The 119330-nt window shown below is 30.8% G+C and overlaps 12 protein-coding genes, 1 long non-coding RNA gene, 1 other non-coding gene and 2 pseudogenes across 16 annotated transcripts; 9 read left to right on the forward strand and 7 right to left on the reverse strand.

Moving 5' to 3' along the window:
• Positions 1 to 2036: 2036 nt before the first annotated feature.
• On the forward strand, positions 2037 to 2441 carry LOC107930556 (zinc finger protein 5). Its single transcript, XM_016862223.1, has one exon. It carries the CDS (start codon positions 2037 to 2039, stop codon positions 2439 to 2441), a length of 405 nt encoding a protein of 134 aa, XP_016717712.1.
• A 513-nt stretch (positions 2442 to 2954) lies between these two features.
• Positions 2955 to 5367, reverse strand: LOC107930544 (putative cyclin-A3-1). The gene is made up of 7 exons (XM_016862211.2): positions 4699 to 5367; positions 4378 to 4610; positions 4217 to 4292; positions 4013 to 4123; positions 3769 to 3918; positions 3549 to 3683; positions 2955 to 3459 (listed from the first exon to the last, which is right to left on the reverse strand). The coding sequence occupies exons 1-7, from the start codon at positions 5053 to 5055 to the stop codon at positions 3346 to 3348; spliced, it is 1176 nt and encodes a 391-aa protein (XP_016717700.1). The 5' UTR covers positions 5056 to 5367; the 3' UTR covers positions 2955 to 3345.
• Positions 5368 to 8269: 2902 nt separating this feature from the next.
• LOC121230293 (peamaclein) lies at positions 8270 to 9204 on the reverse strand. Its single transcript, XM_041114840.1, has 2 exons — positions 8828 to 9204; positions 8270 to 8607 (listed from the first exon to the last, which is right to left on the reverse strand). The coding sequence occupies exons 1-2, from the start codon at positions 8907 to 8909 to the stop codon at positions 8423 to 8425; spliced, it is 267 nt and encodes an 88-aa protein (XP_040970774.1). The 5' UTR covers positions 8910 to 9204; the 3' UTR covers positions 8270 to 8422.
• Positions 9205 to 24276: 15072 nt separating this feature from the next.
• On the forward strand, positions 24277 to 26352 carry LOC107930610 (uncharacterized). The gene is made up of 3 exons (XM_016862284.2): positions 24277 to 24912; positions 25169 to 25516; positions 25599 to 26352. The coding sequence occupies exons 1-3, from the start codon at positions 24481 to 24483 to the stop codon at positions 26130 to 26132; spliced, it is 1314 nt and encodes a 437-aa protein (XP_016717773.1). The 5' UTR covers positions 24277 to 24480; the 3' UTR covers positions 26133 to 26352.
• A 62-nt stretch (positions 26353 to 26414) lies between these two features.
• LOC107930609 (cytochrome P450 81Q32) lies at positions 26415 to 28115 on the reverse strand. The gene is made up of 2 exons (XM_041114841.1): positions 27200 to 28115; positions 26415 to 27119 (listed from the first exon to the last, which is right to left on the reverse strand). The coding sequence occupies exons 1-2, from the start codon at positions 28079 to 28081 to the stop codon at positions 26697 to 26699; spliced, it is 1305 nt and encodes a 434-aa protein (XP_040970775.1). The 5' UTR covers positions 28082 to 28115; the 3' UTR covers positions 26415 to 26696.
• Positions 28116 to 35824: 7709 nt separating this feature from the next.
• On the forward strand, positions 35825 to 40015 carry LOC107930613 (uncharacterized). 2 transcript variants are annotated; one of them, XR_001693041.2, is made up of 5 exons: positions 35825 to 36115; positions 36191 to 36290; positions 37817 to 38029; positions 39202 to 39295; positions 39825 to 40015. It is a non-coding gene; the product is annotated as an uncharacterized lncRNA (long non-coding RNA). The 2 variants fall into 2 exon arrangements; XR_005928246.1 differs by having other exon boundaries at positions 35827 to 36290.
• A 3072-nt stretch (positions 40016 to 43087) lies between these two features.
• LOC107930547 (uncharacterized) lies at positions 43088 to 45315 on the reverse strand (annotated as a pseudogene).
• Positions 45316 to 50849: 5534 nt separating this feature from the next.
• Positions 50850 to 52566, forward strand: LOC107930540 (protein TRIGALACTOSYLDIACYLGLYCEROL 5, chloroplastic). The gene is made up of 4 exons (XM_016862207.2): positions 50850 to 51163; positions 51267 to 51311; positions 52155 to 52187; positions 52269 to 52566. Exons 1-4 carry the CDS (start codon positions 51127 to 51129, stop codon positions 52445 to 52447), a joined length of 294 nt encoding a protein of 97 aa, XP_016717696.1. The 5' UTR covers positions 50850 to 51126; the 3' UTR covers positions 52448 to 52566.
• Positions 52567 to 54064: 1498 nt separating this feature from the next.
• Positions 54065 to 56805, reverse strand: LOC107930601 (acyl-CoA-binding domain-containing protein 3). The gene is made up of 5 exons (XM_041114842.1): positions 55830 to 56805; positions 55147 to 55252; positions 54962 to 55062; positions 54802 to 54868; positions 54065 to 54393 (listed from the first exon to the last, which is right to left on the reverse strand). The coding sequence occupies exons 1-5, from the start codon at positions 56576 to 56578 to the stop codon at positions 54382 to 54384; spliced, it is 1035 nt and encodes a 344-aa protein (XP_040970776.1). The 5' UTR covers positions 56579 to 56805; the 3' UTR covers positions 54065 to 54381.
• A 5808-nt stretch (positions 56806 to 62613) lies between these two features.
• On the forward strand, positions 62614 to 63568 carry LOC107930554 (uncharacterized protein At2g23090). The gene is made up of 3 exons (XM_016862221.2): positions 62614 to 62740; positions 62840 to 62880; positions 63324 to 63568. Exons 1-3 carry the CDS (start codon positions 62668 to 62670, stop codon positions 63441 to 63443), a joined length of 234 nt encoding a protein of 77 aa, XP_016717710.2. The 5' UTR covers positions 62614 to 62667; the 3' UTR covers positions 63444 to 63568.
• A 3937-nt stretch (positions 63569 to 67505) lies between these two features.
• Positions 67506 to 69461, forward strand: LOC107930538 (uncharacterized). The gene is made up of 3 exons (XM_016862206.2): positions 67506 to 68091; positions 69044 to 69105; positions 69188 to 69461. The coding sequence occupies exons 1-3, from the start codon at positions 68004 to 68006 to the stop codon at positions 69368 to 69370; spliced, it is 333 nt and encodes a 110-aa protein (XP_016717695.2). The 5' UTR covers positions 67506 to 68003; the 3' UTR covers positions 69371 to 69461.
• Positions 69462 to 80674: 11213 nt separating this feature from the next.
• LOC107930599 (QWRF motif-containing protein 2) lies at positions 80675 to 86455 on the forward strand. The gene is made up of 6 exons (XM_016862268.2): positions 80675 to 82395; positions 83820 to 83939; positions 84192 to 84308; positions 84435 to 84524; positions 85737 to 85844; positions 85925 to 86455. The coding sequence occupies exons 1-6, from the start codon at positions 81037 to 81039 to the stop codon at positions 85988 to 85990; spliced, it is 1860 nt and encodes a 619-aa protein (XP_016717757.2). The 5' UTR covers positions 80675 to 81036; the 3' UTR covers positions 85991 to 86455.
• A 4882-nt stretch (positions 86456 to 91337) lies between these two features.
• On the reverse strand, positions 91338 to 92907 carry LOC107930581 (LOB domain-containing protein 39). 2 transcript variants are annotated; one of them, XM_041114843.1, is made up of 2 exons: positions 92428 to 92907; positions 91338 to 91890 (listed from the first exon to the last, which is right to left on the reverse strand). In XM_041114843.1, exons 1-2 carry the CDS (start codon positions 92599 to 92601, stop codon positions 91471 to 91473), a joined length of 594 nt encoding a protein of 197 aa, XP_040970777.1. In that variant the 5' UTR covers positions 92602 to 92907; the 3' UTR covers positions 91338 to 91470. The 2 variants fall into 2 exon arrangements, with proteins under 2 accessions (XP_040970777.1, XP_016717736.1); XM_016862247.2 differs by having other exon boundaries at positions 91346 to 91901; positions 92428 to 92834.
• Positions 92908 to 100423: 7516 nt separating this feature from the next.
• LOC107902552 (transmembrane protein 87A-like) lies at positions 100424 to 107025 on the forward strand (annotated as a pseudogene).
• On the forward strand, positions 101787 to 101859 carry TRNAK-CUU (transfer RNA lysine (anticodon CUU)). The gene has a single exon. It is a non-coding gene; the product is annotated as a tRNA-Lys (tRNA).
• A 5925-nt stretch (positions 107026 to 112950) lies between the features above and the next one.
• On the reverse strand, positions 112951 to 113990 carry LOC107930582 (zinc finger protein ZAT10). The gene has a single exon (XM_016862248.2). The coding sequence runs from the start codon at positions 113819 to 113821 to the stop codon at positions 113084 to 113086; it is 738 nt and encodes a 245-aa protein (XP_016717737.1). The 5' UTR covers positions 113822 to 113990; the 3' UTR covers positions 112951 to 113083.
• Positions 113991 to 119330: the final 5340 nt, after the last annotated feature.

Consider the following 119330-nt stretch of genomic DNA (forward strand, 5'->3'; position numbering starts at 1 on the left):
ATTAAATTACTATAGAAGGAATATTCTGACTAAGGAAAGACTTGGTATTTAAGAGATACATGTGATCCACCTCTCTTCCGTGGGAATTGAACTTTGTGTGATTTTTTAGTACAATAATTTACACGCTTCCGACCCTATTGGAACTACAATTCTATCTTACTAATCACCACCTTTAGTTGCATTCTTTTGCTTTTTTGTATAATATCCGCTTTACGGCTCATGAAAATTAATTCTTTCAAGGTTTTTGGTTGCTTCTCTTAATAATGTCGTCTCGAAGGTTCGAGCTAAGTTTTCTCACTAGGACTGCAAATGTGTTTTACTACAACAACCAATACTTATTGGTATCTGTCGTTGCATTCACTGTTATAAAGTTTTCTCTAGTCTTCTTTTCTATTATTTTTCAGTATATTCCGTCTCATTTGTTTGCAACGCTTATTCTCTCTATGAAAAACTTTAAACTAATGACAAAACTAATGGGACAGGTAATGACCTAGACTCTCTTAAATGAAAAAATTACTTTTAAATCTTTTTGAAAATGATATAAATTAATATAATAATTCAATTTAAACTCCTAGAACTTTTTTCTTCCTTTTTCCTATCTACAAATAAAGAAAATCTACTTTATTACAGTATTAACAAGACACATCATTGTTATATAAAATAAAAAAAATAGTGAAGGATTTATAAATAAATAATAATTAATTACAAATAAATGTTAAAATATTAAAACTTAAACTCAAGACTTTAAACCCTAAATCAAATGCCCTAAACCCTTAAATCCAATATCATAAATTCAAAAGTTATTAATTAATTAATTAATTATAATAATTATAATTAATGTTTAATTATATTTAAATAAAAATATTAATAATTACTGATAAGTTCTCTATATTTTTTATTTAATTTAATAATAATGTCATATTATTATTCACTAATAAAATATAAAACTTATGCCTTCACTGTGCATATTTTTTTATTTTTTAAAAAGAAAACATGATTGAACATTATTGTTACAGTTAAAGGCAACTTTAAACCTGAAAAATCGTTGCAATGATGATAAAGACAACCTTAGCCATGCTTTAGGTAAACTTTTGAGAATATTAAAATTAGGAACTAAATTAATGATACATTGTTTACAATAAAATACACTAAAAATAAATATAATATAATAATGTTGTAAATATAAATATTTATTAATGTTGAAAATATATATATAATAATATTTTTTTAATGTGGAATGATACTAGGAGTGGAAATAACAATCAAAGCTGCTAACCCAAAGGGCACAATCATGCAGCCCAAGAAGCCAATCCCCATCAACTTAATCCAATTGCTAGAAAGGAAGTGCAGTAACCACATGGAAAACAACTACATAGGAATGACCGAACTGCTGTTTCTTTATGGAAAGACAAAGAACATGGAAACATATGATAAAAAAGAAAAAAATAACCCAGCTTAGTGTTACAACTATCAATCACAATCAACCCAAAACAAAGCCACATGATTGAGACCAAAGAATATTGAATTATTTCATTAATATGTTTATAATGTCATGATTTTACACCAATTATACATGTGTTGTCATAAGTAGGAAACAATGGTGAATATAACTAAACCTTGCATTTGAACAAACCGTACAATGCTTGCATTGATATCGATCTGGACTATGCAGTATGGCTCCCAATCAACCAAAATGATGTGTTGAAAGTTATGGACTGATGTGGATGGATAAGTGTAGTGTGAACTGCAGACAGCTTGAAAGACGAACAATCTCTATAATGGCAGGCAATTCGTACAAGTTTTAAGATTGTGATACCATTGTATTGTAATTGTTATCGTGACACATCGATCATTGAGTTGCTAGGAATCTAAATGTTTATAAGACATAAGCAGTGTCCCAAGCAAGCAATACCGGTAAGTAATAAATGGATCCATTCTCTCATCTATTGCTGCACTAGTTAGTTGTTTCTAGTTGATCCTATAGTTCATCTAATTCTTACTAGGTTTTCATTTTTCGGTATCAAAAAGTAGTAGAAATGTCAGTTAATTACCTGATTAACGAAGGGCACGATGATGGATGCTATGAAGGCAACTCAATGGAGTGGCCGGACTTGAGTCTTGGCAAGCACGGGGATATTGCTGCGTCGAAAAGTGGATTACGATCAAATTATGCCTCTAACAAGATCTTCTCGTGCAACTTCTGCAGACGAAAGTTCTATAGTTCGCAAGCACTTGGTGGCCACCAGAATGCACACAAAAGGGAGAGGGGTCGATGCCAGTCAGAAAGGATGATGCCAATGGTTGGTTTGCCAATGACACGATCACTTGGTCTTCAGCCCCCATTCACTAGTGTGTCAACTGAACAAAAAACAGAGACATTCAGTTGCACGATTCAACAATTCAAACAAAGAGATTATGAAGGCATGGATAGGATCAATTGACGGCAAAACAACATCAAAGTGGATAGAAAGTTATCATGTGGATTTCCAACCATATAAACCACCACCAGAGTCGCTAAAAGTTGACTTGGAACTTCGACTTTAATCTCTCTATTCCTATATAGGATCAAATTAAAAGCACTTCTAATGTACTAATCTGCTTATAATGATTGGCAAATTGGCAGAATCATTTCATACTTAGCACAGCACAGGCCAACTGATTCTCAACCAGAAATCACTACCTGAAAAAGAAAATTCAGCAGTTAATGGAACACGCGCACGAAGAAGCATAATTCAGGTCACAGATCTTTCTACAACAGTTTCATTCCAGCCACATCGCATTGCAGATTACCATGTAGCAAAAACAAGATAGCCTCTTTGTTCTTTGTACAAATGAAGAGTTGATATTACAGTATAAATATCCATGAAAAATCAGAGAGCTTGAACACCATGAACACATGTTGCATCTAGGTTAAGTCCTGATATAATTTATCAACTAAATTGAAAGGCAAAAACTTCTACAAATAGGTATGAGCTTTGATTATTTAATGCTACAAAGTAGTGAAATCAACTTGTCAACAATATTTTACATCATTCAACCGTAATGCTTGAAAAATCAATTGTAATCAATCAATATTTTACATCATTCAACAATATTGACATAGCAAAAAGAACCACTTGTAATCAATCAGTCATAGTTAAATATGGTTGTTCCGAAAATCACTAATACACTGAAGTTCTATCCATGTTAGTTGGTAGCACACTACCACCAGCAATGACATATACATCTTCAAGCAACCACGTGCATCATAGGTGCTGCATCAGCAAGAGTCCCATCTTGTTCTCATATACATTTCACCCACGTTCAAGCCTTGAATTACAAAAATCACAGACCATAAATCATGTGTCAAACTTCCACCACTTGAACATCTTCAACATCAATAATCTCAACTTCTTGAACATCTTTGAAATAAGAAGCTGGAATCTCCAGTGAAGCTGGAATTGTTGCCACATATTTGAACTGTTTCAAGAGAAATCAACATTATTTAAATACAACAAGACTATATAAATTATAACCACATCAATGGCTAGTGTTACATGAACACGCACCTTATGTTGGTTGTATTTTTCTCTAACTGCATGAAGTGAATCTCCTCTTCTACTCAAATACAATTCATGTAAGATAAGGACACACTCTTTTAGATCAGATGCTTTGTAACCCAAGTTTCGTTGCAAGGCAGAGCTCTATAGAACACAAATGACAAGTTAATATTTGCTAACCATAAACAAAAATCAAAGACAAAAAATTGTGATGAGGACAAAACCATACCCAAGGATGACACTTCGGTTTAATTATAAACATTGTAAGAAAGATAACAGAAGCAGCAACCATGGAAGGTAAAAATTTTACACATCCATAATCCAACAAACTCAACTCTGCAAGATAACACCCAAGGAACTCTAGCTGCAAGCTTGAAGCCTATAAAGGATCAAAAGAAACCATACATTCAATAACACATAAAAAATAATAGAATTTTAGAATCAATGCAAAAATGTATAGGCACTTTTCTTACTTTGTAATCTTCTTGTGCAACTCTAGTGAATCTCCTCAAAAATGTTTTAACTGTAGGATTGCCCAATTCAAACTTCAAGGACTTAAGTATATTTGCTTCCATTTTGACCACCTTCATGTATACCCAAAACAATGTTTAATGAAATGAAGCAAAGTCATACACAAATGAAAGGAGATAAACAAGTGGAATGAAGGTAAGGGTTACCTCATCTTTAGTATATGTATTATCAGTTATATAGCAAAAATCTTCTACATTTGGAGGAGTGATTTCCTCATACTTTCTGCTTAAAAAGGACAAAATGTAAGTACAAACAGATTTACAATGATTTCAAACAAAACAACCCATCAAAGAAATTAGAATCTTACGAGGCAATAAGCATTGAAGATACACCCAATAATTGAAGCCTTTGTCTATTGAGAGGATTTAAAGATAAGAATCTATCAATGTATGAAACAGTCATATATAAAGTATCTGAAACAAGCTTGTATTCCTCTGCAACTTCAACTAACCAATCCACTAAAACACCCCTCATACTCATACTAACATCCTTTTGCACCTTCTCGATATAATCAGGTAAAGGTCTTCTCTTTGGATCAACCTAATGTCAATCACGTAATAAAAAAATTAACCCTTTAGTCATTTCAGCAGATTAAATAGATATAATAAGTGAGAAACAGGGGAAATACCTCCATTTGATGAAGATATCCATAAATATCAGACGCATAATACCCACACATTTGTGGGTCACTAGACATAGCATCAAAATCCTCCTTTTTTTCATCTCCACCTTCCAAAAGAACCCGTCTTACCACTTTAGACTTTGCTTTCACCTTCCCTTTACATTGCAATTTCTGGGTTGTTGTTGTTGTTGGTTTCTTCCCTTGAACCTTACTCACCGACCCAGCAACGTTATTAGAAAGCTCACCTAAAACAACCCTTTTCTTATTGTTCACATTCTCATCTGTTATCCCAGCCAATTCAGCTGTTCTCTTCTTAGCAACAGTAGACCTTGTTAGTCTCACACAATTCTCCTGACCCGCCATTGCTTCTTTGCTTCAGGTTTTACCCTTTTGGGTGCAAAGAGAGAAAGGGGTTGGAGAGAAGAGAAGAGAAGAGAGAGATGGAGTGAAAGGAAAGGGGAGAGAAGGGGGTGAATAAAAGGGGGGTGAAATAAAAAGCGCCATTTTGGGCTTTTGTTTTCAAAACAGGGGGGATTGGCGGTATACTTGGGAGGTAACTCTCTGCTCATATTTTGGGTTCTTTTAGTGTACTTTTTTCAAGTTTTTGGGAGGGTTTTTGCGGCCTCCATAAATTTCAATCCTCCTTTTTGCGGTTTCAAATTTTGAAAACCAGAGATAAAAATTATATTTTTTTGGTGGATTGGGGGGGATTTTGGGAATAGGGAGCGCGGGTTGGCTCCTTCACTCTCTCTTTTCTATTTCTATTGGTTAAAATCTGCCATAGGTCCCTTTACTTTTTACAATTTTAGAATTTAGTCTTTCTACTTTTCAATTTTCAAAATTTAAGTCCAATTATTAATGCTGTTAAAATTATCTTGTTAAAATCATATTTATTACAAATATCTTTTTTTTTAGTTTTATTGCTACCAAGTGAATATCTTTCTTTTACTTTTAGAATGTTATACCAACAAATTTAAAAAACAAAAATTAACATCGTTAACAATCAAATTTGAAAGTTGAAATCTGAAAACTAGAGAAATTATGATTATATCATAATCTAATTATAAAATTATTTTTAGTGGTAATCATCTATCATGATAGATGAAAATTTTTAGTGAGTAATTCTTAACTATGTCATTCAATTAATTAATGGTCTCGAGACTTTTATAACATTAATGAATCACATACTTAGATTCTTCTTAAAAAAATTTGTTATTACCTATTTCGATGGTAATTTGGCAAATAAGAGTTCGCGTATAATGATCATGAAGATAATTTTTTGTAATGCCCATATTCTTGTTTTAACAAATTCTGATAAGATTTTTAAAGTTGAGTGTGATACTTTTAGTGTAGATATCAGTACAATCCTCATATACAATAATAAATCAATAGCCTACTTCAATAAAAATTTTAATGTAATGCATTTGAACTACTTGACCTGTGATAAAGAATTGTATGCCTTTAAGGGCATTGGAAGCTTGGCAACATTGCCTATTGTCAATGGAAATTGTGCTTCACATTGACTATTAATCCTTTCCTTATGTGATAAGGTATAGTGGTTGACATGTTATCAGCGAGGTATACATTGCATGTTAAACTTTTTAAGATTTGAGTATATCAAGGATTTTGCATGCTATTGATTCCCATTTTTCAAATATTTTTTAAGCATGTGAACATGGTGCATTTGATAAGTTTTATAAGCACAAAAGATATATATATATATATAATATTGAAACAATAAACTTTTGTGAATTGTTAGTTTAATAGGCTTGTAGTTGTGGGTTTATGAGTCATGTTGGTGCCACAAAGACTTATGACATCTTACATTAGCATTATGTGCAAACTTGTTGAGAAATATCGCTCTAATTGCATATCCTATAGGATTTTTTATGCAGCTCGATTTTTCTCTGTCTAATGAGCCTAGTTCAGTGAGAAATACTCACTATCTTCAATACTTACAACAAGTGATTCTAATCTATTACACACCCATGACAATTTCCTCACCTTTGCACTTTGAAGAATGATACTCTCACCACTAAATTCACCACACGACACCAAATGTTTTACTAACAATATGTACTTATACAATAAGGTTCCTCACTTAGAACATGTTTAAAATCTCAATTCTCTCCATACATGAACCTATACAATAAATTGTATACATTATAATAATAGAGAATGAAACAAAGGTGGACTCCTGACAACTAATCTCATAGAGTTTCAATCTAATCTAACTTCCTTGATTTAAGGGATTACATAAGGGTAATCTGATTCAATCTAATCTCTAAATATGTTCCCCAAATGATATGATACTTATTAATAGATTAGATATCATCCTCAGCATAGTCCATTTACATGGTTATCAAGGTTTTGATATCTCTTTTTCAAGCCATAATGGGCAAAGAAATTAAATCGTGGGAAAATTGGTTTATATTTGTTGAATTCACTTATAAATGTTATGTTCATTATTCCACTGGTATTGGTCATTTAAAGTTCCTTGTGGTTTTATTTCACTTACTCCTTTAGATTTTTTTTTTTTACCTTTGAATGAGATTGTTCATCTAGATAGTGAAAGAAAGTTATTTTGGGGAAGGAAATTCATAAGAAATTTTGAATTTATTTTTTTTAAATGAATGAATTCATTGAACACATTGTAAATAAAGGGCGAAGAAAATCTTGTTCGAGCTTAAAGATTGGGTATGGGTACAAATAAGAAAAAAAAGTTTTCATCCAAAAGAAAATTGATGCGAAAGGTAAATGAGTGTTCGAAATATTTAAGAAAATTAAGGATAGTGTTTATCGTATTATTCCACCTATTGGAATATGTCAAAAACCAATCATAAGATAATTATAATACATACTTTTATCTTATTTTATTAATAAAGACATTTTTATTATTATGTTCAATCTATATTTTTATATATTAAATAAATTAAATAATAACAACATCCTAAAATAATGTGACTATTCTTAAATTCTCCTTAATCAAATATTATTATGGATTAGGACAACAATAGTACATTGATATGCCGAGTCAAACGCATAAAGAAATTACATATTTATTTTACTTTAAAATAATAAAAAATAAATTATTATTTAAATTAAGATAATTTTAACATGTTTTAGTAATCAATATAATTGTATCTTTAATTATTTTTTAATACAAATATAATGCTAATAAATTATCATTATTATTTATCATAAATGTTACTTTTTATTTATAATATTTTATTTTGGTATAATATTAATTTTACTAAAATTTAATTTTTACTATAATTATGCACATATTTTATTTTAATCTTCTTGATGATCAATTTTTGAGTCACAAACATATATTTTTAAAATAAGTGGCGGAATATTTTAAAATTTTGAACTAACAAAAATTTTAACTTATTTAAAAATAATATGATGATTACATTCTAATTTTTTTTTTACTTTTTAAATTATTTTACGATAATTATTATAATTAAAAAATATAATATTTTAAAAATTAATTAAATATTAAATATGTAAAATCATGCGTAATACATATCACATTATAAACTAATATATATAAATAACCAACAACAACAGCATATTCATAAATCACATATCTAAGGACCCAATTTATTCATTTAGTATATTTTACATAGTTAAGATTAAGGGTCCTCCCACAACATCATTTGTTAAATCTTTATAAGGGTATAAAGGCAAAATAAATACATACAAGTAATTATGGGGAAAAAAACATCTAAGGGCACTTGGATTTGCCCTTAGAGTTCTTCATGTCCCTATAACAAGGGCATTCATCTTTATGCCCAAATGTCCCAGATGGAACACAATGACATTTCTCACAACAAATCCCACAATATTTCAAACACCTGTCTTGAACCCCTGCCTTTGAGCACCTCACCGCACACTTTGAGTCACAAAAATCTGCAATACCATATAGTCCATGAACCAACAAAGCTACACATATATAATTCAACACGAATCCCAATATTTGGTTTACTGACCATGGGTGTTCACTGTTCACCCTATAGCTCAAGTTGCAGGTTTGAGTCGTGGTGCGTATGTGACGGTGATGGTATGTGAATTATACTAATATATATATATATATAAATCAACCTAAAGTTTAACTTTGTTTTTCACTTACCCGAACCGGCAATCGACACCTCGAAGAAACAAGAGCTGAGAGCAAGAGAAACAAGCAAGAAAAGCACCAATACCATCTTCATTTTTCTTGATCTTTGTTTATAAATAAGCACAAAGAGATACAAAGAAAAAATGGTAATATATATTGGCAATGGAAAAGAGCTTGGGGGAGGAGCTTGCTTATATAGCCATGGTGGAGAGGTAGTGGTAGGTAAAAAAAGAGAGTAATGGAAATCGTTTATGAAAAGTACTTAGTAACAACAAGAAATTAGTGAATTACAGACTGTTTCGTAGGTTTTTTGGTTTGGTGGGGTTGCTTTATGGCTTTAGCTACATTACCTCTTCGGTTACATGACTATAATGTTCAAAGGAACATCATGTACCAAGTTTATTGCATGTATTAATGGCTTTTAAGTTATTGCCAACTCAATTTGTCTCATGAATTTTGCATTCATTCTTTTTAAATGTGAGTTTAAAAAAAAAACTAAAATATGAGAAGAGTGGATTTGATTGGTTTATAAATATATATAATTATAGATTTTGATTATATATGCTCATTTTGACTCAATCTTTAGAATTACTCATAACCTCCCTCCAACTCATAAATAAGAGAATAATGTGCTTTAATTAGCACACTCAAACTCACGTCCTCATACATTGGCAACAATGGCCATACTAATTCTGCTAAGATTCAATCGGCCGAGTGGTATATTTTTCTTATATTACTAAAATATCTTTTTATATACAACATAGGCTATATTATTATAAGAATATTTTTATTTTTTCATAATTTTATATAAAATCAATTACGAAGAGATTTGAACCTTTGAGACAATAAATTTTAAATATTTAACTAATGCATCATTTAATTTTTATATTAATTTTTAATAAATATATTTATTACACAAAATTTTCCCTCAATATACCATTATTTAGTATACTTATATATTTTAAAATTAATATATTAAGAAACTATATATACCAACCCATTAAGATTTGTTGGTACTTATTTCGATTTGGTGACATTCATTTATAATTGGCCATTTACGTGACACGAGTAAAAGAGCTTTCTAGGTTGATTATATTAAAGCGATTACGTGAAGCTTAAATTTGCCTTCAGATCAGCATTTTTTACTTGAAGCTTCATGTTCTTTCCTCTCCTTATATTTCCCAAAAAATAAACAAACTTTCCTTTAAATTTAATAAAATTAAAACTTGCCATAGGGAAAATCGGTGAAAAAAGAATAAATCTTTGTGACTAGTTAAAGTAATAATACATATAGATATGGGCAATTAAGCTAGCAACTTGGTTGTTGTTACTCATTTATGTTCATTCATTTTTCTCTTTTCTTTTAGATCAGTGATTAATTTTTTGTGTTCTATCGGTTCATTAAGTAGGTAATGTATCATAAGTTTTAAAGCAACTTCATACCTAAGATGAAGATCGAACTTTCAACCACATATTAGGATAAAAAATAATTTTGCTATTTGAAATATTATAGAAAGAAAAAAAGGAAATAAAATTAAAAGAAAAGTTACCTGTACTATTTATAGGGTATATATAATATTGGCTATTCATGAATGCTGCGATGGCATGGAAGGGAAATGGTTGGACGAGACATGTGCTCTCTTGGGATTCATTAGGAAATGTTGGGACCAGTTTCTTTAATTATAAGACTTTTTACATTTTGTGCAAAATTCCAAAACAATTAATTTATTAGGTAAATTTAATGTGGTTAAGCTTTAGTATACGTATGTATTAACATATACGTAGACGATATGTTGTTTGTTGGGAGCAATAATTACATGATTTAGTCTACAAAGAACTTACTAATTAAAAGCTATCACATGAAATTTTTGGGTGCTGTAAATGTTATACCAAGAAATATTCTACGTTTGAATTTTATTATGCTGAGAAAATATAGGATAAATTTTCTGAAAGTGACAATAGTATTTTTAAAATACGATGAACTTAAAAATAAAAGGATAAAGAAAGAAATACATCATTAGAGTGAGCGTCTGTTTTTATGGTTGGTGGAGTAATAACTAAACGTGTATAACAAGATCCACAATGGAATTCGAGTTTGATGTTCTTAATAAAACTATAAAAGAAATTTTCAAATTTTTATTTAATAGGAACATCTCATGATGATATCTATTACAATAAAACATATTAATCTTAGTACTTGTGTACAATTCTCGAGTTTAGAGATTACATTCAAGTGTTTTGTATTTTCACTTTTGTATGATTTATCTTTCACCTTTAGTAAAATGAGTGAGGAGATTATATATTAAATATATTTGGGTGAGGTTATCTCGCAGACGTAAATTAAAGTTGAATTGTATTAGCATTTTTTGTGTAATGTTCTCTTGTTTTATCTTTGTGTGTCAAACTGTGTGATAAAATATGTGTCCACTTATCATACCTTATTACCAGACTATTAATTCCAGTTACATAGCTATAAGCTGGGGGAATTTCAAGGTGCAGGCAGGAGCCTTGGTCCCCAAAAATAGAAAATTTGCTATGTAGGCTCGTTAAGAAATGTTTAAATTATAAATTAGTGTATGGTCAAATTGCATTTTGATATCCTAAAATGAAAAAAAAATCTACTAAATCCCTTCATAAAATAATAAAATCATAATACATGATAAAATTATATTTTAATTTCTCAAAAATTTATAATTCAACTCTATCCTTAAAAAGAATTTTGGATTCCCCCAGCCATTAAGCCATAGCTATAGACCATGCATGGTTGCAACCAAAGAAAGGAAATAAATGACTTTTTTATGTACAATTCGGCTAGGGAAAATTAATTATGCTATTGTAATTTCTATTTTTTTTTGATAAATTATAATAATAGGGTAAAGTTTGAATAACAAATATGATTAATGTAACTTAAGTTCAGGTTATATCTAAAACGATAAACATCCTTAACCATCAAGCTATCATATGAAATTCTGTGATTTCCACATTTAATGTGTAAAATGATAAAAGATGAACATATCAAGCATAAATGTATATCTAATTATTATTAGCTTGAATCTTGGAATAGTTATAACAGGTAGAAGGGAAGCATACCTAAATAAAGGCTCCAACAAAGGAATTGATAGCGTGTAAAGCTAAACAAGAGTTCCCTTTTGTGCTTGATCATGTTAAATCGATGATTCATATCACCTCATGCGCATGGAATTGGAAATTGAATTATTGAAAATTGAAACTAATCCTTTAATTGAGTTGAGTGTAACTCTTATTACAATAAGATTTAGATTAGAAATTTATTATTTAAAATTTAGTTTAAGTTGAAATATTAAATTTTGTCATAAGAGTATAAGTTGGATTCAATTATTTACATAGTTTACATATCCAACTCGAGTATAAGCTCGTTTCAGATGTAATTTTTTTTATATAACAAAATTTAAGAGTTAAGGTTTTAAGTGTATAGTTATTAAAGATATAATAATGATATGATATATTATTGTTATACTATACATTGATGATAGCAGTGGTAATGATCGTAAAGAAATAAAAAGGAAAAATAAAAGCACACAGATTTTACATGTAAAACCCTTATCGGAAAAAATTACGGGTAGAGAAAGAGAAATTCACTGATGTTGAAAAACGAAAATACAAGAGGTCTTCGGCTACACTCTTTTAAGGATTAAACAATTCTGTTATAATAATGTCTAATAGAAGAAGTATAATCATATACGGATTCAACTTGTATTGCATGGTTCGTGGATAGGGATCTATAGCAAGCTAGGGTCTCAATCCTTTGCCCCCGCAAATCCCTTATTTTGCCTATCTATTTTATTTCTTTAACAAGTAAGTTGCACCTCAAACTTCTTAAGTCAGATCAAACGGGATTCGAGTCACACAACTCTAACAATTATAAAAAAAAAAGAGAATATTATTAGTTACTCAAATTTTAAGAACTTGCAAGTACAAATTGAGAACTATTTACCTAGGACACCAAACCAACACAACCACCTTAACTCCAGGAGAAGACTCATCCACACAGGAAACCATCATATATCTCAAGAATCTTTTGGATCTTGTGGCCCATAATAGGTTTGGGTAAGATATACAATTTGGGCTCACAACTTAAAGTTTGGTTTTATGGGCTCTAAAATATAACCCATTTAACTCAATCAAATCCAACTCCTAAATACTAGTATTTATGTGACTTGGACTCCCGTTTGAGTTGTAGCTAAATATTAAATATTAAAATAATACAAAAATAGGTTTGAATATTAATATTAATTATTATAATTTAAATAATTCTATTATATATATTATTAATTTATTTTATCTTTTATGTTAAAATTTATTAATATTCAATTTTTTATAATATTATAATGATTTGTACTCTACTTTAAATAACGAAGGTAAGTTAATTGCAGAATAAAATCGTAACTTGCATGAAAATTTGTGTAATTTTTGATTACCTTTAATTAATTTAAGCTTAATCTTCCTATTTTTTTCTTTTATTTTAATAAAAATATTTTATTTGTAGAATCATAAACAAAGCTTTCAAAAAATTAACTCAGTTAACTGTAATTATCATTTTTAAATAGTAATTCTATTTTATTACTTTTAATAATATAAGAAATAATTCAATTCAATTCAATTATTATGTATACAAATATATTACTATTATAATTGGTTATTACCACCAACATCTACCTAACTAAATAGTCCTCTTTTTGTCAGCAATAATATTATTGACCATGTCAAATATTCTGTTTGTATTTTAATTAGCTCTCACTAGACTAGTAGGTCACCAACCATGTTTGAACTATATCAAACCAGCTAGAATATATTAAACAGGTTAGATTAAGAATTAATACGAGTTGATTGAGTAATTTAAAAAATCAATTAAATCAAAAATTAAATTAGATTTTTTTTTATTTTTATAATTTTAATTATTTTTTAATCAAATTGATTGGACTAATGAATCAATGGCTTGATTCAACGACTTATTTGATTCTAAAAATACTATTTATAACTTTTTTTTAGTTTAAACTATTTTTTCTTTTTTCAATTAAACTTTTATACTTTTAAGAAATCGTATATTGTCTAAAGATAACTAAAAATTGAAATCAAAATGTTTCAAAATAATAAGATAAAATAGATGAAGAATGTTGTAAGATATAAGCTATTTTTGGCACTTGATTATAAGATAAGTTTAAATTAAGTTTCATCCTCTAACTTTACAAGTAATGTCAATATAAAAATATACAAAACATTAACCTTCATTGCCAATCATAGTCTCAATATGAAGTTAGAGATATGAACATGATTGCAATTAGATCCTTCATTCTAAAAAATTTAAAAAAAAGGTTATGTATTAGTTAAATAGTTGGGATATTTAAGGGTCAGGTTATTGATTTAAGTCTAAGGTTTATATGATATTTAAGAAAGTTTTGATAAAAAAATTGCTTGAAATATGAGATTAAAGAAATTTTTTTTGGATTTGTTTAAAATATGACTCATTTTCTAATCTTATAATATTTTTTTTTATTATATATTTTGTAATACTGTTAAGAGTTGTGTGACCCGAATCCTGTTTAATCCGGTCTGAAAAGTTTGAAGTGCAACTTAATTGTTAAATAAATAAAATAGAGAGGCAAAATTGAGGATCTGTGGGGGCAAAGTTTGAGGCACGAACTTTGTTGCACAAGTTGAATCCATATAATGTACTATACTTCTTTTATTAGACATTAATTAAAAAAAATTGTTTAACCTTTAAAAATTGTGCATAGTTACAAACCTGTTATATTATTGTTTTTCAACATTAGTAAATCTCTTTTCTTCTACCCGTGGTTTTTCCTGATAAGGATTTTTCATATAAAATCTAAGTATTCTTATTTTTCTTTCTTATTACTTTTCTATCATTCCTATTATCATTATTGACGTATATTATAACAAATACGTAATCCTATAATATAAATACTAAAAAATATATTAAGTCATTTATGTTTTAAAATAATAAAAAATATTAAAGTACTAAATATTAAATCAAATTTAACATATATATATTTTTAAATAACGTAGATCGTTCTAAATAAGTTTTAATTAATTATTTACAAATAAAGAAAATTTAAAGTAATATTTCAAGCTAAACTAAAACAAATATGTATGGTATTTTTAGTATAATTAAAATATCTTATTTTATAGTTTACGAAAATTAATATTTTCGGGATTAATAATTATCCCTTATATTTAAAAATTCTTCCTTTTGAATGAAATTCATTGCATTTAATATTTATTGGTAATATAAATGGTGTTGACACCATATCATTAACTCCTATAGTAAATCATAATGCCTGCTTATTCTTTTTCTTGAAAAAAAATGATGGCATTTGATGGCTGAAATTATTTTCTATTATCCAACTTGATAATAAAAGATAGAGATTGGGAAATATATAAGAAGAAAATTAGAAAAGAATATATTGAAAAAACAAAATTTTGGATAGCAAGTAGGGTAAAGCCAAGGGGGCATAGTTTTTAAGAAGAGTCCATGAACCCACCAATGATAAACTAAAGGGCTAAACAAAGGTCCCACACCCCAATGACAATGGTGGCTGCTGCCCCAAAGCATTGTTTGTCTTGAAGGGTTGTTGTCGTTGCCTTGTTTCAGACCTGAGATAAAATGATGACCCTAAAAACCAATCTCTATGATTGGTAAACTGAGATTTTATTTATTCAGAATATCAAAACAAAGAATCCCACTTTATTGGTAGAGAATAAGGGAACTGAGAGGATTTTGTTTCAAGTTTTAAGATATATATATACACTGAGATTCTCGAGATGTTTTCTTATGAATTGGAACATTTTGCAGTTAGCTGATGCCAAACATACCATCTTTAAACTTACAATTGTTGTTTTGTTTGGTATCTGAAATTCACTAAGTGTCACGATTAAAAATTTCAGAGTAAAACCGGATTAGAATAAATTATTACTTTATTTATATGATTCGAACTTAAAACTTTATTTAGAAAATAATAAATTTCTTGTTATTTGACCCCAACAGGAGGTTTTAGAGCTTGTAACGTCTTATCTTTTGATTTAGGGTTGTTTTGATTTTGTTTGGCATTTGTAAATTATAAGGGTCATGATTTAATTTAGAGTCAAATCGGGTCAAATTCCATTTTAAGAAATAAGTTGGTCTAGCCTTATTTTTTTTTTATTCATAAGATCAAACTCGAAACTTTGTTTAAAGAATATTAAATTTCTTGCTATTTGACTCAACATGGGTTTTGATTTTTTTTTATATTTGAAGGTCATAAAGGTCACAATTAAATCCAGAGTGAAGTAGGGTCAAACTCAATTTTAAGGAGCAATTCTTCGTTTATAAAACTCAAACTCAATACATTCCTCGAAGAACATTAAGTTTCTTGTTAAAGGACTCAACATGGATTTAAAACCAATTATGTCTTGACTTTTAACTTAGGGTTGTTTTGCTTTTCTGGTGTAAGTCACAATAGTCACAATTAAATCTAAAGTCAAGTTGAGTCAAACTCCATTTTAAGGAGCAATTCTTCATTTATAATATTCAAACTCGAGACTTTCCTTAAAAAATATCAAATTTCTTGCTATTCAACCCAACAAAGTTTTCAAACCTGATTATGTCTCGTCTTTTAACTTAAGTTTGTTTTAATATTTTCTTTTATCAGAAAGTTCCAAGGATCACAATTAAATCCAGAATCAAGTCATATCAAACTCAATTTTAAGAAACAATTCTTCGTTCATAATACACAAAATCGAAATCTTCTTTAAAGAATATCGAATTTCTTGTTAGGAGCAAAGTTTTAGACTTGACTTTTGACTTAGGATTGTTTTGAATTTTTGGTTCCTATTGAAACCCAATTCCATCCTAGTTTAAGGTGGTTGGATATAGCACTCAACTAACCCAAGCGAAACTCACGCTTTGATTAAATCATTCTAAGCAAACAAATAGAATAAAGAGAGAGAAAGTGGGGAAAAGAAAAGAAAAAATGGAAAATTGAGAAAAGCAAAAGATAGAGTTGTCTTGTTTGATTCATATTGTCTTTTTCTTTTGCCCAAAAGATCTTTGTCTAGGGTTCGTTTTTCTAGTTTATCAACCAAATCAAAGATTACTTGTTGCATATGCAACATAGATTTGTAGTTGAAACTCCATTTTTTAACCTGTTTCTTTATTTGTTTAGTGTAATTAATTATTTTTTAATCTATATTCTAACACAAATTCTTTTAGAGAAAATTACATTCTAAGTCCACTCCAACATGTAACTTTTATAAATTTACAATTTCATCGATATTAATTGAATTACTTAATTTGTCATGTAATTATTATTAATTAATACAATTTCATCGATACTATTGAAGCTCAACATATTTTTCCATATTTAAAATGAGCCTACTTTATTTCGACTAAGTTTTTATGACTTTTTTTTTTTAAATCTTTCCAAATATTTGATGGGACTTCAAGTTTGGATAAATAATTTGACCATTGGTCAAATTTAATCTTTATAATATATTGTACAGGCCCATTTTGACCTAACCCATTTTAGCCCAATCTACCCAAATTTACCTATTACAACAAACCTAGAACCCAACAGACCCATTTCAGCCCAATCTACCCAAATTTACCCATTACAACAAACCTAAAACCCAACAGACCCAACACCCAAATAACCTAACAACCCTAGCCCAACAAAATCAGAAAAATGAACAGCAAAAACAAACCCTAGGTGCGCCGCACCTAGGGTCTTCTGACTTCGGCCGCCGTCAGCGCAAATGGCGCACCTGCCACCGTCCCTTCCATGCCTCCATCACGTCTCTACCCACCTGCTTCACCTGCAAATAATAAAGAGAACAACAGCAACAAGCAAAGGGGGGGTATTATTTTGGTTCAAAAAACTGATTCAGAAACCATTTGTAAAAGGGGCGGTTTTCCCTTCTTCAAAAGACACTTTCAGAAAGAAAAAAAAACTATTGAGGAATATACAAAAAAATCTCAAAAATTAAGAAAAGTTGTTCTTCTTTTCTTTTCTTCTTGTTTCCTGGTTCGTCTCTTTTTTTCTTTCTTTCGTTTTTTCAATCATATATATATAAGAGCATATACAAAAACAAAAAGAAAAAGACAAGGAGAATCCTTACCTGCGCCGCGCCGGAGGAGAAGCCGAAAGGTTTCCCTCCGATTCTGGGGCTCGCAACCACCTTTCACGAGGTTCAGCCTTGAATCTGTGTTCTAGAGGCTACTGGCTTCAAAAAGGGACTGGAAAGGCTTGATTTTGTACCTCCGGCCGCCGCTCGCGGTGGCCATACGACGGAGGTGCGTCGGAGCCGAGGCCGGACTGAGGAGAGGGGTTGAGAGAGAATGAAGGGTTTTTTTGGAAAAAAAGGGGAAATGAAAACTTTTTCTGAAAATTTTAGTTTTTATACGGTTTCAAAACGGCGCCGGTTTCCCCTTCTAACCCGCGCGTCGACCCGACCCGCAACCCAGGGTCCGCGTGTTTTTGTGTGAGTGGGCTATTTGCGCTGCGGATCCTTACGCATTTCGCCCATTTTGTGATTTAGTCCTTTTTTAGCAAATTTCTCCTATTTCTAATTTCGCCCTGAAGTTTTGTTCCGATTGCATCGGAGTCCCTCGAAGTGCAGCGTTTTGTGGATCGGGATATTTCCCGCTTTGATCCCCATGTTATTCTCGCGCTCCTCTTTTAGTCCTAATTCTGTTTTATTTTCATGCTTTTAATTAAATACGATTTAATCCATGCCTATTTAATTTAGTGCACTTGATTTTTTTATTTATTCTCTTTAAAATTCATTTTCTGTTGTTTTTAGATATATATATATTTTAATCTAACTTTTAATATATTTTTAGTTTGTTATTAATACTATTCTAATATTATAATATATTATTATTTTAAATCTATCATTAATATTGTATAAATTTACCATGTATTATTATTATTCAAAATTTATTATGGGTCATCCTTTAAATTTGTCACTTTTTCATAATATACATACGCACATGTATTTTATACTTTATAATAATCTTAAAATATGTATATGTACATAAGATTTTTTCATATTTCATAATTTTATACATATACACATATATTTTTTTATTCATATCTATGTATATATACATACTTACATATTTTTCACATATTTTACACATATACATATATATATCTTTTACCTTTTTAAACCTTGTTCATTTCTTTATTTATTTCTTTATTTACATTTTCATCAACATTTTATTTTTATGGGATGTTTTAATTTTATATGCGTTGTTATTTTGTATGCTATTAATTTACCCCTTTATTTGTCTTATTTTCGTTATTATCGCCCATATTATTACACCATTGTATTTATTATTATTTTGTTATGCGTATCCAATATAATTTATTTTCGCATTTTTCGCAATATCATATTTTACTTTATTCAATATATCAAAACTCATTTTCTTTTTCTCGTATTTCAATATTTGAAAAATCATACCTTAACTTACGGGATTTTGATATTCTCGACAAATTTAAATATGCGAATCACTTCAAACGAAAGTTTTAAACGATCTCGGCAATTAAGAAAAGATCGTGCCCTAACTTACTGGGCCTGATTTATTTCTAAAACCAAGATAATAAAATATCTTTTAAATAAGCATTTTTCATCCGCGTATCGGGAATTTGAGACATTGTGTCCTAACTTACTGGATATGATTCTCTTTCTCGAATAACGTGAAATATCCCCTTTTTCCTGAAAATTTTCAACGTTTTAATACAAGGATCGTATTTTTAAAATTCTTCAAGGTTCTCAATTTTTGACATTAAGACATTAAGTAATCAACTAGGTACCAATTTTGGGCGTATCGAGGGTGCTAATCCTTCCTCGTGCGTAACCGACTCCCGAACCCGTTTTTCTGAATTTCGTGGACCAAACTTGTTGTTTTAATAAAATCAAACCGTTTATTAAAAACAACCCCTCTTCGAGGTGATCCAATCGCACCTCATAAAAAAAAAGGAGGATTAGTGGCGACTCCCGTTTCTTTTTTCAAAACCCAAGTCAACCCCGTTTTTCATCCAAAAAATGGTGTCAACATATATTAAAAAAATAAAAACTAACAAAAAAAAGAGATAATAAACTTTTAAACTAAACTGTAAAGTTTCCGTATATATTAATTAACTACTTTAAATGCACTATTAAAAAAAAAACCTACTTAGGAGGATACTAATAACAATACCATATGTGCTCTTAGTAATATGTTTGGGAATGCTTTAGTTGGTGGTTTAATCAGTGACCAACATGATAATTGGATTGCTGCTTTTTCTAAAAATATTGGCCATTTTTCTGTACTCAATGTCGAGCTTTGGGCTGCTCTTGAGGGACTACAAGTAGCTTGGAATCTAGAGATAAAAAAGGTGGTGCTTGAGATGGATAGTATTGCAGCTATCCATTAATTTGGTTCAAGCAATTTCAGTAGACCAGCATCACTCAGTTGTGTTATGAGCTATTAAAGGTCTATTCCAACTATCTTTGCTGGTTCGAGTTACATATGTATTTAGAGAGGGTAACCGAGTAACCAATGGTTTGACATCAATAGCGTCCTCAAGGCCTCTAAATAGATATATCTACATGTAACTACCGGATGAAGTTCTTCAATTGTTATACAATGATTGCTCTGGAATAGCTTGACCTCGCTAGCCTAGTTATGGTTTTTATAATTCTTCTTGTAAAAAAAAAAAAAACCACCACCCCTCTATTCCTCTTGCAGAATAGTCCCTCGACTCAATTAATTTTCATTTCCCTATTCTATCTCCCCCCAACTCAATTAATTTTCATTTCCCTATTCTATCTCCCCCCAACTCCTAAAGGCTAAAACTCGTTTCTTCATTAAATTAGATTCTCAGGATCTTTGAAGGTATGATTATTGGTAAAGTTTGATTTTAGGGTGTGATAGTGTTAAGAATATTGTCATTGAGAATTTAACTTTAAACATGATTGCATTTGGCTTTTCTCTATCAAGAATGTTAACTAAGTGCTACTTCAGCTAGTCATAACCAACAATTTAATGGGAGTTATTGCATATGAATTTTCATCTTAAAGAAATTGCATAATTTGTTAAATACAAAAGAGCAACTTAAATATGAGTAAGGCAAGCGTTTATATATATAGATGTAGCAGGATTTGATTGGAAAGTAACAAGCTTATTTGACATTGGATTTCAAATTAATTCGTTTACTAGTATGAGTAAATCATTAGTAATTATTTTGGTATGGATCATTTATGTTAAATACTAATAGGCTCGTTTTAAATATGAAAAATTTGATAAACTGAAATGAACTCAACTTTAAATACGAGAATAATTGCTAGTGATTTACTCGAATTAGTCAAATTTTAATATTTGAATGTTATTTGAATTATTGATTAAGCTTAATCTTATAAGTTATAAATTAAAAAAAATGTTGCAAGGTTAATTTTAATCTATTAAAACGAAAACCAATCAAAAATTGATTAATTTGTCTATACAACTTTTAATTTGATTCAATTAAGAAAAAATCAATTCAATTATTAATCGAAAATCATTCGATTGAATACCTTAAACCTGTAAAATGTGTGTTTTTGTCATTACATCAAATCACAATAGTTGCATCTTTAAAATGTTTCTTTTGTTTTGTACTTTATTGATGAGAAAAAAAATAATATGTAATAAAATATTTATTTAAATTGTCATGTATTCATGAACATAAACTTGAAATCCAGATAATATTCTGATTGTCTATCTGCGAATCAGTTGAGCGCAACCAATTGGGTGTATGTAGGTTTTATAGTGGGGGTCCATCAAGAGAGCTCGCAAGGAAAGTTTGCATACACTAAGGAGTTCGCATGTGGGGCTATGAAATTTAGTAGAGAGACCAGAGTAGTACATAGGTCCAGCATATGTATAAATATTCGATTGTTCTCTTTAATAAAATACGACAGAAAAATACTCAACATAAATAATATTTTATTAAATTTCATCCCCATTTTCGGTTTTAGAATATATATGGCAAATTGGATATTTTTCAAATATGTTGTGTGGTGTGTATGTATATATTTGCCCAGTTGTGTGGTATATTTGAAATAGTAAATAAATGTGAAAGAGAAATGCAATGAATTTATATATCAATCAAAATCTATAGAGGCAGAGGACAGGTCCCCCACTATCCAAATACCTACAACAAATTTGATGTACCACATTCTTTATTCAAATGTTCATTTATTACAGTCAAAAACACATTTTTTTTAATAAAAGTGATAAATAAAATTTAAATATTTAAGTGAAAAAAGGTGTTAAAATTTTAAAATCAAAATATTGTTTACCTATGTTTGTAAAAAACTTTATTATTAATAAATTTAAAATTTAAATAATTTTTATTGTTTAAATAAAACTTGAAATTGATGATACAAATGTTTAATAAGTAGATAAGCAAGAGGAAAATGTGGTGGTAGTAAAGAGGCTGGGTAGTTGGATTATGTCTCTCTTTTTATTTAGGTGAACTAATTTTTTTATAACTACTATATCCTCCTCTTACTTTTTTTTTGTTGACTACTTATATAAAAAAAATCAATTCGATTTAAATTAAGAAGATCATATTTTAAAATGACTCTGACTTCGATGTAACAAATAATTCAACTCATAAACAAGTAAAACCTTAGCATCGACCCATTGGTCAAAGAGTGAACATTCACCCATCCCTAAAATGCGAGATCAATATGTAGACTCAGCCTGTTTGTAATAGTGTAATGTGTTTGTGTGTGAATGTGTGAGTTATACGAATACAAAAACTCATAAATAAGTATGATATCAGTTTTTCTAGGTTGAAAACGAAAACATTTAAATTAATAAAAAGATTAAGAAATAATTCTATACAAAAGGTTTTCGTAGACAACGACCATAAAAAAAAGGTAATACAACAGCACGAGTCACATCACAAAAATATAAAAATCATGCTAAAAAATTCAAATTTCGAGTAAGTTGGAGATTGAAAATTACTCCCTATCCGAGCAAAGATGGCCCTTTTAAAAGATATGCTTTATCATATATTAAAATTAAATTGATCATATTCAAAAAGCTCCAACCTTAAGCTCAAATGACTCAAGCTTAAAAGAACAAAAACTTACATTAACCCGAACATAAAATTAATCCAAACTTAAAATAATCGAATTCCAAAATTAATCTTAAATTTTTTTTAAAACCAATAATAATTTAGATCCATCTACTTATAAGCCATTGCAAGGTGATTAACATTATTAATCCCACTAACCCTTTTTTATTTTAATAATTGTTTGACTATAGTTGACCGTTACTAAACACCGGCACTATTCCCCACGCAATTTTTTCCTTCACACATCAACAGATTCTCTCCGTTTCATTTTCCGTCACGAGATTAACCTTTATTATTTATTTATTTATTTTGTTAGTCCCCAAAACAAAAAAACGACAAAAATAAATAAAATATAAAATCTGTAAATTTTTAAAAAAAATTTTAAAAAAGAGACACCACGAAACCTATATGTAAACCCTAAACACACCTAACTGTGATCCTGTTTTGCTTGTCTCGCGGGAATAACCTGCGAATTCAGTTAATCACTTATTTAATTAATTATTGGTCAAATTCTGATTTAGTCCCTATATTATGGTCAAATTTTAGGTTTTATCTTTTATATTTTAATTTAACATAATTTAATCAACTATTTTTATAATGCCCGTCCAAATAAATAATTCTTTTTTTATTACTATTTTGTAATATGATGTGGATTTTTTAAAAGCCTTACTTTAAAAATTTACGTCTATATTTTAATGATCAATACCGGCAAGCTTAAACTCGATTAAATATTTATTTTTAAATTCGAACTCGGCTCAAGATATAATCAAGTTATTTGAGCTCCAACTTCATTAAAGTTGTTTATAAATTTTTATATTCAAGTCCAAACACGAGTTCGATTAAGCTTGTAGGTATTCAAGCTCAAGCTCAGCTTGATAATTAAGTTTAGAATTAATAATACATGTTAAGGGCAATGATATAATTAAATAATATAAAATTATTTAGAATATACATTAAAAATAAAAAAATCTCAATAAGGCTCGTCAGCCGTTTGAGCCTAATATTAAGTTCAAATTCGACTTAATTGACAGCTTGAGTTGCTCGAACTCAAATTCGACTTGATAATTATACAATCGAGTTCAAATTTTTTGAGTCAAACTCGAGTAGCTTACTAACACTAATATCTTATTTACATCCCAAAGGCGAAGTAATGACATTACAAAAGCAAAGAATCCAATTACATCGAATTAAAATAAAAGGACTACATATTAATTTAATTATAACGGAGGGATTAAAATAATAATTTAACCTAATTAATTAATTAATTAATTTCCCCATTTTAGTACGTTTCCTTCTTATTAACGCCATTCTCTCTTTTCCTTTTTTATATATATTTTTCTTCTTCAGTGTCTTAAGCTGCTTTTGTTCTCACAGTGAAAGACCATTGTTTGTTTCTTCTTTTTTACTCTTTTAAGAGCGTTTAATTTCGCGCTATTAAGGTCTCAAAGAAGAGGGAAAGCTTAACGATAAGCTCTGTCATCTTTTTTTGGAGCTGTTTCAGTGGCGAAATCGTAAAAAAAAATGGAGAGAAAACAGGGTTTTTTTTCAGTAGTAAGAGGATTATCTCCGAGCCGTTCCCGGTCCAAAAGTCCGGCGAGAAGTGCTTCACCAATGTCAGGTTTACTAAGACGTCGGAGGAACAACGTTAGTCACCACGTTTCACAGCCGGACCCTTTGATTTTCAGGTCTGGAAGCTTAAGACCAGCTGAAGCTTTGTCTCCGCTGAAAGAAGGTCCCGATCCCGATGGAACTGACGCCGGAGAATCAAGGATGGAAGGTAGATGGGCTCAATGGATGAAGGGTCAACTAGCACGCGCTCCTTCCGTTTCAACTTCGACGTGCAAACGGTCCGATCTGAGATTGTTGCTTGGTGTCTTGGGTGCGCCGTTGGCACCGGTGCACGTTAGCGCTTTAGACCCTTTTCCTCTACTCAGTATTAAAGATACCCCAATTGTTAGTCACCCCTTTTCTTCTCTCTCTTTCTTTTTTTTGTTCCTTAATGCATTTCATTGATTGGTTTAAAAAAACTTTAATTTTTAGTATCAACAAGTTCATGATTTTAGTGAAAAGTATAAGCTTTGCATGTTCATAGTTACAGGTTAAATTTTGATTGGATTTAATCTATGTTTGATGTTGGTTTTTTTATTATGTTTTGGGATTTGTTTAGTACTTATTGAGATTGTGTGTAACATGTTCAAAAAAATTGCAGGAAACTTCATCAGCTCAATACATATTACAGCAATATACAGCTGCATCAGGTGGACAAAAGCTTCAAAATTCGATTCACAATGCTTATGCTATGGGAAGGGTGAGAATGATAGCTTCCGAGTTCGAGACGGCTAACAAGGTTACGAAGAATCGGAATTCTTCCAAGGCAGCCGAGTCCGGTGGGTTTGTGTTATGGCAAATGAATCCAGATATGTGGTATGTTGAGCTTGCACTTGGTGGTAGTAAGGTCCATGCAGGTTGTAATGGGAAGCTTGTGTGGAGGCACACTCCTTGGCTCGGTGCACATGCAGCTAAAGGACCGGTTAGACCCCTTCGTCGTGCACTACAGGTAAAGTAGTCTCGGCCCTCGCCCCATGTTGTGAAATTGTTTAGCTTGGAATCTGAAAATCTGTTCTTGTTGGCTGTTGCAGGGGCTTGATCCGAGAACAACAGCAAGCATGTTTACTAATGCGAGATGCATTGGGGAAAAGAAGATAAACGGGGAGGATTGCTTTATCCTCAAGCTTTGTGCTGATCCAGCAACATTGAAGGCCAGGAGTGAAGGACCTGCCGAGATTATAAGACATGTTTTATTCGGTTACTTTAGCCAGAAGACAGGGCTTCTAGTGCATATGGAAGATTCACATTTGACTAGAATTCAGAACAATGGTGGTGATGCTGTGTACTGGGAAACAACAATCAATTCGTTCCTCGAGGATTATAGACCTGTTGAGGGAATAATGATCGCACACTCAGGTCGTTCTGTGGTGACCCTTTTTCGGTTTGGAGATACTGCAATGAGTCACACTAGAACCAGGATGGAAGAAGCATGGGCAATCGAAGAAGTGGCGTTCAACGTTCCAGGTCTGTCAATGGTTTGTTTCATACCCCCAGCTGAAATCCGATTGGCTTCAATCAGTGAAGCCTGTGAATTCTCTCAAGGTCCAAGGGTGAAAACTATGTAAGCTAACAATCGAGGCAGTAATGTCTCCGGAATATAAAGTAATTACAGCAACTGAACTAGATGTAATAGTTTTTTTTTACTTGACTAACTAAATTAGAAGGTAAAATCAGAATTGTAGTTTGTCTGAGAATTTTGTATTTGCATCAATGTCTCTTGAATTTGTAAATACAGAACAATGTAGCCCTTTTTGTTGTCTTCCAATGGCATAAAATTGTCTCTTATCTTTTGAATGTCTTGTTCTATGCCACACATAAATAGACAACAAAAAATGTTGCAAGTTGTCTTAAAAGTGAAACTTCTTATGCTTGTTTTTATTAGTTTTGAATTATCCAATTCCATCAATTTGGAATCTTTATTGCCAATAAGGTTAAATTTGAGAAAGAAGTTCAAGCATGGCTGGCCTTGGCTTGCATTTTGCTTCTAATGGTTGAGCTTTGGGCATGGTAACCCCTGTTCCAGCCCTCATATCGACCATGTCGTCCCCAATCCTTGACAATTCAAAGCATTGAATCAATGATCCTAATGTCAACCCAACTATTCTCAGTCCCAAGCCTTCTCCGGGACATCATCTTCTTCCGGCCCCGAACGGCAACGATTTGAACCCGTTTCTTGCACCTTCTAGCCCATCAAACCTCTCTGGTTCGAATCTTGTAGGGTCTTCCCAAACTTTGGGGTCATTCTGTATAGCCCATATATTGACCAATAACATTGTGCCACTTGGAATTCGGAAACCCTCCACCATGCATTCCTCTGATGATTCATGAGGTACTAGCATTGGAACCGGTGGGTACATTCTCAAAGTCTCGTAGATGATGCTACGGAGGTAAGGAAGTCGAACCAGGTCAGATTCCTCGATTAACCGCTCATCTCCCACCGTGTTCAAGATTTCGTCTCGAGCCTTTGTAAGCACTTCAGGGTGGTTAAGCAAAAGGGAAAGTCCCCATTCCATAGAACTAATAGAAGTTTCAGTCCCTGCCATCAATAGAATCTATCACAAAAAAACATTAGACCAATTTCATCAGTGTATTAACAATGAATTCAAACAAGAACATAACATAAAAATCTTACAATCATCAAGCCTTTAATGATCTCATCAGTGTAATAATCAGATTCAGATTCTTGTAATGACAACAAAATCTCAATCATGGTCTTCTTGTTCCTCTCACCATTAGGATCACTCTTCATTTTTCTCCTATATTGCTCTATGAGATCTTGCATAAACTTATCCCTCTTTGCACCACACTCCATTAACCTCTTTTCCAATTTCTTGGACTTAAGCCATGGTATAAAGTCACCGAAATTCGTTATCGAACTCAACTCGAGTGCCTCAATTTGTATCTCTCGAAACCGTTCAGCTTCCTCCATGTTTTCGACATCTTCACAACCATAGTACCTTTTCCCTGCAATCAACCCCATCATCACATTGTATGTTAACTCAAAAAACGCTCTTTTGAACTCAACCGGTTCATCTTGACGACATAACAACTTCCTCATCAACGATTTCACCTCATCCATCCGTATGCACGACAACAACTGCAGACGGCTCGATGACAAAAGCTCGATCGAGGCAATCCGTCTAAGGTTTCGCCAAAGATCACCATAAGGTGCCCAAGAGAGTCCAGTGTAGTTGTAAGCCAAGTGTTTCGCAATGAGCAAGCGAGGCCGGTTGGCGAAAATGACATCGTTCTTAGTGAAACATTCTTCCGCAGCAGACGGGGATGACACAACAAGGACCCTACGTGACCCGAACTCGAAAAAGAGTACAGGACCATACCGGTTCGCGATGTCGAATAGAGTTCTGTGGAGAGGTTTCTTAAGGAGGTGAAGGTGTCCAATGATGGGAAGACATGGAAATGGAGTTGGAGGAAGGTTATGGATTTTGTTATGGAAATGCTTAGTGAAAATATAAAGGATTAGGAATATTGGTAGGTAAAGATACAAGGCAGCCATTGATGTTCATCTCAAAGCTTCAAAAGTGTTATATGCTCTACTTTTAACGAGGCAAGGTTTTTTTTTATTATATAAAATTGAATAAAATAAATGAGCATAAATGCAATAAATTGGTATAGTGACTTTTTAGCCAATTTTACGGTATAATAACAATTTTGGTAAAATAGTTTCTGCAGTCCCTTTCAATATCAAAATTGAGTAAATTAGTCCCTCTCAAAAAAATTAGAGCAATTTAATCCTTGTCAATTTCTAAAGTGGGCAACTAAGGACAATTAATCACGACATTAATGGTTTCCATCAATTGTACATTATTTTGATTGGTATAATAACAAATTTAGTCCTCAAATATACACATTCTACCAATTTGGTCCTAATTTAACAAATTTATCCTGCAATATTTGTGTAAATGTTGAGGTGGAATTTGCTGCATTTCTTATAATTGAGGCCAAAATTACAAAATATAAAAACATTGAAAACTAAATTTGCTATTATACCAATCAAAATTATGTACAATTGATGGAAGACATCCACACCGTAATTAAAGGCCTTAGTTGCTCACTTTCGAAATTGACAGGGATTAAATCGCCCTAATTTTTTTGAGAGAGATTAATTTTCTCAATTTCGAAATTGAAAGGGATTGGAGAGGTCTTTTTACCAACAAGCTTAGCTATCAAAATTTACACATTTTGTCAATTTGATCTTGATTTAACAAATTTAGCAATCACCATTTACACAAAATACATAAACATTATAGACTAAATTTAAATCAAAATTATGTACAATTAATATAAAATATTAACACTATAATTAATTGTCCTTAGCTCAGTTTCAAAATTGATATATAGGTATTCAAGTGCTTCAATTTTTTAAGAGAAACTAATTTGCTCAATATTGAAATTAAGAGGAATTTACCCAATAAATCATGGTTTTAACTTTTAAAAAAGATTATTATAATATTAAAAAGATAATGCATAGTAGCATAAATGATGTTCATGTCACATGGATAAAGGTTGGAACTTGTAAAAATTTTAACTTTTACAAGTTGTAGGCTTTAGCTTTTCAATTGTTTGTGGAATTCCACCATCATTACCTGACCCACCAAAAAAAAAAAGAAGCTAAATTGGGCAGGCAAGTGGCTAGTCTTAATAGTATGGTGTTTATAATTATCAGATTTTTTGTCAGATATATTGTTTTGAAATGGGTATCTTTGATTTTTTTTAATAATAATAATTTAGTTTAATTACATGATGCTTTTTGGATGCTGCCAAATCAATCATATGTGCTATGAAAATTAAATGTAAGCAAGTTAACAAAAGGCCTTGGCATGGCAAAGGTTGAGCCTTTGGGCATACATCACTTTATTTCATGACCCAAAAGGTATTAATTTGAACACAAACATTGGGTGAGTCCAAACCTTCAAATATCTTGTGCTTATAATTAGTGGGTTCCTCCCTATTGTTAGAATCATTAGGTTATGTATGGCATGGTTCCTCGCGGTATATTGTGTGAAATTAGGGATGACATTAGAGCGAGATAAAAAATAATTTTATCAATCCGTCATAATTTGATAGTTTGTTTTGTTTATCTCACCATCTGTTTCGTTCTAGCATAAATGTGTAAATTTGAAAAATGTTGAATGTATCTATTTTTACTTTATCTTGTTTTATCTTAATTTGAATTTGACGACTTTTTAACAAAATTCTCAAGTGAAAATCAAATAAAGAAAAATTGGAGTCTAATTTTAAGAACTTATTTTTAATTTATATAAATAAAGGTAAAATGGTGTTTTTATATATCATCACGGCGGAACAGAAAAAAATATCCATTCTACATTATTCGTATCCACTCTTTTAAAGAGAAATCTTTTTTATTTGGAGCAGATCAATTCAAAATCTATTGAGTGGTTTATACGAATGTAGGCTTTCCAATCTTTATTACTAACTTTTAGAATGTGGTTCTCCAAACTTTATATCAAGTTATCAATTTGTATTAAAAACGATCTGTAACACCCCCTACCCGTGTTCCGAGCCTAGAATAGGGTACGAGGCATTACCGAACTTAATATGATTAATCATGTAAAAATCAGCCATAAAATTCTTCTAAATTAAAAACTTTCATACATATGTTTAACGTCCCTTATATGAGCCTACGGGGCCCAAAACATACATTCAGGGTGGTTCGGGACCAAACCGTAAATATATGAAACTTTTGCAATACTTAGAAAATTTTCACAGAAAATTTTCACACTTTGAAGAGTCACACGCCCGTGTTTTCAACCCGTGTAACTCTTTGTTTATAACTTCATCACCCTTGTCAGTCGTACACTTCATATAATTAACAAGAAACATGTATGAGCTCAATTCTCATTAAACTTCTCATATATATACATAATTTTACGTTATGTAATCATACAACATATATCAGCCATATCTCTATAATCTAAATATATTTTCATAACAACTTATCTTGATTTCATACTATTTCATATTTAAGCTTAAATAACCAAAGTATTTGAAATATCATCTTTATGCAAATAGTACACATGAGGTATATAATTCCATAATTATGAATGAAGACATTTATCAAACATTTTCCTTATTCATATATCAATGTCTCATGTCTCCATATATCAATAACCGTCATTTTCATGAATTTCGAGTTCAATTTCATAATTATTTGTCTCGTGTTCAATTTATTCCATGTCGGAACTTTATTCATTAAAACATTTGAATTATCAATACATATGTGCAGTACATTCAAGATGAACAATTATATAATCACAAATGAATTCATTTATCAACCAAGTTCTATACTCATATATTATCAACTCGTACTTCTTTGTATCACATAATTCCATGTAGCACTTACCAAACTTTGTCAAATTAGTGAACGTCTTATGGAATTGAGTGCTTCGTTTTCTCGATGCCATAGTTCAACTATGGTCTTACACATCTTCACATAATGATGTCATAGCCCAACTATGGTCTTACACATATTCATATATCGATGCCATAGCCCAACTATAGTCTTACACGTAATCACATATCACATATCGATGCCATATCCCAGATATGGTCTTATACAGTAACATATATCACAGCAATGCCATATCCCAGATATGGTCTTATACAGTAGCATATATCACAGCGATGCCATATCCCAAATATGGTCTTATACGGAAATCACTTGTCACTTGTAGCCGAAGTTACCACTATTCACTGATCAGGTAGTCGGAGCTACCATTTTTCATTGATCAGGTAGCCGGAGCTACCACTTTTCACTGATCAGGTAGCCGGAGCTACCACTTTTCACTGGTCAAGTAACCGAAGCTAACACTTTTCACTGATCAGGTAGCCGAAGCTACCACTTTTCACTTGTCATTTGTCCTTGATCAGATAAGTGTAACCGAAGCTATCACTTATCACTTTCACTTGTCCTTGATCAGATAAATGTAGTTGAAGCTATCACTTATCACTTTCACTTGTCCTTGATCAGATAAATGTAGTCGAAGCTATCACTTATCACTTGTTGCCATGGTCCAACCATGGTCTTTTACCGTCAATTCATCTTGTCACTGAACTAAAGTACTCAATTTGATCATTTATTCAATTTTTATACTTTTACATTATTCACAATTTTATCATCAATACATTTGAAATAACACATCATGAAATTCATAAAATTAACAAATAATCACTAAAATTTAGCCATATAAACTCACAAGTTCAATTTTTGTATTATAACGATAATCACAATTTCATAATAAATATTCCAAATAAAATATTATATCATTTCTAATTCAATACTTATCGATTATAATCGGGCATGTGATCAATTTATACATGAGTCATTCATATATTTTTCCTCCTCCTCTCCATCCACATCCTTGGTATAAATAACACACTTATAAATAACCTTATCCATAATTTTCACTAATTACTTATGTGAATATTCAAGCTATCCACCCATGTCATAGTCGCTAAATTATTTATATCTGGAGCTACGGAGCTCTAAATTAAGATCTGCTAATTTTCCCTGAAACTAGACTCACATATCTTCTTATCATAAAATTTTCAGAATTTTTGGCTTAACAAATAAATACAGTTTATTCTTTAAATTCACCCCTATTCTGCTGTCTGACAGTTCTGACCCTTTTTCACTAAAAATTAATTATCTCTTCATACAAGATTTGAATGATGTTCCCGTTTGTTTCTTTTGAAAATAAACTCATTAAGGATTCTAGACATATAAATTTAAGCCCCTAATTATTTTTATTCAATTTTTTATTATTTTTCAAATTCAGAACAGGGAAACCCAAATTCATTCTGACCTTGTCTCACAAAATTCATTATATCTCTTGATTTAAAAATCTATTGCTTACATTGTTTATTCTATGAGAAACTAGACTCAATAAGTTTTAATTTCATATTTGTTCATCTTCTAATTTGATTTATACAATTTATGGTGATTTTCAAAATTAGTCTACTGCTACTGTCCAAACTTGTTTTAGTGCAAGCTGTTTATTACCATTTTTTTCCTAAGCTTTTAATAATTAACAATTTCATCCCTACTCAATTAGCCTATCAATTGAGCTGATTTTTCTCAATTAAGACTTTATTCTATCATTTTAAAGTACTTTACAACCCTTGAAAATCATAATTTCAGCACAAGACTTTAATTCCAAACATTTTTACAATTAGGTCCTCAAATCAATTTCCATCAATTTTACTTGATAAAATTATCATATATCAAAACTAAAGCTTCAATTCTATGTTTATTAATCATGTGCTTCCAGCACTCATCCATAAAAAAATTTAAAAATTAGCCATGAAATCAAAAAATAATGAAATAGTAAGTTGGACCCAACTGTAATAGTTCAAAAACATAGAAATTTCAAGGAGAAAGCAATAATTAAACTTACATGAAGCTAGAGTATGAAAACTAGCTTGAACCCTCTTCCATGGCTATTTTTCAGCTGCTGAAAAAGAAGATAATTGAAGAGAAATCTAGATATTCCAATTTAGTCCCATTTTTATTTAGCTAATTTTGGCAATTTTCCAATTTTGCCCTTACTTCACCTATTTCCTGATTTTTCTCAGCTATTGCCGCCCAAAATATCTCCTGTGGGCTTATTTTCACTTTCGGTCCTTCCTCATTTTACAATTGAGCTATTTAATCATTTTAGCAACTTTTACACATTTTCCAATTTAGTCCTTTTTATTTAATTAACCTTCCAAACGTCAAAATTTTCTAACGAAATTTTAATACTACCTTATTGACACTCCGTAAATATTCATAAAAATATTTATGACTCGGTTTATAACTTGATACCTCTTTTTCTCAATTTCTTGATCAAATAAATCTTTATAAAACACAATTTACTATTTCAAAATATTTTAAAAACTATATTTGGCTTGTAAATATTAAATAATATAATATACGAGTTCATTTGTCAAATTTGATGGTCTTGAACCACTATTTTCGACATTGCTGAAATTCGGGCTATTACACGACCATCATGTTTGTCAACCACTTGGATTTTCTAATAGTGATTGAGTAGGGTCTTTAGATGATATTAAGAGTTCCTTTGAGTATTGCTTCATTATTGGCTCAAGGATTTTCTCTTGGTGTGTTAAAAAAATAGAAGATCATGGCATAATCGAATATAGAAGATGAATTAATAGTTGCAATAGCAGCTATTAATGCAAGCCTTATGATTGAGAAAAAATGTGCTTGATTTGCATATAAAGCATGTTAGAAGCATTGAAGTGTTTGTGGACAATGAAGCAATATATATCAGACATTTCAGTTTTTCACGGAAAGCCCAACCATTTCAACATTAAACTATTTTTCTTAAGGGAGGTGTGAAAAATTGGTGATGTTATTCTGTCAAATTGCTAACATTTTCATCAAGTCACTTCTTGTTAATTAATAGGTTTAAGTTTTTGAAAAGGTGGCACTACTGCAAAACAGGTTTTTAGCGGCGGTTTTAGCGGCGTTTGAATAGAAAACGCCACTAAAAATCGAATAGATTGAGTATTAGCGGTATTTTTAAGACAGCGCCACTAAAGATCGAGTATTAGCGGCGTTTTTAATAAAACGCCACTAAAGATCGAGCATTAGCGGCATTTTTAATAAAGCGCCGCTAAAGATCGAGCATTAGCGGCGTTTTTAAGAAAGGGCCGCTAAAGATCTGAGCATTAGCGGCGTTTTTAAGAAAGTGCCACTAAAGATCGAGCATTAACGGCGTTTTTAAGAAAGCGCCGCTAAAGATCTGAGCATTATCGGCATTTTTAAGAAAGCGCCGCTAAAGATCTATCATTAGCGGCGCTTTCTTAAAAACGCCACAAAAAGATTAAGCAGAACTATGCCGTTTTACTTCGGTGGCGTTAGCGGCGCTTTGTGGAAAACGCCGCAATAGCTTGAGTTTTAACGGCGCTTTTTTAAAAACGCCACTATAGATCTAAACTATTTTAAGGTTTATGGATTATGGGTTTAAGTGTTGGGATTTAAGGTTGATGGTCTATGTTTTATGATTTAGGGGGTTGGAGACTATAGTTAATGGGTTTAGGTTTAAATTAATTAGTGTTTTTTAATTTATATATTAAATAATTTCTTATATAATTATAAAAGAGATAATATTAATATTAATATTTTAAATTTATAACAAATTATTTATTGAAAAAAATAAAAAATAAAAGTAACAGATTGATATGGATAGGTAATTATCTATTTTGGATAAGGCCAAATTAGAACAAATTAAATAAGGTCTTATTTTTATTTTGAATTCGATTTTTTTTGATCATATCTAAAACCGACTTTACAAACAATATAAATTAACTACACTATTCACTTAGCCATGAGAAAGTTAATTTCATTTTAGTTACTTAATCATGAAAAGTTACACTTTGATAACTAAACTATTTAATTAGAAGTTTTCATTTAATTAAGTTACGAAGCTGTTAAAATCAATGTTATGGCTTTCTTAAACACTAACCCTTAACCTCTTAAATCAATAACCCTTTAACCCCAGACCCTAAATCTCTAATCATAAACCCTTAAAACTATAAACACTAATTAATTACTCTTTAAACACCAGACCCTAAACCTCAAATCATAAACCCTTCAGACTAAAAACGATAAACCTTAATCCCAACACCATAAACCCTAAATCTCAAATCATAAACCCTTAAAACTCTAACCCGTAAACCCCAACACCCAAACCCCAATCATTAAACCCCAAGCCCTAAAACTAACTTTTAAACCCATAAAATGTAGATAATAAATCCCAAACCCTAAATTATAACCCATAAATCATAAACCCTAAAATCTAAAAATAAATTTCATATGGATATTAAGTATATATATAATGATTTAATGTAAGAACAAAAAACAAAACACACAAAAAAAAAAGAAATCTTTAAGTGAAATGGAAAAATTATTGCAAAATGTTGCTGTTTTCAAGCATTCTTTTATATGTTAATTTAAAATTTATAAAAATCTTTAAAAAAAATTAAAAAATTAAAAAATTAAAAATTAAAAATTTAATATTTAATATTTTAGTTCATATTTCAGTTAAAAAGTTCAATATTTAAAATTTAAAAAAAAATTCTAAAAAATAATAAACTCAGCACAAAAATTTTAAAAGAAAAAATAAAAAAAATGTTAAAAATGAAAAAAAAAATCAAAATTAAACAATAGTGGAAAAAATTTAGATATAGTGGCGTTTTTGATGAAAACGCCGTAAAAAGAACAATAATTTTTGGTTACCCGCTCATTACTCCCTCTACTTCTCATCTTTGTCGCGCCCTAAATCCCCAAATAAAAGTTTATACTTATTCCTTTTTCCCTTTTACTCTGAAAATTTGCCCCCAAATTCGCCCCTCTTCTCTCCCTCGTCTCTGTAAATCAGTTTTTTTCTTCTCATCTCAGTTCTCGCCCACCGCCGTCTCCACTGATTTTTTTCCGGATCTGACCTGTATTCCGTGTCAGATCGTGTTGACACAGGTACTGCACCTCAATTGCCGAGTCAAGGTAACGAAGCTTACCATCCCCTCTTCTCTCTCTCGTATTTACAAATCAGGTTTCTTCATTCTCTTCTTATCTCAGTTCTCGCCCACCGCCTCCGCTGATTTTTGCCGGATCTGACCCGTATACCGTGTCGGATCGTGTCGACACGAGTACTCATCCCAAATTGCTCTGAGCCCGGGTAACGAAGCCTATACTTAGGCCTATAATTATGTTTCTCATAGTGTTGTCTTGATTCATTGGCTTTCTTACTTTGTTTGCTTTTTGATATTGGGGATGGTTTCTTCATTCCAATGCATGTCAGAGATCTAGAATTTTGGATTTTGAAAGAGAAGTTTGTTTATAGTAATAATATTATACGTTTGTTGAATTAAGTATTACGGTATTTCTCAGTGTGCTTTGTTGGTAAGCACACCACAGTCAAGTATTTACTGTCACCAGCTTTATACTCCGTTTCTGCCTTTTATTCCTGGATATCCTGCTGAGGAGTTAAGATTTATTGCCAAAAATTAGTTCATTCATGACATTTCAAATAAGATTCTAAAATGATGCTTGCTACCTGCTAATGTAATATGGATGGATGTCAAAGATCAGCTTGATCCATAAGCTTGATTTTGTTCCAGTGGTTTAGTGGAGCGAATTTGCAAATCTTGGACATAAGCATTGAAACGAGTAGTTGATTTAAGGAAAGGTTCTTTTGGGTGAAGACTAGTGATTGAAACAGAGATTTATGTCAATAATGGATGGTTAAACCAATGTTTTTTTCTTGTCTTTGTCATGAAGGCTTTTGGTTAAGTCTTTTTCTAGTTCTCTTGTTTTCAAGTGAGTTAGACGTGTTACTTCAGTTTTCTAATATTCTTAACACTGTACGATTGCTTTTCTGGTTCCCTTTAGGCTTGTGTACATCTTAATTTGCTTTTCAAGCGATACATGTTGCAATATTCTTCCTTGATTTTATTGCTGTGATTCCATTACCACAGGTCTTAATAGTTGTTTCCTTCAGTATTCAATAGCAGAATACTGCATATTATCATTTGTTCTAATGCATCTAGCTCTCTGTTTCTTGCATTATATCTTTCTTTATTGATTTTTTTTTCCTTCTCATGTATCCATGTTTGGTGAGCCATAATTTTATTTGTATTCCATCTGATGTTGTAGTGTTGTTCATTCTTACTTCTTGTTTTGCTTCATTATTGTCTGCTTTATGTGTATTAACTTTCTTTGTATACATGCTTCTTTTTTCTTTCACATTGACACACTCTTTACTGCATGTATTCTGTTATTTAAAGTGTGAAACACGGGAGCAACTGATGGTTTGTGTTGCATATATGGACTATGTTAAAGTAATTTTTTCATTGCATTTTTGTCTATCATCCTTGGCTACTGTTAATTCATATAGGTAATGCTTTGAACGCATGTAGGGCAAGGCCAATATAAATATTCTCAATTCCTAATACAGAATGAATATAACATCCATAGGATTTTTTAAGTGAAAATCTGGTTGAATATTGTTTTCCTTCAAGTGCTTACTATGCTGATTATGGATGTCCAAGTTAAGATTATATGTGCATTGTCATATTAGGGAGTAGTAGTTAACTTTACCTGGGAATAATGTTGATGAGCTATCATTGCTGCATGACATCCTAGTTGCAACGTGGCTGATCAAAAGCACCTGCCGTTTTCTCATTATTTTGTTCATAAATGCAGATTGTTGTTTGGCAATTTCTTCATGGTTCAAATGGTTCAGATGTGCTAGCAACAAAATAGGCCTTGTTTTTCATCGTCTTGTTTCAGTATATCCCTCGATTTCTTAGAGTTATACACTTAACATCAGAAATGAAAAGGACAACAGATGTCTTTGCTGAAACTGCTTGGGCTGGAGCTGCATATTATTTGGTATTATATATGCTTTGTAGTCATGTAAGTCCCTATCAATATGCATCTTTATTGCACTAATAAAACCTGTTGTTATTTGTTCTCCATTTCTTTGATTTAGGCCATCTTTTGATCTCTAGGACACAATTTTCACTCTAATCTGTTCTTTAACAAATATGATTACTTGTGTAATTATATTTTGATCTGTGTTTTTTTTTTTGGATGAATGATTCAAATAGGTACCTTTTTGTTGCTATTGTAGGCTTACTGAGTTCACACTAGGCTGAAGAGATTTCATTGATTATAGTGGAAAAGTACTTCAGCTCACTTCCCGGGCTCATAATTAAACCTGAATCTTTTGTTATTACTTGAATAACATACTTGAGTTTAACTACTACATTTTTTAATTGCCTTGTTTTTTTATTTGTTATTACTTGAATAACATACTTGAGTTTAACTAATACAATGTTTATGTTAAGATTAAGTTGGTAAAAGACCTATTAAACTTGTGGTTGGGAAGATAAAAGAAGAGTAGATATGATGCACCTAAGCCATAAACCCTATACCTTGTATACTCTCAAACAGAATTTGAAAAAGAAATAGGAAACATTGCTTTTGCCCCGTCATCGTTCACTTGCCAAGTGTGATATTTAACAGTACTGCTTATTATAATCTCAAACATGCATGTTTGAGCAACATTGCAATATTGATGACCTTGAATACCAAATACTACTTTTGATGATGAACCAGCTCTACAACTTACCTAAATAAATTCATCTATGGTCCATCAATTCACTATTAAAATATTTGGGACCTAATACCATTAGCACATTCATGCAACTTTCTTGAGATAAGAAAACTTGTCTTCTATGATGATTGCCAAGAGTGCTTTTTCCATAATCTATAGCATGAAACTGTTTTGATGATGCACTTAATTCAAAAATTGAAGTTTTGGGCATGATTGGAGTTATTAGATGATTACTTTAAGAGAGCTTTCCCGTTTTACTAGCATTACTTAATTAGAATCTATTTCGACTTCATAGTTTATGGAGTCTTTAGCCATAGCAAACTTAGATTAGAGAATTAAATCTTAGCTACTTTTAAGGTTCTAAGACAAACGTTTCACTAAAAATTGAAGACATCCAGCTAACTACACTTGCTACATATATGAACTAGTATAGTAAAAAGCTGCAGTGATAGTGTGGGAATATTTGCAGGTGAGAAGCTGCCCATTGTGATATTGAGAGCTGAGCTTGACCATTTGGCTTCCCTAGCAGTTTTAAAACAGTTAAATGACATCTTAAGTGCAAGGTAAGAAACCCCTATGCCTTGTATCATACTGTCTGCTTGTTATCTAGAATAAATTAGATTTCTTTGATTTGTATTGTTAATATAGATATTACCTCATTGTTATTTTTTGGTCCAGTCATGTGGAAGTTTTTTAATGTTATTTGTTCATTCAAGTTTCTCAAAATATTTGGTGTGGTTTTTCTCATTCTGTATTGGTCCTTCTATAGTCCTTTTTAGTTGGTTTAGAAATATATTTGGTTTGATTACAGATTTAAAGCTTTATCACTCTTATCAATCACTTACCAACTCCTTGATCACCATGTTTGCCAAAGGTAAAGTCATTGATTATATACATAAATTCTGATTACATGATTAATTACATGATCAATGACTTTTGTCGAAACAAATTCTGATTCTTGCTTTATGGTGGCATTATTAAAAATTTATCTTTCCATATCATAATTCAAAGAGATCAGATAATGTGCCTTGACATATGTGGCTTTGAGGGTCGTATAAGTGATTTCCTTACTGGCCTAACTTTGGCTTACAGGTGCATATTTGGCTTTCTATTCTAGTGTTTTGGATTCTCTGGCGGTTGAATTGAAAGCATCAAAGGACTACTCTAAGTTATATGCAGGCATTGCAATACTTATGTATTAAATTACATATTGAATCAATGTTTATGTATTAAATTTAAATTCATTAATTTTTATATTTTGATAATGAATTTTAATTTTTTTATATTTTTCATGACCTTTATAATATTTTATTTTATTTTTAAATTTTATAACCTTTAGCGGCATTTGTGGGAAGCCTTTAGCGGCGTTTTTTAAAATAAATGCTGCAAACTTTTGTGGCACCGTCTATAGAGGCATTTTTTGTGGTGCTTGTAAAAGCGCCGCAAAGAGTTTTAGCGGCGCGTAAAAGTGCCGCTAAAGGCCTAAAAAAACGCCGCTAAAAGTCAGTTTTGCTGTAGTGTGGTGATGCATCACTTTCTATTTTCAATTTAATTTAATATCTTTCTTGCTTCAATTTTTTTTTACCTTTTTTTTACTTAATTTTTACCTTAGTTATCATATTGATCTTGTTCATAAACAACCCTATTAAACAATAACAATATGCTACTTGGTGTTAGAATTGTGTGATCTAAATTTCGTATGGTATGAAAAGTTCGAGGTGCAACTCACTTATTAAATAAATAAAATACAGAGACAAAATTGGAGATTTGTGAGACTAAAGGACTGAGGGTCGCACAAGTTGAATCCGTATAGGGCTATACTTTTTCTATTAAACGTTGATTATAAAATGGATGTTTAATTCTTAAAACGTGTGTAGAAAAAAACCTTTTATATTTGTTGTTTTTCTCTTTCTCTGCCTGTGGTTTTTCTCAATAAAGATTTTTCACCTAAAATCTGTATATTCTTATTTTTTCTTTTTATTGCTTTGTGATCATTCCAACTGTTAGACATATAGTATAACACTTGCTAGTTTTTATAGTGAAAGAGTTTTATTAGCTGATGGCGATAATTTTGGTGAGAAATTAATGGGTTTATAGTGAGAAAATTGCCCAGTAGAAGTTAACCAAATGGTAGTACTTTTATTAAAAGCAATTCAAATTCTTAGAAATTAATGGGTTGGGTTTATAGTCAGAAAATTGCCCAGTAGAAGTTTACCAAATGGTAGTACTTTTATTGAAAGTAATTTAAATTCTGATTGATAAGCATTGCTATTGTTGGATTGTAATTTAAACATTTTTAGAATTTTTAATAAATTGTTTATACTTTTTAAAATTTAACCCAAAAATTTATTTCATACTTATCATGCTGCCATATCAGGAAAATGGTTGAATTTAACTTGACTAATGTCAGCTTTATTGTCCATATCGGGCCTATTTGACAAAAATAAAACTCTTAACATTGAGATTGATTATGAAAAGAAAAATTAAAAGCAACATTGTAAAAACATGCAACCATTAAAAGGTAAAATTTATCTTTATACGTAGTGAGAGGGTTTTAGAAGAAGTGTTGTAAATAAGTGGAGGAGAAGAATCAAGAGAAGGTGGAGAAAAAAATTAGAGTAGACCCTGTAACATTGAGCATAGCAGTAGATGGTAGTTTGTAAGGTGGAGGAAGGTTGTATGTGGTTGATGAAAAGGCTAGATAAGGATATAAGTTGAGCTTAGAGAGAATTTTGAGAATCCAAATGTCAAGAGTATCAAAAGACATTTCTCCAATTATAAAAGACTCATATTTAGTATCTTGTTATACCCCTACATGGGTTGGACACATGACACTTCCAGAGGACACTAGGTGGATGCGTTACCTATCTCTCTTACTCTAGGTTGTTCTTAGTTGTCTCCCTATCTAGTCACCCGTCGTGAGACCACCTGCTAATACTAGAGTCGTCCCCTTATATAAGGGTACTAGCTATTATAGTTAAGCCACTCGCGTTTCTGTTGGTGTGTGGGGATAAAAATAAATTTATGAGAAATTAACAATACATCAAAGCCACTTGATTTAAGGTAGGTACTATTTGCCAACACTTATATTTTGGTGTACAAAAGAGTTATTAGCAAATGAACTTCGAGAATATAATGAAGTCTAATTATTGTCTATGTTTTGCATTAGCGAAAACAATCCATTTAGCATTTTACAGAGTATAACAAGAATAATTTTTATAAAGAATTTCTATAGTAATTATTTATTAAACAATCTAAGAATAATAGAGATAAACAAGAATCAAAAGAAACAAAATTTTTTAAATTTTGTTGTGCCAAGCAAATGAAATTTGACTCTTATTTATAAGGGTTCTCATATCTCTTCATAAATATATAACTATTCACATAGATAGTCACATTTTTTAGTAATAAACACAATTATTTAATAGATATTTACTTGAATAATTATGATTTTTTGTTAATAATTAGGTTACATAACTTTTACTAACAAGAGATATAACTTATCATTATGAATAGTGATAATTTTTAGTTAATAACAAAGTGATATAACTTTAGACTACTTATATCTTTTCATTTGTAACTATTAAAATACTATATATATATTGAAAATGTTCTAACATTTTCAATATGAACACTCACTTTAGGGACCACTAGGATTCATCTAAGCATAACAATCTTACGCTCTCTCAAAGAAATAATAGAATGAGTCTCATCACATACGAGTCCCTGAACTATTTGGTAACCACTTATCACATCACCACTAATAAATTATATCTTTCCTTAATCATACTTCGCTTTCCATCCTTCACAGCAGCCTTCCTTCTCCTCCTATCTCTTTCCAGCTTTCCATTTGTTTATGTAAATTTGCTTCCTTTACACCACCCTCTTCTCCTTGTCTACTTGTTGAAATTTGTATAACAAAATCAAAAGTGAATTGCAATACAGGCTTTTACTCTATATATCATACTTTGCAATAGTATCCACACTCACCCCATGAAAACGACGACATACAGTTCAAAGCTGGAGAGACAAAGAGCAGCCAGGTTGGCTTTTTTTCCTCTCCTCTTGCCTCATTTTGTTTTCTTTTTTCATTTCATTAACATTTTTTCAACATTGTGCTCAAGTGGTCCTCCCCACTTCTTCCTTACTATATACATTCATTCATACATACATATATATATATATAAAAGATCCGCTGGAACCACCACTGGCATCCCACTTAAAATATTTCATCATATGATCTTCTCTTTTAAATTATAAGATTCATGATTTCATGTCATCATCATCATCATATATGCAACTCTAACATAATAGAACAACCAAAAACATTAATTTGTGCATGCATGATACTTGTCTGACTCAAAAGACTAATCCATTTTCAGTGTCTGAATCAAATACATCATTGCTTTAATGCAACATGAAGTACTGATGATATATATAAGTCTGTGGTTTATTACATTGATCGAGCCATAACATTAAAAGCTGTTTTGTTTCTCCTTCTTGCTCTTTCCATCTCTCTCCAATTTTTTCCCTTTGCAATCAAAGGTTCTTCAATTATGGTGGACAGACCTGAAAACAAAAAAAGGGGTCACCAGCAAAAAAAGTCATAAAACATTACATTCACTTTAGCAGCATGCCATGTTGCAGAATATTTATATATGTACGTACTGTATGTATATATATAACTTTGTACTATATATCAAGTAAATGCTCACCAGATGCTATACTTTTCTTCTCCATCATCATCATCATCATTTGCCTCATCATTTCATCACATTCTAGCTGATGATCATCTTCATTGCTACTTATCTCATAATCATCGTCTGATCTGGTGAACTTGGACTTCGCATTGACAAACAACCACGTGGCTTCCATCTGTTTGCTGATCATACGAGCTGCATAGTATGGGATCTTCACACGCTTGTTGGTGGTGGTAGTGGTTACTGAGTTGATGAACATTATACAATCCATTAAGCTCTCTTTAGCTAACCCTTTCATATCATAAGCTTGTGATCTTCTCCATAAGCTTTTACCATGAGAATTAGTAGGGTTAGAGAGACAAAGAGCTCGAGTTGAGTCTCTAATGGCAGCATCAGGGTCTCTAAGTAGTAAATAACATTGAGCTCTATTGCTATAAAGTACCATTCTTTCTTTACGAAGCTTCAAAGGACATGTATCCAAGGCTTCATTATACATCTTTATGGCTTCCTCTACATCACCTAACCAAAACACATGGTTAGCTTGTTGTTTTATAAGGTTCACTAACACCCTTTTTTCTTCTATTTTTTCAACTGACATGGTTTTTCTCTCTTTCTTCTTTCTTCTTTCAACTCCCATGTTTGTTGCAGAGCTTTTAAGACATGGCTATTCTTGATTCTAAATTTGCTTTGTTTATAATCCAAAAGAAGGGTTTTTGTAATGGTTTCACCCAAGTTTGATCTATCACCAAGGCTTTTGAGTTCAACTAAATCGATGAGAAACATGGTGACAATCTCAATAACCTTGTACCTTGTATCTATGTCTTTGAGAAGCAATAACAGACAATCAATCCCCATGTATTGCCAATCATCTGATGATCTAGAAAGATGACAAAGATTCTCCAACACTTGTTTTGATTCAGAGATGTTTTGTCTTCCATATTTGCTGTAACACAAGATTCTAATCAATCCCACACCAGCTGGTGATGAATGGTTCACTAATCCACCCCACATCCCACATAAATCAACCAAGAACCCTTGGTTACAAATAAGGTTCAATGATCTTTCTTTACAAGCAAAACAGTTGAGTAGGTACAAAGACCAACACTGTAACTGGCTAGCCCATTCTTCAGCTTTTCGGTTCTCCATTTCCAAACCACCAACACCTCTTGTAAGCAAATCACAATGATATTTTGATCTTTTGTTCTCATCTTTAACACCAACGAACTTAGTATACACTTGATCAAGACAAGTTGAAGCTAAGTTCATTGTGAGTCTCACCAGTTCTTCTTCATAAGCAGCTACAGCTTCAAATGTTCTTTCATAGCTTGCAAGGTGACCAAGAGCTCGAACAGCTACTCTTTGTTCAACCCAACTTATCTTCCCTCTTAAAAGCTCCATTAATGGAGGTATAACACCAGCAACTACAGCTTTCTCTGCAAACTCAACCTTGTTCATAGTATAAGAACCAATAACATGAGCTGCATAGTAAGGGATGTAAATGTTTTGACCCCTAAATAACCAGCTTCTATCATTGGTTCCTTTCTCGAGTAAACTCACCATGCAATCAAAGATACCAAGGGATATAAACTCAGGATCATCTGGTTGTGCCATTGCTATGTTCCACAAACCACTTAACACCAAAACATGTTGTTGGTCATCTCTATTGATAACTACTGACATTTCATTGAAACAAGTTGCTAAACAAGACCTTCTTAAAGATGTGTCTGGTTCTTTCATGATACAAAAAAAACAACATGGATTGTTACGCATTTGGTCCGTAACCATGTCGTTTATGGTTTTAGGAGGAGTGGTGTTAAAATTTGGGGTCATCTTCCCTTTTTTGTTGAGGGAATCCATTGGTTTTAAGAACAAAGATTTGAAACAGGGTTAGGGTTTTGTTTTCTGGCACTATATAAATATACAAGGTGGATAAGTGGTGTAATGACACCTAGCGGCGCATGGATGATGGAATCATCTTTGCTATATTTGAAACAAAGAAAAATGTGTGCTGTTTGCCTCTTTTTCTCGAGAAAAAAAAAAGGGGTAGTAAAAAAAATTTCACAGGTTTACTGAGAGGTGATTCCAGTGAATGAACTACAAAATCTGACATATATTGTACTTGTTGTGTTTATTTAATAGGTGGATGAGAAATGATTAATTTAGCATCTACCATTTGCAAGGTCTAGAATCCTGATGTGTTTGTGAAGTTTCGGGTTTGAGTTTTATATTGAAACAGCGTTGTCTCTTCGTTCTGACTTTGAATTTAATTAAGGGTTAATTTATATATGAGGTAGTTAAATTTAACAATTTATATTAATAATTAAATTACAACAATATGTTGGAGTGAAGTTATTGTGACATCCACGATCAATAATACAATGATATATGATAACTTCACATTTTGTCACATGTCAAAATGTAAGGTTGTCATGTGTCACCATACTATTGATCGTTAATTCCAAGTAGTTATATATTAACCCATTAATTAAAACTCAATCTAATTATCATAGAGGGTTCAAATAAAAAAGGGTAAATATACATTTTGGTATCCTAATTTAGTTTTAAGATTTAAATTAGTAACTAAAATTTTTTTTATCCAATTAGGTACCTAAACTTGAATTCAAGATTCAATTTTGTACCTAAACTTTTTTTGTCCATTTAAGCACTTGAATTTGGTTTTTTGTTTCGAATTAGTACCTAAACTTGGCTAGTTCAAATTGGTTCAAACAAGTCATTTACCCTACATATTAATTTGGATAAAAAAAATCGAGTTGAGGTACCAATGTGAACCAAGAAGTCAAGTTTAGTGGCCTAGTTAGACAAAAAGAAACTTTAAGTACCAATTTGAATCTTAAAGCCAAATTCAAATACCAAAATATATATTTACCCAAAAAAACAAGAGTTAATATACCATCCATTAATACTTTCTGGTAAATTGATCAAACGATGACATGGGAAGGCTGCAAGTCTGAAATTGAAAATGAAATGTTTGCAGGTTTGCTTCATTTTGTAAATTCATTTTCATCTTACTCTTTATTTGATAGTTAAACTAATTGCTTATGTTAAACATAAAAAGGCAAGTAATTTGAGGAATTTGTGTCCCTCCATTTATGATCAAAACTCAAAAGCATCCAAATTCGTATGCAACCTTGAAGAACACCCTCCATAGTCATCACTGTTGGAAACCTTTTTGCAACATCATCCAGTCGTCGTTGAATTTAATGATACCAGGAGGACCAACTCTCATCTCACAAGTGGTTTAAACATTTTCACCTTAAAACCAAAGAATTATGATTCAGTGTCCCACCTTCCTTATTCCTTGAAGATAAATCAATACTTCTCTTCAAGAACTACGGCACTTCAAGCTAGCTAAAACCACATAAATCTGAGGCAAAGCAAGCCAATCACCAATAAGACACCTCAACAAAACAAACCCATCAATCCTATTATTATTGCTAACCATAAAAATTCACCAGTGCTCACTAACATTCTGAAACTTATAACTCCTATAGATATTCCTTTACATTCCAATAAAAAATATTTCATATTTTAAAATCAATATCTATAACTTTACGTATAATATATGATTAATAATAAAATTTAATTAAACAGATATCATCATATCTTCGTATTCATATATCGAACACAAATATTTTTAGTGGTTAGGTACCTAATTGAATTCTTAATTTCTCGTATTACTTTTTTCTCACTTCTCTCTCTCTTATTTTCTTTTTACACCACACATTACATTTTCTAAAACCTGTTTTGTCTTATGTGACCAAACAAACATCAGTTAAACTGGAACAACATATGATTAGTCAAATATCTTCGAAAATCTCCAAAAATACTATTCCAATAAAACTTAGATTAATACAAGTTTCTAGATTCCCTGTGCATACTTGTCATCATACTGTCTGGAAACTTAGGTTTTATATTTTTGTTAAGTTCATCAAATCTGATGTAACTTCGATTTCTAAAAGCGATATATTCAGTAGGGTTCGACATGTCTACAACAAATACCCTTTTTATACCAAAGTTTTAACCTTTTGCTGAATCTGTCATGTTTAACTTTTGATTCACCAAAATATATAAAAGAGTTCACCAATCAATTTCAATTCGCTTGTTTTGTTAATTTTAGATTTTGGTTATTTTATGATTGGATCATTTCGGTTTTAGCTTATTTACGTATGACGTTTTATTTTTTAGATTGAATTATGTTTAATAGTCATTTCTGTTTACTTGTTAGAGTTATTTTTGGTTTGAATTATTTCAAGTTTTTACTATTTCGGATTTATATTTTAGATTGTTTAGGATTTGAGTGGTTGAAATCTCCACTATAAAATAAAATGTGTAATTATTAATTCTGTGTGTCGAATTAATATAAATTGTGTTAATTTCAAAAATTTTGTATCATTTCAATTCAGATTAATTCTGGGTTTCGAATCCATTTTGGTTTTTAGAAATTCCCGATTCAAATCATTCGGATTTAAAACTTGAGTTTTTAGGGTTAATCATTATAAGTTCAGATAATTTCAAATTATGTTCATTTCAAGTTCAAGTAATGATTGGTTTGGATTGTTTATGACTTAAGTTAATTTAAGTTCAAATTATTAAATTTTCATGATCAAATCAATTTAATTCGAATTTGATTTTGTATTAATCTAATCAAATTTTCAAGATTGAGTCAGTATCTAAAGATACACAATGGACCAATCTCTTTCAATCCAACCATTTCTCTTGTCATGATAATTGCAAAATGCAATGTTTGAGGGACCACAATTTCAATATCTGAATCCAGGGTATTGTCGCCAAAAAAAGTGGTCCCCTAAACCACTTAACCTGGCAAAGCTCTGTATATAAATATAGCACAAACAATTCAGCTATAGATTAAACCAAAATTAGTACAATGTTTGAAGGTCTCAAGATTATGCGGCTACTATATAAAACATGCTGTATATAGAAGAAAACTTCATGAAAAGTAGGTCCAAAGAGTTTTAGATTATTAATAATTTAGTACTAAGTGATACTATTTTTGTTCCTAATGTAGTGAAGTTTCTAAATGTACATTTAGGTGGGGATATTGGGATGTGCATAAATTTTGTATTTTTCTCTGATACTTTTACAGTGTAATCCGCGTGGAAAGTAAGTGCGTTGGTTCCTAAGTTCATGATGATTAAAGACTGGATTCGAAATCTAAGTTCACTGGAGAAAGTGAAAATATGGGGCATTCATTTTGCTTATGAACTGTTTAACTTTAATCACGTAATTATCATACATGGAGTTTGATAAGGATCTTCAATGAAATCCTTACCACACAATTGTGTTAGGTTATAGATTTATTAATATTTACCCCTTCTCGATAAAAATAAGATTATATTTTAAGAAATTGTGCTTTCAATAATAATAATAATAATGTTAATTATAAATAAGTAACAATGTTGTTCACTTGATTTTCTCTTCTGAAAGAACTACTACTCTGGATTAGAATTGTTGTTGTTTGATTTGAGAATAGGTATGTTAAGAACAGAATTTCAATTTAGAACGGCTATCATTTAGTGTAGTTGTCATTTGAGAACAATTATGTAGCACCCCTAACCTATATCCGTTGTCGGATTAGGATCACGAAGTATTATAACACATATCAAAACAATTAATTTCATTAGGCCATTCAAATCCACATTTCATTAATAGCATAATTACATTTATGAACATTAAATTAAACTTACGCGGCCTTAAAAATAGTTTAGATTACGACGCGCATCAAAACAATTAACATAAATGTAAGCTCAATTTCTAAACTATTTAGAAAATGGAAAGTTGTCTTCTTTATCTCCTTTAAAAATTGCAAAAAGTTTAATCTAATCTAATGGTAAATTGCATTTTGCCCTCCTAAAATTTAAATTTCATTTTTTTCCCCTCTAAAATGAAAGATTTATAATTTAATCCCTTAAGAAATTGTAAGATTTTATGTTAAAACAATGATACAATTTCATTTTAGTTATAATCAGATCCGACTCCCAAAACAAAATTAGCGTTATCCCTAACCAATGGTGCATGAGACATATGAATTGATTAGACCGGAAATCAATTGAAATGCGAACCGATACAAACTAATTGAATCCACTTAAAATACTTATTGAATCAATTTTTTTAATAAATTTTTAATCGAACCAACGAATAAATGATTTAACCGATTCGATTATCAATCTAATTCTAAAAATATTAATGATATATCAAATATTATTATTTTTTTAAATATAATGGTGTTCAAAACTTTACTCCTAGAATGAACATACATAGATAATTATTGAGTGACAAAAAGTGTAAAATGCATGCATTTGAAAGTTGATTGCTTTTAAGTTAGGCAGATTTGCACCCTAAGTTAATTTCTTGACTGCGCCTCCAATCCCACTATGGAACTCAACATTTTATATTCTTCCCTCTTGTCCTCTACCCTTAGGGTTTTGGGGTTTTTATTATTTAATTTAACTTTAATATAATTTGATTTTTTTCAAATGGAGTGTCTGATTTTGACAAACGCTAATATCATTAACATTAAATCATAAAAAAATTAAACTAGCAATTAATTTTTATCAAATTAATCTTAAAATTTGAATTAAACAGTAAAAAGTTATTATCGTTACCTTTTAGTGCCAAAATATATAATTTTTGTCAAACATAAGTACAATATTAGACTAAAACTAACACAAGTACCACATTAAAAAAGTGTTAAACTTAAGCACAAAATAATATATTAAGCTATAACAAGAATTTGAAAACTTGATTTGATCAATCCAAACTTCAATTATTTTCGATTTAGTTTGACCCTAAAAATTAATAGTTTGAACCCAAATTTGAAATGATTCGAACTCAAAGTAACTTGAACCTAAAATGACGTGAGACGTGAACTTAAAGTGATCAAAACTTAAAACAATCCAAACTCATGACCGAGTATTGAGCCAAATGATCCAAATCTTAGATTTATTCAAACCCAAATATCCAAGTCTAAAATTGAGCCAAACACTAGTAAAAATACCATAGAGGCTTTGGTACTAAGAGTCGGATTGGATTTTGCACTCTCTACATAAAAAATGAGCAAATTAGTTCCTATACATTAGATCAAAGAACAAGCTGGTCTTTCTGTTAAAAATTCATCTATTTCTACTGTTAAAAACTGTTCCATGTACATCAGTATGGGGGCACACCATGTGTAACTATCTTGTAATTCTATCAACCACAACAATTTTTAATAATAAAAATAGATGAAATTTTTAACGAAAAAGATAAATTTATTATTTAATTTAATTTACAGAAATTAATTTATCTATTTTTAAATAAAAAAATAAAATACACTTTGGAGGAAAAGGTCCAATCTTGAACAGAATTATTTGTATCATATGATTTGGGCTTGGGTATTAGAAAAAAATAAAGTCCTCTACTTTTGTAATTCAAAGGTCCAAACTTTTTTTCTCTCAAAGACGAAATAGAGAAGCAAAACCCAAGCTTCTACTGTACCCAAAAGAATACCCTCATTTCCCAATCCGAATCCCTTCTCCGATTCTCTTCCTTTTTGTGGAAAATCAATTACATAGTCTTTGACAACGAATTGGGTTTCTTACAGTTAAGGTTAAATCACTCTCATTTCCCAGTTTTGATTAACATCTCTGCTTTTATTCACATCTAAGACGACAAAAATGATTACAAACTTCAATGGGTTTGGTGTTGGCATTGGTATACCCATGTTTATTTTACACTTCTTTTCAATATTCTATTAAATTAAGTTTCTTGCCTTTGAGCATTTTTTCTGTTTTTTTTTTGTCAATTTTGTTCACAGGTTTTGGTGTTGGGTGTGGTTTTGGAGTTGGATGGGGTTTTGGAGGTCTGTTTTCTTTAATCCACCTTCAATTTCTGTTTTTTAGCTTAATCAATGCATAAAGTTTTTCAATTTGGTTGAAAATTTTGTACCTTTATTATTCGTGTTTTTTCATTCAAGTAAAAGTTTCATAATTTGTGAGACATGGACTTTGGACATAGAGGAATTTCATAGACTCTTGTTTTTTTTGCTTTGATTGTGGTAAAGTAGCAGGGAGACCCTTGTACTAGTAGGAGTTTGATGGTTATTCTTTCAGCTATGTCTGTTTTACAGGGACTAATTTGTTCATTTTTTTAGTAGAGAGGGCAAAATACAATCTGAGACTTAGGGGCCTCCACGATACTTTTACCCCTTGGGTGTTGATGTTAGTTGAAGGTTATAATTTTTAACTGCATGATGATATTAAGCATTTGCATACTCTAGATTGAATTGTTGATGTCAAATGAGAATGAAGTACCAATGATGATCCCTTCATCATCATTCAGGGTTTAGGGTTTTGTTTTTGTTGTTTCATCTATAGAGTCTTTATCTTTGCTGGAATCATGATAGTTAGAAGGTTACGAGGCAAGAATGCATCAATGCATATTGAATCAATAATGGAGTTTGTGTCTTTGTAGTATCTTTTCTTTAATGAAGTGGATGGGATTTCCAGCCCTTCGTTTTTGTTATCTTTTTGTCTTTATCAGCTAGTAAGAATATCATTAAGGATGTTGACACTAATATGTTGAATTTCGATTATAAATGGTTTATTGCTGTTGACCCATTACGGTTTTGCCTTCAATGTTCTACAATCTTACGTTTACTAGACATCTTTATTAATGCTATTTGTGATTCGTTTCTCACCTGCAGGTATGCCTTTGAATATCTTAGGATTCGGTGCAGGTATTGCTTTAATACTTACTCAACTAAAACAAACCCTTCGTTTATTAATGCTAATGCTAATGAATTATTCTCTATGCGAAGGTGGTGGCTGTGGGATTGGTTTTGGCCTCGGATGGGGCTTTGGGTCTGCCTATGGTAGTCAATACAGATCCTCTAGGGTGACATTCCAAGGCTTAGAATTTGGCAAAGATGACCGAAGGCAGAACGGTAAGTTAAACGAAAAACCAAAAAACACCAAAGAAAATCGTCTGTCGCAGTAATTTTGTTTTTCCCTCGGTTTGGAGTTAAAATGAAAAATCAAAAAACACCAATGAGATATGAAATTTATATAAATGTTGTATTTGTTTTTACACTTCAATAACAATGGAGTCTTTGCTTAGAATTGTGATCCCTTGATTAATTCCCTTCATTTTATCTTCAAGTTGCCAGTCCTTTTGATTGTTGGTGTTAAAAATGATCATAGGAAAGAGAATTACCATCTTCAAATTCAATAAATTTGGAAAATGGGAAATTATCATTGCCATGTTGAATGATTTTGGGGAATGCAGGCGTTCATGAACTTATATATGGTATCAGCTTTATATATTGATTTCTCAAACTTGGTCCAACTATTTGAGTTCCAAATTTTGTTTAAACTTGTAAAATGCTTAACCTAAACATTTTTAGGCTCATTCATATGTTTTAATTTTTATAAATATATGTTTTTATTTCATATTTAATAAATTTATATATGTTTATTAACATTTTAAGTGTAAACAATTTAAATATTTTTTAATATTTACATTATAGTAGCATAAATTTTTATATAAAAACTTATTATTAATTTGGTGTTACGAGTTAATTAAATATCAACTTAATTAAGTAAAAGACTAAAAATTGAAATTTCTTTTAATTTTTAAGAAAATATAATTATAAGCATAATCATTATATTTAATTTTTGTATATAATTTTTTATTTAAAAATAAAGCATATAGTTTCAAATAAATATATCGACTTTAAAAAAAAAGTTACACTGTTAGTCATTAAGATATGGTTAAGTTGTTTTGTTTTGGCCATTTAATTAAAAGAAGTTATAATTTGACCAATAAGTTAATCAAAAGTTTTTCATTTTAAATCATTTCCCGTTAAATTGATGCTATATGATTTATTCTATTCACATTGCATGCACTAATTGAAAGTTTTTTTTTTCTCTCTTCTTTTATAATTTAACTTTTTTTTATAAAATAGTATTGGATGTCACAAATCTACAAATCAAAATTCAAACAGGTTTTGTCTCCAAAACTATTCGCCAAATTAACTTGAATCTAAGGCATATTCTTGTATTCGTCGATGGATACTAATCTACCATACCAATCGTCACTTGGAGTTCGCCGGCAAAATTTAAAAACAAACAATTTAATAATCCAATAATTTAAATAAAAACTTTTAAAATAGTTCAATAAATTAAATAGAACTTTAGAATAATTTAGTGATTAAATTGTAACTTTATTTTTCGAATATAATATTTTTATTCAAATCATTTTAGATATCGGACAAACTTTTAAATTTTGAGTGATAACATAAAACTGCAGTTAATTCATAAGAGGACTTTGATTATGTCAAACCAAAAATCATAACTTGTACCTTAAGCAACCTTATAGCCTACTTTATGACATTAGGATCATGCTTTTCACATTCAACCATGAGAAACTTCAAGCAAGATAATTCACTTACCTGAATACTAAAAACATCTCCCCAACCCCAATCAACATCAAAACATACAAAAACTAAAACAAAATACATAGAAACGAACAAGGCCAATGCCTCCACAATTTAAAACTTGAGGGGCACTTTATTACAAGACAACAAGATGATGTTCCAAATGTTTAGCCAACAAATATTCATAATGTTTAGACATTCCTTCACGTTATTTCGATTTTAAGTTAAATTCACACATTAGTAGCATACAAATCATTTCAGTTACTAGAAACATGGGTGCTTCACCCTTTTTATTTACATGCATAATATACAACAATCAATAGTTTCAATTTTTAACCACACGGCGACGTAAACAGGGATTTATAGATAAACAAGGGATAGATTATTCAGTCTAAGGATGATATTTATAATTGGTGGTAAAATATAGTCTTGTTTCTGACCAAGGAGAATGGCCCCTGCGGTCTTGGGGGGAGATGAAATCAGGGCGATGCTCTAATCAGTCTTTGGCCTGAAATTTCATACATGAAGTTATATATATATATACCAGAAGCAGCCTTATGATCAAATAAGTATTCAGACAGACATTAGTTCCAATTCGACATTTTCAAATACGACTATGGATTGTGTGAGAGCTATTGCAGTTTAGGCAATTCAACTACTGGACCCTCGAAAAACTGAAGAGCATATCAAATGAAAAGCAACCGTTAAACGTATTATCAAAGGTAAAATAAATGGCCTAAAAGTGTGTCCACAACTTAAATTCGTAGGCCATCCAGTTTTTTTAGTTTCCTTCTTAAAAGCTTGGTGTTTTACATATTTTTTGCATATGACTACAAATCTCGAGACATTTAGGTGCTCTAGTGTCCTTTTCATTCTACATACGTTCCAAAGGGAGGAGGTGAAATGAAATTTATACCTGCTTCTCACGGCTTGCGCTCTCAGTTATGTCACCACCTGCTGGAGCAGTATTCGAGTCTGCATTCCTGCAGGACATGAAACAAGTGGCTCAACATTTTCAGTATGATAAATAATGACATTAGTGAAAAGATAATAGAGGATTGCCAATATCAAACCACCTTTCATGCATAAAAATGGCCTGCTTATCTGGAAATGAATCTATATCAGGAGCCACAGAACCAGCAACGCCTTGGTCTGCAGATTCCAATTTCCGCTCTCCCTATACAAATATTAGTGTCAATCCAAAATATTCTCGGTAAAAGAAGTCACCAAAGAAATCAAACAAAGCCTACAGGAGACTCACATCGGAAGTATCTTTCGTCCACCCCGGAACTTTATCTGAAACAAGGGCAACATACTGCTCCATAGCCGCCTCTGGACTCATGTTCCCCAGCTTTTGCCAAGCATTCCTTGCACAATGCAAGCAGTGCTGTCCATCACTCATACATAGCAGCTGTCAACCCTGTTATTATAACTACCAATCAAGCTATACCGTCTAATTTGGTATAGGCTTAGAACCTAACGTGTCCTAAGTTTGACGCAATTTCTGAGTTATAGAGGCCAATCCGAATTCAACCACTATAGGAACTCTAATGATTTAGTGCCATTCTACATTGACTTAAGTGTGTTTCAGCTAGTTATAGTCATATGAGGCTTATCTATAGGAAGAACACAACAAGAGGACAATGCTCAACTACCCTTCTCCTAGTTGATTATGACAATGAGGAACAAATGACCAACCTTTTAACCTACATTATGTAATTGCTGTCTAAATTGTTTAAACTTCAAAATCTTACTTTCTTTGACATTGTAACAAACATTAACAGTGCTATAGACTACAGGGCCATTGATCTTTCTTCTAAAATGACACAAGAGAGACATTTAACCCTTAGAAAGTGAAGTCTAACCATCCACATTCCAAACAGTGCAAAAGAAAGAAGATAAACCAAATCAACAAATATACAGATAACAAGGAAAGTTAGCTACCATTTGGAACGAGAAGCAACCATGAAAGCCAATGGCTGTGGTTCATGACAAGGCCCTTCTGTTGCAACCTTGTGGAGTCCATATAGTTCCATTTGAACATCATTCCCTATACCCAAATCTCCTTCTTGTTCAATGAATTTCGAAGCTGATCCAAAAACTTCCTCCAATTCACTCTTCTCTATCCCTTCCCAATCATCATCTTCATCCTCATAATTCTCCAGTTTCACTTCCTTTTCTTCTTCCCCAAGCACCTTCATTTGACTCTCTTCAGTTCTAATTTCTTGTGGTTGGAATTTGGTTTTATTTTCAGCTTCTATTTCTTGACCAATTCTCTCAACTTCTGCCTCAAAACCACCGATTTTCTTGTCGGTTTCTTGCACAAAGCTTTCAAGTTTCGATCTTTCAATGACCTCCTCACTATCCCCACCTTCCAATTCATCAACTTTTGTTTCACTTTTAAAACCATGATCATCATCATCATCATCATCAACTGATTCAAGAACAACAACCTTGTTATCATCACCACTTTCTTTAACGAAATCAACTTTCTTTTCACTTTCAAAGCTTGAAACTTTCAATTTCTCGGCGAATTCCAACTGTTCCATGATGATCTTGTCATCGTCACCACCACCACCACCACCACCGCCACCAGCATCACCACCGGTAGCCAGAGAGACAATCTTGGCTATCAAGAAAGAAAAAACAAGAGCAATAAAAGCTGTCAGAAAAAGTTCCAAGATAATCTCCATGATTAACAAAGGAAATAACTTGAAAACCCAAAGATGGAAACAGAAAGAAAAAGACGGGATCAATGAGAAATAAAGTGGATTAAGGATGAAAATATAGACGGTCTTTTTTGTTATAATAATAAAAAAATAGAAAGAGAAGAAGGGTGAGAGAGGGAAAGGATATTTGTAGAAGAGAGCAAAGCATATTCGGCTTTTGGGAGCTTTGAGGAGAGGATTGGGATCACTTTTTGCCAAGTTTATGGGGGGCGGTAGTAGGGCCCTTCGTTTTTCTCTTTTCATAAATTTCGGACTTTTTTTCCGATTGAATCATAAGCGAAGTAGTAAAAGATTGACCTTCAAATCTTGGATTAAGTATGAGATTAACATAAGAATGGCAATGGAGTGAGATGGAAGTAAATGTTGTTAAACTCATTCTATAGTTTATATGTTCTACTTTTATCATCTATTCCGCCCTATTATGAAAGTGTAATTTTAAAAATTACTATGAACTTTATGCTTTCAAGTTAGTTGAGTTCAACTAAAAAAAATCGAACTCGATTAAGTAATTATCTAACTAAGTTCGAGCTATCTATTAAGCCAAATTTGAATTTTGTAATACTTGACTTGAACAACTGCAAGCTTTATTGAATTTTGCATATTTTTATATTAAGCTTAATTATCAAGCTAAGCTTAAGCTTGACTTTGAGATGGAGTACAAAAATTGATAAACGAACTTAATTGAGCTCCAAGATCAAATAACTCAATTATATCTCGAGCTAAACTTGATTTTAACAAAAGATGTTCAATCAAACTTGAGCTAAACATCGAGCTTGAGCTTGGTAGTATTCGAGCTCGACTTAATTTAATTACACCCTAAGAACAAAGTAAGATAAAGCAAATAATTATCATAATCGTTTTATACCCACTGTCTACAAGAATCCAACATTTCCATTTTACTTTCACTTAAAAATAAATCGATTCAAAATCTATTAAATGATTTAAACTTTACGATTCTTAGATAAACACTCTTAACGAATAAATCAAATATTGAGTTCTTTAGATAAATTTTTAATTCAATTCGAATAATTTTCAAACATTTAGACTTGATGGGACCACTAAATAGCTGGCAACATTGGTTAAGTCACGGAGTTTCTCTTTTATATTATTGTTTCCATACAAAAAGGTATAATAAGGCGCCAAAGATAAGCTGACGTGGAGACAGTTTGCGTTATCTTACAAGTAGATAACTGTCGCCTCTTCCCACATTTTACTTCTGTTTCGATTTTTCCTCATTTGCCTAAACAGCGCGTGTCTGCTACACTCAACTACGACAATAAATTCTTGACTCATGGCTTTTTTCCCACGATTTTCTCATTTTTCATTTTTTATTAAATTAGATTATGACTTGTGGAAGAGCCGAAATATTAGATTTCGATTAAATTTAAAATTACAATTGAATTTTAATTTAAAATTAAATATTTTATTTGCCTTTATCAAAGTCGAAATTATAATTGAACCCAAATTGAATCCTTTGATGCAAATATTTCTTAAACTTTTTTATTATTTTTGAAAATGTATAAAATTGATCTTGAATGTGAGGTGGAGAACCATCCCTTTTTTGTTCTTACAAAGTTAGGGTTTCTTTTATCAATCAATCAATTTCTTTCTTTTTCTTAGTTTTTTGCATTTTTAGATAGGAGAAAATTGCATTTTTAGATTTTTAGAATTAAATCGGCAATGAAACTAATTAGACAATTAATTTTTGACCAGGCAGTCTAAGAGAAATAAATTTTTAAAAATTTTAAAAGTATTTAAAAGTATTTAAAAGTTATAAAATTGATACAATCGATTTATCTAATTTTTTTAACTCAATTCAATCCATTCATACTGGTTCACGAGTCAATTGATTTTATACTTTTCACCAAATTGATACCCTAAATTGATTTTCAATCCAATCGACCTATTTAGCCCAGTGCATACAACGAATTCAATGGAGCTTTAAGGCTTGAAACTCTCTCTCTCTCAATTTTGAAGCAAGTCCGAGAGAAAAAATGGTTTTGTAATTTCACAATTTCTTTTTAGATATTTGAAAGAAAAAGACAAAAATTATGGATTAAATTACATTTTCAAGAGAATTAATTTTCTCATTTTTAAAATTGATAAGGACTTGAAAGACATTTACACCAATAAAAATTCTTTACCTCATGGATTTTTGTTCCGATTCTTTTTTTTTTCCTTCTTAAATTATTAAATTTAGACTTAATATCATTAAACTTCTTCAAAGTTGATATTATAAATTGATCTCAAAATTTCAAAGCGTTATGATAGAGGTTCAATGCATTATGCATTAGTAGTGTATCAATTAAATCATTACATTAGTTTAGCCATTAGCTCAAGCGTTAAATGCTAGTTCAAACATGAAAATGAAATATATTTGAAATACATTGATCTAATTATAAACACTTGTGTACTTATTGCATGATAGCTTTGATTTGACGTGTTTATAGAAAAATAAATAACTTTCCTAAAATTTTATTTTATTGTCTTCTTCTTTAATGCAATTTATATGATAAGTATGTATGTGTTTGTAATTTGATTTATGTGTTTTAAATATAATAAACATAAGATTCGATGTGACATTTAACGTCTAATCTGATGGATAAGTTAATGAAAGGACTTGATTGATATAAAAATGAAACTTTGAGCATTCCAATAGAACATTTTAGAATTGAGAGACCAATTTAAATTTTGAATGATAGTTAGGGGCTAGGGTTTTAGAATTATTTGATATTTTCCATTTTTATCAAATTAGTTGTAACTTCTTATTTTTAATTTCAATAAATAAATAATGTATTGTTATAATGATATTTGTAATTCTTAGTAAAACTTACAAACTGTTGTATAAGCATACTACATGCTTCTCATCCATTTGAATACTTCTAACATTGGATAAACAACTAAAATTACCTTTAAAAAATTTAAATTTTATATATTTAAGAGTTGATATTGTCGATTGAGTTTTAACTCGATTGGTACGAATATTGTTACTAATGTAGGAGAACGTGAGTTCAAGTGCGCTGAAGTGCATTATCCTTCTATTTATATTAGGAGAGAGGCTATGGGTGGTTCTAGGCATTGTATAAAAAAAAGAACAGATATAAAATCAATACATATTTGAGTAATTATAAAATTAAATTAAATCACTATAAAGCACAAACAAATGAAGAACTAGAATATAACTGAACAAAACATAACCATGAGAAACTAGAAACCTGCAAATCGTAATTATGCATGGTAAAACTCAAATTTAAATACATAGCGATTTAAAGACTTAATCTTTGCCAACAATATCAAAGCCGCAAAAAAAAATGATAAGATATTTTGACTAATAACTTTCTGGTTTAATATATCATTTGGTATCTAAGTTTGACAATTTTTTAATGTGATATATGTTTTTTTGTCCAATGTGGTACAAGTATTTGGTAAAAGTTATACATTTTGATGTCTAAAGGTAACGGTGTAAACTTTTTTTGTGTTTAATTCAGGTTTTAGGGTTGATATAATAAAAGTTAATTGCCAAAAATATTAAGTCCAAATTTTCATGATTTTATTAATAGAATAAATCTCGTGTTATTTATGAATCTGTTTAATTTGTTAAAGATAATATGATGATTATGATTTTTTATGAAAATTAATTGCTAATGTTATTAGTTAATTATGATTTTTTATCAAATTAGCCTTAAAATCTAAATTAATTAAGCACTAAAAAATTAATATTGTTATCTTCAAGTACCAAAATGTATAATATTTGTCAACTATAGATACCATATTGAAAAATAAACACAAGTATACATTGAAAAAATGTTAAATTCAACTTTTTTTTCTTTTTTTTTTCTATTTGGAGAAATATTATATGTTGGGATACATTATGAGAGGTCCCTCTATTAGGGACCTCGTCAAGTTAGTCCCTCTCCCATTAATTGAATCAAATTAATCAATTTTCTATTAAAAAGAATCAAATAAGGTAAAATTGAATAAAATTAATATTTAACTTTTAAAAAATATCATTTACTTGCTAACTGAATTAATATTTTTAAAGTTTTTATGGTTCTGTAAATGAAATATTTTGTTTGGAATTGAACTCCAAATGGCAAAAATAATTTTCAAGACATTTTTATACATTAAATGCTAACTCCATCACAAATTGGACTTATTTGATTTTCTTTAATGGTATAAAGACAAATTTAATCTATTTAATAATAGAGCGATTAATTTGATCTAATCTTTATAATATAAGGACCTCCCAATTACTTAACCGATGAAAAAGTCTTAAATATGGAGATTGAAACACATGTAGGCAGTAGACTGGTTGAAATTAGTCAAACTATGGAACAATAATATGGTTAATTTTAACCTTTTTTTTTTAAAGACACATCAAACTTTTCCTTTTTTCCCCAAAAGTTTGTGAAAAAGCATTTGAGTGCCTAAATTTTTTAATCTTTAGAGATAAAAGATTGTTTCGAGATCGAACTTGAGCAACTTCAACTAAAAATTTGAATATAAATTAATTTTTCATTTTATTTGTGATTTAATTGACACTTATTTAATGTAATGATAATTTTCATTGCTCAAATAGATTAAATTAATTTATTTCAAAAAAATAAACAAATATGATTTATTTAGGAAAAAAGAATATTTAATGACTTACCCTTATTTTTAAATAAAAAACTAATTAATATAAAAAATATAAATGACAAGATTAAAAACTTTCAAATACATCTCTATTAATTTTTAAAAATATAGATAAATTAAATATGGATCTTGGAACAACCTCTAGCTTATGGGCTATGGTAGGCTTAGAGTATTGACTTAAAATTACTCTCTTTTGGTACTAGGGCGAAAATTCGTATCATATTTATATCGTGTAATTTTATTATTTTTAAAATTATTAAATGTTAGTTAAGATAATCCGTACTTATTTTCAAAATCCAAAACACATTTGAAATTAAAAATAAATAAATAAAAATGTACTCCAATTTTGTGAAACATTCCCCACTTGAAATTAAATGTAAAGATGCATTTAGGGAATAGCATGTGAAAATTGATTGCCCCAAATCTCTTTCATCTAGAGACAACCTAATGCCTCTATGAAAAAATTTAGTCAAATTGCTTTAGGGTCCACCACTTTTGTGTGTTGATCTATGAAAAGAGTGAATGAAATGAAAATGCACCACAATTTATATACATATAGTGGCCTCAATGCCACCCACTCCATAATATTCCACTTTCCTTATCTTTTTTCATCTATAATTTGGTCTCTTCATACCTAATCTTACCATCACAATTAATTTTTGTTAATATCAAAAAGGGTAATTATACATTTTGGTACTTAAACTTTGCTTGAAGGTTTAATTTGGTACCTAAGCTTCTTTTTTTTTTGTCTAATTAGGTACCTAAATTTGGCTTTAAGGTTCAATTTGACATCTAAACATTTTTGGTCCAATTAGGTATTCGAATTTCATAGCTCAAATTGGTTTAAATAAGTCATTTACCATAAGTATTAATTTTTTTTCCAAAAAGCCAAGCTTAACTACCAATTTGAACCAAGAAACCAAGTTTAGGTATCTAATTGAACAAAAGAAAAAAACTTCTAGTACCTAAACTTTTTTTATCCAATTAGGTATTTGAACTTGGCATTTTGGTTCAATTTGGTACGTGAACTTGCCTGTATAGTTCAAATTGGTTCAAATAAGTTATTTACCGTAAGTATTAATTTGGACAAAAAAGTCAAGTTCACGTACCTAATCGGACCAAGAAAAAAAACTTTATGTACTAAATTGAACCTTAAAGTCAAGTTCAAGTACCTAATTAGACCAAAAAAGAACTTAGATACCAAATTGAACCTTCAAGCCAAGTTCAGGTACCAAAATGTATATTTACCCTAACTAAAATTAGGACCTATTTCTACATTAATTGGATTAGGAGTGGCAACAGTTCATAATTTGCCTCATCGATAGAAGTTTCTGGTTTTCCCCACTATACAAAGTGGAATTGGCTATAAAAAGCCATGTTGAGGGGACTGAGAAAGATCAGCCAAGCAACAGCCAGCCATGGGTGGAGGCAATGGCCAGAAATCAAGAATGGCTCGTGAGAAACACATGGAGAAAAACAAACCCACAAAGGGTAAACGTCTCTCTTTTTTTTTTTACATTTTAGTCCTTGAAAGTTTTACATAAAGTTTTAAAGTTGTGAGATTAGAGCTTTTAAAATGAGATGCTGTAGGTAGTCAGCTGGAATCAAACAAGAAAGCCATGACCATCCAGGTAAGGTTTTAAAATTTGAATGAAAAAAAGAGTTAAAAGGATCATGGAGGTCCTTGTGTTAGGAGTAAAATTGTATTTTGTTTTCTCTACTAAAAAATGGGTAAATTAATCACTATATTTTAGATCAAAAAGCAAATTAATCATTTCTATTAAAAATTTCATCAATTTGTATTGTTAAAAACCAGTATAGTTGACGGAAAAACCAGAAAGTGACACGTGTACAAGAACCATTTTTTAACAATGGAAATAGATAAAATTTTTAATAGAATAACCATTCTACTCTCTGGTTTAAGGGACTAATTTGCCCATCTTTTGAGTAGAATGAAAAAAATACAATTAACTCGTAGCATAAAGACCTTCATAGTACTTTTACCCTAAAAAAATTCCTAGTGACTAAAAACCAGGTTTCAATGTGATTTGATGGTGGGGTTGCATGCATGTAGTGCAAGGTTTGCATGCAGACATTCATATGCACCACATCAGAGGTGAAGTGCAAGGAACATGCTGAAGCAAAGCACCCAAAGTCTGATATCTTTGCTTGCTTCCCTCACCTTAAGAAATGAAATCAAGTTTGTGTATTTGTGTGATTGAATTTGAAGTTTGTGTTAAAAGTTGTTGCCAAGGTATTGGATTCCCACACAATTCATACTTGTTTTGTGCTATTATATATGGTATACTTGTTATATAACTTGTTGCGCGTCGGGATTCTATTATGTTTCAATACATTAATAATCACCGTTAAAATGCATAGAATTCATCTATGAATTATCAAAATTGTGGTTAAAACTATATTGAATAAAAATAGACACAAAAGCTATGATCCCAATATTAAACATATAACAACCACTTTATTAAAAATTTGTCGAAGAATAAATCTTAAGATAATATTGTTGGGATTGGTAGCCATGAATCCCAAAATAATTAGTTTATAGAGATTGTGAAACCGATATGAAGAATCCAAAAAGGATTGTTGAAGAATGACAATCTAAAAAAGGTTAAAATATAAAGACATGATTAATGACTGGAAATATATAGGTGAGGATAAAGTATAGGAGACCCCTTAGGTGAAAGGTCATGCCAACAACTCCACAACTAATTCCTAGTTTGATGGCATGATGATGGAGGATGTGGAAATCAAGAAGTTTGAAGTAAGAGTTATTGGTGCAAATAGTTGTAAGCGAAGGCGGTGCCAAGCGTTCGACAAATTTGACGAGGACTAAGAAGTAAGGCCAGATGTATAATAAAATTTATTATTTACAAAATAAACTAAAAAAAGAAAAAGAAGGAAAAGTTTGAATATGGTATAACCTTTGTTTGTGGGCTTTTTAAAAAATATTTTATTTAAAAAGTATTATTTTAATAAATAAATTTCATGTAATTTTTTTGAGTATTCATTTATTTATAAATTTATATGCATTTTTATTGAAAATTGAACTTTTAAATCATTTTTATTTTTTTAAAGTTTTTAATTTTGAATTTTTAAGAAGTAAAACTAAATTAAAAGAATGCGTAGTTGAGGACTAATTTTTTTTTAGAATTAGGACTAAATTGATAGAATCTATAAACATTGGAGTGCTAAGTTTATTATAATACCAATAAAAAATATTAAATTTTGATAACATTAATAAGTGAAATAAAAAAATTTAAAACTAAGTAACCAAAACAGAAACACGCTAATAGTTGGGTAATTGTTTTTATAATTTACGCTAAAATTATTCATTCTTTTTCCCAATTTGATTAAAAAGAAATAGTAAAAGGACCAATCTAACAAAAGGTGCTATTATAAACATTCATAATTATTTTAAATCTAGATGCAATTCCTAGATAACTTCTACCCTTTACCCGTTACGGAAGAAAAAATAAAATGAAAAATTGTACTACTAAACTCCCAATTCAAGCACCAATAAATCAACAATCTTACCCTTAGTTCACTTTTAATATTTCAACATGCATTCTAATTTACGTTTTTTTATTAAAGTAAGGTTTTGAAATGGTTATTTATGTGCCAATAACAGTGACTACTTCGGTCATCACTGCGAAAGACAATTTACTTATCATACTTGAAGTTGACTATTTTTAAAATAAAATTTATGGGTTATGATCGATGCTGATATTGTGGAAGTATTTAAGCCTACCAATGAAGAAAAATTCATTTGGAGAAACACATCTTGAAGATTGGATTAGATCGGACCAACAATCAAGCAATCGGATCCCTTGGATTGTGGAGATTGGATCGAGATAATATTAAAGACATATCTCCCAACAATTCACTTTAAATTAGTCTTTATTAGTATTGTATCTTGCTATTTTAGTTGTTGTTTAATAGGGATTGGATTGTAATTATCTCTAGTATGTTAGCAAATCTCGAAAACTCTTATATATTGGAAGACTTGTATAAGCTTTGTAAGAGAGTAATAAGAGCACATATTTGTTTATTGTGGAACTATTTTTCAGAGTGGATTTGAGAGAATAAACACATTTTGAGTTCTCAAGGAGAGTTAGAAGTGAGTGATTTAGGTCTTTGGTTAAAAAAGTAAGGTTGCTATACTAGCGTGTGATAGAACTTGAATCACTTTTTGTATTGAGTTGAAAGATAATAAATTTACTTATTGAGTTAAAACTTCATATACATAAAAACACTGAACTGCATATTATTTCCATTCAATAATCTATTTTCTAAAAAATTATCAACTGTTCATTTCAACCGTTTCCACAATGGCTAAACAAAGTATGTCATGATGATTAAAGTCATAAACAATATTAAAACGAGATTAGTATAATGCCCAAACTAAAAGTAAAAAATAATTATGGGTTTAAAAAAGCCAATCTTTTTTTTTTTGCCAATTGGGTGGGATTTATTATCCTTGGGCCTTGTTCGACAAGATTTAAAAGAGATGTAACCTCGTAATAGTGCAAAGCAAGCACTCTACCATATGAGCTATACCCCCTTTTATTGCCATTACAACTCTAGATACAAGATTGAGTATTTCCAATCAGTGTTAAAAGGCAAGCAAATGGTGGCATGAAACAATGAAAGCAAAGTGCATGGGCAATTGACACAAAACAAAGAGCTGAAAAATAGTTCCACAGTTTAAAAGGTGTACTTGATTAGGTGGAAAATTGAAGAGATGATCTTTTCCATCCTAATGGATAAACCAATTCTTTCAAATTAAAATAATGAGAGGAGAGAAATAACTTAATCTTGGAGGTGCAGGGAATTGAACCCTATGCCTCTCACAAAGAAAGCACTCTATCATATGAGCTACACCCGCTTCTAGTGTCAACCATTTCAAATCAGAACTTAAAACTATAGTTTTTAGTTTGGATAAACTACACTTGTAGTCATCTAATTATTGTAAATTTTTTGTTTTAGTTACCCAATTATAAAAAGTTACAAATGGTCACCTTACTATTTGATTTTTTTTTTCTTTTTTGGTCACCAGCCGTTAAATGGGTGATGGAAAGATGACATGATAACAATAACTTTAACCCTCAAAATTTATACATTATGTCAATTTGGTTTTTATTCTAAAATACTTAACCATCAACGTTTACCTTTCACCTAAAATGCTAAAAAAAAAACAATTCTATCAACTAAATTTGATTGAAAATATACCAAAAATTAAAACACCCGAAAACTCCAAGATAATAATTTTTACATTTTCTCATTCTCTTAAAATTAACCTTCAATGTCACAAAAAAAGAAAAAGAAAAGAAAAAGTAAAACTCAAAAAAAAAGAGAGAGAGACCAAATTACACAATATGTAAATGTTGAGAGTTAATTCTTTTGGAATGAAGATTAAACTGATATAATGTATAAATGTTGAGGGTTAAAATTACAATTCTGTCAATTTTAAAAGTTGTCAAGTTATCTTCCCGTTAATAATTTAACAGCTGGTAACAAAAAATTAAATAATTGAGTGACCATTTTGTATCTTTTCATAATTAAATGACAAAAAAAAATTCTGATACTCATCAATTTTAATCAAAATCTTAAAACTTGATCGATTATAATCCAAATACAAATGGGACCCAAATAGGTTTATCCATAAAAACAGTAACTTAAATCTATTCAATCCAAACTTTCAATTTACCTAAACCCAAATAATTAAAACTCATCAAAGGTTCAAAAGCATTGATGATGATTAAACTTATATGAGGTTAGCAACACCCAAACTGATTTTTTTAATGGGTTTAAAAGTTAAAAACCCAATATTTTTCAGCCAATTGGATGGGCTTATTCCATGGTCCAAACAACAAATGTTTCACTAAAAACATGAGGGTTAAAAATTTATATTTGCAAATTGAAGGTGTGGGGAATCACCTTTCACATGCAAAACAAGCACCCTACCTTATGATATGAGCTACAAACCCTTTATTGTCATTACAACTCTAGATATCAATTAGATTGGTTATTTTCGATAGATATCTAAACTTAAAAACTGTAAATTAATTTAATATTTTTGTATGTACTTAATTAATTCTGTTAAAATACGTTTATATGACACTAATGATTAATATTATTGTGATACGTGGTAGATTCACAATTAAATTCATCCAAATACGCGAGAAAAATAGTTTAAAAATAAAAGAAAAAGGCAAAGTAAGTGCATGGCAATTGTCACAAAACAAAGAGCTTAAAGAGATGTTCCATTACCATACTCTCAAAACGTGCCCCAACGGCTCGCATTCCACCACACACACACTCTCATCTTTTTGCTGCATTAAATTCCCCCTTCATTCATCCATCCGTTCATCTCTGCAACAACAACCACCATTGTTTATATCAATGGCAATTACTCTCCTTCTCTCTATCCCCCTACTCCCGTTATACACCCTACAATGAAAATTCACATGCTTTCTTTTATTACTTCAGTTACCCCTCCATTAAAACCCTTCCACAATATTTAATACGTTCTATCTACATGTCTTAAAAGCCATAGCATCGGCTATTCGTAGGCACTAAACACTATTCGCCCACCCCCTAAGCCCCCTACTCCTTATCTCCACTCATTTCCTTTTTTAGTTTTAAAATGGGCTGAATTTTGATAGGTTTTTCTCAGAGGGGGGTGTAATTGCAAAAAACACAAAATTACACACTTCTTTTTTTTTTTATTATCATTATGAAGGTTTCTGAGATTTGGGTTTGCTGCTTTCTGGTTGCCACTGCTTTGCTTGTCTTTATCTTCTTCAACGGCTCTTCTTTCCCTAGTAAATGTCTTTAAAACTTTTGTTATTATATTTAGTTTGAAAATGTCAGTGTTTATGTCTTTTTATCACTTATGATTTGGTTGATAATATTATCAAAATCAGTCCCTAACTTTGATTTTGATTTGGTTTTATTGAACCTAGAGTGTTCTATGAACTTTCTGATATAGCTGAACATGGGGTGCTTCCCAATTTGCTGAAAGTGACCTTAAAACAGAATCCTGTTTCTTCTTGTCTTGTTGTATATGCCAATAATTTCAGTCAACTGTCTCAAATTCATGATTATGAAATCTGTTTTGACCTCCCGTATTTGTCCATTTTCATGACAAAAATATGTAGTTTTGTTTCAATTAATCTGCCGACAGTGTTTCATCCTTCATAATGTTCTTACTATGGTTCATCTTACATGTATGTATATATTATCGTAGGAATCTATATATGTGTTGAGGGGATTGGCTCTAAGTTTTTGAAGTGTGATCCCTTGAATAGCTGATTGGACTTTCAGACAGTGGGTTATTATACTTGGGGTGTCTATGTTCAATTTTAGTTTTGAGTTTTGTCTCTCAACTTCGAAGAGAACCCAAAAGGGTTATAAAATTTGATCGGAAGTACTTAATCCATCAAGAGAATGTTTTAGCATTTCGGCCTTAGGGGTTTGAACTCATGCCCCTTACCAATGCCATATAAGGGCATGGGTTAGAACCCATCAAGGCCAAAATGCTAAACATTTTCTTGGTGGATCAGGGTTTAACTAAACTCCATGATCCTATCAAGGGCTCTTCACGAAGTTAGGAGATAAAAACCCAGAGCTAAAATCAAGCATAGACATCTTGAGAACAATACATTTGTTAAGAGTCCAAGATTGGCCCCTCAAAAATATGCATGTATATATTATTGTAGGAACCACTGATTCTATATGTGTTAGTAGTTACCAGCTTGTTAAATCTCTTTTCAGATATGGAGTTTACCCAAAATGGTGATGTTATGAGTGTAACAAGAGCAAGTAGGAAGCTGAAGGTACACATTCACTACATGTCCAAAATATCAAGTGTAGAACTTTTGTTCTTTTTGAGACATGTTTTTCCTTCTGGAATTGCAGGGGAATGGCTATGATCCGACCGCTGTAGACCTAGAAGATTACAGGCATCGTATTGATCCGGTTCCGAGCTCAAAGGCATCAATAAAGCCTGGTCCTATTGAGCATGGTACTCCCCTTAATCCATACATACCAAAACCACCCTCGCCACCAAATCATCCCAAAAGTGATAATGGTTCCACTTAGCCATCATCTAAATCCAGACTATAACTTCAAGTTGCTTATGTATGAATGTGTTTTGTCATGAAATAACAACCTTATTTATATGTTTTTCTAAGTGTTTTTGTGTTCTCATTGCTCATAATTATCATATCCAACTAACAATAACAAGACAATAGAAAAACAGTGTTTTAACATCTACTAACTGATGCCACTCCCCCAATTTGGTGCTTGGTCAAAGACAACTTGAGAGATCAAATGTTTATCTTCCATTTCTTACAGAATAACAAACAATTGACATCTGTGCTACTTGTCTGCTTGGTGTCATCTCTTACTAGCTATCAATGTGCCATTATCAGCATAGCTTTGAAAATGAAATATTGTCTCTTTGTTGTAACAATAAGACCCCATCATGATAAATGCACCAATATGTCCTTCACTAAAGATATTTCAGTAAAATTACTATGAATGTTTCCAGTTCAAAATTTCATCCTTTTCTACAATTAAAAATAAACAAGGCTTATGAATATACATGGTATATTTTACGTGTGCCTCATGCTTATGCACATAAATCAATTTTAACAATAGAACTATTCCTTATAGTACTTTTTTGTCTGGTTTTTTTATTAAGCTTTACTAAATAGTGTTCATATGTACTTCGAACTATATTCTTTAACTATCATAATGTTTTACTTTGAATGTTCTGTTTTTTTTAAGGACAAAACCTACTCTTTTGCTTCATAAACTTATGCAAATGCATCTAAGCAATTAAAAGTATTGAATGCAATCATTACATAAAATCATGAACCCATGTTAGTATTTTGTATTACTTGATGTCACTTTCTTTACCATGCAAACTTTCTCTTCTTTTTTTTTTCTTGTTTTTATTTCTCGGACAAGGTAAAAAGTAAAAAGGATGGTAACTGGTTTTCAACTGGTAAAATCTTGGGGTAATTTTACAGGGACCGTAGAAATTTTCCTCTCTGGACAGGCTCTAGAAAATACAATGAATGATGAAAATTTATCAAAATTTCAACTAGTGGCAGAGGCATCGAATACAATCATTGAGAAACACTGTGACATCCCATGCTCTAACACTTTAAATATTGGATTTTTATTTAATAAATTGTCAGCTTGTAGCTTTATTTTCGAGTTAATGTGATATTCTGGCATAAGATTTCATTTAGAATATTATTTTAAGTCAATAATTTTAGATTTTTAACAATGTTAAATTTCGAAATATAATTTAATACCATTGTTTTAGTTAATTTTACATTTTATTGGTTATGTGATATTTTTTTTACAATTTTATACCTATTTCTAATGACTTCCATTCATCTAACTTAAATAAAAATAAAATAAAATAATAATTAATAAATCAAATTCTCTCCTTATTTAATATATTCTCCAAGTTGATCAATCAAACAATAAATTCTTTAATTCCGACTAAATGTACCAAATAGGGTAATATACAGTCTGAAAAGTGGAAAGGCTTGGGTAAGTTTAATAAAATATAGGCTCGAAAAATAGATTTTAACAAAAAAAATAATGTCTGTTTTTTAAACGAGTTTGACCTAGGGTAAGTTTTTTTTTGATCCGACCCAAATTTGCAAAAAGATAAAATATTGTTTTGCCATTGATTTCACGCTGTTTTGCTACTGTTTTACTATTATATTGCTACTATTTTGTTGTTAGTGTTTGGATATTGTATAACTCTTGTTTTATTGTTAATTCTGCAATTATTTTAGAAGTATTTACTTGCTAAGTTGCACCTTAGAGTTATATAATTATAAAGACTTTTTTAAAATTTATTTTCAATTTGTTGAAAAATATTTATTCTAATGTTTTTAATGTATTTGGTGTATTATATTTTTTGATTTTATTTTTATATAAAAAGTTAATACTGACGAGCCAAGTCGAGCTCGGGTTTTAAAATTTTTATCTAAGGCGAATTTTGACAAAATTTTAGACTCGTTTTTCAGGCTGGGGCCTAAAATTTTACCTCAACCTAACCTATTATCAATTCTAATAATGTCACATAATTAAGTAATCTCACGTTCCAGTAACTCAATTATCATAATAAACTATAATTTCACAAACTAAACTTTTAACACGTATGATTATACATTAATCACCGATATATAAAATCATACACCGAATATGTATTAAATATAAATCTTTAAATAATAAACCATTGATTTTAGATAGTTTTTTGCCTGGTGTATGCTTTGAGTATCACAATGAGTTGTGCCCTTTGAGCCAGTAGCAGGCAAAACTACCACAAAACAAGCACAAAAACATGGATGGAAACAAGAATAATGGTTCCCACCCCCCATTGACCCTAAAGCTAACCAGCACAAATAGAAAAGTGGTTTTCAGTTGGTGACCAAATTTCACAACCTAACTGTATTTTATATATATATATATCACCCAGCTTCATTGACAATAACACACAAAAAAGTCACTTATTTTCTTCTTCCTCAAGTTAATTCCATTATCCTTAACTATTTTCTTTTCATATTATCTAAATTCTTAGTTAAAGTAATTGAATATCTCAAAAAAAAACTAATTGGTTAAATAGGTCGTTTTAAAAGGGAGTGTGTAAAAATACGTTCAGCTAGACAAACTTTTACATTCTCTTTTAAAAAACGACTTATTTCCTTAAATTTTCAAAAAAGCTGAACTATTTGATGTATTATCATTTTCTTTTACATATATGATTAATTTAGCTCAAATGCGGGAAAAATAAACTAAAGTGACTGTTGTTTTTACTTTCAGTGTGGAAAGTATAGATATTATAGTCACTAAAGCAAATGGGACCAAACAAAAATCATGTTCAGCTACCACATGTTTGTGGGGGTGTTTTTAAGAAAACACTGATTAAATAAAAGGTAAATCGATAAATTTAGTATTTAATATTTATATATTTTTTAATTAATTTGGTTCTTATTTTTTTAATTAAATTTTGTTATTAATTTTTCAAAAGAGTAAAATTGTTTTTTATAGAATTAAAATATTAATTTTTTTATAATGTTGGTGTGGCATCCTGCATAACAGTTATATGTATTTCATATTGACATGTTATTATTTGTATTATATGTCACGTAAACAAATAATTTAAAAATTATAAAAATATTCAAAAAAAATAAAAATGCCACTTCATGTTGACATGAATTGAAATGCAAGCTAACATGTTTAAAAATTTAATATTTTAGCTAGTATTTTCGTTTAAAAAAATAACAATTCGATTTTTTTTAAGAGGTTGAAAGTTAAATTCAGCTAAAATAATAATGACCAAATTGATAGAAATTATAAATACTAAAGATTAAATTTATTATTATATCTAAATAAAAGAAAAAGGTTAATTACTTTAAATCCAATTATAAAATGAAGTGATACTCAAGGCAAGGATGTTTTCATCATTTATTAATAAAACCCATAAGCTGTCTCAGTCAATCGTTGTCTAAATTTTCTTTACTCAATTCATGTTTGATAATTTTCCCATTAAAATGCAAGAAAGAGTGGTTTTTTTTTCCTAAATTTCTTTGAAACCAAACAAACCTCTAGGAAAACTACCATCAAAACCCTTATATTACACTTTACTCTCTTTTAAAAAATGGACAAATTAGTTCCTATATATTAGATCAAACAGTAAACTGGTTATTCCGTTAAAAATTTCATCTATTTCTACTGTTAAAAACTGATCATTGCACATCAGAATGAGATACATGTGGCACGCCATTTATAACTGTATGGTTATTCTATTGGCTATATTAGTTTTTAACAATAGAAATGAATGAAATATTTAATAAAAAAGATCAATTTGCTCTTTAAGCTAACGTACAAAGACTAATCAGTCTATTTTTTAAGTAAAAGAGAACAAAATATAATTTAACTCTTAGTATAAGACCTTAATGGTACTTTTACAGCCTTTGATTTGTTTTTTTTCCTGAAAATTTCATTATAAATTATGATCATATCTATTTTTTACACAATATTTAGATATACCCATAGCCCCTCTCAACCCATAAATAAGAGGATAATATGCTTCAACGCACTCGAACTATGTCCTTCTGTACTGAAAATAATATCCGTATCAATTAAATTAAGACTCAATCGACAAAAATCTTTTCATTTGTTAAAAAACTATAATCATGTTTTAACTGATGTTTTAGTTAAATGGTCGTGTTAGATTGTCCTTAAATATTTCTAAATCATTGAACCACCATTGGAGTTAACTTCAATTATGGGTTTCAATCTAATAGGATTTCAATAAATTATAGCTGAATTTTTTTAAAAGAAAAAGGGAAATTCAAACATTTTGTGCTTCTATTTCAAGCAAAAAGACAGACAGAGAGACAAACTAGTCTGGTTTTGGTATGAAATTTGGGATTTTATTTTGATACTCCCTGATTAAAACTGACACAAAAGTTGAAGTACTCTCTGCCATGTTTATCCATTTGGTTCAATTACCTTTTCTTTTTTCTCCTTTTGGTTTAATTTTGATTTTAGTCCTATTATGTTTGCCAAAATCAGAGTATTCATTGTGCTCTTTAAAGAGAGAAACAACCCGCATAAAATATGTTATTTTTTCGTGATAAGAGATTTAACCTCTAACCACATATTTAACCGTTATATTTTAATTTGATATAATTTAATATTATGCTTTTATAATAATATTAGTATGTCCAAATTGATAATTTCGAGTTATTATCATTATAGCGATAATGTGATTTTTTTTACTGTTATTCAATTACTTAGAGCTACGTGGAAATCCAATCAGCCATATTTAACTAAAGAAAATTTTACACCTCAACTCAAGACTATTTTTAAAATGAAATTACACATCATCGCTTTAACAACAATTAACGATGTTGCCAAATTAAAATAGAAATAACAAATCTCGAATTTTAACATACTTAGAGGGGCTAAAACCAAAATTAGAACTTAATTTTTCTTTTTCTCCATCTCATAATCAATTCACAATTCAACCATTTGATTTAGTCCAATTCAAATAACACTGCTTCAAACCTTATAATCCTACAAACTTGAGAAATAAAGAGAGTTGGTCGATGTGGGACAAATGAGGGGAAATGGCAAGAATCCATTTATCATAAAGCAAAGGAGAAAGACATGGACAGTATGGGACGAAGCATCATAGAAAATGACCAATGCTTTTGGCTTAAACCATAATAACCTATGAGGTGTTGTGCTTTTCTTTATGTTGTGAAGTGGGGGCAATTTTTTTAGCCCTTCTCTTCTTTCCATTTTGCATTACCAATGCAACAGTGCTTATATATCAACTTATGATTTACGACTACATCATTACAATCAATTATTACAAGCATTTATTTAAATAATTAACTCAATTAAATTTAATAGATTTATTTATATATAATTTACGCAAATAAAACTTAAATTTCATATCATTCAAACTAAATTAGACATCAATATCTTATTGGAAGAATGATTGCTTAGTCATGAGTAATGTTTGCTAAAGAAATTTCTTTTGTCTATCATATTGCATAATTATTAGTTACTCCCCATTACTTAATGAATAATTTGTTTGAAGTGACTAATTAGTCGTTAAAAAGAATAATCAATCCATTTATTATAACTTTTCGTTTTTACAAAAAAACATTAATTTGTTTATATATATTTTTTAACAATTTCATTATACGTTCTGATCATATTTATTCTTTTTAATATAATATTTAAAACTACCCATAATTTCTCCTCAACTCATAAATAAGAGGGTCACGCGTTTCAGCCACTCAAACTTACATCCTCTTGTATAGACAACAATGTTCATATCAATTGAGCTGATGTCAATAAGATAAAAAAGCACTATTTTTTAACTCAATAGATTAATATATATATTTTTAAAAAAAACCCACCTCACTATTTTTTTTTTGGGGTGACAATAACCTTAGAAAAGTGATATATGTTTAGGAAATTGAGTGCTAGAGAAGGAAAGTGTGTTTTGAGGGGTGGTGGGTGGTCCTATAATGGAATTTGTAACATTGAGAGCATAGAAGCATGTGTAGGTGTCTCAAAAATATGGTTCTGATTTTGGAGGGGGGGGGTGCTCTCTTTAATTTTCCTTTTTGTATGTAGTTCATCGAATCAAATTTGTTTTTCATGGTAGATTCTTTGAGTGATGCATAAACATAAAAACTTTAGGACCACGGGAGAAAAAAACAACTGAGTTAATTGGTTAAGGGTGGGTTTAGATAGATGGTTGGGTATGATACGATAGCCTTAGTTTATTTTCGTCTCACGTTACGGTATTGCTAAAGTATCTAATTTCACTATCACCGTTGTTTTTACACTAATTACAAGTAAACATACCACCTGCCCAAACCTATCCTAAATGTGTTACGAACTTGATCTAATGTAAAAAATATTTGTTGGATTAAACATACCACCTGCCCAAACCTATCCTAAATGTGTTACGAACTTGATCTAATGTAAAAAATATTTGTTGGATTAAATCTAGTGAAGAGTTTTATGTCATTTAAACAAAGATTAAGATCTGAGTTATGTATCAATAAGTATTGAGTGCATGGGTGACGGGAGAGGGCAAGTAAGAATTCTGACCCTCTTAAAATTGAAAATTTACATTTTTTTTTCTCTTTAAAGTGTATAAAATCATAAATTAATAATGGTAACATTACATTTTGACCTCTAAAAAATGTTAAGATTTTAATTTAGTTATTTAAAAAATTATAAAGATATTAATTAATACAATGGTGAAATTTCATGTTAAGGCTTATCAAAAATTATAACTTAATTCAACCCCTAATTTTTTTTTTGGCTTCACTCCTGGTTGGATGTAATAATAAAAGACATTGCATTCTCAAAGGAGACCGCAAGTTCAAATATTAGAGATGACACTGTTAGAAGGGGACAATCTAGAAAAAATAGATTCAAGTTTTATAAATATAGTAAACATCACACTGAAAACTTTACTCTCAATTTAAAATTTTGACTTAATTGTTAATTCAGTTAAAACCTAATGTAATTATCTGTTATACTTAACGTCAATAATGGTAATAGAAATTATTATAAAGCAGTAAAAAAAAAGAACAAAAAGATTTTACTTAAAAAACCCTTATCGAGAAAACCCACAAGGAGAGGAAGAAAAATTCACTAATGTTGGAAAACAAATAATACAAAAGGAGTTCGAATGCACCTATTTTAAGTGTTAAATAACTCTGTTATAATAAATATTTAATAGGAGAAGTATAATTCTATACAGATTTAACTTGTGCGGCATGCTCTTTCGCCCTCATAGATCCCCTATTTTACCTCTCTATTTTATTTTATTTTACACAACTATAATATTATCGAATATGAAAAAAAAATTATGCTAATAAACTAATCTACATTTTTATTACATTTCAATCAATTTTAATTTGCATCAAAATAAAATAAGAAAATAAGAAAATAATTTTTTTTTAAGTACAACTCAAAGGTTTAAAAGAGACTTCACAAAAATTAATACTTTAAAAGTGTTATTTGGTCATTAATGATTTATTAGGATTGATATGATCAAACAAGATACATTCAAAAAAGCATAGATAAAGTTGAATGATTTTTTTAAATCATTAAATTATCTCTAATTTATTTTCTATATGTATCTATATATATTATACGAATATCTAAAACTATTTAAGTTAGGATCTTGACTCGATTAAGTAATGAACAAGAAAATAGCGGAATAAATTGAGAAATTGAACACACAAATTTAACGTGGAAAAACCCCTCCAAAGAGGATAAAAAACCACGGGCAAAGATAATTTTACTACAATGGCAAAAGAACGAAGAGTACAAAAGATGGAGATAAAAACTAAACCCCGAAAACCCGAAAACAAAGAACCCACAAAACGTAAATACAAAATTCTCTAAATGTGTTATGAGTTCTAATATCTAATGGGTGTGTTTTCTAAGGTTGTAAAAGAGCCTATTTATAGGCTAAATTCATAGATCAAATAATAATAAGATAATCTAAACTAATCAGTATTTGATTGAAATAGGTAAACAGAGTTTAACATAAATGTTATTTTTCAAATTTGACTGAAAATAGGAGTCATATTTAACAAATCTCCACCTTGACTCATATTTCCACAACGCCATTTTTGCCAAAGCCCGCCACAAGCCTATCTTGAACTATACAGGGAATTAACTGAGTCGAATTTGTGCTTAGAAACTGGAAGACTTCTAGCCTTCGACTTGTACACTGCCAAATTAAAACTAACCCGGGTCTGATTTTCACGAACACAGTGCCCTAACTTTTCAAAACCTGCATCCAAAAGAGAACCTCTTTTCAACGAAATAGTCATACATTTTTCCCTCCTATGACCAAGTTGCTTCCGCTCCAAACAAGTTGACTTCAACTCCGTAACGGACGAGGGAAGTCCGATTTCACCGGTCACTGTATAACCTTCTAGAATATAAAGACTGCCGGTTCTTTTACCTTTTAACAAAACGAGAGCTCCATGAAATACTTTAATGCCTCTCGTCTCGATGTTGATTTTGCATCCTTTCAAGTCTAAAATACTTAAGGAGATGAGATTCTTTCGTAAATCAGGTACATACCTGACATCTGAGAGTGTCTTAATCGTCCCATCGTGCATCTTAATTTTAATAGTACCAATACCATTTACCTTACTATATGAATCGTTTCCCATGCGCACAACTCCACCTTCAATCAAACTGTATGTGGAGAACAATTTTCTATCAGGACACATGTGGAAAGAACATCCTGAATCTAAGATCCACTCGGACGTGAGCTTGGTGTTATCGCTTGTTGACACTAACAAGAAATCATCGCCATTTTCATCGGTCAAATTAGCACCAGCTACATCTTCCTCGTTACTCTTAGCAGCTTTTTTTTCGCAGTTTATAACAATCTGCTTCGACATGACCTAACTTTTTACAATAGCGACACCTTTTATCTCGTTTCTTTGATGCTACCAAAACGGAAGCTTGCCTATCTGTCTTGCTATCCAAATGAAGCTCATTGTCGAGTTTGTCTCTACTCAACAAATGACCCTTCACATCTTCGAACGAGAGTTTGTCTCTGCCATAAATCAGGGTCTCCTTGAAAGACTTGTATGAAGGGGGTAAAGAGCACAATAATAGCATAACCTGATCTTCATTGTCAATATAAACCTCAACATTCTTTAAATCATTTAAAAGAGTAAATTGACTGATGTGACCTCTAAGAAGCTCACCTTTGTTCATGCGAAACGTAAATAGACGTTGTTTCAACACTAAACGATTAGCCAAAGACTTAGTCGCATAAAGAGTTTCTAACCTTTTCCACAAGGCGGATGAAGTCTTCTCCATCAATACCTCCTGCAATATCGTATTCGCGAGGCACAACTGGATTGCAGACAAAGCCTTTTCATCAAGCTCTTCCCATTCTGTTTTATTTAGATTCTCAGGCTTTTTCCCAGTAACAACCTTTTTCAAACCGGATTGAGCTAGAATTGTCATCATTCGAACTTGCCACAGATTGAAATTTGTCTCACCATCGAACTTCTCAATTTCAAACCTTGTTGCTTCCATCTCTGAACGGGCTAATTTATGAAAATTGAACTAGCTCTGATACCACTTGTTAGGATCTCGACCCGATTAAGTAACGAACAAGAAAATAGCAGAATAAATTGAGAAATTGAACACACAAATTTAACGTGGAAAAACCCCTCCAAAGAGGATAAAAAACCACGGGCAAAGATAATTTTACTATAATGGCAAAAGAACGAAGAGTACAAAAGATGGAGATAAAAACTAAACCCCGAAAACCCAAAAACAAAGAACCCACAAAACGTAAACATAAAATTCTCTAAATGTGTTATGAGTTCTAATCTCTAAATATATTTATTAAAAGTTTATATAAAAAAAACTAAATGAATGTTTGATTGAAATGATAAAAATTAAATGTTTAAAATTTATTAAGTAATTTGTTAAAATCTCGCAATGATTGAATTTTTATTGAGTTTATATAAAAATATAAATAGTTAATTGCACAAAACATCTTAAAACTATAATCCTTATTGTAAATTGGTTCGCAAATTTCATAATATTCTAATTAAATTCTTAAATTATCGATATTATATCAATCACGTCTTTTTGTTATTTAAATCATTAAATGACACATCAATCTTATGTAGCTAACTTTAAAAAAATAAAGAAAAGATTTTTCAATGATCCATCTTTACGGTATTCATTTTTAAAAAAAAATTCATTTTAAACTAAGTTATATAACATCCAACGTGTTGTTTATTAGTTAAATTAACAATTTTAATAATGGAAAAATCTATCTGACATAACATCAATAATTTAGAGATATTATTAAAATAATTTAAAGTTTAAGGACTAATTTAAAACGAAAGTCTGTACAATTAAATCGAATACAAAATATTTATAATAATATAACTAATTTTATATATAAAATAATAATTTAATAATTTTTCAACTAAATTAATGTTGTATTGATTATTAATTTGGATGGGGTTTATTGCGTAAGCCTAACGTCTCCGCCAACATTTCACAGTCACGAAGAAATAAAATATGCAAACGTGACGTAATAGTTGGTCTAATTTTAATTTTTTATTATATTAAAAATTTGGAATTTAATTTTTTTATTCTAATTTTTAAAATATTATTAGTAAGTCAGACTAATGAAAGTATAGTTTCTGTAGTAAAAAATTAAGATGTTATTTAATAATATAATTAGCTCGATTATTGATTGAGTGTTAGTTTGATTGACATGGATATTATTGTTAGTGCAGAAAAACGTGAGTTCAAGTGCACTGAAATGTATTATTCTCTTATTTATAGGTTCGGGAAAATCTTTAGATTCCATATAAGTGATGAAATATTATTATCAAATTTCTTAAATTAGTCCCTCCATGTAAAAAAATTCAGTTTTATTTGTTAATAACCCTGAATTAATCCCTCTAGATTTTTTGATCTAACATATAAAAATTAATTTATCTATTTTCTAGATAAAATACAATTCGACTCTTAATATACAGTAACTTCTATGATACTTTTAACATAATAAAAGGACTAAAACCATAATTATACCCCGACCATCCTTTAATCCGATTTCATTACCTTTTTACTCCTATTTTAATCCCCCAAAACCAACTTCCACGTGTAAAACCTTATTCCAAAATTACCCTCACCTACACACGTTGCTACTTCCTCACGCGAGTACAGTACTCTCTCTCTCTCTCCGTCAATTTTTTTTTAAAAAAGGGAAATTAAAAATTGTGAGTTAATAAAAAATATATAAATTATATATTTATTCATATAGTCTCAATGGCAACGTCCTAAGCACAAAAATGCCTAGTACGACCGTTATACTCTCAAATCTCGACTACACAACAGTCCCCCACTTTCACTTTCTCTCTCGCCGCCGGCAACGGTCGTTTTTTCCGGCTCTTTTATTTGTTTTCCTTTCGAAAAATTTGTTCTTTAAAGGTTTTAAAAAGGAAAAAAATCTATTAATCTCTGGAAAGTTGTTTTAATTAACTCTAATCTAATCTCTGATTTTTCCTTTTTAAATTTTTTTTTTGGAAGTGATTTTTTGGGAGGTCTTTTAATAGATACGGTTAGGGTTTGGGTAGAATTAAAGAATCTGGGGGAGAATTGAATTTTTGTGAGTGCACGCAAATATGGTAACTGCAGTATCCGCTACGGTAATCTCTAAACGGAACGGGGGAGGACCAAGGCCACGGTCACAGCCACAACCACGGCCACGGCAACGGCCTCCGTTATTACCTTCCGACCCCGACAATGCCATCGTTCCACGAAGTCTAAAATTTCGAGAAGTTACTTCCCGTTATTTGTCCACGTCATCATCGTCTAATTCGTCCACGTCTTCGTCTTCGTCTTCGTCTTCCGGAGCTTACACTAAAAGGTGTCCGTCGCCGTCTGTTTCGAGGACTCCTACTGTTACAACGCCATCGGTTGTCAAGAGGTCACAATCAGTGGAACGGAGGCGGGCGGTGACGCCGCGGTCTTATAATTCTACGGATTTGAGCGGTGATAACAACAGGAAAAGCAACGGCGAAGTATCAGCTGCTCAGAAATTGCTTTTCACTTCGACGAGAAGCTTGTCCGTTTCGTTTCAGGGAGAGTCGTTTTCGTATCAGTTTAGCAAAGCTAAACCATCTCCATCTCCATCTCCAACCGCTACGAGAAAAGGAACGCCGGAGAGGCGGAAGCCGGCGGAGACAACGACTGCGGTAAAAGGAACGGTTCAAACGGAGAATTCAAAGACGGAGCGGTGGCCAGCGAGGATAAAGCAACCGGACTCCATGGCTAGAAGCGTGGATTGCACCGACGAGAGGAAGAGATTAAACGGATCTGTTAACGGCAATGTAGTTAGGGCACTACAAAATTCCATGGTCGGTAATAGAGATTTAATGGCCGTTGGATCTGAGGCTCAATCTGATCACACGGCTTCTGATACTGAAAGTGTTTCCTCTGCTAGTACTTCAGGTGCTCTAGACAGTCCTTGTAACGGTAACGGAGACGTTAACCGTGGGCGACGGGGGATAATTGTCCCGGCTCGGTTCTGGCATGAGACAGCTACTCGTTCACGCCGCTCCGATTCGGACTCGCCGGTTTCTAGGAAAAATACGGCACCGTCTAAGCTAATTGCACCGGATAAGTTTAGAATTGATAGTCCTTCGTCATCCCCGAAAGGTGTAATGAACAGCAGAGGACAGCTATCGCCAATTCGTGGTCCTGTTCGGCCTGCATCACCGAGTAAGCTTGCAGCGTCCTTGACTTCGTCTCCTATGAGGGGAATGAGTCCCTCTAGAGTGAGGAATGGGTTGGGTGGTAGTTTCATAAATACGCCGTCGATTTTGAGCTTTTCTGGTGATGTTATTAAGATGGGTAAGATTGGGGAGAACAAGGTTTCGAATGCTCATTTGCTGAGGCTACTTTATAATCGGTTGTTGCAGTGGCGATTTGTTAATGCTAGAGCAGATGCTGTTTTGTCTTCCCAGAGGTCTAACGCAGAGGTATGGCTCTCTCTTCTTGCGTTGGGCCATTATAGTTGCTTGATTTATGGTACCATGCTTCAATTTTGCATGCCTTACTATACCACTCTTTGGAAATGGTAGCATACCTTTACCGGTAAAGGATTATAACTAGGATTTGTGTTATGGGAGGTTCAGCAAAACGTCATAGATCTTTTTGAACAAACGCATTTGAACGTCTGGTGCTAGAAGACATGCCTTTTTGTTAGGTGACAGGTGAAAAAATTGTCAAATTTGCATGTGAATTTTTTTATGGGAGTCTCAACAAAGTGCCTTAGATCTTTCCTCGGGCAATGTAGCGTTTTAGTGCCTAGAGTGCCTTTCTTTTTGACAATATTGCAAGTTCTTTATCATGGATTTTGTTATGTTAAATTTCTATGAACATGGCCTGGCTAATAAATTTTGCACCGACATTTTAGAATTTCAGAATTCAGAACTTTTCATCAAAAACTCAAGAAAGTTAACAAACAAATTGTGGCTAAATTATATTGTATGGTGCAAACACAGGCAGTTATATTCTTGGTAGAACTGGAATTCTCTAGGTCACTTCTGCTTGAGAGAGCTTGGCATTCTGGTTTTTAGGTTATTCGGTTTTGGATCTTGATTGATTATATTGCTTTAAATGGCACAGAAGCTGTTCTGTTATTGTATGCGGGAAGCTTTTAATAGCTGTTTTGTGGCTTAAAATGTGACTGATCATATTGAGGGGAGAGAAGCTGAAGCAGTGGTGAAGTGCTGGATGATAACATGTTTGGGTTTCACCATTTTGAATTCTTTTGTAAACAAAATTTTCATCCCTTCATAGAACAGCTTTTCCATCCGAAATGCTTTTTTTGGCTATGTATAAGGTATCATAATGCCGCCTTTGATAAGTGGATGAAGATCTAAAATTAAAGGGGGAACTTGATGATTGGATGGGATGAAAAGAGACTAACTGCCCGTTTTGCATACGATTTTCCTTTTGCTCTGAAAGCACAAGCCATGTGAGAGACATTGGTTTCGTTAGATTTTGATTTCTAATTAAGATTGAAAGACAGAAAAGCTAAATTTCTAAGAGGAAGACATAGGCTTAGGAATGAGTCAAAGAGGGTAGTCACCAGTTGGTAACAATTTGATCAATTGGAGGCAACCAGAGTTTCTAATTATATGTGCCTTAGAAACAGCTATAGTTGATGACATATTGCTGCCCAAGAAAGGAGAAACAGAGGAAATAAGAGTTGCATTGTGATTTTTCATATTTTAAGTTGATGTGATTGAAATTCATTTTTATCTTTTTGCATTGTTTGTTAGCGTACAGCACTGCGTTTTAACCGTCCTTTTGATTCTCAAGTTTCATATGGTTTGTCTGTAATTATCTTCATTCTACTTATCATATGACAAAAATCGTTATCATGCTTTTGTAACAGAAAAGCCTCTATAATGCATTGACAACTACCTCAAAACTGCGAGAATCTGTTAGAGCCAAAAGAACTGAGTTACAGTTGCTGAGGCAAAACTTGAAGCTGATTTCCATCCTCAAGGGGCAAGTAAGAACCATCACTCTATTGTGCATTTATTTTTGTTGACTTGATGTTTTCTTGGATTGTTTTATGATTTCTCATTGCTTTGCTGATCTTAACTCAGATTATCACTGGTTTTTCATTGTCTACCCCTTCCATTAGTTATGTTCTTTTGAGTTTCCGAACTGATTTGAATTGCAAGTTTAAGTTTCATGAGATCAAATGCTTTTTCATCTATTGACTAATATGGTATTATATTATTTCCTTCGATGAGTGCAGATGATATTTTTGGACGAATGGGCTCTCTTGGACCATGATTATTTCAGTTCACTATCTGGGGCTACTGAAGCTCTGAAGGCTAGCACGTTCCGCCTTCCAGTTGTTTCTGGGGCGAGGGTAAGTTCCATCTTCTGAATTTCTTCAATTTCATTGGCTCATTTGAGCTGTAGCATCTCAGTTTCCAATGCATTGGCTTGCGTGGCTCCTAAAAGAAATACCTTTCTTGTCTCTTCATTTGTTTAGGCTGATGTCCAGAAATTGAAGGATGCTATTTGTTCAGCAGTTGATGTAATGCAGGCTATGGCATCCTCAATATGCTCTTTGTTATCAAGGGTATTCCTTTCTTTTCTTTTTCATCATCCCCTACCCTCCACCCTCCCTTCTTTTTCTATTTTATTCGCAAGCTTTGAATTTTCCTTTGCCCCTATTCTGTGTGCAAACCTTTTATTTTCCTAAGTACTAGATTTAGATAAGCTGCAACCTGAAAAAATTAATGCATATCTGTCTGACCCCTTTTTTTCTTGGAAAAAGATACGAAGGTTGAGTCTCTTCTATTAACTAATTATTTTTCTTCATTGGGTGTTATGCTAAGTATAGAGATTTCTTACAGTTAAGGATAAACATCTTTTAAAAACTATCGATGATAGAAAGAAGAATGAATGAATGATGATCTTGTGACTCCTTCTGTACAAATCTGTTTATGTCTTGTGGCCCTAGTTTGGCTCCTAATCTTGTTGAATTATGGGTTTATACTATGGTTGCCCGGCATATTTGGCTGATTAATGACCCAGTGAAATGAAAATTAATGCATATCTGTCTGACCCCTTTTTTTCTTGGAAAAAGATACGAAGGTTGAGTCTCTTCTATTAACTAATTATTTTTCTTCATTGGGTGTTATGCTAAGTATAGAGATTTCTTACAGTTAAGGATAAACATCTTTTAAAAACTATCGATGATAGAAGAAGAATGAATGAATGATGATCTTGTGACTCCTTCTGTACAAATCTGTTTATGTCTTGTGGCCCTAGTTTGGCTCCTAATCTTGTTGAATTATGGGTTTATACTATGGTTGCCCGGCATATTTGGCTGATTAATGACCCAGTGAAATGAAAATGATCATCCATACTACAGGAAGTCATCCGGTTATCAGTCTATCCTGCTAGTTGTTTCCTCGTTTCATAATTTTGATGCATCCTTCATCAACATATTATAACACTTGTTTCTACCGTATATAGAATATTTTGCTACTTCCCTTGACTATACCACTTGTCAAAGTTTGGCCTTTGGTATAAGCTTAAATCTTAGAGCTTGTTCTCTTACACGTGAACTTTTGAGTCAAGTGGATTGGTGGTGGCTGCTGTAAAATTCTTTATGATACTCGAAGAGTGAAGTTTTGCAATTGTTTCAATTCTATGTTAGTTTTATTGGTTTTCTGTGTACTTATTCAAACCTGTATTGGAAGTGACAATATCGATTTTAGTAGCAATATCGATTTGGCTCTTTTCTTTTATACTCCTAATTCGTCTCTTTATTTTTGGTTGTTAGGTTGCAAAACTCAACTCTTTGCTGGCTGAACTTGGAAATTTAAGTGCAAACGAGTTTGCTTTACTTAACCAGTGCAAAGATCTTCTGTTGGCAATTGCTGCCATGCAGGTAAGTATAGTCTTTGTCCGGTTTTATTACAAAAATCACAGCATATAACTCGTTTTTATGCTAATTTTGCTAATAACCAGGTGAAAGAATGTAGCCTGAAAACACACGTCTTACAACTAAATCACATACCTTCCGGCTTGCCTTGACGACAAAATTGTAAAGCTCATGTGATTTCACTCCTCCCTAATACTAACCTGACATCAACCTCTCCCCCATCTCCATTTCATCAGCAGGAAAAAAAAAATGGGTAACAATAATAACTTTCCAATTCAACGGATTGAGTTTTATATGCATGAGAGTGATGATTTGGTCTTTGTTTAATACATGAAAAATTCATGGTTATGTGTAATTTAGTGGCGTAGGTTAAGGAAAAATGTGTTCTGATTGTGAAGTTAGATAGTTTTACAGGTATTTCTTTTCTTTCCTTTTTTTTTTATAGGAAAAGCATATAAATATGTATAAAATGATGGCTTTCCAACTTTAGTCAATGGGGGGTTCCTTAGGTTTTAAGCTTTTGGTTTTTGTTTGTTTGTTTGTGTTCATATAATGAGTGATTGTGTAATCTTGTGTATTTTGATTAGAATGAAAATTACATGTAACTGTGTAACGGACCCCAACTTCCCTTCTAATGCTTTGCTTTGCTACAAATATGATATATATGTGTATATATACATTTAAGCATATGTATATAAAGTTGGGTTTAGGGTTAGTATAAAAAAGTAATGGTTAGTATTTTACATAACCACTACAAGCAGGTTTTAAATCAATTTTTAAGTTTTGAATTTAACAACTACTAAGAACTTTCTTTTTCTTAGTCCCTGAACTTGGTAATTATTTTTTTATTAGCCTTAAATTTTTTTTTGTCTAAGTAAGTCCTTAAGCTTGGTAATTATTTCAACTTGGGGCTTGATTTTTTTTTGATCTAATTTAGTTCCTAATATTTCTTTGAAAAGCCTTAAAGTTCATGCCCAACTTGGAAATAATTGCTAAGTTTAGTTCTCAATATAGGGACAATTGTTAAGTTCAGTGACTAACTTAAAAAAAAAAAACAATTCAAGCTTTAATGCGGGAACAATTACTTAATTCAAGTTTCAATACGAAAACAATTACTAAATTTATGGATTAATTAAAAAAAGTTCCAAATAATGTAAAAATATTTTATATTTTGTCTCTGGTAATTTTAAATTCTACAATCAAGTTTGAAATAGTGACATATACTCTTAAAATATAGCAATAAAAAAAATATTATTAGTTTGTACATTGAGGGAGGAATTTTGTAACTCTATAATCAAAAATAATAGATGAACTTTTCGAGTAAATATTTGGTACTTTGATAGTGTATTTTTTTATTATTGTACAAGTAGTGTTAAAAAAAATTATTACAAGATGAAATTGTAAAATTGAAATAAAAAAAAATAGAGTATAAAATAAGGAGAAGTTGATGATATTTGATTAGTTAAGCAATGAAAAAAGAAAACCCTTGATTTGACTTCTATATTCCAAACATTGAGAAGACACCAAAAAGATCCCCTTTATTTTTCTTCCTTCAATTTTCAAGCGCAATACTAAATGATAAGATTAGAGTGCCATTTTGATGTTCACAAATTTAATTTATTTCAGATGCTTTGAAACTATACCATCAAATTTACATCAACATTTTAACTATGAATAATGTTGCTTTCACCAAGCTCTTCTTATAATAAAAAAAATTATTCTTCGTACAAAGAAGAGGTTACAAAATATGTTCAAAAAATTATATTACATTTTGTTCTATTTATTCAAAAAATGACAAATTATTTTTTATACATTAAATTAAAGAGCTAACATGGACTAATTTATTTATTTTTTAAGTAAAAGAGATAAAATGCAATTTAATTCTTAGTATAAAAACTTTTATAATATTTTTTACCTACAAAATATTAATTATAGCAATTTAAGTTTCACCTCTAATCAAAGAGCCCATAGGCACAACTTTGGAGGAAAAAATCTGAAGGTTGACAAATTAGAACTACAAGACAATTAGCAATTTAAGTGGATCTTACTAAATACTTTACCATGATGAAACAAACTAATGTGAGATTAGAGCCAAAAATTAGTATCCTATCAACAAATATGAAGATGGGAGAATGCATGACGAGTAGGATGAAGAAGAGGATAATGACGGGAGTGGGGGAAGGATGAGCGGTATCGACTAGGTAGTCAAATCACGAAAGAAAAGATGAAAACCCTATTTTGCTTACAATTAGCCAATTTCACAAGAACCAAGCTCTAGTAAATGAAAAAAGTGAACTTTTTTCACCTTTATTTTTGCTTCACTCTTATTCTTCTCGCACCTTTTGTGCATTTTTCCATCCCTAGTGTTTCTCCTTTTGTCTTTAAAAAAAAAAAAAGAATTAAGTTTTCACGGAACAAGTTGAAGGTTTAAGGCATTGATCGTGAGCTTGTTAGGCATGGACTCCAAATCAAATGTCCCCTTTGATGGTGATCTATTAGGCAAGTCTCATTGTATAATAAATCTTATGCACGATATATTTTTATTATAAAAATAATTCATGTTACCATCAATAGACAAAATCCAATGATTAAAACTGGTTCAAGTCAAGCTTTTAAGTATAACCTCTAACTTTCATGATCGTTAATACATATATATTGAAATCTACCAACAATCGAAGCTTGTATAAGTCCTCCTATATTTGATGCTTAAAAAAAAAAACCCAACTTTTTTTTTTACCATCCGAATCAATTCTCATGAGTACTTCATCTTTCTTTATTTCACTTTTTTTTCCCCTTAATTTATGTCTGAATTGTGGACAACGAGAGGCATGCTTTACAGACTTTGGTGATGTAATTTGAATAATGCCAAAATAACGAATAAAGTACTCTAATATTCAATTCTATTCAATCCAATCCAAAATCCGAAATGTGAGTGAATGAAGTTCAACAAAAATGGTGAGTGGGATCCACAGCATATGCAAATAGACGCGGCGAAGCGATGGAATCGAACAAATAAGCTTTTTTGCTTTTTCCTCTCAATCACCACTTTTCTCTTCTAACAATTTAAATAATAATGAAAAGTCAAATTTTAATTTTGATCCTTCTATTTTGCTTATATTTATGATTTAATCCCTATACTTTAGAATGATTTGATCTTTCCGTTTCTATACTATTATTAGCTAATTCAATTTGTTAACACCATTAATTACTCTCGTCAAAATATTGATGGGGTTTTTCTTTTATTGAACTTCCGATTCTTTTTGTTTTAGATGAGATGTCAGTGTAACAATTTTAAGTCAATATTTTAACAGGAATAGTTAACAATTTTATTTTTAGACTAACTAATAACATATCGTAGAAATTAGATTATGAAACATCTACAATATGAGTGAAAATTTTATGTAACAAATTTATAAAAAAAATACAATGGGGTCAGGTAAGGCTGCAACAGCCCTGGCCCTGGCCCCCAAAATTAAAAAAAAATTATAATTCTAATTCCTCTATAAATTATCAAATTATAAATTAATATAGGAGAAAATTATGCTTTGCCCTCTCTCAAAATGAAAAATATCCTACTTAGTCCCTTAAAAAATAATAAATTAATAAATTAATACATGATAAATTTTATAGTTCAATTTTAACCCCCTAAAAAGGTTTTTTTAGATTCCCCCTTGACAATTAGTATAGTTGATATAATAAAAACTATGATACTTTGGTTCAAATATCATCATGTGTATATATTTTTCTCGTATTTTATATGAAAACATAAAAAGATAAAAATGCCCTCAAAATAATATTTGTTGCTTTGTAAAAGGTAATAAATTTTTAATAATTTCACAACTGATTTAAGACCCGGTTGATGAGTGACATCAACTCAGTCAAACTCTTAAAGAATAGTACAAATAAAAAGATTAAATTATGCCAAATTAAAATATATAAATTAAATTCTAAATGTGGGCATAGTAAAAGGAGCAAAACTAAAATTTGACCTAATAGCAAATGAGCAAAAAAGAAAGAATTTATGGGTGATGCCGTGGAACCCACCAATTTTTTTTAGTGAAGCTGACGTGTACTGCACCATTTTTTTTCTTTTTTTTTCCTTTTTATTTAATAATTCTTAATTTTTGGACTAACCCCAACACATTTAAAAAAAAATTAATTAATTGTCTTTTTTAATTTGATTACACTTTCTAAAGTTGCATGTAATATGGCATATGAGAACACTCATTGCATATAGACAGTTTCAATAATCAAATCAGCTGACTTCATCTTCATGTGCTCCATTTTCTATGTTTTAGTTAAATGATTAAATATTCCATTATATTAAAAAAAGACCCCTAAGTTATATTGCTTTGTTAGATAAGTCCTTATACATGCATACGTTTATTACAATTAATTTAACTCTTATTATTATGCTATTTAAGTAAGCTCTTATTTTAATGATTTGTGTTGAGGGTTTAAGTATAAATTAAAAGTTAAAAGAGTTTTTTTTTTAGTGTTGATATAAGATGGTGGTTTGTGGCAGAATTCGCTTAGTAGAGAATCATAAAATGATCGGAATACGAGTATCGAGAGAAGATAGGAGAGAAGAGGAGAAAGTTGAGAGTAAGAAAAGAGAGTTTCCTTGTCCCATTTTTCGATGCCAATGAGCCTTTCAAGGATTATGTCTTGGGGAATGAATATGTGTGACATGTCAAGTGTGTGATCCTTTTGATTAAAGCTTGCGAGATGTTGATTATCAAGGTCATGAATTTTATAAAGTGGGTTCATAAAATATAAGTACAAACATGACTCGTTCACATATAATTTAATTAAGTGAAATTCGAACTGATCCCTCAATATTACCAAAACCAATTTAAGAAAAATAATTGAAATTTGAAACTTATCATTTTATGGGGCAATCATTTCAAGGATTATGTATAGAAGATGGGTGTAATTAAGAAGTTATAGTAATTAGAGAGTGCAGCAAACCAAAGATAAAAAGGCTAATGAATGCTTATATTAGATAAATTGCTGATTAATCCATTTTGCTATATTTGAAATATTACTATTAATTAAATTAATGATGAAACTTATCATTCATTACTTAATTAACATTAATCATTCTCATCAAAATCAAACCCTTTCTCTTTTTCCATTTTCCTTCATCTATTTAATGTCTTTGCATATATTCTTTCATTCTCTTCTTCCTCCAAACAAAATCATTTTTGTTTTATTTATTCTCGATTAATGTCTTAATCGCTCTCAATTCGAGTTCAAGCTTGAATTACTCAGACAATCGAATGATTTGAGTTAGAATATCTTAATACTAGACCCGAGTAATTTGTATAAACAAATTTAATCGAGTTAAACTTTGATAATTCAATTTTATTTTGCGTTAAACTCGAACCAAAATAATATAACATTTAATCAAGCTCCAAACCAAGTTTCAAACAACGACTTTTGAATTAAGTTCGAACTTGGCTCGATTATAAAACAAACAATTTCATAATTAAAAATTGGAAAAAAAAAAGGTTTATGCTAATAATATTATTTTCTTCATTATTAAGTATTGACTACATGGGCAGTTTATATATATATATAAAAAAAAGAGATAAATTTTTTATATATAAAAAAAAAGTAATTATTTTTCTTAAACAAAGAGATTCAAAATTTTTGTGTCTTGGGTTTCTTCATTTCCATTGCTTCCAAGAGTGGTAATCTCCGATTCTTCTGAATAGAAGGACGCCGTTTTAGTTCTCATTTCTCTGCCCAACTTAGCCGTCACAGACAAGCTAAGATCCGACGGCGCCGTCAAAACCGATTGATTCCCCGTCATCATCATCGTCGTCGTTAACGGCTTCGATTCAAAGTTGCACGAGTTAACACAGAAACGATCTGATGACTCGTCACAACTCGGTGTCCAGGATCCAGCCGAAATTGGTCGTAAAGCTCCGCCCTGAAGAACCGTTTCCACTGCCGCTTGACAGATATGCCAGTTACCACTCGATAACAACCCCACCGCTCCGTTCACCGGATTCACAGTTCGTCCACATGCCTCAAACAATAAAGACTGAAACAAAGCTATAACCAAAAAATAATAATAATAAAATAAATACACGTAAAATTATATAAAAAGGTCAAACTTTGTTATGGTGATTCTAGTATACTCAAATTTATAATTTAATCACTATACTTTAATTTTAATATAATTTCATCCTCTACCTTTATAATCATCAGTTTATTCAAATAAATTTATTAATTATTTCAATTAAAATACCAACCAGAATTTTTATTTAAAAAAAAGTATTATTTTAATAATTAAAATTATGTAAATAATTTATATGAAATCAGGGGCAAATCTAATCCACCACTTGGATAAAGTGGATTTATTGTAATTTTAAACTTTTATCTTGTTTTGTAATACATTTAATCCTTTTTAGCATGAAATTTTTAAGTTTAACCCTCAAAAATTTATATTCTTACCAAAATTTCCTCAATTCGCCCTTGTATGGACTAAATCAAATTTAAATACAATAAGGTGACCAAAAATACAATTTAACCAAATCGGTATCAACGTAAACATGAAGGGACGTCATAACATACTTACCGGGACGTTGAGATTCAGGGACGGAGGAGATAAGCGAAAGGAGATCACTCCGGCCAAAAAACTTAGCGAGAAACAAGGTAGCGTTGCCTTGAGCTTCAGCCGATTCAATCCACCGTAAACTCGACCGTAACACACATGTCTCGCTGCATCCTTTTCGTAAAACTCGGCAGCCATTGCAGCTCATTTTTTTGTTCTTCTTCAACTCACCACCACCGTTCCGATTCAAACAAAAAAAAAAAGACCCAGATTTTGTTTTGTTGATCGGAGAAGAAGAGAATACTTGAAAGTGAAGCAAAGGGAGTGAAGTGAAAGTTTGTAAGCAGAGGCTAAGAGGGTTAATACTAATATAGCAATGAGAAAGTGGGACGTAAGGGAAGGTTGTAAGGGTGGTGGTGGTGGTATTAAATTAAATTAAGGTGATGAAGGTGGATTTGAGTTAAAAACTAACCATGGTTAGGTTAAAGAGTTTATGTTGTGATGGTGATGGTGGTGGTGCGGTAATCGAGAGAGGAAAGGAATATTTTCCACAACTCTGGGCACGACCGGCTACGTGTTTCCGCTTCCTTTTTATTCTTTCTTTGTTTTTCTATATGTTGCGCCGTTGGATTTCATTTTACTTTATTCTTTATTTTAAAATCTATTGAAATATTAAAATATAGGAAAATATTAGATCGGTTGATTCGCGAATTGTTATTAAACGATTGAATGAGAATAAAAACCGGTTGAATTGACAGATGGGTAAATTCACATTTTGATACTTAAATTTGGCTTCAAGGTTCAAATTAGTATTCAAGGTTTTTTTTTTGTCCAATTAGATAATTAAACTTGGTTTCAATGTATTAATTTTTTTATCCAATTAGGTATTTGAACTTGGCATCATAATTCAAATTGATTCAAATAACTAAGTACTAATTTAGACAAAAAAGCCAAGTTCAAGTAATAATTTGAATCAAAAAACTAAGTTCAAGTTCAAATACCCAATTGAACAAAAAAAAACCTTTTAAGTATCAATTTTAACCTGAAGCCACGTTTAGGTACCAAAATATATACTTACCATTTCCTTATTATTTATCTCCACCCGTGGATTCTTTTTCCATCTCTATGGGTAAATTTTTAGTGGGCTTCTTCTAAAGTTTAAAAGTGTTTTCCATTGGTGTTGTAAAATTGAAACATATTGATTGAATTGAAAATCTACGATTTGATTGGTTCAATCAATGGTATATAACAAGAAATAGAATGGATATTTTTACTTTATTTAATTGTAGTTTAACTAGCAATTTAACTAGTTAAATAGATGTTCTGATCAGTTCAACTATCAGTCCAATTCTTAGAGCATTATTTTTAATTAAATCTTGAAGTATCCATATTGTATTAATAGGGTTTTTTGTCAGCATAGTCATTAATTTAGGTGTTAATTACCAATTCAAATTTGATGGGAAACATATTAAAAACATGTGGATCAAATTGTAAATAAGTGTGTACCTATCACATGAATAACTCGGATTTAATATGAAAGTTAGGAGGGTTATTTCTTTTTTTCTTGAATATCAAATCCAAGCCGTACATATAATAAGCGCACACACATTTACAATTTGATCCTTGTATTCTAATTATGCTTTGCTCTAGATTTGAGGTAGCATTTAATACTTAAAGATAATTGTTAGGTTGATTGAAGAACCATTTTGATATGGCATTGACGCTTTAAAGACTCAATTAGAATATTTTAAAGTTTGGGGTTAATTTAAAATATAAGAAATAGGTTAAAGATGTATGTATGTATATATAATTCACCGAGTGTGTAATTTTATATACTATAGTGAATGAAAAGATGACACATTGTTGTTAAAAACTTTTGATTATGTTTCATCATCTATTTAATGATGATGTGTATAGACTATAGACTTATGAATCATCCATACATTAAATATAAATTCTTAAAATTTTATATATTAATACATTAATTAGAGATAATAGGACAAGTAGTGACGTTGATGTCTAAAACTGGTAAATATGCTTTTTAATTTTTTTTAAAATTTATAAAATTATAAATTAATATAATGATAAAATTATATTTTGACTCTCTAAAAATTTATGATTTATCTTCGATCTCTCCTAAAATAATTTTTTGATTTAATTACATGAGATAAAGTTTTGATACATATTTGATATTTTAATTATTCTTATTGTATTATATTAGTATATTTGTGTTAAAAGTTATCAAATATATATAATTTATCGATGTTTCTTTGATCCCTTTGCTTTATTTTCTTTTCCTAATTGGTATAAGCCAAAATCCTTTTAATGTGTACGTTGTCTCTAATTATAATACACCACCTTGCTTGAATTTTAAGATTCAATAATTATTATAAAAAAAAAACTCCAAATGATCCATACACTCATAATATCACCGTGATTGCGATTTAAGTCAAAATAAATTTGAATAGAATCCACATACTCATCTTATCATTGGCATTTTCAAAATATTTTTCTTAAAAGCTTAATCTTGACGGGTAAATTAATAATAAGATGAAAAATTACATTATTAGCCACTTAACTATTACCAAGTTTTCATTTTAGTTATTGAAAGTTTGTTGATTTTGCCTATTAGCTATTTGCCCAGTTGCAACTACTAGTCGAAGTAACTACGGGTAAGAAAATATAGATGAACACCAAAAAAAATTTATTGTTGTTCAAGAACTTCCCATGTTTGCAAAGCCTTATCCAGAGAGTAATACACTATAAATAACAAGTTGTGATTAAGTCCAACTCACTCACCAAATTGTAAATGTACTCTTATACTTCGAGCTAAACCACTCTTCCTCTAAATCTTTCCTCCTGAAAACTTAGATGTAAATTGATAAACACAACACACTTTACTTACAATTTTTACACTTAAAAACAAATTGTAATTGAACAATTAATGTGCTTTCAATCTGAAACTTCCAACCTAAAATGTAATATATAAGCAATAGATGGTTTGTTGAGATTCAATCAATTAAAATCACTAATTCCTCTAAGAGAATTGTTAAAAAGGTCTTCAAGCAATTAATGTACTTGTAGAGATCTTCTCAAACTTAATCTCCTTTAGAGATCAAATTTTTATTTAAGGGAACTTTGATTAGATGCAAATAAACACATCAAATTAGACTTGTTCCTTCATTTTCAACTTTATGGTTTAATTTTACTTGAAATAGACTGAAACTCTATTGACTTAAACTTGAAGCCCTAAAAGAGAAGTTGTTTGATCTCTGTCCATTATCGTGGGATTGAAGCTTAACTTCTATAAGTTCCTCTTCTCGGTGAGACTTTCTCATTGAATTTTTGGATTGAGCGTCCGTTACTTTGAACTCTCCAACTAGCTCCTGGAAGAATCCGGTAGACTAATACGTTTAAGTCTCCTATTTTTATATTTTATTCTTTTTTCTCTGATTTTTTTTGTCCATTTGCTTATGTATGTCTTGTTTAGAACTCTTAAAATAGGAAACTTTCTTCTTCTTCTTTTTTGGTATTTATTTTGTATTTTTGTTTACTTTGGTTGTGCTAGTGCTTATATATGGTTGCTAATTCGAGTTAAAGGTGTGTGAATAGCTTGATTGTGGATTTTCTTGAGTTATAGTTTTGGTTGAAGGGTAAATGGTGAATGGGTTAAAAGTGAAGGGTTGTTAAGTTGGTTGAGTTAAAAGTGAGACATCTGGTTGACAATGGCTTTGCTACTTGTTGATACTATTTGGATTATCGAATTAAGGAGTAATGATGCAAAAATTGAGTGACTAAAGTGTAAACTTATAAACTTACTAATAGTTCAATAACCAACTTGTAATTTTTTTAGTCTAGATCTACTCGTCCCCACATTTGACGTCCATTACCAAGTTAGTGAGCTAATGACCAACTTGAAACTTTCGAACAATTTAATACCCGACATGTAACTTTTCAAAATTTAGTGAACAACAAATAACAAATCAAGCAATACAAGGTTTTTTTTTTGTTCAAAACTATGAATTCAAAAATAAAAGTCATTGGTATGATTTAAACTTTTTCGCATCACATTTTCTTATAATTGAAAGTAAAAAATAAGTTGTTTAGAATTGAACCCAAACTCTCGTGCATATATATATAACATAATATATTATAATTTAACTTCACATCAATTAATGGTTATGTTATAATAAATTATAATATTGGAAATAGAATGATCATAAAATGAAAAAAATAAAAACACACAGATCTTACGTGAAAATCCCTTTCGGGAAATAATCATGTACAGAGAAGAAGGAATTCACTAATGTTAAAAAACAAATAATACATGAACTGTTTCGACTACATCTATTTAAGGGTTAAAAAATCTATTTGTAAGACCCAAATTTTGCCCGGGCCCAGACCATAAAACCCAAATAGACCAAGACCAATAAAGAATTAACAGACCATTACAACAAAATTAACCCAAAAACAGACCCAATCCAAATGCCCAATAATGATAAAAACCTTAGAGGCCCGAATGGCCCAAAACTATACTAGTTTTCAGCCAAACAAAAAAACCCTAGCCTCATGCTTTGTAGCTGCCGCCGCTTCACCTCCCCTCACGCATGCACGCCTCTGACCGGTCGCCACTCGCACGCCTCCGCCTTGGCCACCACGCCCCACGCGTCTGACACTCCCACCTACTCCACTGTGCCCACCACCTGCAACAAGTAGACGCAACAACAAAGAAAAAATAATGTAAAAAAACAAAATAGAGATAAAAGCATTGGTAATCGGGTTATAAAAACCCCAAGCACTGCTCATGTATGGGGGGAAGAATCGAATGTAATGGGGGACTTTTGAAAGAGAGAAAAATAAAAAAAAGAAAGGGTTATGAACACAGAGATTAATCAAAGAAACGTTTTCAAAAGGTTTCATTTTTTTCATTTCCTATATTTATCATTTATTTTATGTATTTATTTCGAATCTATATACAAATATATAAAAAGGAAAGATTTTTACCCGTATTTGGCGTTGGTACCCTGGGCATACGCTTCTCTAGTCCGAAAGCCGGCGGATCTCTAGAGATTCGGTTAAAACTTCGACGGATGAAGCCAAAGGTTGAAGAATCTTTATGGTTTTAAGAAGTTTGGAGTTTAGTTTTTGGTTTTTCAAGTCCTAAATCTTGTCTACGTGAAAAGGGGGTTCAACGGGGGAAGTTTTGAACTCTCCAACCACCGCGTACGGTGGCGCCGTCGCCGGTGGTCGGCGGTCAGCATGACGGCCGGTAACCGGAGCCCATGGCCGGACATGGGCTGAAAGAGAAGGGAAGGGTGATTTTTGTTTTTTTTTTTGGAAGGAGGAGTTTTGTAAACTAAGTGATGAACCTACAGATTGAAAAGGAAGGAAATTTTTTTTTTGTTTTAAATCATTCCAAATGACGTCGTTTGGGAGGGTGGGGTCTGTGCACTTTCCCTAAAAGGGAAATTTATGCGTTTAGTCCTCCTCTTTCGCAACCTTGTTCAATTAACCCCATTTTCTATCTTCTTTTGTTTTTTTTAAATTTGGCCCTCAGATCTTGTTTGGTTTTCGTTTTGATCCCTAATTAACTATCCAATATTTATACTTTTATACCCCGAATTGTAATTTGTTTTTGGAAATATCCTAAATCTATTTAATTCATTTATTACCCTTTTTAATGTTTCATTTATATGTTATGTCAAACATTTTATATGTTGTTTATTTACATCTATTCTAACTTATTTTAATGTACTATTTATTCAAATTCTTATTATTTATTTTAACTAACTTTATGTATATATGTCACTTTAATCTATTTTATATGTATTATTTATTTCTTTATTCCTTACCTATTATATATGTATACATATAGTTTATTTCAAGCTTTTTTTATATATTTATAATTCTTTAAAAATCGTTATATATTTATTTCAAATTATTTTATATTTTAAGTTATTGTATATTATGTATTTCGAATAACTCTCTTTATATTACCTTTGAACTATTAACATTATAAAATATATTTATATTGTCTATTTTTAATTCTTTTACGTATTATATATTTTAAACTTCTTATTTATTACTTTTAAATTAAATTGTATATTATTTATTTTAAAATTATTTTATATACCTTATTTTAGACCCATTCTACTTATTCCATATTTTACACTTTTATTTGTATATATATTATCTATTTTAAAATTATTCATATAAATTTTTTTATTTGCTTTGTATAATATAGATTTTAAAATTCTTCTACATTATTTATTGTAAACTCGCTTTATGTATTATTCATTTGAAATTGTTTATCTATTTACTTTAAAATTTATATATATATTATCAAATTTTAAATTATTATATCAATTTTAAATTGTTTATTTACTTGTTATTGTATATAATTGATTTTTTATATATTTACTTTTTGTTATTTTTGCTCGTATTATTTTTACTCGCATTATCGTAATTGTTATTCCGTCACATCAATTTTTACCCGAATTCGAAAAAAGGGAAAATTTTGGAAATAAAAGCAATACTCGATACTTGGGATCTTCGAGAGAATTGAGCCCTAACGTGCTGGGTTCTAATTTTCTGTTGAATCTAAATGCTCGAGAATGCTCTTTAATAAAAAACATAAATAAAAACTCATTATCGGGATTTCAATATGTTGTGTCCTAACGCATTGGATATGACACGTGGTTTTCTCGATATGAGGATTTTTCGAAAGAAAAGGCAATATTCCGTATTTAGAAAATTCGAGAAATCGTGCCCTAACTTATTGAGCTTCGATTTTTCTCGTTGATTCTAAGTAATCGAATATCCTTTTTAAAATTAAAATAAATGAGGTTTAAACAAAAACTAAAGGCAAGCTTACTCTCGAAAATACGATGTGTTGTATCCTAACTTATTGGACGTGACATCTTGTTACTTCGAGATAAGGAAGCATTTTCCATTTTGATTTATTTGAGTAATTTTAAAATAACAATATAAGGAGGGATTGTATTTTAAATTCTTTTTGAGTTTTCAATTTTAGACACTAAGACACTAATTAATCAACTAGGTACCAATTTTGGGCGTATCGAGGGTGCTAATCCTTCCTCGTGCGTAACCGACTCCCGAACTCATTTTTCTGAATTTCGTAGACCAAAATTGTTGTTTTAATAAAATCTAAATCGTTTATTAAAAACAACCGTTTTACGAGGTGACCCGATCACACCTCATCAAAAAAGATTGGTGGCGACTCCCATTTTTCGTTTTATTTTCAAAATCTAAGTCGACCCCGTTTCCATCAAAAAATGGTGTCAACACTATTCTAATTAAAATCAAATAGTAAAAGTATAGTTCTATACGAGCTCAACTTGAGCTTACAACCCTTAGCCTCTCGCCTCTATAGATTCCCTTATTTTATCACTATATTTATTTTTCAATAAATAACGAAATTCGAGTCACACAAACATAAACTCTAATAAATTGAATTAAGTATTAACTTTAATACTTATAATAGTAAGTATCTATATAGTTTTAAGTTATAACTTAAAATTTTTCAAAATAAGAAAAAAAATAAAAGTTTTGGTTTGAGATTGATATGAAATGATTGATGGTAAGTAAATTAGTGGGAATCTTACGTGACGTGAAAACAGCCATATATGTAAAGTTTTAAAACAGAACCTGATAACCATCCTCATTATCTCATCGCCAAAGGTTTCTACACTTTACCATGGAATATATTATTATTTTGACATTTATGACATTAACCCTACCTTCTATGTTTCTTCTTTTTTCTGTTGGCTGTCGAAATACTATTTGCTGCATACTTAGATCCACGTCAAATTAAGCTTTAAATCTGTCTCCCACCTTTGAAAAAACCAAAAAAGTTAGCAGATTTAAGTTATATATACATATTTAGAACATAACAGGTTTTTATGGCTTTATCAGTTCCCAACCAACAGCACAAAATTCTTCTGTCTACTTGAAGAACATCAACATGAAACCATTTTTGTCTTTGTACTTGTAATAACCAATGGCTGAGCATCGAGTTAAAAGCATCTATGTTTTTGTGAGGATTGGGGTATTGTGTTTGTATTCTTCTAGCACTGCCTTTTTCCCCTAGTGCTATCCAAACTTTTGTCTCATTAGCATGCACCAATTTGGAGACTCACAGTTAATATTGTTTTAACCACCGATTGAGTCTTAGTTTGGTTGGTATTAATATTATTGTCAATAATAGTGTAAGAAGACGTAGATTCAAACGCGCTGAACCATTTGAAGTATCAATTCGATAGCTATGGAGTTGTTTCCAAATAAGATTTTATTTCTTTTATACAACTATGACTCAAATCTAAATTATCCTTGAGAAAATTAACACCGAACCGATAAACCACAACTTAATTCTTTTACTGTATTATTTAGTGTTGTCTCTGATTGTCTTAAAAATTTTGTACTGGTTAAAGTAATTTTAAATAATTTGATGTTTTGATTAGAAATTGCTTTAAATTTCTATTTCGAGTGCATAATTATTTTTATATTTATTAAATAATTACATATTTATTTATTTATATAAGACTTAATATTCAATACATCATCAAATAAAAATTCCAATTCTACAGCGTATGTGTCACCCTATGATTACTTATCTAGTTTTCAAACTCTACTTGTAGACTAGTTAAATAATCTTCAAATATGGTAAAACTACGATGAAAGTTTCTATACTATATTATATTTTGCTTGCTTTACTCAAAAAATAAAAAATATTATAGTCATTGTACGTTAAATTAAAGAGTAAACTAGTACTTTCAATTAAAATTTTCATCAATTTCCACTGTTAAGAACAGGTATGGTTACACGTGGTGTGTCATGTGTACTTCATGACAACGTATAAAGACCAGCTTTTAACTGTAAAAATTCATAAAACTTTAAATAGAAGGACAAATTTACTCTTTGACCTAACGTGTAGAAACTAATTTACTTATTTTTTAAATAAACAGGACGAAATGCAATCTGAATCTTAATATGAAGGCATCCATATCCTTTATACCCAGAAAAAACATATTAGAAGGCATATATTAGCACTACCAAAATAGCAATTAAAAACCAATTTTAAAGTAAATATTATATTAATTAATAATTAATTTTGCAGTAAATGCTGGCATTTAAAAACAAAAGAACAAATCTATGAATGAAATTTTATAGTATTTCTTTGGGTTAAATTTATATTTTAAAGAGTGGTTGGGCTACCATTGCCATCATCTTAGCCTCCACAAATTAAAGGCAGTTAATTGGTCCAGTTAAGGCCTACCTCACACCTGGGCTTATTTTGGGCTTCCGGTGATCAACTATAAGTTATTTATGTTAAATATTATACTTCATTTTCACATGTCAACCAAGCCCGTCTAGCTCAGTCGGTAGAGCGCAAGGCTCTTAACCTTGTGGTCGTGGGTTCGAGCCCCACGGTGGGCGATTTCTTTTTTTCTTTTAATGCCATTTTGATTGGAGCATTTTGACGAACATCATATAGACACAGACTATATCTCTGTCTTAGTGTTCACCTTCTTCCACTTCCAACACTTTTTTGCCCATTTAAAAAGCTGTTCCAGTTCAACCCTATTGTCCGCACATTGTCTCTTAATGATTATCCCCCCTTTTTCATTTAAAAAGAGAAGCAAAAACTTACCCATTTCAAAGTTGTGAGCTTTAATGGTTAATGTGGAAAACCACACATGTTCCCACTTCATCTCATTCCACTAATTCCATTGCTGCTTTCTTGCTTCCATCATCAATGGCCCATTTCATATCATTCAACTCAATACCCATATATATATAATGTTTATGAAATTGCAGCTGCACGTTACCCCTTTGTTTTCTTTTTAATTATCCCCCATTCAATCTAGTATTGCAAATATAGTCAATAATTATTAGAGGGAAATAACTTGTAAAGTTGACATTTATATATATATAATGGATAATGCATTTACATTGAATCTGGTACCTGATTCAAAGATGAATTATCTAACCTTTTTTCCAGGAATTTTCTATCACTTACTAAAATGAATACTCACCAATTTTTGTAAAAAGCAAAAACAAAAAGAGACGAGAGTTATAGTTGTGTTAAACCCACTTGCCTAACCTTTTCTTTTCAGTCTATGCTTATCGGTTTCGGTCCTAACTTCAATATATGTATATATATTATATGAATTACTATTTAATATTGAATATTTAATTATCGATAAAGTACTATAATCTTTCTCACCACATCATTTATGATTCTTTTTTAATTATTTAATAATATTTTAATAAATTTTTTATGTTATTAATACATAATTTTAGTAATTTTTTTACCTTAAATCTCAAACCCCAAATCTTAAACTTGAATTTAAGATTTGAGATTTACACTATGTTTGGTTGGATGTATTGGCATAGCCAATACACCCCTAATCGGTGGACCCCACTTATTACGCCTCTAATCCGTTGTTTGGTTCAATGTATTGCTATTACCTCCCGATTTCTAATCCAAGCGTCTTCTGTTCCTTCATTTTGCTTCTGCCGATTTGCTCCAGTTTCTACCGATTTGCTCCCTCTGTTTCTTTTCTTTTCTTTTCTGCCGATTTGCTCCCTCGATTGAAATGTTCATTCTTCTTTTGCTGACACCCACAATGTAACTCCCACTGCTGGTGACTCTTTCGTCCGGTAATTTCTCGATTTCTCTTTTCTTTCTTATTTGGAGTTCACATTTTTAATGAACTATCTGCTGATTATAGATTTTAGATCTCTTTAATTTTCTGATAATTTTAGTGTGGTTTTGTTTTGAATTGTGTGGGATTTGAGAATTGGTAGGATCTAGTGAATTAGAATTGGGTGGCAAAACGAATTTGAGTTGAAACAGTGCTGACAAATTTGAAGTTCATATATGTTGAGTGAAACGAAACAAAAATATCAAACTTTTTGAACCTAAAGGAATGAAAGATCTATTTTTTTTCTCAATCTTGCTGAAATTTCTTTAGTTCAGTGGTCTGCTTAAGTCAATTTTGACTTAGTACTAACTATTAGAGAGGCTAAAAAAAAGGTTATTTTTTAGTACATTCCTAAATTGCTGTCGACATGTATTTAGTATTTGAAAGCTAAGGAACATTGAAGATTTTCCTCTTTCGCCTTTTTTTTGCATCCTGAATTTGTGGCTAAATCTTGAAATAGTTTTGAGAAAATTACATTCCGTAGACCCAAAGAATCTTCTAACTTTAGCTCACACTTGATCCAAGCAATCGTTTTTTAGGTGGAAGATAGAGAGGCAATTGGGGGTTCAGCTTTTGGGGGACAAAGAGCTGTTTGTTGCACCACAGATCTTGCAAAACTCGGTGTCTGTCCAGAAGGAGAAATGATTCATCGCCCTTCCACAAAGAATCCTGGCTGGCCTAAAGTGTTCGGCATCTCATTTAGTGAAGATGATGAGGTTACAACATTGCCATTAAAATCTATACAAATTACTAAAACCGGGATGTATAACTTGTACTTCATTCACTGTGATTTAAATCTTAAAGATTTGATTGTTGAAGGGAAAACTGTATGGAAAAACCCTACTGGCTATCTGTCTGGTAGAATGGCACCTCTGATGAACTTCTATGGCTTCATGTCCCTCGTTTTTGTGATCCTCGGAATCTTTTGGTTCATGCAATATGCAAGATTTTGGAGAGAATTTCTTCCTTTGCAAAATTTTATAACATTAGTGATAACCCTTGGCATGCTTGAGATGGCTCTTTGGTATTTTGATTACGCTGAGTTCAATGGGAGTGGAACCAGGCTTATTGGAATCACCATGTGGGCAGTCGCCTTTGATACTATTAAACGTACAATTGCACGGATTATTATTTTGATGGTTTCCATGGGTTATGGTGTTGTGAGACCTACTCTTGGTGGCCTTACTTCAAAGGTAACCATGCTTGGAGCAACCTTCTTTCTGGCATCTGAAATTCTTGAGCTAGTAGAAAATGTTGGTGCTGTGAGTGATCTTTCTGGAAAGGCAAGACTATTTTTGGTTCTTCCGGTTGCAATCTTAGATGCCTTCTTCATTCTTTGGATATTTACTTCTCTCTCTTCAACTTTAAATAAACTTCAGGTATTTTTTTCTTTCTTCAACTTCATCGGCAGATCAAGTTAATAACAATATATGAAATTTTCTCACTAATGGATGCAACAGACTAAAAGGATGGTGGCAAAGCTGGATATATACAGGAAGTTCACAAATGCATTGGCAGTAGCAGTTATTGTCTCTATCGGTTGGATTTGCTACGAGGTAAATCAAGTCTATTACCTTTGATGCTTTCTTTAGGCTGCTTTATCAATAGACTTCAGCATATAATGTAGAAGAAAGCAAAGGACATGCTTGCAATTTAAGTGTAGTCTGGTATCTTTATGATGGGAAGTATAGGGTAGAGTAATCAAAAACTGCAACATATAGTGTGATGAAAATATAGCATTTTAGAAATAGCATCATTATCAAAAACCTGCTGCACCTTACAACTGCGAAACTCTGCCTTTTCAGATTTACTTCAAGGCAAATGATGTTTACAACGAGCAGTGGTAGAATGCTTGGATCATCCCAGCCTTCTGGCAAATCTTATCTTTCTCTCTGCTATGTGTCATCTGTGTTCTTTGGGCTCCTTCTCAGAATTCTACGCGGTAAATATCTAACTTATTGAGCCCTAAGCTTCTCTTTCTGCCTTTCCTTTTCTACTACGGTTGTTTATGAACTGTTTTATGGACATTCAAAATGAAAGAAGAAAAAACTTCATACTCACACCCTCAATTGTTTAAGATATTTCCTGATCGTTAATAAAGATAAAACTCGGCAACTTGAGATGTCTGTGTAGGCTTGATTACTTGTTTAATTTGTAGCTAGTTCCTCTGTGTTACGGAATTTAAAGATGTATGGCTGTTTTATATTGTGGTTGATTTTCCCGCATATTTTAGTTTCAGTGTTGATCTTTGAGAATTTTATTTCAATGTCTTTGCAGTTTCTTATAGTTCACCGTTTTGTTATTCCGATCTTAATAGGTATGCTTACTCTGGTGAAGCAAATGAAGATTTTGACAAAGATGATACTAATTTGACACTTATAAAACCCTCTCCAACACCTTCAAAAGATTTTAGAACTGTACCGGAAACTAGAACGGCGCAGGGCAGCAATGGAGCATCCTCTAATGATGATACATTGTAGCTGTGTGTTTTTTTTCTTCCTTTTTATGTGAAACTGAGTGGGATACTTAGTATTGCAGGTGATAATGGAAGCAGGAATGTGCTGGATGTTTTTTTCTTAAGGAAGGCTGTAGCCGAAGCATTGAATGAGAGAATCGAGTCCACAATTGGGGAATTTTTGAGTGTTGTTGGAAGGTTGCAGGCTGAGCAACAAAAGCAAGTGCATGATTTCCAGGTAACTAGATTTTGTTCTTGAATCTAATCCTTGATAAATTCATGATTCATGTCATGGCCCTTTCTTTTTTTTGGGGGGGGGGGGGAGGGGGTGTTCACTTTTGCTGGGTTTATTTCATAGCTCTTGGAATAGCTTATTTGGTAATGCACAAACGCCACCAGTGGAGAGTTTTATGAATTTGAAATTTGGCTTTAATACACTTCTGTTCTGCTTGGCCATTACGTGTGTTTCTGAATCCTAATGTTATGGTGCCCAAAGTGATTGGTTCTATTGCTTACAAACCAAACCTTACTGGAAAAATAACAATAATTTGAAGGTATTTAAATGGGAGGAGCTAAAGGTTTTCTTTTCTTTTCTTGACATCTGTTCTTGGGAGCCTTACGAAATTGCAGTCATCATTTGTTTTAAATGCCTTCTTTTGATGCTGGTATTATTTTTGCTTCATTTACAATAGGAAGAGTTAATGTAAGAGACCCCTTTTCTTTCTTTTGAGGAAAATTATGGCGTTCAGGTTTTCAAATATACTGTATCAATGGCATTTCCAGTAACCAACCCTCTCCCTTAACCTCATCATGAACTGCATGGCCATAGTTTCACACCAACTTAAATTCTAGCAAGTTGTATTATCTGAATTCCACTTCTAGTTAGTTATTGGAGGCTCAAGCTAGAATTCAACTTTACTTCTACTACAGCATTTTTGAAACTGACCTGTGTCGGTTTACATAGGGATGTACCATTATTTTCTGAGTAAATGCAATAACAAATTGGCCATCAGGATCTTTTCTTCTTTTGTTGGAATTGAAATCGTTCATCTGCAAATTTGCTGCATTTTACTACTCCATTTTGATGATTTATTAAAATATGACATCCCCTTTAATTCATGCACATAGGAAAAGGTATTGGAAAGAGCAAAAAGAGCCAAAGAGCAAGCGGCACGCGAGGCATTGGAGGCACAAAGGCTGATTCCAAAGTCTACTTCCCTAAGTACATCTATGGGCACAAAGGCTGATACCAATTCTTGTATTAAAAAGGAAATTCATGGACAAAATGTTGTTATAAAAAGGAGCAATATATAATTTGGTACTTGTGTTTTTTCTTTTTTTAATCTATTATTTGTATTTGATAAATATTTTGATACTTAAAGATAATGGTGTACCAATTCTTCGTTATAATTTAAAAAGGACATCAAACTTTAGTACCAATTCTTGTATTAATATCAATTATGATAAAAATATAACGATTTTGATACTTTCAAAGATCTCGTTCAAATTTAATCATTATTAAAATAAATTGTGCTAACTTTAAGCTGAAATAAAAATTTTATTTATGTTATTTAAGGTATATTAAAATATAATTAAAATCATTATTTATTATTTAATATTTTTAATTGAAATATAATTAAAATCATTTTGATTATATAATATTAATATAAAACTATACATTTAAATTGAAAATATAAATAAAACATGGCATAACAATTAAAATTTTTTTCTTACCATTAAATATCAATGTTCAAACTTTTTGATGTTGTAAAACTTTTGAACATATGGATTATGATGTACAATTTCATTTTCATCTAACTTTTTCTTAGTATAAGTTAATTATGTTTATGCAGAATATAATTTTAAAGTTATATATTTAATAATTATTATGTTAATTTATATTTTACAGTATCATATATTATGATTTCAGTAAATTAATATAAGAATATTAATTATTAAGAATTTTATTAAATTATATATTTTAATTAAAATATATTTAATAATAATTATGTTAATTTATATTTTACAGTATCATATATTATGATTTCAGTAAATTAATATAAGAATATTAATTATTAAGAATTTTATTAAATTATATATTTTAATTAAAATATATTTAATAATAATTATGTTAATTTATATTTTACAGTATCATATATTATGATTTCAGTAAATTAATATAAGAATATTAATTATTAAGAATTTTATTAAATTATATATTTTAATTAAAATATATTTAATAATAATTATGTTTAAATATGATTAAATTATTTATTATTGATAATAATAATCTTATTATAATTTAAATAACAATAACAATAATCATTTACCAAAACAAATTTATGCTAAGGGTATTCTAGTCATTTTAGTTTTTTCCATTATGCTATTACACCTCTATTCCATTCAACCAAACACAAGATTACTATTACGCCTCTATTCCATTACATTCAACCAAACAGTTGATTTGCTATTACACCTCTAATCCAATACACCTCTAATCCAATACATCTCTAATCCAATACACATCTAATCCAATACAGCGAACCAAACGCACCCTTAGAGTTTAGGTTTGAGTTCGGAGTTCAAGATAAAAAAATTATCAAAATTATGTATTAATGACATGAAAAAAATTATTAAAATGTCATTAAATAATTAGAAATAAACCATAGAGTGAAAAGGGTTTTGGAATTTTTTTTTCTAAAAAACTAAAATTTTGAGATTTTGAATGTAGGTTTAAATTTCACTATATATTAATATTTTATGTGAATATTTTAAATTTATTGTGATTTAAATTATTTACGATGATATCATATTTAGTTGTAAATGATTTGGCCACCAACTTAGAATGCCGAGGTGGTGTGGAAGTCCAAGTCAAACCGTACGGTCAAATATGCAAATACAAAGAAGTTAGATATAAGATATCACAGCTTCTTGGCTTTGCGATTGACATTTGACTGTTGAAGCTTGAATTTTCTTCTCCTCATATAGTTTTTTGGCCCTTTTAACTTAGTAATTAGTTCACTTTAGTACTTGAATTTGAAAATTAGATCTATTTTAGTCTCTAAATTTGAATCCTATCAAAGATTTGATGATGTGATTAGTGTTTTTAAAACAAGAGCGAATTGATTGCTTGGACCAATTGAACTAAGAATTGATCAGTATACCAATAAAAATAAAAAATTGAGACAAAAATCAATAGTTGAACCGGTTTAATAAAATTTTCATTTTTCTTATTCAGTATGATTTTTTAATTATTTATTTAGTTATTGTTGGTCTGATAGATAAATTGATCAAACCGATTGAATCGAGAATTAATAGTCCAATCGGTACAACCACTAATCTAATTATTAGAATATTAATTGTGACACTTTAAAATTGTACCACGTCATCACCCGAAAATTTACATGAACTTTTTCATTTTTCAAACGATGATGTCACTTAATTTCAAAAATTTATATTATTCAACTTTAGAAATCTAAAATACAAATATTATGATAAAGTTAAATATCAAATTAGGACAAAAAAATTATCCTTATTTTCTATTTGGAAAACTAACAATTAATTCGGTGGAATTTTAATAATAATAATTAAAAGTTATTATGTGTTTATATGTAATCACTAATAGTAATAATTATAAATTTACGTTGTTTATCAAATCATTCCAAAATAGATGAAAAAATTAATATTTGTTGACTTTATTATCATGACATACACATAGACTGACACCTCGGTAAAGCTAATAGACATTAATTTTCTATTCATTTTAAGGTGATTTGACAAACAAATGTAGGTTTAGAAGCTAAAGAGGCGAAAAATTAAATGGGGAGCTAAAATGATTTTTTTTTAAGTTAGAGGGTTAAATAAGTCATTATGCCTAGATTTAACTGGTGTTAAAATGACACTTTCAACATGTTATATATGTTGAGGGGAGGTTAATTTCTTTTAGGGTGAAGTTTCATTTGTCGAGAGCAACAAATCCCATAACAAGTCAGTATTGTCTTAAACTAGAGTTTTGTCGCCTTACTTTGTAGAGAACCCTGAATGCTTGCGGTAGGATTCAACAGAACGAGACTATCTCATTAGGATGGCCAATGCTTAGCGCACAACCACCTTCCAAAGGGGCATAAACATCGAACTTGGTAAAATTTGAACTCATACCTCTAAATGGTATGAACAGACAATTATACCAACACCCTATTATATTATTGAAGTGAGATTCCCACAAAATCAAGACACAAAACTCTAATTGGAAATAATAATCAACTCCAACACATAATTCAATCCATAGTTGGCATGAATTTCAACAGTAACCCATGACTGTTCCACGCGGTTTTCCATGTTTTTATAGTTCCATTACCTTTCAGTTCAGACTATCGACAATGTCTAGTTGACTTCATCATTATTTTTATTTATTTATGTTTCATTTTGTCAACCACAAGTGCATGCATGTCTTAACATTTAATTCAATTTAATTCATTCATAATTCATAATTTAAAATTTTGAATTTTATTTTCTACATATTTTTAGTTAAATCCCACCCATCTAGAGTTAGACAAAGTCTAAGATCTAGAAGTAAACTTTTTTTGCACTTAAATTAAGGCTAAAAGTAAGCATCTATTGTACTATGTTCACCTTTTTTTAATTTCAATCTCGCTAAGAGGAACATTCACTTGTGGGCAACAACAAAAAAAGAGCATTAAAAGAGTATATGGGCTCACGAAACTCAATGAAAAAAATTGGAATGAGTGCAAATGACAAATGCAGTGTCATATTACTTAGCTAAAACAATACTTAGAGCTTAATTATCTCCCTATATACATAGGATTAAGCACTACTTTTTTGAGTTTTGGAAGGTATCTTCAAAGACAAAATCAAATTTCCAACGTAAATTAATCTTGTAGTTTGTGGAAGAAGGTTCCTTGAAAGTTACATTAACTTTATCAACATTTACATGTAAGCTAGCTACAAAAATGGTGATAATTTTTTTTTATTCAAGCCCATGCATACACTTTGAAGGAAATGAAAACAAAATTTGTTGAAAGAGATGGCTACAGATTAGTAGGGTTCCCAACCCTCTTAAATAAATAAATTTAACTTTTTATTTTTTAAATTTTATAAAATTTTAAATTAGCATGTGGTAGATTCTCGAAATTTTCTAAAAAATTTTCTAACCTCGCTATTATTACCAACCCAAATATGAATTATGAAACAGATAAAAAAGGATAGAAAGAAAGAAAAAAACCATACACATGCATTGTATTTAAAGATTGATGAATGTGTCATACATTAATTTGCTATATTTGTCAAGTGTTTGTGATTGAGGGAAAACTACAAGATTAAAAGTAAACTTTATTGCATAGTATATGGGTTTTCATGGGCGGTTGCTTCATATTATTCCATATTCCTATTACATGTCCGTATGAAACATATGATCAATTAAAAAGAGAATAAAAAATTTTTTTAATAAATTTTGAGAAGTTAAAGTGTAATTTTACCATTAAATTAAATTAAATTAACTTGTGATTTCATAAAATTTAATGAGACTATAAACTAATTTATCATTTTTTAGAGGGCCAAAATCATTGCCTATCTCTGTTTTCGCCTTTAAAGCTATCGATGCCAACATGTCAAGGTTTATTTAAAACAAAGGTTAAAGTTCTTTAACACTTTTGATATTTAGATGACACAAATTTAAATTGCTAAAAATATTATGAAAGTTCTTATATTAAAAATTATATTGCATTTTTCCCCTCAACTAAAAAAAGATAGTAAATTAACCCTTATACGTTAAATTAAATAGTAAATTGGTCATTATGTTAAAAATTATACATTTCTATTAAAACTCGATCCTTGTATATTAGAATAAAGTATACTTGGCACACTACATGTAACTGTTCAGTTATTACGTAAATTTTTAATAGTATAAATGAATAAAATTTTTAATAAAAAATTAATTTATTTTTAATCTAATATATAAAAAATAAAAAATACAATGTAACCACTAATACAAAATCTTTCATAAGACTCTTACCGATTTAAGTCGTGTTATTATATTGCAATGAAAGGGGAAAAAAAAAAAGAAAAGGATGACTACATCGAAGAAATCATAGGCATAGCTAGCTTTATGTTGCTATACGCGTAAAATGAATTGCACACACCCAAATAGCGACACATGGAAGACAGCAAAACAAGGGAAAGCACCACCACCCCTCGGACTTTTCCCATATGGCTATTAGCTTAGATACAGCACACAGCCCCTTCATAGTTCACACATCCTGTACACTAATAGTGGCATATGACAAACAAGAAAAAGGATATCAAACAAAGATATCAAAGGGGAATCGAATCAACTCTTTAATCTTCATCAAATACAACTAATATTATATGAATAAAATATAGGGCTTGGCAATCGCATGGTAATTATAAAAAATTAGCAAAGAAGAAGTTTCTCTACATTAATTGATCGACTTAATCAAATTAAAAATTAATTAATATATCAATTCAAATAAAAAATTAAATTGAAACTAAAAAAAGAATTAAATCGAATTCTTCAATTGAATCGATTGAATAAAAAATTAAAAATTAATAAACTGACTGTTCCAAAAATCATGATCTCTCCTCCTATAATTGTAATTAATTTTTGCCTAAACAAAACCCCTTATAAAGAAAATCCCCCCACTTCTCCATCTCATTCATGCCTATCTTCTTATCCACACCAAACATCACCCTCCACCTCAAAACTTCTTATACACTATAATTAAGATCCCATTTTATTAATTTATTAGGTTACGAAAATTATTTTCATAAATTATTAAAAGATCAAAATATAATTTTATCATTATATTAACACCTAATTTTATAAAATTATAAATTTATCATTTTTAAGAAGTCGAAGTCACTCCCTACTTCTATACCTTCATTACTGCATCTTTATTTGCTTTTGAATCGTGTAAAATTAAATTAGATTAATTTTAGATTCATTTGAGTTTAAGTTAATTTAAATTACATTTAATTTAAGTTTAGATTATTCGTGTTTAAATTTTGAGTTCTTCGAATTACATCACTATAAATTAAGGAGATGAAATTTGATTGGAGTTAATCGGATTGAATGCTTCTCTCTCGAACATAACAATAAAAGAAGCCATAAAAGAGGACATGAACGTGATCCTTATGGTGTCACAACACCACCACCTGTTAAGAAACCACCCATCCCATTCATGCACCAAAAATGAAGCTTCAACCGCCGTCTTTGCCACCCACCACTAACTTGAGACTAAAGCTATCGAACTTATACAACAGTGAATATGTTGTAAATAATAATTAATGGAATTAAATAAATTTAATTGAATTGAGCCGACTAATTAATTAATTAAAAAAAACAGTAGACTGAAGAATTGTTCAAAGCTCCATGTACAGGAAAAAATCGTCTCACCAAAAAAAAAAACAACAGAAATTCATGGAATTGTTATCTAAAACTAAAAAGAGGGTTTTAAATTGTTTAGTTGACTTCGATTTTGGGTGGTATCGATAAACATGGCTTCTTAGCAGGGTGTGGGCTTTGCACTTCATCATCACCGGCGGCAGAAACAAAGAAATTAGCTGGCGAGAATTCCGGTAAAGCCGGCATGTTGAGGTCGAAATCCCGGTTACTGATATGGGTATTGGTGTTTGTGTTGGTTGACCCCACTCCTTCAGATACCGTCACGCTGCTAGCGGTGGCAGTGGCGCCGGCGTTATTATTACCCGCTCCACCTTCGTAGTGGCATCTTTTATGGCCTCCCAAGGCCTGACCCGTAGGGAAGCTTTTATGGCAGATGGAACACTCATGTGACTTCCCGCCGGATGATGTAACAACCCCACCGGCTGTTCCGGTCGCCGATGTCATCTGATCGTCGTTCCCACCGGAAAGCTTACGGTGGCTGGCTTTATGTCCACCCAAAGCCTGGTAAGAGTTAAACGCCTTGTTACAGATACTGCACTTGTAACTCGGTTTCTGCTCCTCCGTCGAGGTGGGTTCCGGCATGGTGGTTGGAGATGGAAATCGTTGGCCACCGCCACGTGCTAGCATGATAAGACACAGAGCTAAATATTCTTCCTCGGCGGTAACATGGTCGAGATGACGTGGTCGTTTTGAACGCTTACGCTTGGTAAAGGATTCAAGGCAGTGTAAATTAGTATCATCGAAGCGGAAAGGAGCGGTGGCTGAGGTTGGAGAGTTAATAGCTTCTAAAGCCATAATCAAACAATAGAGAAAAGTAGAAGTTTTTGAAGCTTTGGGGACTAAATTGTGAGCTAAAAAAGAGTGACTGAGGGTTTATAAAGGGGGAATTGTGTAGGCGAAAGGAAATTGCGTGACAAGTGGTGAGAAAGTTAAGCTAAAGTCGAAGATATTGTTAAGAGTTTATTTGGGCATTGTGATGAGAGTGAAAGAAGCAATATAATAGGGGAGATGGAGGAGCACGTTTAATCGAGTTTTTCTTTTTCTATATATTTTGGTACTTGAATTTAGTACTTACAGTTAGAGGTATTCATGTGTCGGATTGGGTTCGGTTTGAGGTTAAGCATTATATTAATATACTTTACGTTTGCTCAAGCTAGACTCAAACTGAAATATGAACCTAAAATTTTGTCTAAGTCCGTCCATATTTGTAAATGACTAACACAAGCCCATTTTAAGCTCACCCATAATTTTTTTAATTTTTTTATATTATTTTAAATTTAATATTTAATAATATTATATATTACTATAGATTGCATTTTTATGTGTTATAAATTATAATATATATAAATAACATAGTATAATATACTATTAACATAGAAAATAGGTCTAGTTGGGTTGAGCTTGGGCCTTGAATGGTTAAACTTGAGCTCGACTCATGTTTTAAAGAGGCCTGTTTTTTTACCCAAGCCCGTTTTTGGGCCCAATATTTTGCCCAAACCTTCTCAAATTTTGAGCGAGCCTTTGGGCTTCAGTAGATTGCCCAGCCCATGAACGTGTTTACTTACAGTAAATAACTTATTTAAACCAATTTGAAATATGAAGTCAAGTTCAAGTACTAATTTAAACCAAAAAGTCATATTCGTGTATCTAATTGGACAAAAATAAGTTTAGGTACCTGATTAGACCAAAAAACTTTAAGTACTAAATTGAACTGTGAAACCAAGTTTAAGTACCAAAATATACATTTACCCTTTTCTTTTTCTTTCTGGCTAAGAGAAGATTCCTTTAAATAGTGGGTCAAAGAAAAACCTCAAAATTGAATCTGGGAAAATAGCAAGCAAGTGACAGAAGGAATTAGTAGACTACGTGGGTCCTTACATTTCAAGCGAGTATGAGTTGTTTTTTTTTTTCTTTTCTTCTCTTGAAAAGACTTGGAAATGAAGATACCTTACAAGTCAAAATACTAACACCGCTCACCTTTCAAAATCTTAAAACGATGCCGTTTTAAATTATCCACCTAATTTGAATATAAAAATTAATTTAAATTTAAAATATTTTGAATCCAAATAAGTAATATGAAATGAATTGAATTTAATTTTAAAAAATTTAAGATAATACAAACCCGAACTTAAAATAATCGAAAATTTTTAAAATCTAAATTAGTTTTGGTTGAAAACTAACGTCACATGCATAATGCCATAGTGAAGACCCACCCAAAGGCTATACCCCATAATGCATTCATTTCACCAAGTAGAATCGACGCAAAATCGGGGGGGAGGGGGGGGCGATAGTACTTTGGAACCAAGCGCTGATCATTAGTTGCCAGATCATACGGGGCGTAATGGGGGGCGGTGAAACCTCATGCAATGTACGTTCACAAGAAACTTTCACTAACAATTTATTTTTATTAAATTCTGCTATTAGTCCCTCTATTTTACGAAATGTTTAAGTTAAGTTTTATTATTTTCAAAATCTGTTGAGACAAACATATTATTGTATAGGTGAATATGCTAAAAGGTCCTTCTAGTATAGGGACCTGATTCAATTAGTCCTTCTACTATTAAATGGATCAATTTAGCCATTATACTATTAAAAAGAATCAAATAATGTCAAATTAGAATAGAGTTAACTTTATTGTTTAAAAAATATCATTTACTGTTTAACAAAATTAATATTTTTAAAGTTTTTATAATTCCGTAAATGAAATCTTCTGTTTAGAAATTGAACTACAAATTCAAGACGTTTTTTATATAGTCAATGTTAATTCTGTTACAATTTGAACTTATTTGATTCTTTTGAATAGTATAGGGACTAAATTGGTCCATTTAATGATAGAGGGATCTCCCAAGTACTTTAACCTTCTCATATGCCTAATGACATTTCAACTTGCTATTTCCATATATGGACTATCATTTTGCATCAAGATTGAAATCTCAAAATTTTAAAAGTATAGAGATTTAGAATGATACAATTAGAGAATATAGACTAAATCTATACTTGTATATATAGTACAATACTAGTAATTGAATTTAATTAAACGGATTTAACTACTATTGATCAAATTACATTTTGACCATACGAATTACAAGATTAAAATTGACCAATTCAAAAAGCACTAGAACTAAATTCAAAACTTTCACAAAGTATAGAGACTAATAATAGAATTTAACCCTTTTTTGTTGTTGTATTCAAAGGGATTTGATTTGATTTCCTCACTTTCCGCACCTTCCGACAGGAAAATCGGCATTGGCCGATGAATATGATTCCAATGAATCAAGTCTTAATTTATTACTGTCTTAATTATTACCTTTACAGCAAATCTTAGCTTAATACTTCGTGTGAACAAAAATCAAGTCTTTATAATTAATTTAATCATAAAAAATTACATTTAAAAAATTGTGTTTGTTACAAATAAGAGTAAACTATAAAAATGGTCACTTTTGTTTTACTTAGATTACATTTTAGTCACTTATGTTAGAAATGTTACGTTTTAGTCACTTACGTTATCGTTTTGTTACGAAGCGGTCACTCTATCGTTAAAATCCGTTACCTTCCTAATGGCAGTCTTATGTGGCATTTCAGATGGGTTTTAAATGCCAACTTGAATGTCCAAGTGCTAGGATGAAAGTAGATTTTTAATTAAATAAATTTAATTTGGACTACCACGTAAGATATTCAAGTTGGCATTTAAAAACCTTTTAGACCGCCACATAGGACCACTGATAGGGAGCTAACGGAGCTTAACAGTAGGGTGACCACTTCGTAACAAAACGATAACGTAAGTGACTAAAATGTAATATTTTAAATATAAATGATTAAAATATAATCTGAGACAAACAAAAATGACTTTCTTTATAGTTTACCCTTACAAATAATTAGTTATAAATACTATAGACTTATGATTCACATGAGGCTGAAAACTCGACAACTTGTGTTGTGTTCACATGTTAGTTAAGGGTTTGGTTTGGCAGTTTAGTTCTATCTGTATTGATTTAACACGTGGGAATTTATGACAGTTTTAGATTTTTTTTTCTGTGTTGGGAATTGAAAGTCGTGGAATATGATATTCTTAAAAACAACGTTAAAAAAATGTAAAAAAGAAAAAAAATTAAATAGATGAACCAACTGACCAAACTGGTTCTTTGTATTAAGACAAGTTTAAATTCGTTGCAACTGATTATGTTGGTTCTCTAGAAAGCTGTAGGAAGTTACGCGAAACATCGGGATAAACACTGCAACACCCACGCCCCGATTAATAGAATCAATATCGTGTTCTGAATCGATACCCTCATCAATTTTCGATTAGACTAGTTGAATAAATTTCTTTTCAAAAATTATGATAATTATGAATATGTTGATTTTAATTTGAATTGCAAATATGTTTTAATTAAAATACGTGAATCTTCGAATCTTATTATTAACTAGTTAGTTTTATGATTTGTATTTTTTTAATTCGTAATTTATATTATAATAATTTGATTATGCACCAAATGATTCCTCGAACATGTTTTTATATTTATAATTGTAAAAAAGAAACATTCTAATTAATTTAAGTCAAACTAAATTAATTTAATTTAATTAGAAAATGACGACAAAAATCCAAAAAAACCTGATTAACTAGCCTAAATGACCTAAACTAATGAAATAACCTAAATACAAAATGACCCTTACAAAAATTAAAATTCTAATTAACTTGATTCAAAATCAAACTCTATCCATCTAATTGACAAATTTAAGTAGGGTTTTGTGAGGTGTCGAATAGACAGCGACGTCACGATGAGAAGCTTCTTAACGTTGCGACGACAAATGACACTGTGATGACGTGAATGAGGACGTTGCGACTTGGCGGCGTGTTCCCTACATAAATCTGGTTTCTTCTCTTAGTTAAAACCTCTAGTCTTGGCTTATTTAAAGGGATCTCATACCCTTGTTTTGAGTGGGCAATTAAGAAGTCAATTAAAGATGCAGTACTATAAGGTTTTTCTTTTGGGGGCGACAATATATAGTCGCAGGTGAATTTTGGTGAGAGTTTTCGTGGTAGTTACGGAAAGCATTTTGTTCTCGAGTTAGGGTTTTATTTTTCGGGGTTTGAATTTGTACATTTAGTGTATATAGATTTTCTCCATATTGTACTCTCGTTTGTTTACTCATTTTGTGAAAAGTCGAAACCTCCTTTGTTCGTGATTTTTATCCTCTTCAGAGGAGTTTTTCATGTAAAATTTGTGTTTGATCTTTTCTATCTTTTTTATTTCGTTGTTCATATGAGTTGATCCCCAACTAGTTTAAACTACTAATTAAAAAAAAGTTAGATCACTAAAATCCATGAATCAGAGACCAATGTAAGTGCAAGTAGGAGCTTTTAGCTCATTAATTAAATGAAAATTTCTCCTAATGTAAAATCCGCCTTGCTATGAATTTTAAATTAAAAAACTAAAGAAAAAAATGTTTAAGACGGTTGAACAAAAATGACCCATGCATAAAAAAACATTTAATTTAATCCAAACTAAAAAAAATAAGATAAGCATGAAATAATACATAAGAATGGCAACATTATAGTTCAAACAGGGGCAGGCAAAACCGCCTTTTAAGTCATCACTTACCTAATCAAGCACTGTTCTGTTTTGGTTCTTTTTTATAGTTCAGTTTCAGCTCACCTATCGAAAATCTGGGTACAAAAACAAAGGCAAACATGGGTTTCTCGTTTTCTGAAATTTTATCCAATCGATGAAGAATCATTGAACTTATCACATATATATTTTTTCAAAGACACAGTTCGTTACGAAAACGAAAGACATGTGGGTTTTTTTATTTTTATTTTTCCTTTTTATGGTGCAAAACTTGTTTATGTCGGAAAACAAAACACTACACGAAAGCAAATAACTATAGCAATGTTGGTCTCTTCTGGAAATTTTGGCTTATTGTCAAAGGAACCCTTTGACATTTTCTAGAATTATGGGACTACGCAAATTATGGGTTTTTTTTTTTTGTGTGTTTTAGTTCAATAGAAGTGGGTCAATCATAAATGCATTTGGTCGTGTCATGGATGACATACAATAAAATTTGATCCATTTTATCTTAGTTAATTGTATATGTCATAAGTCACCTTACTCTTTCTTCAAAAGGTATATTAGTTTCATTGGGTTTGATTTGAAGTAACAAATGATCTATCTTGCTTGCCCCAAATGTTGAGTTGCTTCGTGTGAAATCGAGCAATTAAGATTGGTCTTAAAGGTCTCTTTGGATGGACAGATACAACGTGCAATTTGATATTCTTATTCTTTTTGGTAAAAGTATCATAGATGTT

This window comes from Gossypium hirsutum, chromosome A06, assembly GCF_007990345.1.
Source record: "Gossypium hirsutum isolate 1008001.06 chromosome A06, Gossypium_hirsutum_v2.1, whole genome shotgun sequence".
NCBI classification, from domain to species: domain Eukaryota; kingdom Viridiplantae; phylum Streptophyta; class Magnoliopsida; order Malvales; family Malvaceae; genus Gossypium; species Gossypium hirsutum.

Bases quoted from the DNA above. Each gene is read 5' to 3' on its own strand.
- LOC107930609 (XM_041114841.1), bottom strand. From the start codon at position 28,081: ATGGCTGCCTTGTATCTTTACCTACCAATATTCCTAATCCTTTATATT. The intron at 27,120-27,199 runs GTAAGATTTTTA...TTTTTGTGATAG, and splicing joins TCATTAAAGGCTTGATGATT to ATTCTATTGATGGCAGGGAC.
- LOC107930538 (XM_016862206.2), top strand. From the start codon at position 68,004: ATGAAGGTTTCTGAGATTTGGGTTTGCTGCTTTCTGGTTGCCACTGCT. The intron at 68,092-69,043 runs GTAAATGTCTTT...ATCTCTTTTCAG, and splicing joins CAACGGCTCTTCTTTCCCTA to ATATGGAGTTTACCCAAAAT. The intron at 69,106-69,187 runs GTACACATTCAC...CTGGAATTGCAG, and splicing joins GAGCAAGTAGGAAGCTGAAG to GGGAATGGCTATGATCCGAC.
- LOC107930556 (XM_016862223.1), top strand. From the start codon at position 2,037: ATGTCAGTTAATTACCTGATTAACGAAGGGCACGATGATGGATGCTAT.
- LOC107930610 (XM_016862284.2), top strand. From the start codon at position 24,481: ATGGAGAGAAAACAGGGTTTTTTTTCAGTAGTAAGAGGATTATCTCCG. The intron at 24,913-25,168 runs GTTAGTCACCCC...AAAAAATTGCAG, and splicing joins GTATTAAAGATACCCCAATT to GAAACTTCATCAGCTCAATA. The intron at 25,517-25,598 runs GTAAAGTAGTCT...TGGCTGTTGCAG, and splicing joins CCCTTCGTCGTGCACTACAG to GGGCTTGATCCGAGAACAAC.
- LOC107930554 (XM_016862221.2), top strand. From the start codon at position 62,668: ATGGGTGGAGGCAATGGCCAGAAATCAAGAATGGCTCGTGAGAAACAC. The intron at 62,741-62,839 runs GTAAACGTCTCT...GAGATGCTGTAG, and splicing joins GAAAAACAAACCCACAAAGG to GTAGTCAGCTGGAATCAAAC. The intron at 62,881-63,323 runs GTAAGGTTTTAA...GCATGCATGTAG, and splicing joins AGAAAGCCATGACCATCCAG to TGCAAGGTTTGCATGCAGAC.
- LOC107930582 (XM_016862248.2), bottom strand. From the start codon at position 113,821: ATGGCTTTAGAAGCTATTAACTCTCCAACCTCAGCCACCGCTCCTTTC.
- LOC121230293 (XM_041114840.1), bottom strand. From the start codon at position 8,909: ATGAAGATGGTATTGGTGCTTTTCTTGCTTGTTTCTCTTGCTCTCAGC. The intron at 8,608-8,827 runs GTAAGTGAAAAA...ATGGTATTGCAG, and splicing joins GGTGTCGATTGCCGGTTCGG to ATTTTTGTGACTCAAAGTGT.
- LOC107930544 (XM_016862211.2), bottom strand. From the start codon at position 5,055: ATGGCGGGTCAGGAGAATTGTGTGAGACTAACAAGGTCTACTGTTGCT. The intron at 4,611-4,698 runs GTATTTCCCCTG...GATTGACATTAG, and splicing joins GATATCTTCATCAAATGGAG to GTTGATCCAAAGAGAAGACC. The intron at 3,919-4,012 runs GTAAGAAAAGTG...GATCCTTTATAG, and splicing joins TTGCACAAGAAGATTACAAA to GCTTCAAGCTTGCAGCTAGA.
- LOC107930599 (XM_016862268.2), top strand. From the start codon at position 81,037: ATGGTAACTGCAGTATCCGCTACGGTAATCTCTAAACGGAACGGGGGA. The intron at 82,396-83,819 runs GTATGGCTCTCT...CTTTTGTAACAG, and splicing joins CCCAGAGGTCTAACGCAGAG to AAAAGCCTCTATAATGCATT. The intron at 85,845-85,924 runs GTAAGTATAGTC...GCTAATAACCAG, and splicing joins TGGCAATTGCTGCCATGCAG to GTGAAAGAATGTAGCCTGAA.
- LOC107930601 (XM_041114842.1), bottom strand. From the start codon at position 56,578: ATGGAGATTATCTTGGAACTTTTTCTGACAGCTTTTATTGCTCTTGTT. The intron at 55,253-55,829 runs GTAGCTAACTTT...GCATTGTGCAAG, and splicing joins GTTGCTTCTCGTTCCAAATG to GAATGCTTGGCAAAAGCTGG. The intron at 54,869-54,961 runs GTGGTTTGATAT...CATGTCCTGCAG, and splicing joins GCCATTTTTATGCATGAAAG to GAATGCAGACTCGAATACTG.
- LOC107930581 (XM_016862247.2), bottom strand. From the start codon at position 92,611: ATGAGCTGCAATGGCTGCCGAGTTTTACGAAAAGGATGCAGCGAGACA. The intron at 91,902-92,427 runs GTAAGTATGTTA...TTTTGGTTATAG, and splicing joins CCCTGAATCTCAACGTCCCG to CTTTGTTTCAGTCTTTATTG.
- LOC107930540 (XM_016862207.2), top strand. From the start codon at position 51,127: ATGATTACAAACTTCAATGGGTTTGGTGTTGGCATTG. The intron at 51,164-51,266 runs GTATACCCATGT...TTTTGTTCACAG, and splicing joins TGGGTTTGGTGTTGGCATTG to GTTTTGGTGTTGGGTGTGGT. The intron at 52,188-52,268 runs GTATTGCTTTAA...CTCTATGCGAAG, and splicing joins TATCTTAGGATTCGGTGCAG to GTGGTGGCTGTGGGATTGGT.